The following is a 121,724-nucleotide window of genomic DNA, read 5'->3' as shown; positions in this document are numbered from 1 at the left end:
TGGTGGGATGACTCATTGTGTGGGAGCGGAGAAGAGGCTTGAGACGGTGGGCCGTGTGGTTTTTTGTTGTAATACTGCTAGGGGGGAATTCATTAATGGGCATTAGAAGATGGGTTATTGCACCTCGATGTGACAGTACCAGGAACGCCTCCTTTCATGCAGAGCCTAAGTGCTGTCGGGCATTGTGACGTGAGCATTAAGAACGGTGCACTTGCTCACGAACTGCCCGTGGCATCTCTCATATTAAAGGCGGTGGAATTAATCGTCCTTAATGCGCGTGAAGATGTGGGTGGTTTCTTGTTTTTGGTTGGGAAATGTACGTTTGTGTTTTGTTTTTTTAGATTTGATATGTGGAGACCATCAGACTATAGGCTCACACAACTTTTTTTCAAAATTGCACCACACTCGTAATTTATGGGAGGGCATACTCAACCCATAGCACCAAGTTGTCATGCAAACAGCCTACAACGGGTGTCTTGAAGCCTGTAAAATCCACTGCTGGATTGAGGGTCGTGGGAGTAATTTTATCATACTTGACGCTGTTCAGTGTAGGTTGGTAAAGGCCGTGGGCATCGGAGCATGAGCATAAAAATACAGCCCAATCAACAATTGATTGTGCTCCCCTGCCCTCTGCTACCCCCCACGACGTAGCGCCGAAGCCACCGATAGCAAACCTGGGGTACACGGTGATCACCCATCCAAGCACGATCCAGACTCAAACCTGCTTTAGCTTCTGAAATCACGTGCTTTCTGGCCGCTTTCAAGCCAACACACGTGCATTCAGAATCAAGATAAGATCATTATATAGTTTCTTTTTTTATACACCATCATATTCAAATGGGGGTGGAGGGGGTGGGGGCGAGGGTGCTAGGCGTGAACAAAGCGTATGGGAGAATCGTGATGGTCGGTAAGGAACGGGTATAAAGACAAGCATCGCTAATGCATGTGACACTGAGTGTCCTCGTCTCAGCGCCGCGCGCCTTTTGTAGCGATTCGAGCGCCGCGAGCCGGCCGGGGTGGGGGTGGCGGGGGGGGTCTTGGCTGCCCCCCGTCCGCGTGGTCCGCGATCGTCCCGTCGGGCGGCTGCGTGGCATTAACGCGGCGCCCCTTGTTGAACAACAGGGCCGCTAATCAAGAGGCGGGCTCATTAGCGGATGGCGCTGATGTCTATCCGCCTGGGATGTGGTCGCGAGAGAGAGAGAGCGGTTAAGGGAGGAGAAGCAGCGTGTTCCCGATGTACTTTGGGGTCGTGCGTGCTGAGAAGGGAATGTCTATTGATGAATTTGTGACCTCCGCAAGAGCCGGTGGGTCGGGTGTCTTCTAATAGCTGCCTCGCTGCTGTTGTCACGCCTGCATTTGCCGTCCGTTTTGCCGAATGGATAGATGTTGAAACGCATGGATTATGAAAGGGATGGATGGTGAGTGGGCGTGCAAATCCTCACTCGCCTTGTGCAAACATGCGCTGTTAGCCCACGTTTATGGGTTCACAGCAGGCTGGGTTTGTGGGTTCGTAAGTCTGAGTTTTAGCCGCCTTTGTTGTTCGCGTGTCTCTGCCAGGAGGGTGTTCGTGGTGCAGCGTGTGCTGGTCGACGTGTTGATGTGGAGTGCATCATGAACACCATCTGATAAGGAAGCTGCTGCGGTTTGTTTTTAATCAGGCTGAAGATGTATTTATAATGTCCGGCATACCGTGTCCGAATTTCAACAAATGTATATACTGTACATTGCATTATTTTGTGTAAATTACATTGTATTGATGTGCTGTGATGTTATGTTTTACTTGTGAAGTACCTTGTGGTAATTTTATTTGTGAGTGCGTGGTATGCAATAAAGTTTCATTGATGGCGCACTCCCTCGTATGTGCTGAATACCTGTGTACGATGTGAAGACAGTAGTGACACGAGAAGTGTTACTGGTAGGATCCTCCTGGTTACACCAGCCCACAGGGGATTATTGTGTCCGTCCGTCTTGCAGGAAGGGGCTAGGTGGGGAGGGAGGGACTGGGTGGGGAGGGGAGGGTGAGGAGGGGCTGGGTGGGGAGGGTGGGGAGGGACTGGGTGGGGAGGGTGGGGAGGGGCTGGGTGGGGAGGGTGGGGCTAGGTGGGGGGTGGGAGGGGTGGGGCTGGGTGGAGAGGGGCTGGTCACCCCGTGGTGCCCTTATAAAACTCAACGTTTAACCTACTCACGCCGGCTTGTGCCCGCCCTCACAGTCGGGCATATTTGCAGAATACACCACGCCGCCGTTGACCCTGGACATTGACCGAGCCACCCAACGTTCCTACCAGCTCCCTCCGCAGGAATGTGTTCTCCATGGAACGTCTTTTCAGCTCTCCAGGCCGGATCAGGCCCTCTCAAATATCCATTGTGCATTTTTGAAAAATGTATATTCTTGTTGCGCTGTCGATTTGTTGGCGTACTAATTATAGTTATGCAGCTGTTCGCAGAATTTAAAACATTGTTCAATTAGTGTGATGATGATGATAACTCTGGCAAGGGAGAGCTGAGATGAAGACCAGTCTAGGGAGACACCATTGAGTGTGGATAGTCAACGTTTCTCACCTAAAGTGGCTTGTCATGTGCAAGTCATATACATTTAAATAGTAGCTTTTTTTTCGTTAAGTTTTTGTTACACAATATCTGCTCTTAGAAAACTGCCGATACTTTTCCAGTTTAGAGTCACTTGAGTCTTCACACGGCAACATTATTTCTCAAATGGCATTATATCTCTTGGCTTTTGTGTTCACCTCGATAATGAAGGAGCAATGCTTGAAACGTCACTATAAGATTTCACTCTTGAGACCGTGGTAGACAGGCATCAAATCCCACATTCACCGTGGAATTTAAAAGGGCTTTATTCAGAAAGTTTGACAGATCGAATGTCTAGGAGGAGCCTCCTTCGATAACGAAGGAAAGACTCAGACTTCGCTATCGGTAAAGGTAACGGGAGGAGGCAAAGGGGGGCACACTGATTAGCAATCGGCACAGCTGTTCTGGCGCCACATTTTTAATGAATCGAGGCCACGTTGTTTCGTGACGTGCCCGTATCCCCGGATCACAGGGCCGGGACAGTTACTGCTCTGCGGGCCACGGACAAATCTGATCGTTGAAGCGATTGGAGGTCTAATGCTTGAATGCTTAATCGGCTGACATAAAGTGCCGCGCGCTGTCCGTGGTGCTGAACGGCGAGCGGGCGAGACGACGAGATTTTGCCGCTCTCCGTGGTGCTGAACGGCTGACGTGGTGGCGAGCTCCACTGTTAAACAGGCGGTGGCGTGCGAACACAGAGCGAGAGACGCGTTGACGGAGCAGCGGCGGCGACAACAGGGAGCGCACAATGCAACAAAACATCCTCATTCATCCAACACCGACAATGAGACTGCGATGGTTTGTTTGAGATTGGCTGGGCTGGCTCGCGTGCGCGAAAGGCGTTATGGGGCTGGTTAAACCGACGAGTTATCTCGGCGTACGTCGGGGTCATCTTTTATTTAATGCAGATGAGACCAGTTGAGGTAACGGAAACCAGGTCCACACCGCATACAGTAAACGTGTGAACGGCCGATACATTCACCTTGATAAACTTGATAGCCATACGGAGATGATTGAGTAAACATTTCATTCAAAATAATTAACCGTAAATTAATAGTTAGCAATAATCGCGTGTACATTTTAGAGCTACGACTCAATTTCCGGTGAGATGCACTCACAGTATAGTTAGGTACACACCACTGTGCACGAGTCAAAAAACATAAATTCACAATCTAAACAAATGTGGCTGTGTGTATTTATCGAATGAATGCCGTTATGTGATGACGATAACACCCTGAAGCGAGTCTCGTGAAGGATGTATGTTTGCGTGTGGCAGGAAACAGCTGTCACCGAAGACGAAAACCCAGGGGATAACACTCCATGTGCTGCGGCTGTTGTATTGTGATAATCCTGATTGGTATCTTGATGCCTTGCAATAGGTGTCCATTTGGTGTTTGAACGCCTGAACGCCTCCTGTATTATTGCCGGAACGTGTAAAGAATATTATTCATTTCGTCAATTTAATGGTGATTAGTTTGTGCATTAAGACCAATTGCCGTGAAGAACACATTATAAATGATTGGTGATGTCACCGATAATGTTGCTGATGATGGTAGCAACGCCGTTGCTGCTGCTGGTTCTGCTGCTTATGATGATGATGATGAATTGGCTCCGATCTGACCCATGTATGGGCCTCCGGACGCGCACAGTAGTGCGAGTGTGGGTTGGTGGTGGGGGAGAAGGTTGGTGGGTGGGGGTGGCGAGGTGGTTGGTGGATGGGTGGGGGTGCTGGCGTGTGGGGGCGGGGGGAGTAGCAAGTTGTGAGTGTGCAATGTTCCGCTCCTGAAAATCGACGCTTCCTCCTCCCTCCTCCCCTCCTCCTCCCGCTCCTCCTCCTCCTCTCCCCTCTCCTCCTCCCCGTCCGCGTTCGCGTTGAGAGGGAGGGAGCGAGCGAGGCAGAGGCGGCTTGCATCGCCGCTGCTCGCACCACAAGGCTCGCCGCGTCTGCTCGGGCTGTCTTGCATCGAGCGCCGTGTTTGATATCCCTTGTGCTGCGCGTGTATGTGTGCACATACGTATTCGCGCGAGACACAAAGACCGGCGCAGGGCGCATAGCAGGTACATGCCCAGTGCTTCTATCGTTTAGCAGCCGACGACCACTCCCCAAGCTCGGTTCAACATCGGTCCGTATTGTCTCGAATATCATCATCGTCGTCGTCGTCGTAATAATAGTCGTCGTTATCGCTACATTATCACAAGCCTCGTTCTAATTTAAAGACAGCGCGTGGTTGGTGTTTGTGTTTTTTTTAGTTTGTTATGCCATTCGCCGGTATTTTAAAAAAATCGAAGTCTTTACGTGACATATTTTAAAATCCGCCGCTCGTGTATATTTACCACCGCTGGCGTCGTCAAGCGCGGAAAGCCGACAGCCTCGGCTCTCCGAGACAGAGAGACAGAGACCGCTCTCTCTCTCTCGCTCCACGAGTGGTTGAGACTCGTGTAGGAGGGGAGATACTCGTGTGCGTGTGTGTGTGTAACAGACAGACAGAAAGAATCGACCGGTACCTGAGAGCGACTCCCCGCATAGAAGGGATAATCGGCACTAAAGAGAGATACGAATTTGAGAGACGTCTAAGATAAGAGGACAGAAAGACACACACACTTGGAGGATAGATTGCTACAGAGCAGAGACTCATATGAGATAGGGTACGTGTGCAGGGGGCTGGCTTTGTAGAAAGACTCAGATCAGACCCATTCTCGGAGAGACTCGTGGAGGTGACAGATAGAAACTCATTACGGGAGGGATCCTTGTGAGAAGAGAGAATCACATGAGATCCTCCGAGAGACGCATACAGCAAACGGTTGAATAGAACAGATATCCAAGGGAGCAGAGATACACGTTTGAGAGAGAGACTTGCCGGGGAGACTTGCATAGGGAAGGATATCTTCATAGCCAAGGGACTCGTCATACAGGAGAGACACTCGCGTTTTGTGGATATATCTCGAGAGAGAGAGAGAAGAGGGCGATAGAGACGCAGGCAGGAGAGAGTCGCGATCGGGAGAGGCCAGGGAGAGTCTTCGTCCACCCCTCGGGAGAGTCATCGTCTTCCCCACGCGGGGAGCGATCCAGCTCTGCGGGGACGCGACCTTCTGGGATCTCCGGTGAGCTGGGTGCCGCCTGGCTCTGCAAGACCGCGACCATGTCTCAAGACGCCGAAGAGGGACCCTCGTGGAAGAAGCAGACCCAGGACATCAAGCAGATATTTGACTTCAAGGAGGTGCTGGGCACGTGAGTCATCCCCTCCTTCCTTACTGCATGCCCTGCCGTCTCAGCCCTTGCGATGATGTGGTGGTGATGTGGTGATGATGATGATGTGGTGGTGATGATGATGTGGTGGCGATGTGGTGGTGATGTGGTGGAGTTGTGGTGGTGACAATGCAGTGGTGATGTGGTTTTGATGTGCTGGTGGTGATGATGTGTTTGTGATGTGGTTGGTAATGCTGTGGTAGTGATATGGTGGACAGATGGTTATGTAGTGGTGATTATGTAGTGATGCCGTGGTGGTGATGATCTGGTGATTTGGTGGTGATGTGGCGGTGGGGTAATCGTGATGATGGCGGCTATAATAGCTATTGCCATAGAGTACAGCATTGTACTTGTATAGACTATATCAGTGCTTGGTTTAGTGCCGACATTGTAATAATCAATATCTGCGATCGTCACCATGATAATCGCTGCAATGAACGATATCGCTGACACCATTACATCATCGACACCAGCATCAACATCAACCTCACTGCTGTAATCATCGTTATCATCGGCACCGTAAATGTTGTACTAATCGTCGTTAAAGTTGGATTTTACACCACACTCATCAACATCGTTAGTGTCGTGATCATCATCAGCATCGTCGACACCGACATCATCATAGACACCAACATCATCATCATCAGCATCATTGACTCCATCATTTTAATCATCGACAACATCACCATCAACAACATCATCATTCATGGTCATCAATAATGCACCGGAGCTCGTGCCCGTCACGGGGCTGTCGCGATATTGATTTCGCGGCGTCACGTGACACGCCGCGATCGTTCCCCGTTGTGCTCATGACAACGCTCTTATCGTTGGTGCTGTTGTTGTTGTAGTTGTTGTTGCCATCGTCGTCGTTCTCGTTGTCGTTGTTGCTGCTGCTCTGTGTCCCTTTACCCACAAGCTTCTGTCCCGTGCGTCCCCACGCCATAGCCCCTGGGAAATGTTGGGCAAACGTCGGAACCAAACGTTGGCCCAACGGTTCCAGCCACATGCCAACGTCAGCACAACGTTGGCATGTTTACTAAGGGGGGTTCTCGTGAGCAGCCCCTGCCCCTCGGAGCTGCCCTTCCCTAGAGCCGTACGTGTGACCTACTGACTCCGTGTTACTTGCACGGGGCCAGGCAACAGGACTTTCTAGCAAAGCGACGAGAACTTCAACCTCTGGCCGAGTTATACAGGCGCGCGCAGAGGCTGCTCTTGGTTTCACTAAATGGTCCGATAAGCACCGTGGAAGTTTGGAATCGCAATCACTGTAAATTCAGAACTTCATTCTCGATGTACATATATTGTTTTGCGGTTGTCTGCAGACTGCAGTAGCACGAAGATCATAGCCACGGCCGTAGCAACAGGTCCACTGGCGATGTGGTGTGCCGCGCGTGCGGTTTTAATCAGAAAGAGGAGCTTGTGACGGGTGGGAGTTGTGCCGGGATGAAGGAGGCTAGGATAAGGCAGTCTGGAAGTTCAGAATGGAATGTGGCAGGAGAGCGTTGTAGATGTCGTCTAGAAGAAGAGGTTATGATGAGCGGGACGTGTGTGCAGCATGGAGATGGACAGGTCACCAGAACAGGCATTCGAGTGACACCCAGAGGCTGACGGCCAAGGGGGAGACCTAAAGCCAGACTGTGGTGGTGAGATGGTAAGGGCAGTCACTGAAGCACGTGTGCAGCGAGGGGAAGGCCTCGTGTCATGGCAGCGATGGGTGAGACTTGTCAGGGCCAGATCTTTGAAGGTCGGATGTGAGATTTTTCAACAAACGAGGATCTGGGAGAAGGACAGGAAGCGATGGCACAGTGGTGGGGTGGGGGCGGGGGGGGCATCGGTGGCCAAAGCCACCGATGCCCCCTTGACCTTGTGCACTCCCTCCGGGAGGAAACGTCGATGAAAAATGTTGATTTTTGCATCGCACAGTTCGGCATCGTGTCACTTCCACTGTGGGCACAATGAAAGGGTTGCTCGATGTTTATTTTCCGACGAAATTGTTGTTGTTGTTGTTGTTGTTGTTGTTTTTGGCGGTGGCGAAAACGCGTCGACGTCTCGCATCATCGCCAACAGATGTGTGTGTGTGTCCGTGTGTGTCCGCCCCGTCTCCGCAAAGATGTACACATCATCTGTGAGCCCGTTCCCTGAAACAACGTGAGTGGGATTCTGAGTCGATCGCTATTTAAGTGGCGATACGCAAAGAGAAGCAAAAACGCGATAAGATCCGGTGGCTCAAGCGGCTCCGTCGCGACTCCCGTAAACGAGTTAGCACATTCACGGCCGCGTATCTCTCAAAGGAATCAGAGATATGACTCGTTTGCACACACGTATCGCTATGGAGCCGGTGTCCAGACCTCCATTCCCGCTCACGGCTATCGCCAGTGGTACGTGGACTGCGCCTGGACCTCTCCATCACAAACCGCACTGAGCAGCGACCTCAAGTCTGCCCAAACATACGCCGTGACCCACACACCATGGGGAGAGTTTCATTCAGCAGTGGATTGACAAAAGCACTGCAAATCATTATTATTTTCACATGCTTCGGAATTATGCTTTAAATATGGATACCTAGGTTGTTACACGATGCCTCTGCACCGGAAAAAAACTGGATTATTGCTTTAACAAGCCGTGTGAGGTGCACCGTCTATGTTCTGAGTCCCAAGCCAGTGGTGGAAATTCCGCATTCCCATGGCAGTGCCTTTTACGTTACGTCGCGGTAAAATGCAGTCGTGTTTTTGTTGTTGTTGTTGCCACCATCGCCATCAACGCAGATGATGTACGATCGTCTGACACTGTGAAGCCGAGACAGTGGACAAATATTAACACGAGTCTACGGGTGACGGACCCCACATTTAACTGTACGGCTTCTGCGCGTGTCTCATCTGCCAACGTAAGACTATTTGTTTAACAGCGCCGGTAATGGCTGCTGAAACCTCGAAGGTCAAAACCGATTCACATTTTATCTGTTTAAACCGACGCTGTTATGGATCAATGAGGTGGAGGATATATTACTCTTGGCCGAGACAATATTTCATTATTTAGAAATGAGGACAGGCGGACATTTCCCTGTTTATTTATATGTGTGTATATATAAGCATGACTTATACGCTGCCGTGATGTAAATGTCAGCACGCACTGGAGTTGCAATCCAGAGGCCACCAGTTCCATCTCCCGCCGTGGCAATTAAAACAATGTTCCAGCTTTTTCGATTTAAAGCTTTCGTGACTTCAGGGATTCATCTTCTTGGTTCTTTCGGTAAAGTCACGTAGAATGGAAATAATAAAATAATAAAAATAGAACATAATTAAATAATTCTCACGACGTTTCGGCCACAACGCAAGCAGCCGTCCTCAGGTGAAGAACAGGTCTATCGAGAAGACAGAGTCTATCGAGAAGACAGAGTCTGACTGTCTTCTCGACAGACCTGTTCTTCACCTGAGGACGGCTGCTTGCGTTGTGGCCGAAACGTCGTGAGAATTAATTTATTATGTTCTTCACCTGAGGACGGCTGCTTGCGTTGTGGCCGAAACGTCGTGAGAATTATTTAATTATGTTTTATTTTTATTATTGTATTATTTCCATTCTACGTGACTTTACCGAAAGAACCAAGAAGAAAATGTTCCAGCTATAACCCCCCTCTGCTGATACCCACCCATCAGTGTCCACTACGGCGTGGTGGGGCAAAGTGTGGGTACTCGCATTTCTTCCAAAAGACGTCTGGAAAAGTTGGACAATCAACCGGATGAGCGGGTTTCTAGAGAGAGCTCCCTCTAGTGGAGGCCCTTCTGGCAGCAGTGCTGTGAGCCAGGGATGAGAGGGCTGCACCTCTAACTAAATACTGTACGTAGAGCATGTGCCAAATGTGATCGTTCACTAGTCAATAATATGCACGCACAGTGGCTAACGAATAGTAAAATGCATGCTCGTATCACAGAAACATCGCAGGACACGTGGATGAAACGCAAACGCAAATGTTTGATTTCATCTATAATTATCAAATACCCCTCTTGTTGCTCAATGCTTATACCTTTTGATGTATAGAGGGTGGGCCAAAAGCCAGGGCACATTGGATAGCAATATTTGTCTTAACAAATCGCATAGGGTTATTTAATTTTAACAAATGTTTAGGCTAACTTTCATGAACATTAATTCACGATGCATTAATTATCTTTTGAAATTAATTTAGGAATTTCCTATGCATACTGTACACAAAAACGAATTGAACTCGTTCGTCTTTGGTCAATTTTCTTTCCATTCTAAATGTCATCTGGAAAGGAAGAAGAAGAATAATAAAAACACGAGATTAATAATGACAATGAATAAAATATTCACTGAAAAAAATCAACAATGAAAATTTGTAATGACAGTGTTAAAATAAATTAAATAACCCGAATTAATCTTGAATTGCGAGCCACCCTGTGTAGCAGCATCCGCATGCAATCGCGTCTCAAGACGCTGCATGCAACAGGGGACATCGCGGGGAAGTGAAGATGTAACGAGGAGACTCGCCGTGTGGAGGGAGAGAGGTCTCAGGCACTGAAAGTTGAACAGTTGCAGGAAGTCGGCAGCACGGAGGTCTGTGGAGAGGAAGTTTGGGGCTCCAGGGGTAGCAGAGGTCAAGCTACTGAACCTCCCACCGAGTGAAGGTCAACTGCGGTTGATGGAGCGGAGAGAGTGCGTGGAGGGGAGTAGAGTGAGATGAGAGGGGAGAGGTAGGAGAGTGCGTGGAGGGGAGTAGAGTGAGATGAGAGGGGAGAGGTAGGAGAGTGTGTGGAGGAGAGTAGAGTGAGATGAGAGGGGAGAGGTAGGAGAGTGCGTGGAGCAGAGTGAGATGAGAGGGGAGAGGTAGGAGAGTGCGTGGAGGGGATTGGAGTGAGATGAGAGGCAGGAGAGTGCGTGGAGGGGAGTAGAGTGAGATGAGAGGGGAGAGGTAGGAGAGTGTGTGGAGGAGAGTAGAGTGAGATGAGAGGGGAGAGGCAGGAGAGTGCGTGGAGTAGAGTGAGATGAGAGGGGAGAGGTAGGAGAGTGCGTGGAGGGGAGTAGAGTGAGATGAGAGGGGAGAAGTAGGAGAGTGCGTGGAGGGGAGTCGAGTGAGATGAGAGGGGAGAGGTAGGAGAGTGCGTGGAGGGGAGTCGAGTGAGATGAGAGGGGAGAGGTAGGAGAGTGCGTGGAGGGGAGTAGAGTGAGATGAGAGGGGAGAAGTAGGAGAGTGCGTGGAGGGGAGTCGAGTGAGATGAGAGGGGAGAGGTAGGAGAGTGCGTGGAGGAGAGTGGAGTGAGATGAGAGGGGAGAGGCAGGAGAGTTCGTGGAGGGGAGTAGAGTGAGATGAGAAGGGAGAGGCAGGAGAGTGCGTGGAGGGGAGTAGAGTGAGATGAGAAGGGAGAGTGCTTGGAGGAGAGTAGAGTGAGATGAGAGGGAGAGGTAAGAGAGTGTGTGGAGGGGAGTGGAGTGAGATGAGAGGGGAGAGGTAGGAGAGTGCGTGGAGGGGAGTAGAGTGAGATGAGAAGGGAGAGGTAGGAGAGTGCGTGGAGGGGAGTGGAGTGAGATGAGAGGGGAGAGGCAGGAGAGTGTGTGGAGTAGAGTGAGATGAGAGGGGAGAGGTAGGAGAGTGCGTGGAGGGGAGTAGAGTGAGATGAGAGGAGAGAGGCAGGAGAGTGCGTGGAGGGGAGTAGAGTGAGATAAGGGGGGAGAGGTACACGCAGCGAGGTTCATGGATGATTAATCATTGTTTGCATGTGTTATTTAATACTGATACCAAAGTGTCTTGTGCGTTGTTTACTCTTTTCACGTTGTTAATCTGGATGACTGGAGTGAGTTTTCTGTTTTCCTGTATTAATTTAAAGCGACGTCTCCCTTGATAAAAAAAAAGACTCATGGTCTCAATGAATTAAATAACTCCATCACTGAGCCGAAACCTCTACAGCATCATCAAGTTTCCCTTCGTCCTGTTGGTGGTGTCTCAGCCTTGCGGGCTTGAGCCAGCCAGCCTCATTTGGTTAGGCGCGGACAACTCCAGACCAGTTTTCTCTTTCCCCGACACGATGGGGTATTCTCAACTCAACAGAATACTCCACAATAATATTGATCTGGTTTTAAATGGCTATCATCTATCTGTGTCAGTGTCTGGGTCATTATGTAAGTCAGTGCCGGGTCGCTAAGTATATGGGTCTTAATGTAAGCCCAAGTAAGTCCACGTGAAGCCGGAGTGGTCTATTGATCTCTACGGAGGTCTGTGTGCGTCTGTTCTTCTCTGCGTAACTCTATGGGGTTCTATGTAAGTCTGTGCAATGCTCTAGGTCTCTATGTAAATATACGAGCCTCTGTGGATGTCTATAGGTCTCTGTGTAGGTCTGTGCCAAAATGATCTCTAGTGTAAGTGACACGACTTTGTATGAGGCATCTGTGTAAGTCTGTTGGTCTATATATATTGAATTCCAAGCAAGTCTCTGCTATTTTTGCTGCATTTATCTAAAACCCAGGAATCTCTTGAAAAATAGATATGTGCTCGTACCGGTTAAGTTATGTATCTATATCGTCATCTTGACCATCCACGTCCTGTCTACTGTAGCGTGATGGCCTCCCCACACCGCCACCACCACTACCACCACCATCGTCACAATGATTATTGTTAATATAAATATACTGAGTGTGTATAAATATTGAGTGTGTATATCTCAGCAGCATCATTTATGCAACGGCATCGCACAATGCTGTTCAGCCCGCAAACAAAACAAAACACGGACACCGCATTTATATTATGATGAAAGTATCCATCATACGTGGTTCTGTGATCGTGAGCGATCCATCTTTCTCCTGCTCATGAGCGGATCTTGTCGCTCCATCTCACTCGGGCGATTATCGTCTGGGGTATGTTTCCAGAGTTTGGCTGCCATTCCATCACCGGTCTCGCCCCAGTGATCATCGTCCCTTTTGGCTGCGTGCATTCCGCCCAATCCCACTTGCCCGTACCGCCGGAATTTGCGAGATGTTATCTTCCTCGCCAGGTATACAGGAGATCGAGGGTGCCATCCAGACACTGACGCCTGCTGTGTATTTGGAGTGAGCATTTTCTCTCTCCCCGTGGCCGCGTGGATTTGTTTCTACAGTTCTCTCGGAGTTTCCCTTCACATTTAGAAACGTGCATTTAGAGTTTTTGGCTGCTATAAAATTCCACATGATAAGCCACTTCTTTGAGCTATCATTTGTGGCGAGGTCGCTTTTGAAAAAGAGCTACATTGCTCAGTGGGCCTTGCATGGTTACTTAAGAAAAAGAGTTTCCGGTTGAATAGTTTAAAAGCACTCCCAACCTGCTTTCGTCCCCCCCCCCCCCTTTTGCAGGAAATAATTTGATATATACTATAGCTATTATCTCTCTAAATACTGTATGTAACCCAAAAAACCTCTTATTGATTGAAGAGAATGTACAACAGACCATAATTGGTTAATCATTGCAGACAGGACAGCCCACAGACTCATCAATGCTTTTGTAAGTGGTTAAAATAGGTGAACAATTAAAGTATCAATGTTGTTGTTGTTATTTTGTTGTTGTTGCGGCTGTTGTCACACGCGCTGAAAGATTTGTGATCGTGGAGGTCAACAGCCTTTCATAATAATAATAACTGGAAACAAATCACATTTTGCCTCGCTCTCTGCAGCCGCGACATTTCCAATCGGTCCTGAGCTGCTGCCGAAGCGCTGGCTGCGTCTCCTTAAAAAAACCGATAATTATATCATTTTTTTTTCACTTTTCAGATAGCTTCTCAAACCCGTCTATGATTTATAACGCACGCAACTTTTTCGCACCACGGTGTCCGGGGATGCCAGAACCGGCGCTACCAAAACATTCCCCCAACTTCTGTGGTTACATTCACATGTTTGGCCAGCTCTAAAATCAGGGGAATGTGGAATTGCTTGCTACTGGAATTGCCACAGCTGGATGAAGGCTGCCAGCTGATGTGAGCGGTGTTCCCATGCCCATTGACGCAGGGGCGGAAGACACACGTTGACTTGGCTACAATCAGGAACGTCTCAAGCTTCTTTCGTCAAGAGGGTCCTGCTTCAGACGTTGGGCCGGTTCCTTTTTTTCTCAAAGGTTTCCAAGAAATAATTATATTGGAATTTGTTGTTGTTGTGTTAATAGTGATTAAAATGTGTTGTTGTGATAGCATCCCTCTCCCATCGTATAGAGCAGTGGTGCTGCTTCTTCTTCACCTGGCGTGCACCACGCACTCCTGGGGTTGCGAGATGCCCTTTCTGGGGTTGCGGGACACGGCCAGATTTGTTTTAGAAGGTAAATAATCGAAACACAAATTCAGCACGTTGTTTCATCAAAGCTGTGTGTTGATTAACATTGTACATTTTTTTGTTTACGATTGAGAATCAAAGGGGCGCAAGGCTCCATTGAAGGTTAAGAACCACTGGGTATCGAGGGAGTGCTCCTGCCAATAGAATCCCGTACGAAACAACAACAAGCACCGCCCAAAAGTGTGGTATTTTATTTTATACCTACGTGATTTTACCGAAAGAACCAAAGAGTATGTGGGAGAAAAGTTCACCGTGTCAACTCAGCCGCGTCCGTCAGAGCAGCGGTTTCTTCGCGAGACACTTCCATTATTTGAATGCGACTCGAGCCCAGGCCCATTCACTCGTTGCCTTATATGAGCCTCTGTGTGCGTCTCTGGTAGCACGCCAAACGAATCAGGCGAAGTTGCGCCTTGCCCGAGAGACGAAATCGCTCACCGCTGCTCGTGTTAGCGACGGCCGGGGATCCAACACAGGATCCAACTCAGGATTCAACTCAGGATCTAATTGGATCCAACTCAGGTTGGATTCCCGCGGGGGGGGGGGGGGGCAGAGGCGGTGTGGGCTCCTTCTCGCTCCCACGTGCGCGGCCAATCCCCGTGAATCACAGCACGAGCGCTGATCGGCAGGCGTTGAGCGCCAGTCGTCTAGCGTGGTGGACTCAGGGAGTTCAATGGCATGGTCTGTGATCGCGGTCCATGTTGCGGTGGTCGTCGTTGCCGTGATCTAGTGCCGTGGCCTATTGCAGCCGGTCTGCTGTCACGGTGTGCTGTTGTAGATGTCTATTGCGGTGGATGATTGTGGCCGTATATTGTCGTGGTCGACTGTGGTGGCCTTTTTGGTGGTGGTAGTGGTGGTGCTCTTCATTCATAATCCCTTGAGAGATTACGACAGCTTGGGAGGGCATTCATCCAGCAGTGGATAGATCATGGCTGCTGATGATGAGGGCAACTTTGAGAGGGAGGCACGAGTGCCAATGCAAGGTTCGTGATGACGATGATGTCACTGACGATGACATGTTGATGAAATCGGGTTTCCGGTGGTGCCGATGACACACTCCATCCAAAGACAACGCTCCCCCATATAGCCTTCAACATGCTGGTGGGGCAAGTGCTATTAGCAATCAGCGATTAAAGCCAGCATACGTGGGGGTGAGAAGCCAGCACCACGCCCGGCCGCCTTTGTCTCCCCAATGCTGATGTTTCGCACCCTGTACGCACCACGTTGAGTTGACCGATGAGAGAGGCCTAGGACCGGTTCAGAGATCTGTCACCGATGTTGGCCGTGAGCGGGAATCAAACTCGGGTAGCCGAGTTCATAGCAAAGTACATTAACCACTACACTGCCCCCCCCCCCACACACACATCCTCCACACACACGTGCTTACAAGGGCATAATGCACACGGTACAATATAGCGTAGATACAAAATATATGGGGGTGGCTGACATTCTAAACAACACGAGTTCACATTCAAGGCTGCCGTGTGACTCAGTCACGAGTCATGTAAACATCAGTGCGGGCTGTCGAGAGGCAGAGACGGGGGTACAGAGACTCGAGGGTTGGGATGGGAGGTCGGGGGGAGGGAATTCCTCCCTTTGGCTGGGACATATTACACAGAGTGATTCCTGGATGCCCCGTGATGTACCAGGTGATTGCTCCCAACCCAGCAGCAGCTAGAACATCAACCGCAACACCAGGTAACAGCAGCGACAGTCGCAACAAAACCAACACACAACCAGCATTCGCCACTCAGCGACGGTGACGTCACCACGGCACTTGTGCCAGGCCAGGTGCACTTTGAGGCCACGCGAAGTGTCGAAGGCTCGCTGACAGGAGGTCTCGGGACAGACCCAGGTGCCACGGGTCGGCTGGCTGAGATGACTGATAGATGCACCACCAGCTGTACCCCCTGCTGTACCAACTTGCTGCATTTTACCCATCCTGCGCTCCGCTCGTTGTTGTGAGCGTCGCTGCTCTGCCCTCCGTTGTTGCTGGAGGGCGACTGCCTCCAGCTGACCTTCACGAGCCTCCTCCACATAACAGCAGTCGCAGCAGGAGTACAAGCAACATCAGCAATAGCAGGAGCAGTAGCGGCGGTAGTGGCAACAGCAGCAGCCGAAGCAGCAGCAGCATCAGTCAATGCAACAGCAATCGTAGTCATAGCAACAGCAGCAAAAGAAAGTCCCAGCAGCAGCAGTAAGAGAAGCAGCGGCAGCAGCGAGAGTAGCAGCATCAATAGCAGAAGCAGCAGTATGAGCAGCAGCAACAGCAATCATAATAATAGCAACAGCATTTACAGGAGCGTGCATGTGAATTCGTTACGTGTAGAATACACAGTATTTCACTGGATATCTCTTATTTAAATTGTGTTGATGTATTTCCTTTGATTTTACCAGAATGGTCGTGTAATTTGTGTCCAAGGACCCGTGTGTAAATCGCGCTCTCTGTACAGTAATGACTATCCGACAAGCCAGCCTATTGGGAGAGCTTACAACCTGTTAGGAGATTTGACTGTGCAGAGAAAAGTGCGACGACGTTGGCACACGAGGGATGAGCTTCCGTGATCACATGGTAAATACTGCGATTAATCTCCAGCGAAACGGCGTGCAAATGTACATTCTCCAAACATTGTGTCGCTTTTTCAACATTCCTCCTCCGGTTTGCTGAGAAAAAAATACCTCAAATCGATCGGTACATTGGCCCACGGGGCAACGTTCATTTGACTAGCAGTTTGACACCGTAGGTTTTCGCGACCGATATTATTCATAACGAAGGTTTCTGGGTTAAATCGCGTAAGTATAAATGTGTCGTAACCCCCCACCACCCGACACTGCCAGTAAAGGTTTGTCACGTGAACAAAACGCGTCAATTAGTTACTACTTCAGCCCACCGGACTGTTGGAGAGTAAATCCACAACATTCGCAATTTGAGTAGTACGACGTTTCGCTGCTACAGTAATTACATCCAGCATCATCGGGCGATTTTCCAGGACAGCAAAGCAATCCACCTGCTTCCGGTCTTAAATTATTAATCATTCGATTCGCCCCTATCAGGTGGCCAAGAGGGTACAGATGGAAATTAGCATCATACCCGCACGGTGATCTCACCCACAAGCAACTATAAACATGAATATTTCATACAAACGCACGCGTGTTATATCAGCGATGCTGCGCGGGGACATCGCCACCATCATCGCGCTCATTACACACAAAGTGTTTGCCACAAATGAGCCACAATGCCAGGCGGATCTCGTGAAGAAGCAGCAGCAGCAGCGGCGGCTTTTGGTTAAAACGACGAACAAAGGCGGTGGTCACCGCATCGCGCGGCGCTTTCAGATGCCCTTCTGCGGCCGTCTGGAACGCTCTTCCTTCCGATATTATGAAGCCACTGGAGCTATGCACTTTCAAATCTGGATTGAAAATTCATTTGCTCTAGAGCTGATTGTTGTGTGTTCGTTTGTCGTCGTTCTCCCGCACCTCCGATTAGTGCGGTTGGCTACGTGCGGTGCGAAAGAAGTTCAACACGCATTCATTAATGATCAACCATGGTCCATCCACTGCTGTGCTATAAAAGAAAGGCAATTTCCCGAAACGTCTTCCTATTACATATGTTAAAGGCCACAGTGTTATTAACGAAAGTGTTGAGGTTTGCTTTAGTTAATAACTGCCAACGCAGCGGAGGCATCAGCAAATTGTTCGATTCAAAATAAAGTGTCACTCTCCGCGTGACGCGGGCCGCGGTGAGCGGTCGTCCGTTGCGCGGAGCGTGTCGACGACGGCTTCTGCCTGAACCGGAGGAGGTCGGCTGGGCGTGCGCGCCGTGCTGGGTGCGCGAGGACTCGAGTGCGAGAGGCCTCAGCGGCGCTGAATCGTCACGAGCATTGGGGGGCAGCCACGAGGTGCCTTTGCCCCCCACCCACCCCACCCCCAGGTGGCCAAAGCAACGAGTTGGAGCCCCCTTGACAACGACCATGAGGATACGTTTTCAACAACGGTGTAAAAAAAAAACACTGATTTAAAACGGAGTGCCCCTACAGCGTTAAATGCTCGAGACCGTGAGCGTAACGATGACGCCATTGGGCAAGGCGAGCCGCCATATGCAACAGCCTCGAGGTGTGACCGTGCCGAGAGAAATCAATTATCGGGGCCGCACCTCGCCGATTGCCCCCCCGCCCCCCCCTGAGCTGATGATGTCGTCACTACGCCACTGGGCGTGACGTCATCGGATGTTGGGGTAGCCAATGTCCTGAGCATACACACGTGCAGAATTTTTTTTATTCAATACGCATAAAAAATCGATATATTTCCGTCCCCAACACACCGCATCGAATGACTCGATTGGAATCACAGCAACCATCGACTGCAAATGCTTGGCAGCAACCTCCTGTATAACAAAACAGAGCCATGAGCCTCACTGACGCTTCCTTGGGTAAACACGTATCGTGGTCGTAGTGGCATAGGATTCATTAAACATGGAAATTACAGATTTCTGCGGCGTAGCGGGATATATACGCGCTGGCAAACACTGTTGCTTTCACACTAGGCATGATACATTTTGCGCGTTTATTTATTTATTTTAAAAAATAGGCATGCGGAGGTCGCGATGAGTTCGTAAAGAAAAAAACCGCAGCGCACGCAAAATGCGTTAATGCGACGAGATGTTTTGTGAATGCGTAAAAGCCGTCTGGTGATTTCTGCGATGTTGTCTGGCCCTGCGTGAGATGCGGGGTTTTCGTGACTAAATCACCGTGCTGGTGGTTCTGAGTGTCATGCTGGTGGTGGTTTTCGTGGTGGTGATGTATTTGATGACGTTGATGGTTTTCATGTTGATAGTGGTGTTGGTGATTTTAATAATGATGATGATGGTTCGAATAATGAGCATCATGATGGCGGTGATTGTCCTGATGTTGATGTCAATCGATGACGAGTGACAATGCAGAGTATTGTCGTGAATCGCTCGATGTTTAGTCTTTCTGCTTGTAGAGGTTGTTGTTGTTGTTGTGCTTCGGATATGTTATTTGGGGGAGAGCTGTATTGTAAAAAAAATATTGGGCTGGTATTGTTGTCATCGCCGTAGCTTCCGGTATCTACCCCAACGTTGGATTAAAGTTGGAATGTGGTTGGAACCCAGTGTTGGCTCAACATTGGCCCAACATTGCCGTTTAAATTGTTGTTGTTTTAGGTAGGGTTTTTGTGCGTGTGTTTTTTCTACGTGGTGGTTGTTGGGGGTTGTTTGAGGTTGCCGTTGTTGTTGTTGTTGTCTGGTTTCGTGGCGGGGACGGGTTGCTCGTCGCGAGTGATTGTAATTGTCAGCGCGTCGACCCGGCTCACGCGTTAATTGACAGCTCACTCGGGTCGCGCCGGGTGTCTGGACCCCGGAGGAGCCCTCCTCATCACCGCCTTGATCACGGCGGTGATGACGAGATTAAGTGCTGCTGCACAACGTGGTGATGACGATGATAATGAAGAAACTGATGATAATGATGATGAAGATGACATTCATTTAAGATGCAGAAAATGATGATTGCTGTTAAAAAAAAGAATGATTACTGTAATGATCTCAATGTGGATGATGATTGTTGTCATCGCCATGATTTACATATATCGCTGCTGATAACACCGTGGACATATCAAACGGCTTCGTGATGTGGTGGTAACGCCATAGCAAAGCAGATTGCTTCCGCAGATTTCTATGCAGCTTCTCATGATGATGATCATAACGCTGCTACTGCTGCTGATGCTTTTCATGATGATCGTGAGATGGTGCTGCTTCTTCTCTTGCAGCTGACGATGAGAATAATTGCGCTTCTGATGCTGCTGCTGCTGCTGCAGCTGATAATACAGCACGGCAACTGCTTATCATATTGCTGCTGACGCCAATGCTGCAGCTGTTGCTGCTAACTCTGCAGCTGCTAATGATGCAGATTATTCTGCAACTGATATTGATGCAGATTATTCTGCACTTTATAATGATGTCATTGATTCTGATATTGCCAGTAATATTCATGCTGCTGTTGCTGCAACATTAGGGCGCAGCTGATACTGCAGCTGGCGTCACAGATATTTCAGCCCGATGATGATGATGATGCTGCTGCTGATGTCGACAGTAAAGAAGTGAGAGAGTGTCTATTTGCTCGTGGGCTCGTGTAAACGAGACACTCCGTGACCGGGCGAGCGAGTGGGAGGCTCCCGGATGGGCGATCAGGCAGCCAGGCTTGAGGGTGACATCACCCGTGGCGCGGCGCTCGCTCCGTCTGAATTCTTTGTTGTTGAAGTTTTACCCCCTGCAGGCGACACGAGCTTTCGGGTCAACTCGGACTTGCCGCGCAGAGTGATGTTTTTGTTTGTTTCGCATCTTGACCACACAGAGAGAGAGAGAGAAGAGAGAGAGAGGAGGCGGTGGTGGGAAGGGCAGGAATTAGGGGCAACTGTATAAGGATGACCCATCCCGGTCCTTGCACCCCCCGGGCGCACCTCGCGTGCAATTACAGCGAAGCAATCACCAGCCCATTTTCACAGGATCTCTCTCTCTTCTGGAACAAGATTAATTATCAATGGAGTTGTTTATTTATTTTAAGAAATCGGGGCTTTTTTTCGGTTGCAGATGTTTGCACAACCAATTAAACGGCCATCCGAACACAGAGGCACGCTGTGAAGTGAAGAAATACCGAAATGGATCAAATGACTCAGTATAGTTGATTAGAATTCGCCCAGTCGAGTTGTTTATTTTCCGCGACATACTCGGTGGGTTCGCAGAGTTCATTTGGTCCGTCCAGGTGGTTGTTTGTACATATCAAGGCCACCGTCCAAACGAAGCAAGTTCCACAAGGGATGACTCTGTTGGTAAATTACTCAATCAGCAGAGTCAACGCTCAACACACGTGTTTCTTTGTATGTTCTCATTGGTCGTGGTTCAGATGGAAGGTTGTTTATTTGTACGCAACCAGCGTGGTGCACGTGATGCAAAAAAACAACGCATTTGCCAATAGCGCTGCGTGCGGCTATTGAAGGAACACCATACAAGGCGCGACGTTTCGGGCAATGGCCCTTCCTCACAGGCACATGTGCTATCCACTGCGAGGAACGCAGCTTGAAGCAAGAGGGGTAGGTCTGGCTCTGAATGGCAATCGAATTGAACTCGAGGGTAGCTGACTCAGGGCACCATGATGCACGTGGTGCGTGTAGCCCAGTCCATCACTACGGCATGCCCTCAATCTCCCGGGCCTGTCTATGCTTCTGCTATGAAGAAGACCCATTGCTTGTAACGTCACAGAGAGCGCTATGACGAATCAGCGTTCTACGGGGTCGCGCTAAGCGAGGTCTGCCCGTATCTAAATGTATTTCCTTTGTATGGCTGCAGTACTGAGCGGTGTTGAGTCTTGTAGTTTGTCCACTTGCGTTTAGTTTGTTGTCCTTACCCCGCACCTCCGACTAGCATACACACACATACGCAACAACCGCCATTCGCCACTAAGTGGCGGTGACGTCACCACGACGCTTGTGCCAGGCCATGTGCACCCTGAGGCCACGTGAAGTGTCGAACGCCCGCTGGCAGGAGGTCACGGGGCAGACCCAGGTGCCACGGGTCGACTGACCGAGATGACCGAGACGACTGGCTGATGCACCACCTGTGCCCCCTACTGTGCCAACTTGCTGTGCTTTAGCCACCCGGCGCTCCGCTCGTTGTTGTGAGCGTCGCTCCTCCGCCCTCCGTTGTTGTTGGAGGGCGACTGCCTCCAACTGCCCAGTAGCGTCCTTCACGAGCCTCCTCCACTGAGGCCGATCTTGACACCGCTGGTACCAGTCATCGGCAAGTCCACTCAGCTCCACGTCCTCCTGTACCACATCACTCCATCTCTTCTCTAGCCCGTGCCGCGCCCGTTTAGCCCCCTCGATCCGGCCGAACAAAAGCTGTTTAGGCATGCGGTGGCTGGGCATATGGGACACACATACGCACACACATACACACACACACACGCACACACACGCACACACACACGCACACATATTCACTGCCGAGGAGCCAGTGGCACGAGCGTGCGTTTTGACTCCGGAACAACGTCGCACGTTGAGACTTAAGTGGGGCAAGACGACAGGAAGGAGATGAACGCGATGTCTTACTTCGGGGGCATTTCTCCATCACGGCGCTGGCGGGCGCATCGTGCCGGTACCGGCTCCGTCAAAGCGCGCAGCCGTCGCATGGCCACGCAAATGGAATTGGGGGAAAAATTAGCGATTGAAGGGAAACTTTCACTTGGAAGCAAATCTGTCGAGCCGCTGTCTCTCGCTCTCTCTCGCTCTCTCATCCATCGGCCAATAGCACGGATCGAGCTGCGCCTTTATTTATAGGCCGGGGATAGAGAAGGTTTGTGAGCCCTCGTGGTGAGAGATTACGTAACCGTCGTTAGCCACGGCAGGGCTGGGCTACATCGACGGCTTGGGCATCCGCTGCGCTCCGAGCTCCCTCCGTGGATGCGGGGGCCACTTAAATCTGATCACCTTGGCCGACGGTGCCCGTCCAAATGCACGTGTGTCCCTCTTATTGGATTTGCTTTACATGCGGACGGCCTTGAAAGACGCTGTGCCGATCTTCATCCGGGATTGCGCGCCGGTGGCTGATTGTGCAAGCGAGACGCGTAGCCGGCATGGCGTGCGTCCGCTCTGCCCTGTTGCTACCCCTACCCCTACTCCCTCCCCCCAGGTTGCCTGGGTTCGTGAGTGCCTCTTACGGACGCGTGCTTAGCCGTGTGTGTTACGTGTGATTACTGTACGGGACGGTCCATTTAGAGATACCCCGCTGAAGTAACAGCCGAGGCATAATAGAAACACGAGCACGGCGATGTTTACGGTTTTTATTTCAAAGCCTCTCAAACACCGATGTCATCACAGTGCACATTCTGATTCGTGCCGCCGCTCTCGCGCGCATTGCGAAAGCCTCGTATAGCACCCAGTGTCACCCAGTGTCAGAGGAAGAGCCTGTGGAAGTTGACTTTACAGAACTACTGTTGTTGCCTCTCTTCCTCGTATAGGTGGCGCTGCATTGTCCCACGTGTCCCGCTGTAGCGGCGCTCATCGCATGGCAGTCAGATGACATTTTGGAACCTTTTTGCCAGTATCAAAGTAAGAAAAAAACTAAGAATAGGGTTTAACCTTTTCTGCCAATAATACGGTGCATTGATAGTGCATTGTCTTTGTGCTGTTCGCCTTTCGGCGTCCTCTGGTCTGACACTGGTGAGACGAGGCCCTGAAGAAGACTGTCTCTGGTGTAGACCAACACGTTTCAAAGACAATCAGAGCCACGTGTCTGTTTGCCTGTTCACCACAAGTCCCGTGTGCGGTTAATGCAGTAACGTGATTCCTTGCAAAAGGTTTCTATTTGTTGCTTGAACATCTCCACACCTCCTGTGGTATTGCCGGAATGGGTGAATCTTATTCTTAGGTTTTTTTTTTCTCAAACGACGTTTCACTCGCCACTCTCGAAGCTGAGGCCATCAACTCGACCCCCCGAATCAAAGAAGCCGGAGTTCAAACCCCGAGTCGTCGGCCGTCACCGGCTCAGCGTGTCTCGCTAGCCCATCGCGTCTCGCACCTCGCACGCTCGTAACGACCGCCCCAGATGGAGCCTCCCAATCGCCGCGCTTAGCCGAGCGCGTACGGAGGGGGCATTTACAGGGGTGGGTGGGTGGAGATGGACGGAGGGGTAGGGGTGGGGGGCCGTGTGGTGTTTTCGTGGCAGCAGTGAGGGCGGCGGGTCCCTGTGCGGTGACCGTGAGAGTCGCGCACTCGGCCGTGATGAGTGGAGCCGCTGATGTCGGTCGCCCTCGATGCGCAAGTTTACGACAACGACCCCCACCCACCCCAAACTCAGCCACCGCCGCCGCTTTCTCTATAACAACAACAAACAGCTACGACAAAATTGTCAGAAAGGGGGCATCAAATTGTCCGCCTACGACAAACAAATGCTTCTAAATTGGCCAATTAAAGTTGACGGTGCTGCGTGGTGACGACATCGCGGGTCACCGTGGGGTCAATGACCATCCCACACGCGCCCCCCCCATACCCATATCCCCCACCCATACCCCCCTATCCCCCCCTACCTCCCCCCTATCCCCGCCCCGATCTCCCCCCTATCTCCCCGGTGACACCGGGCGGTGTCGACCGAGGCAGGGGACGTGTGAGTGTGCGAGTTCGATTCCCGTCCAGGGCCACCAACACCGGTGATGATTGTCTGAACCGATCCTGGGCCTCCCCTAGGTCGACTCAGCCTCAAGTGAATACCTGATGCGGTGTGTAGTAAACATCGCCACTGGGGATACAAAGGTGGTCGGGCGTGGTGCTGGCCACCCACCCCCTCGTGTGCCGTGCCGGTCTTCATAAGTGCTACTCGCCAACAACACTTGCCCCAACGAGCTGAACGGCGAATCTTTATCTTTGTAGACGTTGTGTATCATGTGGAAGCGAGCCCCGTGTCACCACGTGTCAGTGAGTCCCGTGTGTACGTGGGGCCCATGAGTTCGTGGTACCAGTGTGTGGGTGGTACCAGTGTGTGAGTGGTGCCAGTGTGTGAGCGGTGCCAGTGTGTGTGTGGTGCCAGTGTGTGGGTGGTGCCAGTGTGTGTGAGCGGTGCCAGTGTGTGAGTGGTGCCAGTGTGTGTGTGGTGCCAGTGTGTGAGTGGTGCCAGTGTGTGAGCGGTGCCAGTGTGTGTGTGGTGCCAGTGTGTGAGTGGTGCCAGTGTGTGAGCGGTGCCAGTGTGTGTGTGGTGCCAGTGTGTGAGTGGTGCCAGTGTGTGAGTGGTGCCAGTGTGTGAGTGGTGCCTGTGTGTGAGTGGTGCCAGTGTATGAGTGGTGCCTGTGTGTGAGTGGTGCCAGTGTGTGAGTGGTGCCTGTGTGTGAGTGGTGCCAGTGTGTGGGTGGTGCCAGTGTGTGTGAGCGGTGCCAGTGTGTGAGTGGTGCTAGTGTGTGTGTGGTGCCAGTGTGTGTGGTGCCAGTGTGTGAGTGGTGCCTGTGTGTGAGTGGTGCCAGTGTGTGAGTGGTGCCAGTGTGTGAGTGGTGCCTGTGTGTGAGTGGTGCCAGTGTGTGAGTGGTGCCTGTGTGTGAGTGGTGCCAGTGTGTGGGTGGTGCCAGTGTGTGAGTGGTGCCAGTGTGTGAGTGGTGCCTGTGTGTGAGTGGTGCCAGTGTGTGAGTGGTGCCTGTGTGTGAGTGGTGCCAGTGTGTGAGTGGTGCCAGTGTGTGTGAGCGGTGCCAGTGTGTGGGTGGTGCCAGTGTGTGTGAGTGGTGCCAGTGTGTGGGTGGTGCCAGTGTGTGTGAGTGGTGCCAGTGTGTGTGAGTGGTGCCAGTGTGTGAGTGGTGCCAGTGTGTGAGTTGGTGCCAGTGTGTGAGTTGGTGCCAGTGTGTGAGTTGGTGCCAGTGTGTGAGTTGGTGCCAGTGTGTGGGCTGTCCCAGTGAGTGGGAGGTGCCAGTGCGCGCGGTAGTCCCCGCGTCACCCGGGCTGTTGTCACCTGGACCGGTGACGCAGCCGGAGCGCTGCCATGGCAACCGACACATGCGCACGCACGTGGTTGCTGCGCGAGGTTGCGAGTGGGCGGACGTGACGTGTCGTGCGCGCGCGCGTGAGCATCGCCGCTCGGGAGACAAAGGCGGCCGGGCGTGGTGCTGCTGGCCGCCTTCGTAGGGTGCTGCTCGCTAACAGCACCTTGCCCCAACAGTCTGTTAAAGGCTACACTGGGGGGGAGGGACCTTTGTCTTTGTGTATCTCGGCCATCCAAGTTCGATTCCCGCTCGCAGCCAACATCGGTTGACGAATATCTGAACTGGTCCTGGGCCTCCCCTAGGTCTACTCAGCCGTAAATGAGTACCTGGTGCGGCGTTGTGCTGGCCACACGACCCTTTCATGTGCCGTGCACTTGCCCCAACTGTCTGGTAATGCTACATGGGGGATCTTTGTCTTTGTGTGCAAGCAAGCATGCATCCATGTGTACGTGCTTGCACGCGCGCATTCCTATATGCATGTGTGCCTCTAGGCTTTGGGGCCGTCCATAAATGACGTCACTCACCTAGGGGGAGAGGGGGGGGTCAGACATTTATGACGATGTGTGACGATGGGGGGGAGGGTGGGGGTTGAGAAATGTGACGTCACATAAAAATGCGCAACTTTAAATAAACATCGACAACACGTTCTACTTAAATACATAAATAATAAATGCTTTCTCCTACAACATCAGAGTGCAGCGCCACATTAAATACGCACTACAATGACAATAGTTTAAAGCGATTTGAAGCATGTTTTATTTTTGGGGGGGCGGGGGGGGCAGAGCTTTGTGACGTCATATTTTTGAGGGGGGGTCTGACTTTTCGTGACGCCGTGCGACGAAGGGGGGGGGGGTCAAAAATCGTCCAAAATCGCGTGACGTCATTTATGGACGGCCCCTTTGACGTGTGACGTGGTGGGGGAGTCGATGTCTTGCATCTTGAAGGAGGAGGATGAGCAGCAGCAGCAGGATGCAGTCTTGTCGTGGGAAATGAGCAAATCACCCCAGCACCCCGGCTGGCCGCCTCCTCCTCCAAACCCAGCTGACATCAGGGAGAAGGGGAGGAGAAGATGAGTTGTAAGGGGGGCGGGAGGGGTTGCTTGATGCGGAGGGAGCCGGATTGAGAAGGAATCAACGGCAAATGACGAGGCCTTCCGGCTCTCCATTCGTTATGCCTGCCACGCAGAGCCACTGCATACCCCCCCCCCCCCACTTGAAACTATTCACCGCTGCAAACTTTGTCTTGGCTTTTACTTTCCGGAGCCACGAGAGAGAGAGAGACAGACAAAGAATGCGTCACAAGGTCAAGAATATATATAGCCATATGTGGGTGGTAATCGTGAACAATGTAAATGACTCAGGCATTGCCCATTTGAAGGAGCCGCCGATTAATTCATAGAGAATCTTGCGCCGAAATTAACGGAGTGCGCCGGAAACAGCACGAGGACATTTGCTCTGCGTGCATCTCGTTAACGAGGGGGGTCGCCCCGCTCTCTCCCCATCCTGGAGAGAGAGCGAGCGAGCGAGCGAGAGGGGCAAGGTACCGGCAGCTGCCTCGCAATGCAGACCACGCCACGTGACGCGGCTCCAGCCCTGTGACGTAATATTAATCGCATCGAAATAAAAACCTTCGACGTCAGGTCCGCGTGGGCGCAGACGAGAAGCCTGGCGTGGCGTCCCTTCCCCCGCGACGCGCGGATTCTGCTCCCTGCGTGCGCATCGCTCACTCTCTCTCTTTTATTTTGTTACGATCAGTGGAAACAAGAAGATGCTCGGTGTAGTCGCCACTTTGCTTCGTTCATCATTTAGTTGTTTTTAATGCTTTGCTTTATGTAACACCCACCCCACCCCCCTTTTCTTTAAGCGCGGCGCGCGAGAGAGGAGCGCGGAGCCGCTCGACCGACGGCCGTTTCCTTGAATAACGCGCGGGGGATTTGTTATTTTTTTTATCGCTTTTTCTCTCTCTCCATCCTCTCTCTCTCTCCCTCCTCTCTCTCTCCGTCGCGACAGCGCGGCGACCTCGCACGAGCTCTGAACGAGACGCGGCAATAATGACGCGAGCGCCACCACGAGTGACGCGCACAGCTCATTGCGACAATCATAATTACTAGACTCTAACCCTACTCCGTAACCCTGACCATGATAACCAGACATTGACCAAAGCCTTAGACCTCACCTTAACAATTCTCCCTGGCCAGACCCGAACCCTGACCCCTAATCATCCGAGCCAACCAGACCTGAGTGTGGTTAGGGCCAGGGCTAGAGCTTGGTTGACTCGCGTGGTCACGGTGATTGTCTAATTGACCGTGGTCGCTTGGTGTGGACAAGGCTGAGAGTCTGTGCCGTGTGAGGGTTGGTCGTGGTCGCGCCCGGGGTCAAATGCAAAGCGTGCCAGTGAGTGGCGTGCCAGTGAGTGACATGGGCCCCGCATGCTTCAAGACGTGAATCGGGGCCTCTTGTCCGTCATCCGCCCATTCATAGCCCGCAGCTCCCCAGTGCAGCTGCACCGCCTGCACACTCTCGACTCGAGAGCGACGCCGCTCGTCGCGGCTCTGACGAGCGTCAACTTCTCGTGGGAGGCGACGTCTCCCATCTCGAGTCGTCCTCCCCCAACCCCCGGGATTGAACCGCGTCTCTCCGTGTGCCCCCCCCCCCCCCCCACCGTTCCTTGGCAGTGGCGCCTTCTCCGAGGTGGTGCTGGCGGAGGTCCGCTCGTCCGGGAGCCTCTTCGCTGTCAAGTGCATCACCAAGCAGGCGCTGCGCGGGCGCGAGAGCAGCATCGAGAACGAGATCGCCGTGCTGCGCAAGTGCGGCACGCACACACGCAGCGACACCACCACCAGCACCGCCACGGCCACCACCATCGCCGCCACCACCACCGCCACCATCGCCACCACCACCATTTCCACCACCACCACGGCCACCACTACGGCCATTACCACGGCCACCACCACCATCGCCACCACCACCACCATGGCCACCACCACCAGCACCACCACCAGGGCCACCACCACGGCCACCACCACCACCACCATCGCCGCCACCACCGCCATCACAACCATGGCCACGGCCACCACCACCACCATCACCACCGCCACCATCGCCACAACCACCATTGCCACCACCACGGCCACCACCACAGCAACCACCATCGCTACCTCTGCCGCCACCAACACCACTGCCGACGCCGGTTGCACACCAGTCGGAAACGAAGTTGACGGAGTGACGACACATCTCGGGGCAGGGATACAGCATACACAGCGGGTGTGTAGTGTCATTCAGACTGCCCAGAAGACGCGATGTAGTTTATAATGTAGTTTATAATGTAGTTTATAATGTAGTTTATAATGTAGTTTATAATGTATCGCGTCCCACGGAATCGGGTCCCCTGTGTTTGGGGCTGGGCCCGATGCTGCGATCTCATCTCGTCACGCAGCGTGAGCCCCGAAGCGGCACCCCCCCCCCCTCCGTCACGGCCCCCCGCGATGCAGCGAGCGATGGCCCAAAGCCCTCCCCACCACCATCCCTATCGCGCCGGGGTTAATAAACAAACAACATCTTCCTTAGCCTCCCTTCCCTTCCTCCGTCGCCTCCACTACCTCCCCGCCTACCCATCTTCCTTCTTTCTCCTCGACCTGCTCCTTCACCCCACCTCCTACTCCTCCTCCCTACACTTTTCCCTCCTAATTCTCAACACCCACATTCTCCTCCTCCACCTCCACCTCCAAAACCCAATCACCCACATCCTCCCCTCGCCCCCCCCCCCACCTCTCTCCTACCTCTTCATCCTCTTGCGCGCTCCCACTCGCTCGACAGCTGCGAGCGCGCAGCCTCGACCGATGCTCGCCTCCGGCCCCTTGCGCCCCTGGAAACGAACGCGACAATTGTGGCCCCGGCGTTGCAGGGAGGCTACTGTCGTTCCAACAGAGGGCCATCCATTATTCACCGCCGAGACGGGGGTGGGGGTGGTGTGGGTTTTGGGGTGGGTGGGACGCGGGGAGTTTTCAGTTTCACAAAGGGCGCACCCGCCCGCAGGGCGACGCGAGTGTGCTCGTGACGGGGCAGCCGCGGGCTACCTCCAGAGCCCTTGGCCACCGTGCGTCCCACGCTGTTTACAACTTTCTCATTCACCCGCTGGCAGGCCAAGGCCACTTGCCCGTGTTTAGGAGACGGTTGCCACCTGCGCGTTTATCTGCGGCGTGTTTTTGTAGTTGTTGTTTTTGTAGTTGTTGTTTTTGTCGTTGTTGTTTGTCTGTTGCGATGGTTTTTGTCTCCGCGTGGGCTCCTGGCTGTTATGTTAATCCCTTCCCCACACCCATCACCCCCTCCACTCCCCATCGCCCCCCTCGCCTCTAATCCCCATCGCTCCACACACCCACCCCCGGCTCGCCCGTGACCCCGAGCAAAGTTCAATTTCTGACTGAATGTTTCGCTGGGAGAATGCTGTCGGCCGGCATGTAACTCGTAGCCGTGGCGAGATGGTATTCTGGATGTGGTGGTGCAGTTGGGTCGTCGCCCCCGAGCTACAGTAAAACGGGACACATATCATGGGAGGCAGAAGAAGAATATCTCAGAGTGCCGCCCGCGGGTTTGAGCTGCATGTGAATGCATTGCCGAGAGCGGGCGCGTTCCTACACAACCCGGGACTGTTGTTAACGGCCACGGGGTTTTCCGGGAAAGCGGTCACCGCAACGTGAGAACGTCCTAGGAAAAGCCCAGGCAGGTGGCAACGCGAGTGCCGTGCTTTGTGCAGAGATGCTGGGATGTCCTCGGACATGTCTGGCTGAATCAAAGCCCGGCTCCCCAGCCGAGTAGGGTGAGCGGGGCGCATGGCGACTCGGCCAGTGTCAAACCTCGGGCCCATGAGCCCAGCGCTTGGGCTGCGTCTGCCATCCATCGCCAATGGGAGGCACGGTGGCGAGGAGATGTTAACTACCTCGCCTGGTACGCAGGAGGCCATGGGTTCGATCCCGACCCCTGTCGCCTGTTTATTTGGAGTTTGTGTGGTTCTCTCTTTTCCTCCGGGTCCTCCGGTTTCCCCCCCCCCCCCCTCCACATTCAGAATCAACTTTACGCGTTTAGATTATTTAGCTGCAATACATTTCCGCAAATTGATAAGCCACTTCGTTGAGCTATCATTTGTGTCCAGGTCGCTTTTGAAAAACAGCTATACAGCTCAGTGGGCCTTACCTGGTAAAATTATAAAAATAGTTTACGGTTAAGTTTATAGAAAGTTCCGTCTTCCCCCGTGGAATTAAAGTTATATATATATGAAACGTATTCAATATATTTAAGTGGAACGTCATCTAAACGGGAGAGCATCCATCGAGTTGTAGGCATCTTTCACACGAGAGGGGTACCTGCGGTAACCGCGAGTAGAGAACACAGGTCCGCGCGTTGTTCGTGTGTTTGTTGAACCTTCTTTCGCACCAGCCGGACTTAGCCAACCGCGCGAATCGGAGTTGTGCAGGGAGTGAAGTTACGACAGCGGGTAGCGGTGGCGGAGACGGATCGTGCAGCGTGTCACGCACCTGCTCATGTTTCTTTAATTGTGTGTGTGTATATAATGTGTGGGGAAAGGTGGCGCAATGGTTAGCGCACTGCGCCTTCGAACCCGGCTAACCGAGTTCGATTCCCGCTCACGACCAATAACAGTGGCGTATATTTGAATCGGTTCTGGGCCTCCCCTAGGTCGACTCAGCCTCAAATGAGCACCTGGTGCGGTGTGTAAAAATCGTTACTGGGGAGACAAAGGCGGCCGGGCGTGGTGCTGGCCACCCACCCCCCTGTGTACTGTACCGACCTTAATAGGCGCTCGCTAACAGCACTTGCCCGAACCGTATTTTAAAGGCTATAGGGGGGGGGATCTTTATATTCATGTATAATTCGTTGTGTTCTCATAGTTACAACAGTCCAATGTTTTGAGATGCTCCTACCTATATCGATGTATTTTATACATTCAAATTGTTTTGCGTGTTATTCATTTCCGGCTTAAACAGAACTATGTATTATATAAGAGTAAAAAGGGGCAAGGAGACTCGCGTAGACATGGAGGCACCGCGATTTGCCGCATCGATTCTGGCGTGTCAGGGTGGAGGTCACACACCGGTGCTGTGGCGTAGGGATTGAGTGCGACTCCTTCGCGATCCTGAATTCCTTCACACTTCCTTGCCTATTTTCCAAGTGTTATTCGAACTGTGCTGTCGGCATCCCGCCATGAAGCGAAGTGTGCGGTTCCATAACTCTCGCAGCAACAAATGCATCACCCCGCGTGTTCAAGAATGGCCCAACAGAAGGGGATACCACAGGAAGCTCATTCTGAGAGCTCTTAAAATCACCTTGTACTGGTAGGAACCTCCTGGTTACACCAGCCCACAGGGGATTATTGTGTTCGTCCATCCGTCGTGCAGGGAGGGGCTGGGTGGGGAGGTGAGGGTGGGGAGGGGCTGGGTGGGGAGGGTGGGGAGGGTGGGGAGGGGCTGGGTGGGGCTGGGTGGGGGGTGGGAGGGGTGGAGCTGGGTGGGGAGGGGCTGGTCACCCCGTGGTGCCCTTATAAAACTCAACGTTTAACCTACTCACGACGGCTTGTGCCCGCCCTCACAGTCGGGCATATTTGCGGAATACACCACGCCGCCGTTGACCCTGGCCATTGACCGAGCAACCCAACGTTCCTACCAGCTCCTTCCGCAGGAGGAATGTGTTTTCCACACGAGGAGTGCTGGAGTTCCGCACATGCCCTGCTGCTGTACAGATAGAAATTCAATTTAATCTTGATAGTTTTTTTTGGGATAAATTAATCGACAACCCATGTTTAATGTGATGGGATTTTACGTGCGGTCTTTGGAGACTGGGCATAGACCGTCAACTCACGACACTTTGCATTCCCGATTCAAACCCAGGGCCTCAGCGTCTCCCCGACTCGACCTCCGAGTCAGCCGGTCGGCCACCTTCTAATCTCTGCCTTCTTATTTTAATTCAAAGTATATCCCACAATTGCACTCCCGATGTTTATCAATTGAAAAAAAAACCCACATTCTCCCCATTTGTTGTTGTTGTGGTTGCGCGCGTTCATTTGCCCGTAAATTTAATTGAAAAGTCTAAAATTAACCGGAGACGCGTCGACCTCACGGCTTGGGACTCGTACCGCGAGCGCGTGCCCGGCACCAAACATCCGCGTGTATATTTAGACGCCGCGCAATTAGCACCAAAACGCGTTGCGGAAACGCCGCCGCGTTTGACGATTATATTTGTTTTCACCCTTTCTTCGTCCCATTATTTTTAGCTTCGGCGCGGTTAAAGTTCATTGTTGGTTTTACTTTCATTATTATATCATATTTTTTTCTTTCTCCAAAAAGATTCACGAGCGCTCTACTCGTTAAGAGAACGAGTGCACGGAGCGTCGCCCGCCCTCCCTGTGGGTTGAGATCCCCGTGTTCCCGTCCCGTCTCCCGGGAGGGACGTGGGGGGTGTGTACGCGTGCCGGAGGCTCGTGCACAGCTGCACGGATTATCGACTGTTACTAAACCCCGGGCAAGTGTAAGGTCGCTCACAAATCGTTGTCGGATCGAAGCGCCGTTTGCCGGCTCATGGGTGCCAGGGTTCCGGGCGGCGTTCGACAACGAGACTTGGGATTTACAAAAGAGCCGACGTAGTGGGGCGCGTCGACAGGCCAGGCTTCATGGTGCCCGTTCCATTCATTTTTAAGGTGTCTTGACGATGACCCATGGGCTTGTCACCACCTGAACCATCCCCTCTCACTCTACTCCCCTCCACGCACTCTCCTGCCTCTCCCCTCTCATCTCACTCTACTCCCCTCCACACACTCTCCTACCTCTCCCCTCTCATCTCACTCCACTCCCCTCCACCCACTCTCCTGCCTCTCCCCTCTCATCTCACTCTACTCCCTTCCACCAACTCTCCTACCTCTCCCCTCTCATCTCACTCTACTCCCCTCCACTCACTCTCCTACCTCTTCCCCTCTCATCTCACTCTACTCCCTTCCACGCACTCTCCTACCCCTCCCCTCTCATCTCACTCTACTCCCCATTCACCACTGCTGCAATCAAGGTATTCTGTTAGTGCACAGCTAAACTTGGAATGTCCATCCAAACGTGTGTCTCTATGTGTGTGTCTGTGTGTGTGTGTCTGTGTGTCTGTGTGTGTGTGTGTCTGTGTGTGTGGGGCTGTGTGTGTATATATATTTGTCGAGCGGTTCTGCAATGGATAGCGCAACGCTGCGATACGAACCCTGCGACCCGAGTTCGGTTCCCACTCACGACCAACACCGGTGACGATTATCTGAACCGGTCTTGGGCCTCCACTAGGTCGACTCAGCCTCAAATGAGTACCTGGTGTGGCGTGCCAATATCGCCACTGGGAGACAAAGGCGGCCGGGCGTGGTGTTCGCCACACCACCGACGCGTGTCGTTCGCTCCTTCACTGGTGCTCGCTATCATCACTTTGCCCTGTCTTTGTCTTTTGTGCCTTTGACTGTGTCCGTGCATGCGTGTAAATGCCCGTGTGTGCCTGTGTGTGTGTGTGTGCCTGTGCGTGTGTGCGTGTGTGCCCTTGCCTGCACGCGTGCGATTACCAGGCTGAAGCATGAGAACATCGTGTCGCTAGAAGATATTTACGAGAGTCCATCACACCTCTATCTCGTCATGCAGCTGTGAGTACCGACCCAGCCCCTACCCAGCCCCTACCCAGCCCCTACCCAGCGCCTCCCAGCCCCTACCCAGCCCCCTCCCGTCCCGCACGGCTGCCCACTCAGCACCCCCCGGGGTTAACCCGCCGCACTTTTCGAAACCACTTCTCACTTCATCTCCGCCGACTACGACCGCCCGCACGCGTTTCCAAGTTTACCAATCATCAGGTGCGTTCGGCGTGCGATGACCTATTTTGTTTTCCAATTGCCCTTGTTACGTCTGACTGTTCAGGAAAAAATTAGTGCGCTTGGATTACTTGAGAAGCGGGGGGCTGCTGCAGATATCATCAGCCATGATAGGGCCTACGTCTGATTTTAAAAAAACCCCGACGATGCTGCTGCTGCTGATGATGATCAATGCAGATCACTGGCGTTGTGCCACGTGACAGAAAGCATCACCGCAGCAACGGGAGGAAATAAACACTCGCCGTTGTTTACGCCCTCCGCCCTCCCAGCGTAAACATCCCCGACGCTGACGTACAGCAGCTCCCCCCCCCACACCGATGTGCCGGACACGTGACAGCGGCAATAGCCCCTTTGTTGTTTGGGCGATTCCATGAATTGGGTGGTCTGAACTAAACTTGAAACTTCGTTCGTCCGTTCGTTTCTCAGTTCGCTTGTCCTGGTGAGGGTCGCGGCGGCAGCGTGTTGAGTAGTGGCGGTCCACACCTCCCGTTCCCTGGCGACAGACTCCAGCACTAAATTACTATACACTACACTATACACTACACTATACACTACACTATACACTACTACACTATACACTACTACACTACTATACACTACTATACACAAACCCTAGCTCTTCCTGGGTGATTCCCAGGCGTTCCCAGGCCAGCCGAGCGACATCGTCCCGCCAGCAGCAGCAGCAGCGTGTCCCGGGCCTGCCCCCGGGTCTGCTGCTGCTGCTGTTGTTGTTGTCTATGTGACCAGGGCAATGCCACACTCAGCTGCGACGGAACTCTGTTTTTCCAAAGCGACCTGGTCATCACAAATGATAGCTCAACGGAGTGGCTTGTCACGTGGACATGTATAGCGGCCAAATGCTCTTAAACGCGCGACGTTGATTATAAATGTGCAAGGGGAAAACCGGAGGACCCAGAAAAAATTCCACGCTACCACAGGGAGAGAGACACGCAGACTCCAAATATACAGCAGCAGGCATCGTCAGGGTTGGGATCGAACCCACGACCTCCTGTCGACCAGGCGAGGCAGTTAACATCCCCTAGCCACCATGGCTCTTTCTACTTGTATCGCTCCGTGTTTGTTCCGTCCCGTAGCCTAAATGTAACAAAAGCGTTTGTCCTTTCGGTCATGGGGGGGGGGGGGTGGGGGTGGTTCGTTTGATCATACTTCATCACCACGCTGATCAGGGCGCATAGGTGATGTGGCGGGGGCTGTCTAGGATTTGGTTCGGATACCCACTCGCCACTGGTGCTGGCCGCGGACAGATTTCAGGTCGCCCAGTTCATCGCGCGACGCGATGCCCACCGTAGCGCGCCCGCCAATGTAACACGATCGTACGATTGGCGCACATCGTAAACCGTTCGTCGCCGCACGAGTCCACGCGCGTTTTCGCTCGATCAATATAACGCGGTCATCGTGCCGACGACGACTCTCTCTCTCTCTCTGCCCCTCCTCTCTCTCTCTGTCTGTGTCTCTCTGCTGCTGTTGCTGCTGCACTCTTCATTCATTGCGCCGCGTGCAGCCACGGGGGCAGGCGCTGGGTGGGTGGGATGTGCCGAGGGGTGACGGTGGCATTTCGCGGCGGCGCGGATGCAAAGCGTGGAAGACGAAAAGAAAGGGGGTCGTTTCGTTCGCAAACCCGGCGCTGTAGAATTTGTGTTACGTCCTCTCCGTTATGTAAAGAGCATTTGAGTCCGCATACGAAAGCAAGACAAAGCAAAACAAAGATCCCCCGTCTAGCCTTAACAGACTGTTGGGGCAAGTGCTGTTAGCGAGTTGCACCTAAAATGCCGGCACGGTACACGAGGGCGTGGGTGGCCAACACCACGCCCGGCCGCCTTTGTCTCCCCAGTGGCGATGTTTACACACCGCAACATGTACTTATTTGAGGCTGAGTAGACCTAGGGGAGGCCCAGGGACCGGTTCAGATAATCGTCACTGGTGTTGGCCATGAGCGGGAATCGAATTCTGGTAGCTGGGTTCGGAGCGCAGCGTGTTAACCACTACACCGCCGCTCCCCTAGGACACACACGACCCTACCTCTCCCCACATTCAAATCACACACACACTCATCTCCATGGTGCTTTATAGACGGTGGTCATCTTGGGGCGAGTGTCTCTATTCAAACGGTGATCCAAGAACATATCGAACCGGCGACCTCGACTCAAACGCAGATTGAGGAATGGATTGGGCCACCAGACAATCGGTAATTCTCTCAATGAACGAGCCGGTCGTGGAGGTGAATCAGGAAGCAGTCAGCCGAACATTGATCTCAAGCCGAATTCACCGGAAAATGACACAAGTTGGTGGAATCGATGTTCGGATGCACACCAACTTGAGCGGTGAATCAACTTCAGGGCATTGCGGGCGGCTGCCCGGTCCAGGGCTAAACAAAACAAAAAATCCACGCGCGTGGATGTCTCCTGTCGCTCGCGAGCTTCACGTGGCCCGAGCAACCCAGCCGAGGCAAACTCGTGAGCTCCATGCCGCTGCAGCGTTGAGCTCTCTGGCGTGAGAGCGCCCGCGCGCTCAGCGGGGAACTTTCGAGGCGGTGAGTAATGGAGGAGCTCCCTACCTGGTCTCCTCGATCAGCGCTCACGGATTGAGGCTGCCACCCACGCAACCACCCACGCACCCACGCGTCCACGCAACCACCCACCCACCCACGCAACCACCCACCCACCTAACCACGCAACCACGCAACCACCCACGCCTCCTCGCACCCACCTACGCAACCACCCACCCACCCACGCAACCACCCACCCACGCAACCACCCACCCACCTATCCACCCACGCACCCACCCACCCACGCACCCACCCACGCACCCACCCACCCACGCATCCACCCACGCATCCACCCACGCACCCACCCACCCACCTACGCACGCACCCATGCACCCACCCACCCACCCACGCGTCCACGCACGCGTTTGGAGTGCCGCTCGAGCGGGTGGAGCGGGCGGGTGCGTGGGAGCGACGGGCGGATGGGCGTGAGAGAGCCGGCGGGACGCGGCGGATTCTGTCGGGAGGAAGGAGGCCGCGGTGGTTGGTGACTCTTGTCAAACACAGCTGCTGATGATCACTTTAAATGATCGCCTGCACGCAGCACCTGCCCCCCCCCAGGAACCATAAAAACATGTTTGGCTCTCGCTTCCGCAGACAAGGCGCCGGTGCGATCCTTATCGTCCGTGCCAATCCCGGCGATGTTTTTGTTGTTGTTGTTGTCTGTGTTTGTTTACACGCTCTTGACGTTTTCATCGCGGTCATTAATATGTAACCGCGGCATCATTTTCCCAACCCGCCCTCCTCGCTTTGCGGCCGCCTTTTTTTTGCGACCGACCGCCGACTGACGTCACGCAGACCACCGATTTCTTCGTGTGTGCGCGCTGTTAATCATTAAGGACCGTTGTTGTTTAGACATGTGGCGATCGCACGGCCAGAGAGACAGACAGGCAGAGAAAGACAGAGAGACAGAGAGAGAAAGACAGAGAGACAGAAAGAGACTACGAGACAGAGAGAGACAGAGAGTGTCAGAGAGTGCTTAGCTCCTCGGAAAGCAGCGTGCTGCGCCTCTAGAATGTCTTTTGGCCTACTACTCCACGCTGGCCGGACGTCCTGGAAGAGGTGGCAGTACCCACACTTTACCCCACCACATGCGATCTGCCAATCGATTCCATACTTATTGGACATCTGTGAAGAAAAATCTGCATAGCTCATAGGATTAATCCAGGATAAATAAATTAGTGTTCCGAGTAGTGATGCTGCTGTGCAGTACTGTCGCGTTCTCGTGGCGAGCCAGGATATGGCAACGTGCTCGACGCCCACGGGGAGGGAGATTCATCAACATCTTTGTGTGATCCATCAACCTTTGCTATACCTCCACAGTGCTGGATGACACGCCAGGTGCATAGCCACCAATATCCACCACCACCACCCACCACCACCACCCACCACCACCACCACCCATCACCACCACCCACCACCCACCACCACACACCACCACCACACCACCACTCACCACCACCCACCACCACCACCACTCACCACCACCCACCACCACCCATCACCACCACACACCACCTCACACCACCACCACCCACCACCAACACCCACCACACACCACCACAACACCACCACCCGCCATTCCACCGCAAACATCTCTGAACTTATCGTCGCATCTCCCAAAACCCTCGAACAGTCCATCACTACAGCAACGTGATGCTCTGACACGTGCTCTCGCTCAATCAGCATCGTCATCGTGTGTATTCACCGTCACGTGGCACGCCAACGTCATCCGCCTCTCCCACGTGGGCGTTCGAGATCATTGTGACGTCGTTCGCAAGAGTTGGGCCCTCGCCGTAGCGTGTCGGCGTCCAACTTTGACCAAATGTGAACAAACAAACAAAATAAACCGGCAAATAAACTCAATTTGGACGACACGTAGCAAACCATCCCTCCCCCACCTCCTCATCCTCCCGGGACTCCGTTGAAAACATGCAGTGGCATCGTTAATGATAGTAATAATAATAATAATCCATCATGAATCACAACACCATCATCTTGTGTTGATGCGACAACTACTGGCGATGAGCACGTGCCCGCAGGGCAAGGGACAACTTGACATTTTGAAATAGGTCGCCCCAAATGCATTGCTTACGCGCGTGCATTCGATCTCATTTCGCACGTGTAAATATCGCAGGATAAATAATCACAGAGACGCATTATGATTATTTTTTTGCACGCAGTTTATATATATAATCTTGGCAACACACATTGGGGCTGATTTTCACAATATCAACACGAGCCCGCGGTGGCTGGAAATGAACTGACACCTTGGGGACGTCATTTTAATAAAAAATACGTCAGCATTTCTGGCTGCTGCTGCTGCTGTCTGAGGTCGGTGTGAAATCCGTGTTCGAATTATATATATATTGTTCGCTCTCCCTGTTGCTATGTCAAATCAGCGCCTCCTCTCGTAGAAAGGAAATTATTTTGTTGAGAATTCCGCCGCCAAAATTGCCTTCAGCTTGGCGTATTCATGGCGCGAATGAAGGCCAAGGCTAGGTGAGTGCATGCATGACATGCTGAGGGGGGCCCATTGAGGCATTCGGCCTCTCACCCAGTGCAGTCCTGGTAAGTAAAACAACAACCATGCTGAGCAAAGTGTTAAAGGTGCAGGCCTGCAAGTGCAGCTCGCATCCCTGCTGGCTGAAGAGCCTCTTGTTGCGGGAGCGCTGGAGAGCCTGTATAGGTAGGTATTTTGCCTACTCTTCCACTCTGACCAGACGTCGTGTACAAGGGGGGGGGGAGTGTACCCACACTTTGACCCACCACACGATCGACTTGCCGATCTTTTTATACAGAGGCGGCGGGCAAGGCGTGGGGGGAGGAGCGATTTGAGAAACTTGCGCCGTGGTGTTCAAAATCCCGAATGGAGATGGAATCTAACCGCTGACCTCTGGGGTTGCAAGCCCGGTGTGCGGCCCATTGCACTACCACGGTAGCATTGCAAAGATAAAGATCCCCCATATAGCTTTAACAGACTGTTGGGGCACGTGCTGTTAGTGAGCACCTATGAAGGTCAAAAAGATAAAGACAAAGATCCCCAGTATAGCCTGACAGAATGTTGGGGCAAGTGCTGTTAGCGAGCACCTATGAAGGCCAACACGGCACACGAGGGGGTGGGTGGCCAGCACCACGCCCGACCGCCTTTGTCTCCCTAGTGGTGATGTTTACACACCGCACCAGGTACTAATTTGAGGCTGAATCGACCTAGGGGAGGCCCAGGACCGGTTCAGATAATCGTCACTGGTGTTGGCCGTGAGCGGGAATCGAACCCGGGTCGCTAGGTTCATAGCGCAGCGCGCTAACCGCTACACCACCGCTCCCCCCACACACACAGTCAGACACACACAGCCACATTGATAGTGCGCGCGTTAACAAACCCGGATAAACAAACCACCGCAAGTGGACGGCGAATTCCAGACCGGCGTTGACGCAGGAGCGGAGCGAGGTGAAGAGTCGTGGCACGCGTTCTCGAGCCCGCACGACATCCCGCGGACGCGTAAACAGCAGCGCACGCGTCACCCCGGCGTAGTCGCCCTCGTCCTTACCGCCTCCCCTCCCCGCCGCGCCTCCGATTGGCCACGGTTTGCTACGTACGGTGCGAAAGAAGTTCAACGTACAGAATCAGCATATTTGTTTATACAGGAGGAATCCGATAAGCTATGAAGCTTTTTTTCACAGATGCCCAGTAGTTTCACAGATGTCAGTAGTTTAACAGACATCCAGTAGTTTAAGTGATGTCCTGTAGTTTATCAGAAATCCAGTATTTTAAGTGATGTCCTGTAGTTTAACAGACCGGTAGTGGATTCAGGGGCACCAGGGCCCACGGGCCGGAGTGGCTCAGCCACCACCCCAGCTATGGTGTGGAGGGGGGTGAGAATTGGACATGGGGAGTCCCGTTTTATTATAAACTAAACTAATATTAAAATAAAAAAGATTACCAGGTAAGGCCCCACCGAGCTATATCGCTCTTTTTCAGATGAATTAAAACCTGGTTTCATGAATACGAAACTCTGATCCAAGGCTCAGGCTGCTTCCTCGTCGGTGCTGCTATCGTACTCGGGGGGGGGGGGGGGGGGGCGTCGGGCATGGGGTAGTCGTAGAATGCGGCGGGCAGGTTGGTCTTGATGAACACGAGGAGCTTCTCCTCCACAATCGTGGGCGCCAGTGAGTTCCTTGGCTTGGAATGGATGAAGCCCATCGTTGAGAAGTGCGGTTCTGCAATTAGAACCAATTAAACCGGATTTCTCCCAAAACCCGATTGTAAAAACCCGACTGTGCCACTCTACTCCCCTCCCTCCACGCACCCTCCTGCCTCTCCCTCTCATCTCACTCTACTCCCCTCCACGCACTCTCTTCCCTCTCATCTCACTCTACTCCCCTCCACGCACTCTCTTACCTCTCATCTCACTCTACTCCCCTCCACGCACTCTCCTGCCTCTCCCCTCTCATCTCACTCTACTCCCCTTCACGCACTCTCCTGCCTCTCCCTCTCATCTCACTTTACTCCCCTCCACGCACTCTCCTGCCTCTCCCTCTCATCTCACTCCACTCCCCTCCACGCACTCTCCTGCCTCTCCCCTCTCATCTCACTCCACTCCCCTCCACGCACTCTCCTGCCTCTCCCCTCTCATCTCACTCTACCCCCCTCCACGCACTCTCTCACCTCTCCCTCGCATCTCACTGCCTGTAGTCGGGCCTGGACCTCCCCTAGATCGACTCAGTACCTGCTACGGTGCGTAAACATCGCCACGAGGGAGACAAAGGCGGCCTGGCGTGGTGTTGGCCACCCGCCCCCTCGTGTGCCGTTCCGACCTTCCTCTGTGCTCGCTAACAGCACTTGCCCCAGCAGCCTGTGCAGGCTACACAGGGGCTCATTGCCTCTGTCTCGGTGTTCACGAGTGACGCGATGTGACATTGTGACGCTCGGGTACACGGTGATGCTGCCATCCCGTTGACCTGGGTTCCACTGCTGGCCGTGGCGCGCTCTCCCGTGCGGCATCGTGGAATCCGCGTTTGCCTTTGGCTTCCCTTTATGTCCACTCAACCTTAAATGATTACCAGGAGTGCCTCGTGCACGTGTGTGCGTGTGTGTGAACATCGGCAACGGGGAGACAAAGGCGATCGGGCGCGGCTGCTCGCGACCCCTTCCCCGCGTGCGTGCCGCGTCAGACTTAATACCCTAAGTGCACTCCGTCAGCGATTGTTTTCCCCAAATTGCATCGTGAGTCGCATTGTTTCGAGGGCCTCTTGGATGCCAGCGGCGTTCGTCCCCTTCAGTGTAAACAACGCGCAGCCGCCGAGCTTCGTCAGTATCGAGGCGCGTTTCAATCGACCCCCCCCCCTCTAAACGAGACATTCCATCTCGAGGCGTTTTCCAGGTGAGATGTTTGAACGTCAAAGTGTCCGTACACTCACCTCCACCAGGTGTGTCACGTGAACAGAACGTGGCAATGCCATGCTGCTGACGCGTCGCCGGGGGTGTGCGTGCGTGTGTGTTTGCATGTGTGTGTGTAGTGGGGAGCGGTAGTGTAGCGGTTAGCGCGCTGCGCTATGAACCTGGCGACCCGGGTTCAATTCACGCTCACGGCTAACACCAGTGACGATTATCTGAACCGGTCCTGGGCCTCTCCTAGGTCGACTCATCCTTAAATGAGTACCTGGTGCGGTGTGTAAACATCGCCACTGGGGAGACAAAGGCGGTCGGGCGTGGTGCTGGCCACCCACCCCCTCGTGTACCGTCCCGGCCTTCATAGGTGCTCGCTAACAGCACTTGCCCCTACAGTCTGTTAAGGTTATACGGGGGATCTTTGTCTTTACCTTTGTGTGTGTGTGTGCGTGCGTGCGTGTGTGCGTGCGTGCGTGTGGGGGAGCGGTGGTGTAGTGGTTAGCGCTGCGCTGCGAACCTGGCGACCCGGATTCGATTCCCGCTCACGGCCAACACCGGTGACGATTATCTAAACCGGTCTTGGGCCTACCCTAGGTCGACTCAGCCTCAAATGGGTACCTGGTGGGGTTGTGTAAACATCGCACTAGGGAGACACAAAGGCGACCGGGCGTGGTGCTGACCACCCACCCCCTCGTGTGCCATGTCGGCCTTCATAGGTGTTCGCTAACAGCACTTGCCCCAGCAGTCTGCTAAGGTTGTACGGGGGCTATTTGTCTGTGCCTTTGTTGAAGAGCAAACCCACAACTTATTTACAATTTGGTGCGACGTTTGTCGCTGCCGATTGCAACTCGAAACATCGTCATCATCCTCAGGCGTTTTGCCAGAGGCACGTCCCCGTGTCTTCAATAGGGCGAGGTGGTGTCATCACTGTTCACCTTCAAGTGAAAAGGAACCAGGATGGGTTAATGTAATAACATGTTCATATGACATTATCCTTACAGCAGGTGAGGTTTAGAATTGAGGAAAAGCGACATTTAAAAAAAGGGGAATTGGAGGTGTGGACCGCCACTACTCAACACGCTGCCGCCACGACCCTCACCGGGACAAGCGGATTGAGTAACGAACAGATGAGCGTCGACTTTGGAGGCAACTTGTGTGTCTGTGGACGTCGGTGTCCACGGGGCTAATCGGGTATTCTTTTCTCTCCCATCGAGGCAAAATAATCATAATAATATTTAAAAAAAGATTCCGTCTTTAAAAGTGTACATTTCTATTCATCATATACGCTCCGTACGTCTCTGTGCGAGGAGCGGTTAAATATGCATGGTGTTGTCGTTACGGGGGACTGCTGCTGCTGCTGCAGTAAGCGGGCTTACATTTCAGTGCCCGTACAGTGGTCCGCAAACGTGAGCTATTCTAAACCCCTCTCCCCTTTCTCTCCCCTCTCTTCTCTATCCTCTTCACCCCCTCTCTCTCTCTCCTCCCTCCTCTTTACCCTCTTCACCCTCTCTCTCTCTCTCCTCCCTCCTCTCTCTTCCCTCTCTTCCCTCTATTCTCTACCTTCTTCACCCTCTCTCTCTCTTTTTTACGATCAGAGAAAACAGGAAGATGCTCGGTGTAGTCGGCACTTTGTTTCGTTCATCATTTCGGTTTTTTTATGCTTTCCTTTATGTCCCCCCCCCCCCCCTCTCGCTCGCTCACTCTCGCTCACTCTTCCATCTTCACCCTCTTTCTCTCCTCTCTCGTCCCTCTCCTCTCTCGAATTTGCGTGTCATCCTTGCGCAGGGGCCATGCTAATCTTCTCTGTATCGTTCCAATTTTAGTATATGTACTGCTCCCCTCCACTCTCTCTCTCTCTCTCCTGTACTCCGCTTTCTGTCATCTACTGACCTCTCCACTCCTCAACTCTACGTTGTGTCCCCTCCTGGTTCACTCTCCTGCCTCTCCTCTCATCCTCTCTCCACTCATCCCCTTTGCTGCCTCTACTGTCTTCTCTTCTCTTCCACGCTACTGTTTGTGTCCCCCCCTCTCTCCGCGCTTCTTTACTCTCTCCACTACTTTTAGTGGCGTCGCGCGGTTGACTTGGGGGCCCCCTGGTGCAAACAAAGACCACAGCGCACAGCCTGCTCCCCACCCCTCTCCTCCCCTTCACTCGCTCTCGGTCGCCTGCTGCCTCGAGCCCCGAGACCTTCCGTCTTGTAGGGGCTCCCTGCACAGTGGTGAGACTCCCCGTCTTGAAGGGGCTCCCTGCACAGTGGTGAGACTCCCCGTCTTGTAGGGGCTCCCTGCACAGTGGTGAGACTCCCCGTCTTGAAGGGGGCTCCCTGCACAGTGGTGAGACTCCCCGTCTTGTAGGGGGCTCCCTGCACAGTGGTGAGACTCCCCGTCTTGTAGGGAATTCCCTGCACAGTGGTGAGACTCCCCGTCTTGTAGGGGCTCCCTGCGCAGTGGTGAGACTCCCCGTCTTGTAGGGGCTCCCTGCACAGTGGTGAGACTCCCCGTCTTATAGGGAATTCCCTGCACAGTGGTGAGACTCCCCGTCTTGTAGGGGGCTCCCTGCGCAGTGGTGAGACTCCCCGTCTTGTAGGGGCTCCCTGCACAGTGGTGAGACTCCCCGTCTTGTAGGGAGCTCCCTGCACAGTGGTGAGACTCCCCGTCTTGTAGGGGCTCCCTGCACAGTGGTGAGACTCCCCGTCTTGTAGGGGCTCCCTGCACAGTGGTGAGACTCCCCGTCTTGTAGGGGCTCCCTGCACAGTGGTGAGACTCCCCGTCTTGAAGGGGGCTCCCTGCACAGTGGTGAGACTCCCCGTCTTGTAGGGGCTCCCTGCACAGTGGTGAGACTCCCCGTCTTGTAGGGGCTCCCTGCACAGTGGTGAGACTCCCCGTCTTGTAGGGGGCTCCCTGCACAGTGGTGAGACTCCCCGTCTTGTAGGGGCTCCCTGCACAGTGGTGAGACTCCCCGTCTTGAAGGGGGCTCCCTGCACAGTGGTGAGACTCCCCGTCTTGTAGGGGCTCCCTGCACAGTGGTGAGACTTCCCGTCTTGTAGGGGGCTCCCTGCGCGGTTCGACTCCCTCCCTCTCTCTCTCTCCCCGGCTGGCGTGAGGCGGGTGACCATTCGCAGGTAGATTCTCAGGCACATTCTTCGGCCGTGGCAAAGCTGCAACGCGATGGATTTGCTCGTGCGCGAAGGGGCGAAAGGAAGTCTCAACACCGCTAAGGGTCTCTCACGGGCGGAGAGCTTCGGCTTCTTGGCTCAAGCTACACGACAACCCCCCCCCCCCTACAACGCCCCACACGCTAAACGAATGGTCAGCCTATTGGGCCAAACAAATATCGCCAACGCTGAAAAACTGGCGGCAAACGACTCAATTGGGATGACACAGCATTGAGCTTGTGCATCGTGGAGGACCTCAACGGGGCTTTAGACCGAGCCATACAATCATCGTGTGCCGTGCTCTGCCCACTGATGGCCGTGTCGTCATCGTTATCATCGTCATCGTCGTGTGACCGATACTGGATGGACACGTGACTGTGGTGGCAGAACACGAGAAGAAGTCGTGACCGCAGACCAAGGTTGACCCCCGACTGCGAAATTCTGGAAAATCGCCTGATGAAGCTGCCTGTTGCAATCACCAGCGGAACGTCGAATTTAAATTGTCAACATTGTGGGTTTACTCTCCAGCACACCGATGTGCTGTACTAGTAACTAATTGGCTGTGTCGGGTGGTGGTGGGTTAACGACACATTTATATTGACGAGATCTAACCCCAATTAAACAAACCTTGATCATACCAAAGCTTGGCAAGACCCTCCTGAAAATAAAACCCTTGAGACTCCGTGAGACTTAATCTATGAATAATGTTTTATTATTAATATCAATAATCATTATGACCGGCTCACCCTGCAATGGGCCAAATCTCACCGGGGCTCAGGCAGCCGGCTGCGTTGAGAATGGAATGGTGACGAGGGCGTGGAGATAACAGCTGTTGGGCGTTGAGGTGGCCAGGAAATGGGACAGAAAATGGGTTCATGAACCCATCTGTGCGGACCTTTTGAGTTTTCATCCGCTGTGTGTGTCCTGGTTTTCTCCTCGCATTAAAACTCTCATTAAGAGTTAATTAGTCAAAACAACCCCGCGATGAAAAATTAAGTCGGCTTTCAAATATAACGCGAAGGTGCGAATTTACAAGACACACAACGCGCTCAAAATATTCATCATTAAACGCCGCCTTTAATAGCAGATGAATGTTAACGGTAGCGGGCTGACATTTCAGGCGATGACCCTTTTCCAGAACGCAGTACAGTACAATCAAAAGCACTCATCACACGAGCCGACAGCGGCGCCTTTGTACAAGCGCTGCGCCTCGTCAACTCCGTGCCGTGTCGGTCACGGGGGCCTGATCGACCATACTTCGCCACTCTGGTCAGCGGTGGTTCGGTTGGTGAAGGCAGGTGGGGAGGTGTCCGGACCCAGCTCAGAGATATCCCTCGGCAGCTGATGCCACCCACGGGCTGGGGGTCGAACGGCTGTAGCTGGGCTCACAGCGGCGCAGTGTGCAAGATTTCTTCTGACCGACGCTCCAATGTCGTAGTTTAATTCACCCCAACAATGAAGCAGACAATACCACCGCCCCTCCTCTTCTCATATCTGTCTCTCCGCATGTGTATATTGTTCAGACGCTTATCTGTCGGTCACACGGCCTTCTGGGAGAGTCCATAACTCCAGTAGCGCGGGGTTTAACTTACAGGGGTCAGGAGCGTGCGACTCTTTGAGTGACTGGCTTCGTGACGTTGTCGTCACCGTCTCGTACTCCCATACACTGTGCCTCTTCAAATATAGATTATTATTTTTATTTTACCAAATAATAAAAAAAAATGTTCTTGTTATTTTGGTGGGCCGAGCCCTGGTTTAACGCAAGCGAACCTGTGGACGGGTTTCGACCGTCCGGTGACTCATCAGCAGAGTCGAATTTGTTTCTGTTCGTGGTGAGTCGGTGTGTTTGAGTAGGGGGGGAGGGCGCGGGAGGTGTTAGTGCCGCTGGGCCTGCCACGCGGCGCAGTGAGCCGATCGAAATGAAAATGAACAACAGAGGAGAGAGAGAGAAGAGGCATGGGGCAGTGGAAAACTGTGAACGGGGAGGTGAGAGGTTTGGAGGTAAACAAAGCAGCGACGGAGAACATCTGTCCGCACTCCAGCGTGCGTGCATCGAGCGGCGTGCAGCCGCTGGAAAGGGGCCACAGACGGCGCACGAAGGCACGCAGAGGCGCCTCTTACACTCACAAACAACAACAACAACACAAATAACACGCAAACCGTGACACGCGTACGAACTCCCAAAATATAAATTGTCGGGGGAGGGGAGGTGAATTGTCTCTTCGACAGATGTGACGCAGCCCTTGGGAAAATATCGAGATGAATTCGTTACGCGGACGTCGTTTTAACGAAAAAAATTTAATGGGAAGGCTAATGGTGTATATTGTTAATTATAATAATAATAATAATTGCGTTCTAATGACGTTAGTGTCGCTAATGGATTCGCGGAATGGGCCGCGGGGCACGCCGGGTTCACGCCGAGTCCCCAATTCAACCGCCTCGCTGACGAGGCGACGCGTCCACTCACAACCAGCACGGCCACGGGTAACCTCGACAACGGCCACGGGTAACCTCGACAACGGCCACGGGTAACCTCGACAACGGCCACGGGTAACCTCGACAACGGCCACGGGTAACCTCGACAACGGCCACGGGTAACCTCGACAACGGCCACGGGTAACCTCGACAACGGCCACGGGTAACCTCGACAACGGCCACGGGTAACCTCGACAACGGGGCCACGGGTAACCTCGACAACGGCCACGGGTAACCTCGACAACGGCCACGGGTAACCTCGACAACGGCCACGGGTAACCTCGACAACGGGGCCACGGGTAACCTCGACAACGGCCACGGGTAACCTCGCGGCCACCGTGGCCTCCAGTGACATTCTCAATCCACTGCTAGATGGAAGCCCCACTCCCCCCCCCATAGCGTATTGCCGTCTCTGTGGTCTTCTTCTTGTTGTTTTGTTTTACCAAACACCCATCATCATCTTCATCATAATTCACTGGCACTGTCTTCATCAATGTCAATCATTGATTCCCCTCCGCCCCCTTGTTGAGGACTCGGTCTCGCAGACTAAGCGTTGCAATTCGTGAAGCCACGTGCTGTGTGTGCAACCCCCCCCCACCCCCCTTCAAGACGTCAGGCATGGGTTGGACACGGCCCGTGGCTTCACGAGGTGGCCAACCACTTGAAATAAAACAATAAAATATATAACAGAATGCTTTTAATCTTGATTTGAAGCTTTCGTGACTGCAGGAATCCACAGTCAAGGGAGCAGACATCGTGCTGCTCGCAGCAGACATCGCAGCTATCGCGATTGTCACCTGAAGACGAACGCTGCTTGTGTTGCGTTCGAAACGTCGTGATTTATTTTATTTTATTTCTACCTACGTGACTTTATCGAAAGAACCAAAGAGTACAGAATGATTTTGTGAAGGACTTTCAATATAGCGGCGAGGAAGACCACATTGAGTACGTGGAGGGAAAGTCACAAACACCTCCTCCCGTAACTACCAATGTCTGAATTCCGATTTAAAGCTTCTTTCGTGACTGCAGGGATTCATCTTCTTGGTTCTTTCGGTAAAGTCACGTAGAAGGGAAATAATAAAATAATAAAAATAAAACATAATCAAACACAATTCTCACGACGTTTCGGCCACAACGCAAGCAGTCGTCCTCAGGTGAAGAACAGGTCTGTCGGAAAGACAGCGTCTGACTTTACCGAAAGAACCAGGAATATCAATGTCTGAGTTCATTCGCCACAGGAGCATCTGAGTGACAAGCTCAGAGACATTCCTAAGCCTTAGCCCGATCTTAAATAGCTGAGCCCAGAACGGCAATGACTGCCCCCCCCCCGCCTTCGTCAAAAAGACCCCCCCCCTCCTCCCCTCCCCCCACCCGCTCTGAAGAGCCCCGTGGTGTGCCCGCTACCGTTGATGTGCCTGGAACTACGTTGCCGTGGAACGTGAGAATGTTGCAATGTACGATAGGTGGGAGGATGCAGAACAAAAATATATTTTATATATATATACGTTTTTATTTATGTAATATGTATAAAAACATATATTTTTATATATGCAAAAAAAGATGAATAATTTTACATTTCTTATAAATATTTTCTCATTTACTTCTATAATGAGCCAGGAATGTCTGTGTGTCCCGCGCGTGACGTCACTCCACGTCGGCCAGCCCCCCTCGTTAATACTCATGAACAGGTGACGTCCTCCACATGGACTCCCCCCCTCATTAATATTAATTAGCGGGTGACGTCACTCCACATGGGGAGGGGGCGAGGCGCCTCCTCCCCCCTCCTCAGCGTCAACTTACAACCCTCACTACAAAGGCAGAACCCTCACGTCTATTGAGACATAGAAGTAAAAAGAACGTCCTGATGAACAAGGGATTATAACCTTTAAATGAAATAAGTCTGTGTCACCGCGGCCTTACAAATTGCTCACAAATTGATGCATTGAATATCACGTCGTGGACTGCTTATCCCTTGCAAGTTTCAGATTTACTGCAATACACCCGTCCTTGGACGGGTAGAAGGCTAGTAAAAAATTATTTTAGAAATATGTATTAAATATGTGTATAGAACTATTAAAAAAAAATTTATAAAACATATTTTTATATATATATATAAAAATATTTCTACAAATATTTCTACAAATATTTTTTATACAAAATAAAAAAATATATTTTTAAAATCTATAAAAAAACACGCAAGAGCAAGGCACGAGGGAGATGCGAAATGACCCCCTTGGCTCGCCGTGCCACCGGGCGCAGGGTGTCTGGCGGGGAGCTCTTCGATCGCATCGTGGAGAAGGGCTTCTACACGGAGCGCGACGCCAGCCGCCTCATCCGCCAGATCTTGGACGCCGTCGGCTACCTGCACCGCATGGGCATCGTCCATCGCGACCTCAAGGTTCGCCACTCGCCGCGACGCGGAGACGACGCTGTCACACAGAGACCCATAGACTCACACAGAGACCCATAGACTCACCACACAGAGACCCATAGACTCACACAGAGACCCACAGACTCACCACACAGAGACCCATAGACTCACACAGAGACCCACAGACTCACCACACAGAGACCCATAGACTCACACAGAGACCCATAGACTCACCACACAGAGACCCATAGACTCACACAGAGACCCACAGACTCACCACACAGAGACCCATAGACTCACACAGAGACCCACAGACTCACCACGCAGAGACCCATAGACTCACACAGAGACCCATAGACTCACCACACAGAGACCCATAGACTCACACAGAGACCCATAGACTCACCACACAGAGACCCATAGACTCACAGAGACCCATAGACTCATCACACAGAGACCCATAGACTCACCACACAGAGACCCATAGACTCACACAGAGACCCATAGACTCACCACACAGAGACCCATAGACTCACACAGAGACCCATAGACTCATCACACAGAGACCCATAGACTCACCACACAGAGACCCATAGACTCACCACACAGAGACCCACAGACTCACCACACAGAGACCCATAGACTCACCACACAGAGACCCACAGACTCACCACACAGAGACCCATAGACTCACCACACAGAGACCCACAGACTCACCACACAGAGACCCACAGACTCACCACACAGAGACCCATAGACTCACACAGAGACCCATAGACTCATCACACAGAGACCCATAGACTCACCACACAGAGACCCACAGACTCACCACACAGAGACCCACAGACTCACCACACAGAGACCCATAGACTCACCACACAGAGACCCACAGACTCACCACACAGAGACCCACAGACTCACCACACAGAGACCCACAGACTCACCACAAAGAGACCCACAGACTCACCACACAGAGACCCACAGGCTCACCACACAGAGACCCACAGACTCACCACACAGAGACCCACAGACTCACCACACAGAGACCCACAGACTCACCACACAGAGACCCACAGACTCACCACACAGAGACCCACAGACTCACCACACAGAGACCCACAGACTCACCACACAGAGACCCACAGACTCACACAGACCCATCATTTGTTGTCCTTCCCCCGCACCTGCGATGAGCACGATTGTGCTACGTACGGTGCGAAGAAAGTTCAACATACGTACATGCATACGTCCGAGTTCACCGCCAGTTTTACCGCACGCTGGGGGGCTGAGGCGACCGGAACGGTTCAAAGGTCAGAGGGGTGGGCCGTCACCACTGAGATCCTGCGTTTGGATTCTGGCTGTAGCCGCCCATTGATTAAATTGTACATATGGTGAACTTCTTTCGTACCGTACGTAGCCAACTGCGCTAATCGGAGGTGCGGGGAAAGGACAACAACCCAAGTGCAAACAGCAGTTCTTAAGAAATTAGTTTTCAACCTAGATGATGGTTTAAAAGTGCCAAGCTCCAACGGCTTCCTAATATCGGAAGGAAGAACGTTCCAGACGGCCGCGTGGCGAGTGGCCGACGCGACGACTCCGGTCCAACCTGGATTCGCGATTCCCCAGCCACGACCAACGGCGACAATCAGTGGCGACGACTGTACATCTAAACTCGTCCTGGATCTTCTCTAGGTCTGCTCAGCCTCAGACGAGTACCTGGCGCGGCGTGCAAACGTCAGCCCCGGAGAGACGAAGGCGGCCCGCTCGAGCGCCTCGTCTGCCGCGCCGGCCTTAAAGAGCGCTCGCCGAACAGCACTTGCCCCGACAGTCCGTGCGGGCTACACGGGGGGTCTTTGTCTATGCGCGCGCTTATCTTCGGCTAAATCAGTGAAGCGGCAGTGCAGTTGACGTGACGCCCGATAAGGACCGCGTTGGCCACGGTATCGCGGTGCAGGCTCACCGAGTAATTGAGCGCGGCTGTCGTTAGCGTCGTCTCCGAGTCAAACATTACGACGAATGCCTCTCTTGTCGCGACAGAGAGTGGGAGAGAGAGGGAGAGAGATCCAGGGATTGAGATAAGCGCTAGCTACAATCGGGACCTCGCAGCTTGCCGCACGATGATTGTAACGGAATAAGGGATGCTGCCCCGCACGTGACGTCAGCGTTTGCTTCGGTCACCAGGAAGTCATTTATAATGAACGTGATGATGATGATGATAGAATAACGATGGCTGCAATTGAAATATGATTGGAATGATTGTGCGAAGTTTAGTAACGGTGGTATTCGTGATGATGATGATGGCAGTGATAATGATCTTGACAGTAACGATGAGAACGATAGGAATAATAATCGTTTTGGCAGTCATTACTATAATAAGAATATGACACCGATGATGATCTCATCGATGATGATGATGGCAGTGATAATGATAATGGCAGTAATGATGAAAATGATCATAGCAACAATAATCATATTGGCAGTCATGATGACTACGATAAGAATAATGCCGCTGATGATGATGTCATTGATGATGATAGCAATGCTGTACTAATTAAATTAGCAGTCTTGGTTGTAGTGACAAGAGTAATAACAAACGATATTGACCACGCCGACGACGATAATGACAACGACGACGGCGATGATGATGATGACGACCTGTCGTGTCGTGCCTCGTGTCTCAGCCGGAGAACCTGCTCTACTACAGTCCGGACGAGGACTCCAAGATCATGATCAGCGACTTCGGGCTCTCCAAGGTGCAGATGACGGGGGACGTGATGTCTACGGCGTGTGGCACCCCGGGCTACGTGGGTACGCCGCGCAGACAAACCACGCGCGGTGCCAGCACTGCCGCTGTCGAGTGCGCGATCTGTGGATGCTGAACGAGATTGGGGAGAGGGGGGGGGTGCTTTGTCTCTGCACGTGGCATGTATCTGGGGGCGGGGGGGTCGTTGTCTTTCGTAGGTGCTCGCTAACAACACTTGTCCCCGAAGGTCGGTTGAGACTATACGGGGGATTTTCGTCTTTGTGCCGTGCCGGCTTTCATCGGTGCTCGCTAACAGCACTTGTCCCCAAAGTATGTAAGGGCTATACGGGGAATCTTTGTCTTTGTATGTAAATGTTCTTGTGTGGGGAAGTGGCAGCACACCACGAAACCAGCCACGCGAGTTCCATTTCCACTGACGGGCACCAACACCAGTGACGGTTATCTGAACCCGATCCTGGGCCTGCCCTAGGTCGACTCAGCCCCAAATGAGTAGCTAGTGCAACGTGCACACATCGCCACGTGGTCCCCTCGTGTGCTGTGCCGTCCTGCGTAGGTGCTCGCTACACTAACAGCACTTGCCCCGACAGTCGGTTGAAGGCTATATGGGGGATATTTGTCTTTTTTCTCTCTCTCGTGAACGTCAGCCCCGGAGATCCTGGCACAGCTTCCGTACGGCAAAGAAGTCGACTGCTGGTCCATTGGTGTCATCGCCTACGTGCTGTGAGTGTCTCCCCCCCTCCCTCCCGGGCAGCCCCTCTCCCCACCAGCACAATCAGCTCAAGGCAGTCGTCAATAAGACCGTGGCCATCAAGTCAATATTAATATATAGCCGGTGACGATTCGGGCGATGACCCTGTGGTATGAAGTAGGGCCATTGCCCGAAGCGTCGCAACCTAAAATGCATGTCTTTTCCCCCCTTTTAAAGCCACAGTGTGATTGGCGACTGGGCCGAGTTTGGTTTCTCTTCTTCTTTTCTACTGGGTCATGGTCGGTCACGAGAGTTATCGCGAGGTGCCATGGACACAGCTGATGCCTGCCTCTCCCTCGTGGCACGTGATGACCGTGCAGGCGATACTCGCCGTGGCGCCGTGCGGCTCCCGGTGTATTTTCGGGCCGGTGCCACGTGGCGTCCTGCACGGCGTTCGGCGTCGTTCCGATGCCACGTGCCCAAGAGCTTTTTCGGGAACCGAACGGAGGAGTTTTTTGTTGTTGTTGTTGTTTAATGTTCAGTTCCTGAAGAAGCCCCCAGCACGTGGAAGTGAACGTGGGACATTGTGCCGAAGAGCGGGCGAATTGTTATTATATTCCTACATAATGTAAAACTAAGAAAAACTATTTTTTTTTTACCAGGGAAGGCCTACTGAGCTATGTAGCTCTTTTTTAGAAGCGGCTTGGCCACATGTTATAGCTCAACGAAGTGGCTTATCATCTGCAACTTTACACCAGCCGAATATTCTAAACGCGTGTTTCTAAATGTGGAGGGAAAACCCGGAGAACCCAAAGAAAAATCTTCACGACCACGGGGAGAAATACACGCAAACTCCAAATATACAGCAGGTGTCAGGGTTGGGATCGAACCCACGACCTCCTGTATACCAGGCGAGGTAGTTAACATCTCGCCACCGCGGCCAGATGTAAGCAATGTCAACCGGTGCTCGACGGCTGCATGTGAGGATGGAGGATTTGTATTATTTGTAAGTGTTTTTACTTATTTACTTACTTTGAGAATTATTTAGTTGCATTATTGAACCAGGGGAAACTCCCCGAGGGGCCAAACATCTCGTTCGGAATCAGCAGAGGAAGCAGCAGTGGCAGCTGCTGAGAAACCAGACGCAACAGCGACAGCAACCCTAACCAACATCGCGAAAAAAGAAACCGCAAAACGGAATGATGCAAGGAGCGAACACACTAAAATCACTGGAGATGAGACGCCGTTTGTCAGAATTGATCCGGACAGTGAAATGCGCCTTTCCACACTGCGGGATATCAGATACTGCGGAGTTCGCTTTTCTTAATCCGTTTGTTAAGCGATTTCCCCTTTTATCTTGCAATTCCTAAGTATCTTCCACGCATTGCTTGTAGTCTGTGATCACAGGCGAAAGTGTCTTGACGTGCGCTGCGATAGCTGGTGCCGAACCTACACGGCTGGACTTTGGGAGCTGCCGCGTACACATCAAAGCCGCTTATCTCACGCTGGGAACAGCTATTGCCTGGCGACGCTCTCCCGTCTTCGCATTGCAATGCGATTCTTATTTCAGAGTAAATCTCCCCATCTGCTGGGTTTTGCCAATGATACGGCCGATATGAAATCCAAAGTCCGAATGGTGATCCGGCAATTCGTCAGAGCGCTGTCAACATGCTCCGAATAATCCGTCCGCGAGGGTGATGTGTGTTGTCTGTGAGTCTGTGTGTTGTCTGTGAGTCTGTGAGTCTGTGTGTTGTCTGTGAGTCTGTGTGTTGTCTGTGAGTCTGTGTCTTGTCTGTGAGTCTGTGTGTTGTCTGTGAGTCTGTCTGTGAGTCTGTGTGTTGTCTGTGAGTCTGTGTGTTGTCTGTGAGTCTGTGTCTGTGAGTCTGTGTCTGTGAGTCTGTGTCTGTGTGTTGTCTGTGAGTCTGTGAGTCTGTGTGATGTCTGTGAGCCTGTGTGTTGTCTGTGAGTCTGTGAGTCTGTGTCTGTGAGTCTGTGAGTCTGTGTGTTGTCTGTGAGTCTGTGAGTCTGTGTCTGTGAGTCTGTGTCTGTGAGTCTGTGTCCTGTCTGTGAGTCTGTTTCTGTGAGTCTGTGAGTCTGTGTCTGTGAGTCTGTGTCTGTGAGTCTGTGTCCTGTCTGTGAGTCTGTTTCTGTGAGTCTGTGAGTCTGTGTCTGTGAGTCTGTGTCTGTGAGTCTGTGTCTGTGAGTCTGTGTCTTGTCTGTGAGTCTGTGTCTGTGAGTCTGTGTCTGTGAGTCTGTGTGTTGTCTGTGAGTCTGTGTCTGTGAGTCTGTGTCTGTGAGTCTGTGTCTGTGAGTCTGTGTCTGTGAGTCTGTCTTGTCTGTGAGTCTGTGTCTGTGAGTCTGTGTGTTGTCTGTGAGTCTGTGTCTGTGAGTCTGTGTCTTGTCTGTGAGTCTGTGTCTTGTCTGTGAGTCCACATAGTCTTACCTTAGCACCAAACACCATCTCCATAAAGCTGTTATTCCATGGAAAACAAAAGAGTCTATAAAGTGATTTCCTGTTCAAGTGAGAATTAAGGTACTCTTAGGTTTTTTCGGTAAAGTCACGTAGGTAAAAAATAAAAATTAATAATAGAAATAATAATAAAAATAAAATAATAAATCACGACGTTTCGGAGGCAACACAAGCCTCCGTCATCTGATGTTTTTATTATCTGATGACGGAGGCTTGTGTTGCTTCCGAAACGTCGTGATTTAATTTAGTTGTTTTCAGTTATTATTTTTTTACCTACGTGACTTTACCGAAAGAACCTAAGAGTATGAATCCTTGCAGTCACGAAAGCTTCACATCTACTCTAAACTCAACAAAGTGCGAGCCGCCCGCTTAGCCACGTGGCCGAGCGGGACCGCGTTCCGTGTTCAACCCAGGCTCAGGTGGTTAAGGGATCGCCTGACGGTGGTGGGGGTGCTGGCTGTGTGAGCCCGCAGGCTGTGCGGGTACCCCCCCTTCTACGACGAGAACGACGCCAAACTCTTCGAGCAGATCCTGAAAGCCGAGTACGAGTTCGACTCCCCCTACTGGGACGACATCTCCGACTCCGGTGAGCGCGTTCTGATGTTCGATGGCGGAAGAGCAGATGATTTATTCACGTTTAATTTTACCAGGTTAAAAGGGTTGGGGGGGGAAGGGCGCTCCAAACGATCCCTTGAGAATGCGCCTCCATCGCTGGCTGCTCGGGCTGTGCGCTCGCGATTCGCCGCGCGTTCATCATGAGCAGCGCGCGACGTCGATAATTAATTGGTGACGCCGATGTAAGGGCGAAATAAATACGCAGGTGATAATTTGAGAAATGTAGCACACTGGGAGGAAACACGGATGCCACAGAGAGAGAGAGATGTATTATAAACACACACACGCACGCACGAGTGCGAAGGGATTCGTTTATATTTGATCAAGCGGGAGTCCACCAGACGCGTCTCGCTCGTGGGAAGATGTGCGCTTGTGGAGCGCTGCGCTCTGCCAGATGAATAATAAAAATAATAATAACGGCGACGACGGGTTCTATTGCCGTGGCAAGCCCGCTTCGTGTGTGCTGCGTGCGCGCGTATGTTGTGTGTGTGGTGTGTGTGTTGTGTGTGGTTTGTGTGGGGTGTGTGTGTTGTATGTGGTGTGTGTGTGTTGTGTGTGGTGTGTGTGGGGTGTGCTGTGTGTGTGGTGTGTGTGGTGTGTGTGTTGTGTATGGAGCGTGTGTGGTGCGTGTGTTGTGTGTGTTGTGTGTGTTGTGTGTGGTTTGTGTGTGTGTTGTGTGTGGTGTGTGTGTTGTGTGTAAGGAGCGGTGGTGCAGCGGTACAGCGTGCCGCGCTGCGAACCCGGCGAGCCGAGTTCGATTCTGTCTCACGGCCAACACCAATGACGATTATCTGAACCGGTCCTGGGCCTCCCCTAGGTCGACTCAGCCTAAAACGAGTGCCTGGTGCGGTGTGTAAAATCATCTCCACTTGGGAGATAAAGGCGGTCGGGCGTGGTGCTGGCCACTCACCCCTCGTGTGCCGTGCCGGCCTTCATAGGTGCTCGCTAACAGCACTTGCCCCAACAGACTGTGAAGGCTATAAAGGGATCTTTGTCTTTGTGTGTTCCATGTGTGATATGTGTTACATGCGTCGTCATGTATTGCGTGTGCTCTACGTGTCATGTGAGTGTTACACGTGTGACCTCTGTTTGATTGTTACACGGAATCTGCGGTAATTGTGATCTCTTCCTGGGTCTGGGCCTCCCGTAGACCACCTCAGCCTTAAATAATTCCAGTCGGTAGCCTCGCCACCACCAGCTCTCCCCCCCCCCCCCAGCATGGACGCTCGCTGACGACGCTCGCCTCTGCGCTGCTCCGCTCTTTTTCAGCCAAGGACTTCATCCACCACCTCATGGAGAAGGAGCCGTCCAAGCGCTACACGTGCAAGCAGGCGCTGCAGCACCCGTGGTGAGCTCGCGTCTCTCTCTCTCTCCCTCCTCTTATTTTTCCATTGCACAACCGAGCCGTGGCTGGCGCCGTGCCGAGGCAGCTTGGCGGCGGGCTCCACGAGGCGGCCCGGGTTGCTGCTTCCGCGCACGCGACGGACGAGCGGAGACGCGCGTAGATGGTGCTCATGATGACACGTCATTGTCAAGAGCAACTCGAGCACTGCTTGACACACCCCCCACCCACCCACCCACCCCAACTCGAAGTAGATCCAGATAGTCTTTTTTTCATGGCCAGAGTTGCATGGTTTGGTTGTCGCTCGGCTCAGCAAACGGCCGCTGACCGCCGCGCGGCATCTTGCAGGATCGCCGGGGACACCGCCCTCGACAAGAACATCCACGAGTCGGTCAGCGAGCAGATCCGCAAGAACTTCGCCAAGAGCAAGTGGCGAGTGAGTAGCTGTGCTGCAACCCCGCCCCCCTCCCCCCCTACTGTGCAGGCCAGATTCGCTTGAAGGAATTTCATGTAGCTCTGTGATATCCACTTCCGTGGGCCGTTCTCTAACGTGCAGGGTTGCATTCCTCTGCGGGACATCCGAAATGACGTCCTTTGCACAAAAGGAATAAAACGGACAAAAAATATACATTTTACACAATGTCGAAAAGATTATATGGGCCTAGATACCAATGAAGGTTCGCCCGCGAATGCCAGGCCACTGTGGTGGAGGCCGATTGACGTCAGGGAGGTTCAAACGGGCCTCGATCATTGACAAACTGGCATCATCATCGATGTTGGCTCGACAACTTTCCCGCGTGTTTACGGGTTGCACCGAGCTGTTTCTCGGCGCGACGTCTGACGTTTCGCTCCCACGTGCCCGGGAGCCCCTCCAGGGAGCGAAATAAAACGTCGGACATCGTGCCAAACAACACGAGGTAACAACCCGAAAACCGATCGGAGAGCTAAACCGCACGATGGCAAAAAAAAGTGAAATAGGAGCGGAACTCTCTTCTGTCTCCACGTTGCAACAAAAAAACATCGCTAAGTCCATTTGGCGCTTTGGCCCTCCGTTCCAACATTCACAAGCAGCATTCGCTTGAGCAAGCAAGACCCTGGACCCCTTTTGACCTCCTGCGGAGACCTCATCAGCAGAGTCTGGCTTCTTAAACAAATGCTGCTAGATTATATCGGATGTTATCGGGCAGGAGCATTCCGTATGAAATAATAATAATAATAGACATCAGTAAAGTCACGTAGAATGGAAATAATAAAATAATAAAAATAAAACATAATAAAATATTATTGTATCATGTTTTATTGTAATTATTTTATTATTTTATTACTTCCATTCTACGTGACTTTACCGAAAGAACCAAGAAGATGAATCCCTGCAGTCACGAAAGCTTTAAATCAAAATATAGACGTCAGCTTTGCCCAGTCTCGACGTCGGCCTGGGGCGCGGCACAGCTGACGCAGCACGCGACCGTTGTTCCGCAGCAAGCGTTCAACGCCACGGTGATCGTGTGCCACATGCGGAGGCTGCACATCGGCTCCAACCAGGACAGCGCGACGCAGCAGTCAAACGCCAGCCCCAGCAATGGGAAACTTCTCACTCCGGCTGCCGTCAGCAAGGACTGTGAGTTGCTCTGTGTGCACCCCTCCCCCCCTTCACTCTCCCCCCCCCCGTGGTCTCTGTCTCTCTATTTGGGGGGCGGTGACACGACCGCGCGGTGGGCGCGTTTGCCGCTTGTTGTAGGAGGTTCGCGTGGTCCGAGGCCCGGTGGCCGCCCTGGTTAATACTGCGGGTGTTTTTAGCAACAAAAAAACATTTGAACGCCGTGGACGTTAAGGATCCAGTGGCGTCGTTTGATAAAGAGAAGGCCCGCGTGTGGTGGCGTCGTTGTCAAAATGTGCATAAAATACATGTTCTTTAAACCGCAAATTATTTAATTGGCTATAAACACTTAGCAACATCGCCCCCTACTGGCTCATCATCTGTTAAAACAGCCTTCATATCACCAAGGTGCCCCTTCCAGTTGTCAAGCAGCGTCTTTATTTTTCTGTTTCTTGGCCTCCTTCCCAAAATGCTCCATCCAGACCTCCCTTCACCAAGCTTTCAAATCTTGAGAATGTGCCCAATCCACATCTGTTGGAATTTTTTCCATTGTTCTTTATTTTCATGTCTCCTCTTGTACCTGCTCTACAACTTCCTCATTGCTCATCCTCTCCACCAAATTGTGTTTCTCCATTCCAAGCAACAAGCCACAGCTCAAGACTCTCCCGTCTTCTTATCTCTTCCGTCCTCAGAGTCTACGTGTCTGCGGCATACACAACTGTACGCCACACTCCGATCCTCAGTCTGACACGTGGGGCTTTCCGTGCATCCCATCCCGATGTGTATCGACTTTTTCCCCACACCTTGCCATTACAATGATCGCGTCCCATCAGTTTCCTTCTTCGTACTTTCCCTTGGTTCCGTCTTTCTGGAGCCCTGCCATCCCCTGACCCCACGTGTAGAGTTTGCCCGGCGGGGTTAATTAGGGTCACCAAGGTGCGTTTTCTGCAGACGCAGCTCAGCATGTTAACGGGAAGGCATCGCCAATAATTAATTGCCTTCCAGTGGTGCGTGTGCCAAATCCTTGGGCTGCCGAGACACTTGCGGATCGGTGCCAGCTGGTTGAATGCCCAATCTGTAGATGCCAATGTGGTTGCACGCCCAATGTGGAGGTGCTAATCTCGCAGGCGCAGGCTTAAGACGAGAGAGGCTCTATCTCTCAACTTACCCTGTGGACCGCTGTAACCCTCTTGCAACCTCAAAGTGATTTGATGAGGTGGGGAAGGGGGCGGGGATTTCGTCAAAGTAGGTCTGACCAGAGGGGAAATATATGTTTTTGTTATATTTGTTATATAAACATCAGTCCGTTCACGATGACTGCCGATATGAAAAGTTGCGGATGACTTTTACACAGCTCGGTAGTCTCCTCCACGTGGCACACCTGGCGAGCGAATGTCTCTTGATCAGCGGCGTAGCATGGTGAGATCGAAAACTAATTTCAAATAAGGCTCTCCCGTGTCCCATCACCACCCCTCCCACCATCTCTGTAGCTGGAGCCTGGTTCTCTTCAGCCCAGTCGCTTTGCCTGAACAAATCACTGGTCCATGTCACTGCGTCACGTTATCCCTTTCTTCGCAGGCCCCAGCCCATCTTCTTTGTCCGCGTCTGACGAAATGATCTCGGGGACTCCGTCACCAACCTCTCCGTCCCACGTGCAGCTGCCCTCCGCCATCGCGGTGCCCAGCGCCGCCGCCACCGCCACCACCGCTGCGGCCACGGCCACCGCCGGCCCCGAGTGAGGTCGGCGGTCAAGGGTCAAAGGGTCACCCACGTTGCACTGCGATGACATCATCAGGGTCAAGGGTCACGAGAGCGCTGGTGAAGAAGCATCCTTAGGGTTAATCGTCGTTTAAAAAGCCATGCCATGTGAAAATTAAACGGGTGAAACAAAAAGAATAACCCAAGATAGCTGTAAGGAATAGCACAATTCCAGCCTGCTGTAGTTTTTTGCAAAGAGTGCGAGACGATAATTTTATTTGACAGTGCATGCAAGCTGACTGTAAGTGTTACGGGCAATAAACCCGTGCAAGTGTCCGCTTAGGGGCAGGGCGTTCTCTCGCACATGGCCATCCCATGGCCCTTGTGTCCGGCACGGTGCAGCGCTTGTCCGCACAACGCAGAACGAACCCCGAGGCTCACAGCCGCTAGCGCTGTGCGGCAGCATCAATGTTTACACCGATCTATATCCGCCGGCAGGCTCGCGGTTTTGTCTTCTCAGCCGTTGAGCCAGCCACTTGTGTTTCATATCTTATCATCGCCCCCCTCCCCTCACCCCAGCTAACAGGTGCCAGACCCGATTTACATTGAAGCATGATCAGCAACAGCAGTCATGATCAATTCACTGGTGGATGATGACCTCCCCAATCCTGGTCCACGTCGCGCCTGCACACGAGTCGATTTAATTGCTCCGTCTCCTCGGAGCTCGTCCTCTCAGCCACGTCCACGTTAAACAACGCAAATTGTTTTGTTTTTACATTTGGGAGTGGCGCTTTGCTATCACCGATTTATTCTACAAATGATTTTGAAGGTTCGTGACCCAGTCCTTTTGCTTGGCCTTATGTAAGCAACGCATGCAAGCGGCGCAGACCGGAGGAGAGCCATCATCAGCAGCAGCAGCAGCAGCGGTGGTCGTTGCTTGCGGGTTCCTCACCCATCCGTGTTTCTCGTGAAAAGCTTTGCCTCTTTTTTTTCTCGATCTGGGAAATGCGTCCGTCTTGATATTAATGATGAAGTCACGTGTAACTTGTGCTGAAATAAGTATTTCGAATCGATGGGTGAAAATGAAAAAGTGCTAACTATATTTATATGTGTATATGGTATACTGCGACAACCGATTTTGTAATGATGCTGGTTGCTCACACTACGTTTGGGATCTTTTTTTTGTACACGGTACTCAGCTGTTAACAAAAAACATAAAAAGCTTACACTGTGTGAAATTATTGTGTGTTTAGGGCTGTACATTTGCTGTGTGTAGACAAATGCAAGCACGCGCGATGAGTGAATTTAAAACAAGACGGATGGAAGATTGTGCGAACATCCTTCCATTTAAGGTTCAATAATAATAATACACTGCATTGGGAGATAGCTGTAATTTTTGAAATGTCAACGAAAGAAGTTTTGTGATTCGATAGTGACGTGGTGGCAGGGTTTCGCAGTCAGTGTCCTGTTCGTTAGCTCAACTTACTGATTCATATTTGCCCGTAAGTGGGAAGACCACAGAATATTTGTAATTCTCACATCGTCAACTTCCTCCCTGGTTGGCCCGTATGTTATACCAGCATTATCAATATTAAAGTGTGTTCCTTTGTTCAAATGAGCCTTGGGCGTTACTCAGAATTACGAACGATCCTGACCCAGCGGTGAAAACTCCATATTATTATTGTGGAAACCAGTCTCTCCATGAGACATCCAACGATGACTTCCCACCAAGTACGAATCCTGGAGGGGGGAAACATATTTAGCTGTTGCCTGCTGCGATGCTTTTTAAAACAACCCACGCCATTGAGACTCCATCGGTGATATTACCGGGATTGTCTGCAGGCTCATCGATACTCTCGCGTGTGGAGAGATGAAGGCTTCGGCGCATTTTCATTTCCACCGCGCGGCCCACGAGCTCCTTGAGATAGTCGCCCACGTGCCTGGCCCGCCGGCTCGCACGCACGCAGCATCAACCCACCGAATAATCTTGTCGGTTTTCACGCCACCTTACAACGCTCATGTTTCCCTATAGCCTGTTCGGTGTGAGTGTACTAGAAGGAACGCCGTGCTATATTTTTTCGAGATCGTCGTGTAATTTGATGGTGTTTTGGGGGTGGGGGGTGGCTGGACACGCGCGCACCGGCGTGGAGATGATGATGTTGTTGTTGTTTGCGGCCACTTTCCTGCAGTGGTCCGTGTGTGTGCGCGTGTTCGCTGTGGCCCCGGCCACATTCAAGGTGCTTGTGGCATCAATGCCTCCACGAGCCTCCCTCGTATGCTCCACAAACTCATTGCTGTTCCATTAAAAGGAAAAAAAAATGTTAAACTGTATTATTTCATGAGATCCCTATGACAGCTACGAAGAAGATTCGGAGTGGACCGACGTAAAAAAATGTTTTAGATAATTTGCTAGCATTCATGTGTCCTCCAATCCAAGGTTAGCATAATGAGTCGTTGAAATTCAACTATATTTTGTAACCTTATTATATCATCATTTGTATTCAAATAAAGGAAGACTCCATATCGCGAAGAAGGTGCGGGTTACTAATCTTGTTGCAGAGCTTTGCACGACACCCAGGTTTTAACCGGAGCTGAGGGACGTGTGTGAGAGTGGCTCACTATGCCACCCGATTGATTTTTCTATTTGGAGGTTGGAACTCATAAGTTTGAAGATATTTTTTGTTTGTTTGTTTACACTGTAGGCATGTTACGTTTTCATATTCAAATTTGTATTGCTGTAGACAATATAAAGTTTTAGATAGAGACAGGAGCCTGTTGATTTTATTGACGTGATAAGGGAATTTTTTTGTCTGCCAAAACACTGGTTAGCATTACGTTTTAGCACAATAAAAGTGTTCAATTGAATTTGATGTCTGCATTTGATGTTTTCCGGAAATAAATCCATATTCACAGGGACACGTACCGCACCTTTGCCCAGGCAATAAACATCATCGCAAAACAGCTTCACGCCAGCCACACAATGCCCTCTTCACTCCCGCACCCTGACATCTCAAGAAGACCTCGAGCAGCGCCCAAAACGATTCCATTTGGGAAACGGTAAACGACCACGAACCGGTGGCATGGTGAGCGCACCGTGCTATGGACCCGGGCCACCTGAGTTAAGTTCCCGGCCACGGGTGACATCAGTGGCGAGTGATAGCTGAACCGGATCTTGGCCCCACCTGGACAGAACGGCACTGAACGGAGTGGTGAGGTTTGGTCAAACAACCTCGATAACTAAAACCCTTCTGGGATGCCCTTCATGCAGGCAGTGTATTGACATTGGACTATCACTTGTGGTTTTCAAAAGGGTTTTAATAATGTTTTTTAAACGGTGGTAATTTTATTCAAGTTACTTCTCCTTTTATTGGAAACGGCGATTGATGTGAGAATTTTTTTTTTATATATGTATTTTATTATTTCCCTTCTACGTGACTTCACCGAGAGAACCAAGAACATAAGCCACTTCGTTGAGCTATCATTCGTTGCCAGGACGCTTCTGAAAAAGAAGCTACACAGCTCAGTGGGGCCTTTACCTGGTAAAATACAAAAAAATAGTTTATCCTCTTAGTTTCGTCTTAGGAAGGGGACGTGGGCCGATAGGGGGACGAGGACGATGGTGGACGAGGGAACGGCAGCAAGGAGGGAAACGAAGTCCCAACAGCACCACGGACACCACCCTGGCGAAAACGGAGCTATGATGAGATCCTCTGTGGAACAAGAGCTTTGTAAAATGGGATCTTGTTTTTTCCAGGATCAAACGTATGAAGAAATAAGAATAGATTTGACCCTTTGTGGCAACACAACGGGTGTAAGGATGTTCAAACTCTCATGTCTGCATTAACCACAGTTTCAAAGACAATGCATTATATATTTTCATAGAAACCTTTTGCAACCACACACACACTACGTGTGGTGAACATGCAAACACAACATGCTCTAATAGGGTTTTTCCCCTTTTTTCTGGCAACAAAACTGACACCTTTTGCAAGGAATCATGATTACATTAACCACAATACTTGCAGTCAAATGCAAACAAAAACAATACTCTGATAATTTATGCATTTTCTTGGTTCTTTCGGTAAAGTCACGTAGAAGGGAAGTAATAAAATAATAAAAATAAAACATAATAAAATGAAATAATTCTCACGACGTTTCGGCTACAACGCAAGCAGCCGTCTTCAGGTGAAGACGGCTCTTCAGGTGAAGACGGCTGCTTGCGTTGTAGCCGAAACGTCGTGAGAATTATTTCATTTTATTATGTTTTATTTTTATTATTTTATTACTTCCCTTCTACGTGACTTTACCGAAAGAACCAAGAAGATGAATCCCTGCAGTCACGAAAGCTTTAAATCGAAATTTATGCATTGTCTTTGAAACTGATTGGTCCACACCAGAGACAGCTTTCTTTAGAGCCAAGTCTCATATTGTGTTCGACCAGATGACGTCAAAAGGCGCACAGTTCAGAGACAACGCACTATCAGACTAATGAGAGCTCGGGGTGAGCAGCTAGTACCAAATATACTAATAGGGTTTTTCCCCTTTTTTCTGGCAACAAAATTGCTACAACATGCTCTGATAATATATAATGCATTGTCTTTGAAACTGTGGTTAATGCAGGAACTTGATTCCCTGCTAAAGGTTTCTATTTTGTGTTTGAACATCTTAACACAACTTCTAGTCATATTCCCAGAAAGAGTCAAACCTATTCTTATTTTTTCATCCTAAGAGCTTTACAGCTCATCGGATTCCTCTAGCGAAAACAAATATTCTACTTCTCGTGAGTGCACGAGTGAGATAGATGGGCGGTGAAGGCCTCCATCCAGCAGTTGATAGCGCCCAACCGGGGTGGGAGGAAGCTAGCAGTGGATAGAGGCCACCCACTCAGGTATTGGTGAACTCGTACTCTTAGGCTTTTTCGGTAAAGTCGCGTAGGTAAAAAATTCAAATAAAATTAATAGAAATAAAGTAATGAAAAAATATTTTTTATTTATTATAGAAATAAAGTAGTAAATAAAAAATAAAATAATATTTCTGCTTTTTCCCTATTATTAATTTTATTTTTTACCTACGTGACTTTACCGAAAAAGCCTAAGAGCACGAGCTCTTGCAGTCACGAAAGCTTCAAATCTAGAATTGGTGAACTCAACCCAGCGTGGTAAAGCACCGGGCTACTAGATCGATTCATCGGTTCTATGATGCGATTCGCGTCGATATCTTTACGCTGGATTCACGAATAAATCGAATCTTGTTGCGGATTCATCGATTGCGTTCGATTGGAATTCGATCGAACGTTAATCAATCGCTTTGGGATTCACATGGAATCAGCCCCCTCTTTGTGGTTCAGTTAAATGCCATGGGATCACTCGCGCACACTTGAGATGAATCGATTCCTGGTCGATTCTCGTCAGCGCGCTCTCTCTCTCCCTCATCTCTCTCTTGTTTGTTGGCGGGGTTTGTGGCTCGATGCTGGGGGGCCTTTGCAAGTCGCAACTTTTGCTTTCGTCCTCCTCCCTGCAAGCGGCGTTCGTTCCGCGTGCTTCGTCAATGATCGATCCGAGTCCGAAGAGGGAATCGACGCCGTGCAGCGCCACGCGGGCAACGCGTTACCCGAACCGGAAATCGGAAGTTAAAATTTCATTTTTTATTTTTTCAGCACACATCGAAAACGAATACGACCGCACGCAAAAAAAACTACGACATTTTACCGAACCAACATTTTGATAATTACCTCGATTCTAAATAAATTCTAAATACATATTTAAAAAAAATTAACGTTGTTACCGCCCCTTTCTCTGTGACCCGGAAGTTGAAGCGTGACCCGGAAGCGAGGCGGCTCCCTCTTTCCGGCGAGGCGTCCACGAGGGAAGATGAAGGCCTCCGGAGCGGTGCGGTCCCCTCGCTCCCCTCGCTTCCCTTCGCGCCGCCATCCCCCTCCAGCCCCTCTCGTCTCTCGCCCTCTCTCGATCCTCCACGCGGCGAGCTTGGCGGGGAGCCGCGGGCTTGTCGGTGGCCGCGGCCTCGGGGTTTTGGTTTCTCGTCGCCTGTCTGGACCCCACCCGCTCGTGGCGTCTCTGCTCTGACATGGCGGCTGGCGGCCACGTGCGGGCAGGCGGGCGGCGGTTCTCGCCTCACGGCCTAAATCGTTGTTTTGTTTGTTTAATCCACGGCCGCTTTTTTGTTAGTGTGCGTTAAGATGCTGTTGCATGCGTACGCCTCGCCACGCTGGTCGGTTGCGAGATTGAGGGGGGTCCGGGTCTTGGGGTTGGAACTACAGGACGCGTCCTGACGGGCATTGTAACGCGTCGTTGTTATACTCGTGGCCGGGAATCAGAACTTAATGTGGGGTTTGTTGGTAACGTCGCTCTATAACGTATCCACGAGCGTATTTAAACTAATTTGGTCGTGTTGTACTATGCGGTGTGCATTTATGCTTGTCGCGCAAACATTGTGAACATGGGTGGACCATTTTGTTAAAATATTATATTATTGTCGCGCGCTGTTAATAGACTGCTGTTCCATACCATGAATGGAATTTGCCAAACGGGCCGATTTGGGCACTTAACCAGGATAAAACAAATATGCACGCAGTCTTGGGGGGGCAGGCAGTATTTGCCTGAGATTAACGCGGTATTAGCACGCGGCTTTTTTATGCTGACTATTAAAATGGGAGTTGGGGGATGTGAGACGGCCACGGAGACCGTACAGCAGTCTATAGAGAATGGCTGTTCGTGAATCAAATATTTAACAGGGAGTTATTCCATCAAACTGAACTTTACAACAATAGTCGCTTGCGGGCTTTTCCCGCAATGTTAGCGTCGCAGTCGCACTTTTTAAAAGTGCCAGAAAATAATTGCCGCCGGAAAGTCGTCGTCGGTCGACCACGTGAGTAGCATTTCACCAGCCGCTGCCCGGTTCATTCATTTTCTTCCACCATCGATTCTGGGCTGTAAACGGGAGATTTCTGCCCATGCGCATGTGAGCAGAGATATTTAATTACTTTTATGAACAAGGCAGTGGGGGTTGACAGAGTTGGAGGTTAATATTTCGGTTAAGTGGAGAGTGGCGTGTCTGTTGTGTAAATGTGTGTACGAACTAACCCATATTAAGCTACGTTTTGAACAGCACAACGTACTATCTGGGCCTCTACCACGTGTTATCTGTAAAGTAACAAAGCCACACGGTGCTGTTTCGTCTTAAAATATTGCTATTGTTCTCTGAAACCGGCGTTTCTAGGCCGTCGTAACCGAGATAAATTTTAGTTTTTAATAGCTCGTTAAAAATCGCAATCTTCACTTGCCGCTTAAAACCCCGGTGTCTCAGCCCTTGTAAAATAATGATAAGCACCTCGTTCCCTAGCTATGAACGCCCCGGCCTGAGGTTACATGCATTTATTTTGTAAACGCCATTTGCACACAACCCATTAAGAGCATCTAGCTACCCCTGATGCCCTTAAGTCATGTGTGCAGAAAGGAAGGCTCGGCCCTTAGCCTTCACGGGTCTCCTACCGTGGCCCGCGAAGTGAACATGGCTGATACAACATTTGCATCCGTTTATGTATTTAAAAAAAAAAGTGTACGGATATTGACAAATATTTTGTTTTATTTCTATTTTCTGGGTTTGTCAACTCCGTCGATTAAGGTCACGGATCAATAAGAGCATGTGTAGTAGTCAACTTTTATTTTACCTGCAGGTGGGAAACAACCCTTTATTAAACCATAAGAAATGGCCTTATTGACTAAACGTTCTTTCGGAGTGGACAGGTAGGAACTTGGTTGGACAGCGCATTCGTGCATGACAGACAGACAAATCATCCTTGGTGGGCAGTGTGAAACCTGTTGTTCATACCTGTATTATCCGGGGTAATATCACATGTTTAATTTCAGAAACTCCCCTGGTCAAACAGTTGAACACATTCTTGATTTGAAGCTTTCGTGACAGCAGGAATCCATACTCTTTGGTTCTTTCGGTAAAGTCACGTAGGTATAAAATAAAGTCGCGTAGATAGGTTGAAAGAAAATAACAAATAACGACGACGTTTCAATCGAAACGTCAATCCTATCTACGTGACTTTACCGAAAGACCCAAAGAATATGAATTCCTGCAGTAACGAAAGCTTTAAGTCAAGTTTAACACGTGTAGGCTTTCGCGACCAATGTCCATAATATAGTTTTTTTTTTGGGTTCGGTCGCGTAAATATGAATTTGTCGTTAAACCCGCCACCATCCGACACAGCCGATTAGTAAGATTTGTCATGTAAACAGAACATGCTAATTTGTTGCTAATACAGCACACCGGTGTATTGGAGAGCAAATCCACAACATTTACATTTGGTAAAACAGCTTCGATAAAATAAAGCAGATCAAACTGAGACTAGGAACTAAGTTAAGATTTGCATGTTACATTTGTATGATACAAATGTATGATAAAGTATTAACCCAAATATTAGTTAAATCGAGAAAATGTGAAAGCCGTTGCATTTAGAATACACGTTTTTAATCTGTAAGGAACAATGTTCATGCAATGTTATTCCATACCTGTCACCCCCTTATCAGTGCCTACCTTATTACAGACCAATTCAGACCTTACTGGTCACCCCGTGCCCGTTATAATACTGAACGTTTATCTTACAAAGTTCCATCACAAACAAATAGACACAAAAAAAATTGCCCGTATTGAAACGGCTGTATGCCATATGAACCTGAAAACTAAATTTCCCTGTGCAAGAATACGGGTAAACCGTGTGGATTGACAGGTGTATATTTCAAGAGTGAACCCGTGTATGGAAAGTATGATTGTTACCCAAACTGTTATTAACACTTGGAACAGAACATTGTATGTCTTGGCTTGCAATTATTTAGGTCCGGAAGCAACAAACCAGACATGCTGACATGCAGAACATTACTGAACAATGCCTCGAAATTAAATGTTATCCTTGAAAATGAATCTTAACTGGATTCTAAATATACCACGGTAATTAGCGGAAGAGTTACCATTTAGGGATAAGCCAAGGGGCAAAGTGACCTCTAATGTACCCGTATAAAATACATTGTAAACCAATTCTCCCACCGTTCAGTAGATGTGCGAGTGTAAGAATTGATTTGTATCAGTGCGTTTTCACCCCTTGGGACCACAGCATCTCAGATGTCATTAAAATTAAGAACGCAAAATATTTTATGGAGCCGGTGCAAAGCTCTTTAGCCATTTGCGGGACCAAAATCAATCGTGTTCACCGCTGTTGAAAGCGGGGCTTTTATTTTTGTTTCGCGCGCGTTGGCGAATGTTTCCTCGAACGCTCGTTGCCCGTGCATTGATTTGCTGTGTGGTCCCCCCTTCCGCCTCCCGTTGGACCCCACAGCTCAAGGAGTTCAAAATCATCGGGCGTCGCCTGCCCTCCCCCAAGCAGGTGCACCCTCCCCTCTACCGCATGCGCATCTTCGCGCCCAACAATGTGGTGGCCAAGTCGCGCTTCTGGTACTTCGCGTCCCAGCTGAAGAAGCTCAAGAAGTCCGCTGGCGAGATCGTCTACTGCGGCAGGGTGAGCGTGACAGCGATTGTTGTCGCTGTAAATTATTTTTGGCGGCCGACGTTCCTTAGTACTTCGTGCGCCCCCCGTATGGTGCCCCACGTATGGTGCCCCACGTATGGTGCCCCACGTATGGTGCCCCCACGTATGGTGCCCCACGTATGGTGCCCCACGTATGGTGCCCCACGTATGGTGCCCCACGTATGGTGCCCCACGTATGGTGCCCCACATTGAACTCCTTTTGCACCGCACGTCGCGGACCGTGGTAATCGGAGGTGCCAGGGGAAGGGCAAGAGTCTGCAAATCCATGAACAAGGGCCATTGCCTGAAACGTCCCCTATTAAATACTTTTGCTTCAACGCCACACAGTGTTTTGGGAAATGTGATATTTTAGTTTTTTGTCCTGGTTGCTTGAGGTCTCTGCGGTCTCCTCGTGGTGATACAGGAAGGCTCCGTTGGCAACATAGTGGCCACGATTTGCTTCCTGTCGACCGCGCACAAACCCATTAAGAGCATCTAGATTCCCCTGGTGTTCTTAAGTCTCGTGCGCGGAGAGCATTTCGACTTGTCGCCTTCTGGGGTCCCTCCAATGACCCCTGAAGTGAAATCAAGTTGGAACAGATCTTATTAACTTCATCGCATTTGTTGGGGTTATAACGTTGACAGCAAAGCCGCAAATATTGGTAGACTTAAAATTATCGGTGAGGGAAATGTAATTGTAATAGTTCTAGATTTGTTTTTTTTATTCACCTTAATTCCATTCTCTAATATCGAGTGCTCTTGTCAACCTGCTGATGAAGATTTTTTCAGCAAGCCTTCACCTCTGGAAGTATAAATAGTAAACATTTTGACGGCCTTTTATTATAATTTGATGTCTCCACCTTGGACCCATTCCTGCAGTCTGATAGCTCATCCTATCGGTCCAAAAGATGATTTAAATACGTCTTATGTGCCGTTATAATGTAGAATCTACATTCATCCAAAGGTGGGGGGGGGGGATCTTTTCTGATGTTTATTCTTTGGTTCTTTCGGTAAAGTCATGTAGGTGAAAAAAAAATCGATTGCAACAAGCAATCATCATCACACCTGATGATGATGATTGCTTGTGTTGCAATTGAAACGTCGTGATTACATTTTTTATTATTTTTCGCCTATGCGATTTTACCGAAAGAACCAAAGAATATGGATCCTGGCAGTCACGAACACTTCAAATCTAGAATGTTCTGATGTTGCTTGGCGCTGACATTTTCAGGTCTCTGAGAAGAGCCCGGAGAAGATCAAGAACTTTGGCATCTGGCTGCGCTGCGACTCGCGCAGTGGCACGCACAACATGTACCGCGAGTACCGCGACCTCACCACGGCTGGGGCGGTCACCTCCTGCTGTAAGCAGCACCCAGCACCGACGCCGCCGCCCCCGACGCTTCAACGGTTTCTTTTTCAGAAGCGACCGCAATTGATAGTTCAACAAGGGCCGGCTTGTCACGTGGCCATTTACAGCAGCAGCCAAATGCTCGGCAAACGCGTGATCTTGATTCTAAATGTTGGAGGGGTTTAAAACCGGAGGGTCCAGAGAAAAAAACTCACGGGACCGCGGGGAAAACGTGCAAACTCCAAATATACGGGCGTCAGGGGTCGGGGTATCGAAGCCACGCCCTGACGGAGATGATAACATCTCGCCACCACCTGCGGTCGCCTGGATCACGTGGATACGGACGACCCATTGTTAATCCGCTGCTGGATGAGGGTGGCCTCCCCTCCACGCTGTGTGGGTAGTGGTGGCTGTTGTGCTTAACTTCATGGGCCCGTCTGCTCGCTGGGGAAAGGGGAATCCCGGAATCGTTTCAGGTTCACTCGTGTTTGGCCGCAGCCATAAGTCGAACAGCTTCAGTGGTGATACTTGAACCGACAGTAGAATTTGGTAAAACGCACAACTAATATAAGCACAGTGTGGAAATAAGAAACGCACTTTCTTTACAGCAGTGGTGGAATTCAAAAGGGTGACTTCTGGTATAAGCACACTTGAGATGAAAGCACAGTGGACCTTGCTCCCAAATGGTGTGCTTATATCCAACTTGTGTGTGTGTGTATACACAGTTTATAAACTGACACCGCCGTTTTGCGTAATCTACTCTCTATACCCATTAAGCTAATAAACGTCAGTTGGCACTACTCGGATGGAGTTTTAATGTAACGTGCTGTGCAAAGTTTCCGTATACCACGCCTGTCAACCCATATGGTTTACCCGAATTCTTGTACAGGGAAATGTAGTTTTCTGGTTAATGCGGTGTACAGCTGTTTCAATACTGGCACATTGTTTTGCGTCTTGTGATGGGACTTGTAGGATGAGTGTTGAGATTTATAAGGGGTACAGGTTGACCACAGTCTCAAATGGTCTGTAATAAGTTAGGCACTGATGAGGGGTTTACAGATATTGTATACCCGCCCCTACTGGACGTCTTTCAACAAGAGCTTCGTTCCTCATCGGATTCCTCCAGTATAAATAAACGTTCTGGCTCTTAACTCAAAGTGAAGATGGCACCGAGTTGACGTGATGTCCGGGATGATGATGCCGATGGCCGCCCCCCCCTCCCGTCCCCTCGCTCGCAGACCGCGACATGGGAGCTCGCCATCGCGCCCGTGCCCACTCGATCCAGATCATGAAGGTGGAGGAGATCGAGGCCAGCAAGTGCCGCCGCCCTGCCATCAAGCAGTTCCACGTGAGTGCCCTCCTCCCCCCCCCCCCCCCGTGTTGTTCTCTGTGCTCAGGCAGTCACCTCTGTGTGTGTGTCCCCCCCCCCCCGTCGTGCACTCCTCTCGTGTTCTACTGCCTAAGACTCCTTGCGGCTTTACACGCTGCAACAAGTGTGTCCGGTGCGCCTTTAAAATGTTGGCCTTGGCTTGAGTGCCCACAAATGTCGTCGCCGCCACGATCCGTGGTCAGATAGCGCCGTAGGTGTCCCCACTTCACTTTTCGTCATTTCTACTTTCCTCCGTCCTGTGCCAATGTGCTCAAGTCGGGGCCACATCTTGCTGGCACCAATCTCTGACGTCGTCGACAAAGATATACATTTAAAAAATTTCAATTCTTCAGAACTGCTTTTTGTGTTTAGTTTGTCCTCCCCCCGCACCTCCGATTAGTACGGCCGGCTACGTACGCTGCGAAATAAGTTCAACACATATATACACATAGATGACCATGGAGAGGTGGAACGTAGTATTGCGTAAGGATTGGGGTTTGAGGAATCCTCATTTCGGGTTTTGGTAGAAAGTGACCCTCCGTGTCCGCTTCTTCATTGTTCTTGTGCAAGTAGCGTGCAACGCGTCACACCTCGGCTGTTATGTTCCCCGAGGCGCGCTGGTTTACCCTGCACGACAGTCTCAGGGTTTGAACACGGGTCCTTGGGTTGTTAGCGCGGCGGACTTACTACTGCACCCCATCATCATAATTAAATAGACCCATAATCCATTGGATTATGGGTCTTGGTGTCCCGAGGAATCTTATTACCCTATTCTCCTGATAGCGCACTCTTTTTTTCCCCATATTTTAAGTAATTTGAGGGGTTGTCTTATAATCTAGTATGTGGTCCTTTTCCCACATCAGAATTGTGTGGTACAAGGGTTAAATAACTTATTGTTACTGGGTACAGTCGGCAATCTTATTGCCATCTCACAGCCATTTACACCACCATAATACCCGGATTGCCAGATGAATTTTTTCCCAGCATCTGCTCTTTTATTAACACGTGTCCACCCTTTTTTTCCTGCTTTACCTTGACATGTATTTTTTAATGACCCCCAACCTTTGGGGTGCCATCTTACTTTTCCGTAGCATCTCATCATCATCTGGAGAGTTCAGTCAATTTTCAATCGGCTGAAAACGGTTTTCTCGCGAGCGTTCGTGTGACCTTTCCCCCGCTGGACTTTGCACGACCGTGGCGGCGTCGTCATCATCGTCGCGCGCGTGCGGCCTGTGGTCTCGTGTGCCACCCTTGCTCGGTCGCTGACCGCCGCCTTGTCCGTCCCCCGCTCGCGACAGAACTCCAAGATCAAGTTCCCGCTGCCCCACCGCGTGCTCCGTCGCCAGCACAAGCCGCGCTTCACCACCAAGAGGCCCAACACCTTCTTCTGAGCGGCGGGGCTGTCCACGCGGACGCGCGGCGACCACGAGCGCGGCCGCTGACCGCAATAATAAAGAGCTGTTTCAGAAGCCCCCCCCCCTCCCTGGTGTTTTTCCTCTCCGTGTGCTTCGAGAGTTTCAGGGTGGCGACGGGTCGTGCCTCGTTTATTTTCTTTGGGGTTTCACAAAAATTGTGTTGAAAAGGTCAAATATTACTGGTAGGAACCTGGTTCCACCAGCCCACGGGATTATTGTGTCTGTCCAGCGTGCATCCAAAAATGGGGAGGGAGGGGCTGGGTGGGGAGGGGGCTGATCACCCCGTGGTGCCCTTGTAAAACTCAACGTTTAACCTACTCACGCCGGCTTGTGCCCGCCCTCACAGTCGGGCATATTTGCGGAATACACCACGCCGCCGTTGACCCTGGCCATTGACTGAGCAACCCAACGTTCCTACCAGCTCCCTCCGCAGGAATGTGTTTATAGGCGCTTTATTTTTTTCCCCGGCGACGGGATCGCTTCGGCATTAGCAATTTCTTTAAACTATTAACCTTTTATTATTTGGGTCTTTAGGGAAAGTCACGTAGATAGGTTAAAATAAAATAACCTATCTAGGTGACTTTACCGAAAGACCCAAAGAATATGAATCCCTGCAGTCAGGAAAGCTTCAAGTCAAGATATGAACCTTATTTTACCAGCTGGAGCCTATTGAGCTCTAGCTGGTTGTAAGAAGCGACCTGGCCACAAATGGTGGCTAAAACGGAAGTGGCTTTTGTGGAAATGTACACTTTAACCGCACGTTTCTAAATGTGGAGGGAAAAACCAGACTCGAAACATCCACGCAACCATCGGGAGAACGTGCAAACTCCAGATACATAACAGACGTCGGGGTTGGGATTGAACCCCGGGTAGCAGAGGTCGCAACCGAGTACCCGATACCCTACCCGGCTACTAGGCCGGGTACAGGTACCCGTTTGCGACCCTGGTGCGGCCGGGTACGGGTAGGCCGTGAGTCACTGGTAACTCACTCATTTCCCAACGTCTTGTCTCTTCTCACAATTCAAGTTCCTAGAATCAACCCACCCGCGCCTTCAACATGGCTTCATCCCAGAGGTCGCAATCAGATACCCGGCCGGGTAGGGTACCCGTTTGCAGTCCTGGTGCGGCCGGGTACGGGTAAGGAATCTAAACCCGTTTGCGACCTCTGCCGGGTAGTTAACACGGTTTCTGGACACCGTGTTCCCCTTTTGCCACACGGCGCTAATCGCCGTCGCGGTATTCAAACCACAACCGGAAGACGTGGGAGAAGCCATCCAACAGTTGTGTGCATGCAGTACGCGTGGTTCGTGCGTTGTAGTTATGGTTGTAGTTCCACTGGGATGCGGCAGGGGGCATAACATTGCATTGGTCTGGCGCCTTAATCTTTTTTTTGCAAGCCACCGCGTGGCCCATTAATCAGCCCCGTTTGATAAAACTTTTTAAGTGGCTTTGGTAAAAAAAAAAGACTTGTAGGTAGCAAATAAACCGAACTGCATTGCAAGTGCTTCAGAATTGGCTCTTCAGAATATTTAATAATCTTTTAAATTATATTGAAGTGAAATGTGATGAGCAATGGGTCGTGCTCTCTTGTTATTCCCAATTGGGTTGTGTCAATGGCTGCATACAGGAGATGACGAGCATTTATTTGCAATGGAGCAAAATTCAAAGCATAGCCCTGTTTTGCCAGGGAAGGTCCTCTAAGCTATATCGCTCTCAGTAACGACCTTGCCCCAGTTAAGTGGCTTATCGCGTGGAGCTGTATAGCAGCCAAATACTCCGCATGAAAAAGCAGTCGGGGTTGGGATCAAACCCACGACCTGTATGCTGGGCGAGGTAGTTAACGTGGCATCGTTCATCGATGTGTTTTCCCGTTGCGGTGAATGCCGAATTATTCGTGGCTGCAGCGTTTCCATGAACCAATAAAAATCTGACCCCAGTTGACCGGGTCAATCCTGGATTCGATTCCTATCAGATTCGCGATTTGCTTGGGGACGAGGATAGGTTTTCCCATTTTTTCTGGCAACAAAACAGCTCTGTTAAGATGTTAAAACACCAAACTGAAACCTTTTACAAGGATTTATGTCTGCATTAACCACAATACTTGTGGTCAGAATGCAAACAAAAAAACATACTCTTGATAATATATGCATTGTCTGATTGAAACTGATTGGTCCACACCAGAGACAGATTTCTTTAGTCTCAAACGGTGTTAGACCAGAGGACGCCAAAAGGCGCGTTCGCACGTGGGTGTGTTAGTGCAGCTGTGCGCCTTTTGGCGTCCTCTGGTCTAACACCAAAAGCTGTCTGGTGTGGACCAATCAGTTTCAAAGACAATGCATATTTTATCGAAAGTATGTTTTTGTTTGCATTCTGACCACAAGCATTGTGGTTAATGCAGACATGATTCCTTGTAAAATGTTTCAGTTTGGTGTTTGAACATCTTAACACAGCTGTTTTGTTGCCAGAAAAAAGGGGAAAACCTATACCCATTTTTTGGTACCGGCATAGGAAGTCCCATGATGTTTGGGAATGTTGTAGCTTGAGTGCAGGTGATGCACTTGAAGCCGGGCGACAGACGAAAGGAATTGGACCTCGCCAGATTATATTATTTGCTACGCCACTCGATCTACCCCACGTCGTTAACCCCGACCCTTTATCAGGAGAGCGTAGCGAGTGCAACTCTTTATTTGGAAAGGACGATTCCAATTTGGACAACTGCATCGCGTGTAGGATCAAAACCGGATTAACATTTGTTTTGCATAGATTCTGAATTGTGCCAACCTCCCCGTCTTGCCAGAGGCCGTACCGTTGATGTCCGTGTCACCCCCCAGGGCCCTATTTGCTTTCGTACAGTTCCCGCTAGCGCCGTCAGCGCACGGCTGCTAACGCCAGCTATTTTAGGACTCAGTGAGCGGATGAGGGATTAGGTGTTGGCGTTGTGGGGGGGGGTAGGCATGGCTTTTTTAGACCTCTCACAGCCACCCACCTCCCCTCTATCCTCACCTCCCACCGGTGCTGGAGTGAGTACAAGACTGAGTGTCTTGCTGAAAGCGAGTAGGGGTTTGCACGTGCATTGACCGGTAGCCACCGACCATCGGTGTACACTGCGAGTGGTGGTGTGCATGGATGCAGGGATATATCGATGGCCATTAACCCAGTGGTACACGCACTATGGCCGTGAACACGAGAATCTCGCGTCCACGGCTATGGTGCGTGGAGCTCGTGGGACGCTAGCCATTGTTGTACTCCGGCTATTTGACGACGAGTCGAGGCGTGTGAGCTGCAGAGTGGTAAAACGCGCGCGCGTGTGCACAGATTGCTCAAACGACAGCGGTGTCGCGTTCACACGTGGGGGTGTTCGTCACGCGCACTGCTCTTCATCCGTTCCTTCGGGCAACCAGCGTTCGTTCGTCAGTCAGTCCGCTTGCCCTGGTGAGGGTAGCGGCGGTTAGTTTAACACGTGAGCTTTCGCGACCAATATTCGAAACGGGTGGCCTTCACAAATCTGGCTGTCGCCTGATGAAGCTAGTTGTAATTACTGGCGAAACGCCGTACTCAGATTGTAAATGTTGTGGCTTGGATCTCCAACACACCGGTTAGTGCTGTGCTAGTGACGAATTGGCACGTTTTGTTTACGTGACAACCCTTACTATAGTTGGCTGTGTCGGGTGGTGGCGGGTTTAACGACACGTTTAGATATTTACGCGATCGAACCCCATAAAACTATTATAGTGGCAGTCCAGACCAGGGCAACGCTGCACCGTGTAAGTGGACCCCCCCCCCCGTCCAGGCTGCTAACGAGTGACCATGAGTTAACCACGTGGTCCTGTGCACGCTGGTTCCTCGTGAGCACAGCAGCTCCTGGTCACCAGGCCGTCGACTGGAACTTGTGGACGGCCGCGTCGTTGTGGTCGCTTCGCTCTGAACGTCCCCCCCCCCTTCCCAACAACTTTCTTTAAACATTGGCGACCGCCTCCAGCTTCTACCTCGCGAAGGTGGCAAACCCGAAACGTCTAAACAGCCACGGCCGGCGTAATGCGGACGCCGGTCACGAGGTTTAACTCGCAAGGTGCCGGCACGGCGCTCGCTCACGACGAGAGAAACGACTCGGGGCTGCTCGGAAGAGCCACGGACGCACGGTCAGCCAGGGTCGGTAAGACCCGCGCGTCGATAATCGCCTCCAAGCTCTGCCGTCCTCTACTGCATTAAAGATGGTGACGTCACAAAGCCCCCATCTGGGTGGCACGCGTCGGCTCGGAGTGGCGCGGCGCGTTCCAAGCCTCCCGCGTGGCCGTCCGACGAGTTGGTAAAGTCACGTGGGTAGAAACAATAAAATAACTGACGACGTTTCGAACGGAACGCAAGCGCCCGTCTTCAGGTGAAAATTGCGAAAGCTTCAAATCAAGATTGAGTCGAGCGGTCTTGCCGAAAATCGGGACGGGCTCCCGCGTGCACGTGCCAATCATCCGGCTCGTGCAGCGCGTCGCCGCGAACGTTTTGAAGAGCGCGGAGATCGTCGACGGTGGAAACTGCCGAGGATTTGGAGCTTTTTGGCGAACTGTCGGGTTAGGCTGTCTCCTCCTCTCGCGTGTACTCGGTGCGCTGCACCGCGCGGGGGACGTGAACTTGGCGGGTCCGAAACACGGGGCGCCGCCGGAGGGGTGCGAGCGACGTACGCGCCGCGTGTGTGTGTACTTGTGTGTGTGTGTGCGTGTGTGTACGTTGTGTGTGTACGTGTGTGTGTGTACGTGTGTGTGTGTACGTGTGTGTGTGTGCGTGTGTGTACGTGTGTGTACGTGTGTGTACATGTGGGTGTGTACGTGTGTGTGTAGTGGGGAGTGGTGGTGTAGCGGTTAGCGCGCTGCCTATGAACCTGGCGACCCGCTCACGGCCAACACCAGTGACGATTATCTGAACCGGTACCGGGCTTCCCCTAGGTCGACTCAGCCTCAAATGAGTACCTGGTGCGATGTGTAAACATTGTCACTAGGGAGACAAAGGCGGTCGGGCGTGGTGTTGGCCACTCACCCCCTCGTGTGCTGTGCCGGCCTTCATAGGTGCTCGCTAACAGCACTTACCCCTACAGTCTGTTAAGGCTACACGGGGGATCTTTATCTTTGTGTATGCGTTGAACTTCATTGGCACCGTACGTAGCCAACCGCGCTGATCGGATGAGGTGCGGGGGGGTAAGGACGACAAGCTCCGTCGTCACGTCGCCAGCTGTTTGACGTCCGTAGCCTGCTGCGTGGAATCACGCACTCAACCGCGGGGGGTGGGACGAATCTGCGCCCTGGGGAGTGCAGAGTGGGTGGGTGGGTGGGTGATGAGTGAGTGGGTGGGTGGTGAGCGGGTGGGTGGGTGGGGAGCGAGTGGGTGGGTGGAGAGCGAGTGGGTGGGTGGTGAGCGAGAGACCCCCCGTATTGAACGTAAAAGGTGTGTGAGGGGTGTGCGTCTGGAATCCTATTTGGAAACCGTGGGTCCAGTCCCGCGCCTCGCCCACCCCACCCGCCCCCATTCACTCCACTGCCCCCACCTCTCCGCCGAGCGCAGCCGACGGGAGGATGAGGATGATGGAGCCACGAGCGGGTCGTGCCTCGCGCACGCCGGCGCCTCGTTTCTGTCTCAGCCTGGTGCGGGAGTGAACTTATTCTCACCGAACCCCGGTCCATCACGCCGCCTAGGTCGTCACGTCATCGCGACCCAACACCACCACCATCGTGGTCGTCGTCTTCACCATTGAACTTTCCACCAGTGGGGAGAGAAAAGGAGTAGTCGCGTGGTTCGATGCGCGCACCATCACAACATCGCGATCATTCATCATCATCATCGCCGCCGCTGCTGTTTTCAGCCCTGCACCGTCCCGCTGCAGGAAGGCACAAGGCCTCCCGCAATTCCATCTCGAAGTTACCTTTGTCCACGCAGCGTCGTGCGTCTCTGAATTGTCATCACCACCATCACCACCTTAGGTGTCGTTATTTTTTGAGCTGCTCTGATTTCATCATCGTGCCGCCATATCATCGCCCGAGTGATCAAATCGTAATCGTCACCATAGGTCTTATCATCACCACTGAGCTCCTAGCCTCGTATCATCATCATTGTAGATCTCATTATCAGTTAGCTGTCAGTTAGAGTTCGTCGTCATGATGATGACGACGACGATCATCATCATCATGACCATCATAGTTCTCTCGTGATTAGCGCGCTGCTTTGGGAGTCACGGTTTACCCGGGTCACCCCCCCCCCACTCCACTCTTCGTATGGCCGCGTGGGCTTCATGGGGCAGCCGATCTGCCGCCGCGACCTGCCGGCGCAACAGCAAGTTGGAGAGCTTCCTGGAGCGCTCGCTGCGCTGGGCCCACTGGGAGAGGGTGAGGGCCTACGAGCCGTGCGTGGTGGAGCGACGCTACCGCTTCGTGGTGCTCACCGACGGCGCCCTGCTCGTCATGGACAACCCGCCGCGCTCGCTGGGGCAGCTGGTGGAGCTCAGGGACGTGACCCACGTGCGCCTGGTGGGTGGGTCCACGCTGCAGCTGGTGAATGAATGGTCCATGCTGCGGCTTGGTGGGTTAGTCCACGTTGCAGCTGGTGGATGAGTGGTCCCTGTTGCGGCTTGGTGGGTTAGTCCACGCTGCAGCTGGTGAATGAGTGGTCCCTGTTGCGGCTTGGTGGTTTAGTCCACGTTGCAGCTGGTGAATGAGTGGTCCCTGTTGCGGCTTGGTGGGTTAGTCCACGTTGCAGCTGGTGAATGAATGGTCCATGCTGCTGTTTGCTGGGTCCACTGTAAGAGTTTGGCCTTAGAGACGACGGGCTGGTGCAGGTGGTACAGGGGAGGGGGGTGTTTGTAGAGATCAGGCGAACCGTGGCGTAGCCGTCGAGTGGTGTGCAGGCGGTGTGACTACTGTTTAAACATGGTTGGGGCAAGTTGTGTGTGAAGGCCGTGACGGTACAATACCCGGCCGCCTTTGTCTCCCAAGGGTACTCGTTTAAAGCTGAGTATACCTAAGGCAGTGCCTAGGACCGCTTCAGATTGTCGCCACTACTGTTGGTCGTTAGCGGGAATCGAGTTCGAGTTCCCAGGTAGCTGCAGCGGCTGCTGTAGCCACCTCTCCATGAAGCGCCGTGGCTGCGTGATGATGCCTCTTGGCAGCCTTACGTCATTAAATCACGATTAGCCAGCTGATTTAAAGCTTTCGTGACTGCAGGGATTCATCTTCTTGGTTCTTTCGGTAAAGTCACGTAGAAGGGAAATAATAAAATAATAATAATAATAAAATATGCTATTACTTTATTATGTTTTATTTTTATTATTTTATTATTTCCCTTCTACGTGACTTTACCGAAAGAACCAAGAAGATTAGCCAGCTGATTCAGGACCATGGACAGATATTATGATACAGTGCTCAACTCTCATTCGGAACCAAGCTTGATCCTATGCATGACATCAGCCACTGACATCCGTGTCGAAGGAGAAAACAAACCGCCTTTCGTTTATAATCACGTCTGAGAGAGGATCTCATTGAGTGATAGGGGGGAGGGGGTAGTGCCTTTGTTTTCCCGCACGCGGAGTTACTCTTGAGGCTTGAATGCCGAACGCACTCGCGCTGCGGCTGCTGGCATCGCTAAAGATGAACATTGGGACGAGCACACCGGACGGACGATGGGGGCCGTGTACACGAGGACGCTGCGATGTTGTGCGCCGGTCTCTCTCTCTCACTCTCTCTACCTGGCCAGCGACAGCCACTCAGTAAACAGTTCTTGCACGCCGTGCCTTGGCCGTGTGAGACGTGGAGAAGTTAAGACTGCGGGTCTGGGTGCCCAGAGAAAAGACGACAGGAAGTCCATGGCGGCAGCAGCGGCAGCAGCGGCGAGACGAAATCGAAGATTTTAAATCGTTGAGATTATTTTTGCTGCGATGGATTTCCACGTGATAAGGCCACTTTGTTGAGCTGTCATTTGTGGCCAGGTGGCTTCTGGGAAAAAAAAACAAGTTAATTCTTCAGTGTGGTTTACCTGCTAAGATAAAAACAATGATTTCGTTTTATTTATATATATCATTTTTACCTTTCCTATAATTTGCACTGCTATGGTGTTTTTGTTTGTTTGTTGTAACGTTCTCTATGTGTGTATATATGTTGAACTTCTTCCACGCCGTACGTAGCCAACCACGCTAATCGGAGGTTCTGATCCGCCCCTACTGGACATCGGCAAAAAAATAGCTTCATAGCTCATCAGATTCCTCCAGTATAAATACACATCCTGATTCACCTTCTGAAATAATTCAGAGGCCTCAACTGGACAAGAACAACAGACTGACAACAACAACAACATCAGCAACAACATCAACTTGGCATCTCTACGTCTCCCAGCAGTTCGTTTATTTGTTAAATCAGGATTAGTGTCACTCGCAGTCTCACAACTTTCTTGACTGAATCTCAAGAGTCGTTTTTTTTTTTCTGGAGGGCTCAGCCAAAGATGAGCCACCCGGCTGATAGTGCCGCAGCGCCCTTTGCAAAGTGAGCCGTTCGGCTCACCGAAATCGCGCTGACACGACTCGGCCGAGGCTGGCTCGGCCCTGCCGAGAGGTTGCCACGGAAATCTGAGCCGGTCCCCACTCTAACCGCTCCGCTAACTTGGTCGGTGCACTTCCCAACGATCGTGTTGAAAGTCGCATTAACGCATCAATCTCGCACCGCGGGAGACACCAAAGTTGAGCTCAGGGAGACCCCGGTTGCCACCCGTCCTGGTTTTCCCAACGTCGCCCGTCTGTTTGGTGTAACTCTTCTGGAAAGTCTGGAGCGACTTCCTGGAACGTGAAAATTCCAGTTGTTTTGTTTACGTGTCACTTGCATAAAATAACACGCCACGCGAGACAACACGCTTGTGTAGCTGGCCTTCCTTTCCTCGGATTGGGAGATATTCTTATTCCCAAGATGTGTTCGTCCACGAATGTGTGTTTTAGCCGCGGTGGTGAGATGTTAACTACCTCGCCTGGTATACAGGAGGTCGTGGTTTTGATCCCGACCCTCACGCCTGTATATTTGAAGTTTGCATGTCTCTCTCCCCGTGGTTGTGTGTGCATTTTTCTCCGGGTCCTCCTGTTTTCCCCTCCACATTTAGAATCAACACGCATTTAGAGTATTGGGCTGCATGCTATAATTTTACCAATTAAAAGCCACTCCGTTGAGCTATCATTTGTGGCCACGTCGCTTCTCAAAAAAAGCTATACAGCTCAGTGGGCCTTACCTGGTAAATATAAAAAAAAATGTTCAAACTTTAGTTTTCATAGGTGGCATACCCCGAGCTGCGACACCAACTGCCAGGTGCACGCGTGCGTGCGTGCGACCGGACACGTGAGAAATGGAAATCCCTCGTCCCCCCCCCTCCGTGTGCCCGCGTTGCCCCCTCCACGCCAGGTGAACGATTTGCCCGAGTTCCTGAGCGGCGCCGACCGCGAGAACGCGCAGCACATCGTCGTCACGCACCGGCGCACCGGCGAACCCACCGGGCCACGGCGGCACCGAAGCCGGTGGGCACGGAGCTTTTACCGCCTGTCTCTCTCTCTCTGTCTTCTCCGCAACTCTCGTCTGCTGTCCATCGTAAACTGAAAATAAACTCTGTTTTGTTTTGCCAGGTACAGGCCCACTTGAGCTGCGTGGCTCTCTTTCAGAAGCAAACTCGCCGCCGCCACAAACGACAGCTCAAAGAAGTGGCTTATCGTTTTGCGGAAATTTACAGCGGCCAAATACTCGACAAGTGCGTTGTTTCTAAGTGTGGAGGGAAAAACCCGAGGGCTTGGTATAAAAAATCCACGCGACCACGGGGAGAACAAAAAAAATCCATAAATACAAATATAGAGCAGCAGGCGTCAGTGTCGGGACGAACCCACGACCTCCTGCAGACCAGGCGAGGTGGTTTCCACCGTGGCACGAGGCGGCCAACGTTGAGGCTGGACGAACTTTGTCCACGCTTTCCTTCCTCTGGTCACTGCGATGGCTCCCTATAGGCCTACGATTTTTTGTATTTGTTTTATCTTTCAAGTCATGCTTCAGTGCCCGTCATTGTAGTCGGTGATTGCTTTAACGTTCCCGCTTTGTTTTTTTCGCTGTCACCAGGCGCCGGTCAGCGCAGACGACAGCCGGAGCTCGCGGCGATGAAGACCGCCACTCGCCAGACCCCGGCCGAACTCCACCGTCCGTCTCACCGGCCCACGCCAACGCCAACCCCAAGACTCCGAGTCCAGCCGCAACTCCCGGCTTCCGTCCGCTACCAAAGCTGCCGGACTCCTGCGTGCCCTCGGCGGGGGCGGCCGCTTGGGGTGGCGCCACCGCTCGGCCGACGCTCGACCCTCCGACCGCCCGTGCCGGCTCTCCGGCAGCGGCGCGGGAGTCTCCGGACTCCTCTCGGGACTCGCGGCGCCGCGGGGACGGCTCGCCGGTGGCCTCCACTTTGAGGTGCGGCGTCAAAGTTCGAGGGCCGCGGGGCCGGAAGGACGGCGGCGGTGGCGGCGGCGGCGAGGAGGGGGAGGAGGGCGGCGGATCACCGGCCGATACGGTGGAGCTGCACGTCTACATCCTGTCACCGTCGTCCCCTTTCGTGCTGCACCTCAAGAGCACGCTGGACAACTTCCTGATCGTGAGTGGTCGCTCTCCTCGGACATTGCCAGCGCAGTGACGCCGACGTTGTCCCACGTGGTTGTGGTTTTTTTAAATCGCGGTTAAAAGTCTGTCCCTTTTCCACGCCCAAACGATGGATGTCTCAGCCATGGAAATTTCCCCTGTGAACGGAATAATTAAAAAAACACATCAGTTGGTGAATGTGTTTCACTGGGCCCAGAGTGTGAGGTCAAGAATGGTGGATGAAGCTAATTTTACTCTTCATAGTCTCGTGTTAGCATGGGGCTTTCCTCATCTCCTGAGCCAGTTGTGGATATTCCACTATTGACTCCCCCAACATAACGCCACTTATTTTATTGCCCGTGGAGGGATGAAGGACTGAGTCGACCACAGACCGGGGTTTGAACTGATGATCTTCCGATTGCGGAGCTTCGTATGGAGCGGCAGGCCTGGTAGCTTCCACACCACAGCGTTACGCAGCTGATGATGATGATAACGCCGCTCGACCGATACGGAGTGAGACCTCGGCTGCCAAACCAGAGCTGGTTAATAAGCACACTGCTCAAGCACTGGAACTTCTCCACTCCCTCCACAACTGTCCCATCACGGGGCGTCTATCACAAAAGACATGACACACGTGCGTGCATTTGAAAAGACTGAATGCTGATTGTCCCTCTTTTTTTATTAGGCTGGCCTTCTCACAGCCGTTGCTAGGGGATAGATAATAGTCAAATACTGAGCTCTGTGTGTGTGGCCAGGGTGAAGCCACCGCAGACAGGATAGGACTGGCTCCAGGATCTGGGCCACAGTGACGAAAGTGGCAAGTGCCAAGGTCTGCAATTTATCATCATCATGATTATCATGATCATGATCATCATCATCATGATTATCATCATCATGATTATCATCATCTTGATCATCATCATGATTATCATCATCATGATTATCATCATCATGATCATCATCATCATGATTATCATCATCATGATTATCATCATCATGATCATCATCATCATGATTATCATCATCATGATTATCATCATCATAATAACGTACTGTACTTCTTTGTTATCCAGGAAAGTATTACCGAGTCTCAGGGACCCGTCTCCAAGTGGGTATCTTTTGGCACTTGAGGATTTTTTTTACCAATTCCATTAAATTGAGTGTTTGGCTTCGTGTGAGGGGAAACTGGAGAACCGGGAGAGGGGAGCCAGGGTGGCGAGATGTTATCTCTCTCTCCTGGTATGCAGGATGTCGTGGGTTTGATCGCGACACTGACGCCTGTATGTGTGGAGTTTGCTTGTTCTCCCCGCAGTCGCGTAGATTTTTCTCCGGGTCCTCCGTCATTTTTTACCTCCACATGAAGAAACACGCGTTTATTTGCCTGCTATACATTTCCACGTGATAAGCCACTTCTTTGTTGAGCTATCATCTGTGGCCAGGTCGTTTCTGAAAACGAGCTATATTTCGCTCAGTGGGCCTCACCTGGTGAATTAAAAGCTAAGTTGAGTTTAAAGCCCATCACGAGTACGACGGGCAACACTGAGCTCCACACGGATATATTCAATTCATGGCTGCACTGCCATTTTATAGCCACCTCACAGCCCGAGCCTACAACACTCAATGGTGTCCTCAATGAATATCAGATGCACGTGTAAAGACGACTTCGACGCACTTGGCTTGAGATGGTTTATTTTATTAAGGAGCCATGTGCTCACACTCGGACAGGCGGAGATCCCCACTGCAACAGCCCGAGTCTCCCGCGCATCTCCCTTTTATACGGTCCGAGACTACGTCCCCATTCCCGAACCTTCTCGCTGGTTCTAGACCGCTCGCTCCACCAGCAGACTCCACCGTCCTCTTACGTCACCTGACAACGCTCCGATTTTCGATCATTCCCGTAGCCACCAGTCCACTCGTACTGCAAGCTGACTCCCCTGTCATTACCTCCCGTGGCCACTAGTCCATTCGCACTGCAGGCTGACACCCCTGTCATTGCCTCCCGTGGCCACTAGTCCATTCGCACTGCAGGCTGACACCCCTGTCATTACCTCCCGTGGCCACTAGTCCATTCGCACTACAGGCTGACTCCCCTGTCATTGCCTCCCGTGGCCACTAGTCCATTCGCACTGCAGGCTGACACCCCTGTCATTACCTTCCGTGGCCACTAGTCCCTTCGCACTGCAGGCTGACTCCCCTGTCATTACCTCCCGTGGCCACTAGTCCACTCACGCCGTAGGTTGACTCCCCTGTCATTACCTCCCGTGGCCACTAGTCCCTTCGCACTGCAAGCTGACTCCCCCGTCATTACCTCCAGTGGCCACCAGTCCACTCGCACTACAGGCTGACTCCCCTGTCATTACCTCCCGTGGCCACTAGTCCCTTCGCACTACAGGCTGACTCCCCTGTCATTACCTCCCGTGGCCACTAGTCCCTTCGCACTACAGGCTGACTCCCCTGTCATTACCTCCCGTGGCCACTAGTCCCTTCGCACTGCAGGCTGACTCCCCTGTCATTACCTCCCGTGGCCACTAGTCCCTTCGCACTACAGGCTGACTCCCCTGTCATTACCTCCCGTGGCCACTAGTCCCTTCGCACTGCAGGCTGACTCCCCTGTCATTACTTCCCATGGCCACTAGTTCACTCACACCGTAGGTTGATTCCCTTATCATTACACCTGTATGAACCAGGCTCAAATCCTGCTGCGGAGCTTGCAGGGTCGGAGAGGGCTTTCAGACGACCGGGATGATCTTTCATTTGAAAGAGTGACCTGGAAATTACGAAACTTACAAAATAAAATACTTGGCAGTCACGAATTAAAGATAAATCAGAGTAAAAAACACTAACAACTGCATTAAAGGAGAGATTGAATATATTGCACAACCATAAATCAATATAATAACATTGCAAATAATTTTCTGGTATCGAACGTTGGCTCAGACAAATTACCTTTAAATCTCTTCACCGTGCAATATAGTTACGTGTGCGTGTTATATGTGTGTGTTGTTATATGTGTGTGTTGTTATATATGTGTGTGTGTGTGTTGAACTTCTTTCGCACCGTGCATATCCAACCGTGCTAATCGGGGTGTGGGGTAAGAACAACAAAGTAAACTCAACATGTACAATCTGTTGCTTGGCTCTCCAACACACCGGTGGTGCTGTACTAGTGACGACTTGGCACGTTCTGTTTATGTGACAAACCTTACTAGTTGGCTGTGTCGGGTGGTGGCGGGATTAACAACACATTTATATATTTACGCGATCTAAACCAAAACACCTCTGTTATGGATGGTATTGGTCGCGACAGCCTACATGTTAAACTGTAGTGTAGTGTATAGTAGTGTAGTGTATAGTGTAGTTTATAGCGTAATGTGTGTAGTGTATTGTCGTGAGTGTATAGTGTATAGTATAGTGTATAGCGTACTATGTGTAGCGTATTGTAGTGAGTGTATAGTGTAGTGTATAGCGTAGTGTGTGTAGTATATTGTAGTGAGTGTATAGTGTAGTGTATAGCGTAGTGTGTGTAGTGTATTGTAGTGAGTGTATAGTGTAGTGTATAGCGTAGTGTGTGTAGTGTATTGTAGTGAGTGTATAGTGTATAGTGAAGTGTATAGCGTAGTATATATATGTTGAACTTCATTCGCGCCGTACGTAACCAACCGTGCCATTCGCAGTTATAGAAACCCGACACGGATTTGAGGGTGGATATTGCCACTCATACGTAAACAGACGAAGATTGCATGTCCCAATGCCATGGGTGAGTTAAGCAATCAAGAAAAAAAATCAACAACTTCTCCCAACGCCGTCTCCGTGTCGACGTCGTCTCTTGCTCCATCTCCCCGTGCCCCTCTCTCTCTCCGTGAGCAATGTTTACGTCTCACCATAAAGTCTTCGGCGTGGCGCAACGATATTTATCAAACCCCAAACACAAACACACTCCCGTCGCCTGTTGCATCCGACATAGAACTGCCGTTGCCAAGCAGGGCACCCTAAAACCTGTAAATCCGTCGCTGGAGCCAGGGACGGCATTGAGCCACGGGGCGATTCGTGGTTGCGTCACTCTCCGATGTGTCCGCGGATTGTGCCGAGCGCGTTCCTTGTCCGGCACGAAGCTCCGACGTTTCCCCCCCCCCCACCCCTCTCGCAAGAGGCAGCCGAGCGCGTGAACGTGCTACCGACACCACCGCCACGGGTGCGTTCCCGGTAACAGTTTTACCAAATTTACCGCCCCCCTCCCCCCCTCTCTTTGCCGGTCCGCTGCCGAATGGAGGTCTCCCCTGCGCTAACGGCGGTCACGGCGGGGGAGGGGGGGGTGAGCAACCGTCGGACATTAACTCGCAAACTGACCATTGGCAGTGGCCAGTGGTCAAACTCAGGTCTCTGGGTTCACGGCACTGTGCGCAAACGAATGCGCCACCGCTGCCCCGTGTACGCGCTGTGCAACGTAAGGGGCCGTCCATAAATGACGTCACGCACCTAGGGAGGGGGGGGGGTCAGACATTTGTGACGATGTGTGACGAGGGGGGGGGGTTGAGATATGTGACGTCAAATCAAAATGCGCCACTTTTAGTAAATATAGACAACACGTTCTACTTAATTAAATAGACTTTTTAATAAATGTTTTCTCCTACAACATCAGAGTGCAGCGGCACATTAAATACGCACTACAATGACAATGGTTTAAAGCGATTTGAAGCGTGTTTATATTTTTTTTGGGGGGGGGGCAGAGCTTTGTGACGTCATATTTGAGGGGGGGTCTGACTTTTTGTGACGCCGTGTGACGACGGGGGGGGGTTCAAAAATCGTCCAAAATCGCGTGACGTCATTTATGGACGGCCCCTAAGACAACTGCAACACAAATGGACTTGGTATTGAAGGCTATTTCGCTCCACACGGACATTTTTGTTCCTCAAGGACAGTCGGCCCTTAATGTTAGCCATGTCCTATCCACTGCTGGATGAAGGTCTCCCCAAAGCCATCGCCTTCTCTCATGCTCTTGATCCATCTGGGTTACCCGCACGGCCGCAGATTCCGTCGCTCCATCTCCGCGGTGTAACGTTCTCTCGGGCGCGTTCCCTTGGCTTAGTCCTGCGCTCTTGCCTGGAGGGTGAATGTCACCACCGCCGCATTTCCACGTAGTTTGGGGGGGGGGGGGGGGGTGTGTTTTTCTGTGGTTCACATTGTGTCATGTTTTGTCGGGTTTCTTTTTCCTCCCCTCGTTTTCACTTCGCAGAGAGCTACTCTGCAGTTCAGACCCGAGTTCGATGTCAAATGCTCAGCTCGGCTGCTTGAGCAAAGCACGTGCAGGAGGTAGGTTTCTCTCTCTCGCGCTCGGTCAACCCAACGCACGATCCCTGACCCTGACGACGCCTGTTGTATATTTGGAGTCTGCGTGTTCTCTCTCCCCCGTGGTTTTGCCCCTCCGCATGAAGATATAAAACACACCTTTAGATGATACGGCTGTGAGTATGAACTCTCACCTATGACGACGCTGCTGCTATAAGCCACTTCGATGAGCTATCATCACTTGTGGGGTCAGGTTGCCTCTGAAAAAGAGCTCACAGCTCAGCGGTCTTTACCTTGTGAATACAATTAGTGATGCACAGTGAACTCAAACTAAACAATTGTGTATCTTACCAGGTAAGGCGCACTGAGCTACGTAGCTCTGTTCCAGAAACGACCTAACCACAAATAAATAGCTCAACAAAGTGGCAGCCAAATGCTCTAAACGTGTGTTGATTAAAAAAATTGCGGAGGGAAAAATCCACGCGACCCCGGCGAGAGAGACAACGCAAACTCCAAAGATGCAGCAGAAGTCAAGGGGTCAGAATCGAACCCACGACCTCCTGGCATACCAGGCGAGGGAGATAACATCCCGCCACTACTGCGGTCGCCTGAATCACGTGGACACGAACACCCTAGAGGTGCGAGGGCGAGCGAGCTTCCTCTGACTTTAAACCCCCTTCTCACCTCCTACGCACTTCACAAGTAGTAGTAATCCCATATCTGCATTTCCCATAAATATGCTAAATTCCTATTGATATGCAATTTATTTTGTTAAGGCGCACCTTCCCGCTCCAACCCAGCTTGAATAGACGCTCCAAGCCTGGGGCGTGTCATTCAGACGCTGTCTTCTCGACAGACCTGTTTCTTCACCTGAGGACGGCTGCTTGCGTTGTGGCCGAAACGTCGTGAGAATTATTTTATTTTCTTAGGTTTTTTCGGTAAAGTCACGTGACTTTACCGAAGAAAAACCTAAGAAGATGATTCCTTGCAGTCACGAAAGCTTCAAATCTAGAATTATTTTATTATGTTTTATTTTTATTATTTTTTTACTTCCCTTCTACGTGACTTTACCGAAAGAACCAAGAAGATGAATCCCTGCAGTCACGAAAGCTTTAAATCGAGCTTCCTCTGCGTTGTCTGTGGGGCAGCGCCGAGGAGGCAGGGGCGCTGTTCGGGCGGCTCTCCGCGGCGCTGCGGCACGAGGAGGCGTCCCCAGAGGAGACGGCCGCCGGCCTGCGGGCCTTGTGTCTCGGCGCTCACCGCTGCTTCACCGTCAAGGCGCTCTTCTGGCGGGTGCGGCACCGCCCGGGTGGGAGGGGGGGGGGGGGGCCCACGGGCAGGCCTGGACTGGCCGTTGGGCAGCCGCAGTCCATGGGGCAAATGGCCCCGGTGGGTCGGTCGGTGTGGGGAAATTGCCAATGTCATTAGAGGAATTTTTGGTTATTTTAATGTTTTATTACCTCTAATGTGCACGCTTCATTGCTTGTTTGCGCTCTCGGTTGGCATTAAGTCCCCATGTTCGGAACCCCCAAACATTCTTCCTCACCGGCCCATTTGTTTTTTTGGACCCAGCCCAAATGGGCCAATGAGATCGCGCGGCAAAAATCACGCGAGCATGCTGTCACATCGCAAATCTAGCCATTTAGTCCAAAGCCCGATTTTGGCCCGGTGTATTTACAAAAGCCTGGGCCGCTATTTAGTCCTAGTCTGTCTCTAGTCCAGTAATCAAACCGACAATCGGTAGAGTAACCGATTACTTACATAATTGGATAACCCAGCTCCTGCTGATTCTGTCATTGCCATGCGCCGGTTATGTATAGCGGCTGCATTGCTCATGCTGTCCGTTGTGTGTTCGCTATGTGTTGCTCACGTGTTTTCCCGCACGTGGTGTTGCGCGTGCCACGCAGTCTGAGAGCCTCTTCCCCTTCCTGGCGTCCACCGCGCAGCGTCTCGTGATCGCCGCTCGCTCCTCGCCCTGCGCTTACCGCGCCGACCACATCAGGTACCTCGCGTTGACCACAATCGCCGCGTGACCCCGCGAGCATGATCCCACGTGACCTCACGTGACCCCACGTGACCCCACGCGTGTGACCCGCGCGTGGGACCACACGTGCATCGTACACGCTTCCCGACTCACGGCTGAGAAAATATTGTATCGGTATGTTTTTTTGGCTAGCCATCGACAACTGCATCACGCACTTTCAGATGCGCTTCTGCGGCCGTCTGGAACGCTCTTCCATCCGATATTAGCAAGCCACTGGAGCTACGCACTTTTAAATCATCTCGATTGGCAAACTCACTGCTTTTTGCGTTCAGTTTGTTGTCCTTCCCCCACACCTCCGATTAGCACGGTTGGCTACGTACGGTGCGAAAAAAGTTCAGCACACATACATACACAGGCTTGGGCTGCACGGCAAGTCCTGCCGTTGGAGTTTGTCTCTGCTGTCGCCTCTGGCAGCGTCGAGCGTGCGGTGCTCATCACCTGGTCTCCTCCCGCACAGTCTGAGCGTCGTGGTGCTCAAGACGCTCGCCGCCATGTTCAGGGAGACGGAGACGGTGCCCTGGCGCACATCCACCCTGCTCGCCGATAGGTGACCCCCCACTACCCCACACTACCCCCCCTACCCTCCACTACCCCGTCACTACCCCACACTACCCCCCTACTACCCCTACTACCCTCCACTACCCCCCACTACCCTCCCGACGAGCACGGTTGGCCACGTGCGGTGCGAAAGAAGTTCGACGCACACGTGGCGTTGCCGCTCCCCCCTGACGATAGCTGCGGGCGGGCGTTGAACACGGCTCGCAGGGTTTGCGGCAGAGTCGAGGCTAACCCCCGCACAACCGCTCCCCCCGCGTAAACACTCACACTCAGACACGCACACACGTACCCAAACCACATCCATCCTATTGTTGTTACACCGCACGTCGCTACTCACCCCCCCCTACCCGGAGCGCGAGGCCGGCTCCGATTTTCCGGGGCGGCCGTGTTGTTCACGAGAGCTCCGTGCCGCACCGTGCAGCGGCCAGGCGCTGTCGGATCTGCTGGCGGTGTTGACCTCTGACCTCACGACCCGTTGACCCCGACGGATGGGGAAGGACCGCGGCTACCGTCGACGCACCGTCACCGCAGCGCTGCCTTCAAGTGAGAGCCGCGACCGCGCCGCTCCGGCTCTCTCCGCTCCGTCATCTGGGGGCTCCATTTAACACGTGACCTCAGCCCACCACCGGCCGTGGTCTATCCACTGCTGGGTGGAGCGACTCGCAGTCGGGAGGCTGTGAGCTCTAATCCTGGGGGGGGGGGGTTGTCTCGGGGCGTCGATAAAAATCGGTAGCCACTGCGGAGAAAGTCGGCGGTGGCTGCCCTACGGGTGAGCTCGCTTCCGCCGTGGAGCTCACAGAGGTGTAAACACGAGGTGAGCAACCAACGCGTCGCAAATGCTCGTTTGAGCAGAAAAGTCACGTTGGCTTTTTGTTCACTGCTGAAGCTTGTGTGATGGCCATTGCACGCGCACTGCACGCGCACTGCACACTGCACAGTGCATGCAGAAACAAAGACAAAGATTCCCCCCCATATAGCTTCAACAGACTGTTGGGGCAAGTGCTGTTAGCGTGCACCTATGAGGGCTGGAATAGTAGACGAGGGGGTGGGTGGCCAGCACCACACCCGGCCGCGTTTGTCTCCCCAGTAGAGATGTTTACACACCGCACCAGGTACTCATTTGAGGCCGAGTCGATCTAGAGGAGGCCCAGGACCGGTTCAGATAATCGTCACTGGTGTTGGTGGCTGTGAGCGGGATTGTGGCGCGGCGCGCTCACCGCTCCACCACGGCATGCGACAACAAGAACCGCCATTCGCCACTAAGTGGCGGGGACGTCACCACGGCGCTTGTGCCAGGCTAGGTGCACGTTAAGGCCACATGAAGTGTCGAACGCCCGCCGGCAGGAGGTCACGGGGCAGACCCAGCAGGTGCCACGGGTCGATTGACTGAGATGACTGCTGGCCGATGCACCACCACCTGTGCCTTTTACCGTGCCAAGAACATGCACACACGCACACGCGCGCACACACAACAACAACCGCCATTCGCCACTAAGTGGCGGTGATGTCACCACGACGCTTGTGCCAGGCCATGTGCACCTTGAGGCCACGTGAAGTGTCCAACGCCCTTTGGCAGGAGGTCACGGGGCAGACCCAGGTGCCACGGGTCGACTGACCGCACACACGCGCACACGCACACACACACGCGCACACACACACACACCGGGCCGCATGCGACACATGACGAAGTGTGTTCATCGTGGCGCGCAGGAGCGGAGACTCGTGGCGGCTTACACGGAGGCTGCCACGGCGCTGCTCTACGAGGTGGTGGTGGCGGCCCGGCAGGTGAGGACCCAGGCACGATCGGCGAATCGATTAAGCGTGAGGTCATCCATCGAGCAGTGGACCGACCATGGCTGACGATGATGATGATGATGATGATGTGGCAGAGAAGACGAGAAGCATCTCACGTTCAGCCTTAGTCTTTCGCTGGGCCTTTTCTCCGGTAAATACAATTGTTGAGTTTGGTGAGGACAGTTTTGGGGCAATTGTGTCCGGCGATCGTGACCAGCATGAGGGCCTGCTGAGTGAAGTGGAGTGGGGAGATGCGCCGCTAGGCATTGTGTCCAGTCTCACGTGAATGTGCAGTCTGCATAATCTCATTAATTTTTATTATGATTATCATTCTAATATTCTTGGTTATTTCGGTAAAGTCAAGTAGAAGGGAAATAATAAAATAATAAAACAATAAAATTCTCACGACGTTTCGATTGCAACACAATCAATCATCATCAGATTGCAATCGAAACGTTGTGAGAATTTTATTGTTTTATTTTTATTATTTTATTATTTCCCTTCTATGTGACTTTACCGAAAGCACCAAGAATGTGAATCCCTGCAGTCACGAAAGCTTTAAATCGAAATATAATTAGAGTACTGAATTTTTCATAAATAACCATCGCATGATGCATTGGTGTGTGGGACTCTTCACGTTGCCGACCTCACATGATCACGGGTTATCAGTCGCGATTTCTCACTTTTATTTTTTGGTTGTGTGAATATTTTCCGAGCCGCACTGCGACCCCCCCTCCCCCCGACGTCCCGCAACGGCGTGGGGAGGCCCTCATCCAGCAGTGGATCAACCAAACGGGGGGGGGGGGTGGCGCTCGCTTGCGGTTGACGAGCGAGAGGGAAGCACGTCGCTATATTGATCGCGGAACAGGATGTCTCTGAGTAAGTGGGGGTGGTGGTGGGGGTGGTGGGGGTGGTGGTGGTGGTGGGGGTATTGGTGGGGTTAGTGGTGGTGGTTGTGGTGGTGGTGGGGGCAGTGGTGGTGGTGGGGTTGGTGGTGGTGCGGTCCGACGCTCGGCAAACAGAAATCGCGGTCGCCACGCGGCCACCTGCGCGCGGCTCTCGTTCTCTGAGTGGCAGTTTGTTATTTATTTATTTCACTTGCCCCCCCGCCGCAGCAACGGCGGTTGGCAGTGGCAACGGCAAACAAACCGCGCAGCTCCTGCGCAGCCCCCGCCGTGATGAACGACCCCCCACCCACACACCCACCCACCCCACCCACACACCCCCTACCCACACACCCACCCACACCCCCACCCACTCCCCCTACCCACACACCCACCCACTCCCCCCACCCACACACCCACCCACACCCCCACCCACTCCCCCTACCCACACACCCACCCACTCCCCCCACCCACACACCCACCCACACCCCCACCCACTCCCCCTACCCACACACCCACCCACTCCCCCCACCCACACACCCACCCACACCCCCACCCACTCCCCCTACCCACACACCCACCCACTCCCCCCACCCACACACCCACCCACACCCCCACCCACTCCCCCTACCCACACACCCACCCACTCCCCCCACCCACACACCCACCCACACCCCCACCCACTCCCCCTACCCACACACCCACCCACTCCCCCCACCCACACACCCACCCACACCCCCACCCACTCCCCCTACCCACACACCCACCCACTCCCCCCACCCACACACCCACCCACACCCCCACCCACTCCCCCTACCCACACACCCACCCACTCCCCCCACCCACACACCCACCCACACCCCCACCCACTCCCCCTACCCACACACCCACCCACTCCCCCCACCCACACACCCACCCACACCCCCACCCACTCCCCCTACCCACACACCCACCCACTCCCCCCACCCACACACCCACCCACACCCCCACCCACTCCCCCTACCCACACACCCACCCACTCCCCCCACCCACACACCCACCCACACATTCACCCACCCACACACCCCCCCCACCCACCCCCACACACCCCCCACCCACTCCCCCCACCCACACACCCCACCCACACCCCCCCCCACCCAGCCACCCCCCCACCCACACACACCCCTACCCACACACCCCTACCCACACATCCCCCCCCCCCATCCACCCCCCCACCCAAGCTGTGAGTGCGACACGCCAAGGGGCCGACGGTAACGCGAGCGGCTGGGCCCCCCGCCCCCTCGATCGACGTCCGCTGCCGTGCGGGGAGGCGACCTCCTCCTCCTGTGCGCGACGTCGTCGCTCTCTCACTGAGATGCGCTGCGTTTGAGCCCGACCTTTGCAGCAGTTTTTCATTCATTACCAATCTTGTTTTATTATCACAACAACAACAACATCAACACGACAATGGGCACCACGTTGACGAGATGTTCACTCCCTCGCCTGGTACACAGGGGGGCGTGAATTCGATGCCGGCCATGGAGTTTGCGTGTCTCTCTCTCTCCCCGTGGTCCACATATAGAAACGTGCATTTTGGAGTATGTGGCTGCTCGAAATGTCCACGTGATAAAGTCACTTCGTTGAGATATATCATTTGTAGCCAGGTCGCTTTTTTTAAAGAACTGTGCAGCTCGGTGGGCCTTGCCTGGTCGAAATAAATATCGTTTATTGTTTAGTTTATTTTCACTGCGTGCTGCGAATACTGTGTCATCGGTAAATGTGAAATGGCAAATGCTTGAGCTCTTTATCATGCTGCCAGCAACATATTTCTCCGATCCAGTATTGGAGACATATGTTCTAACGTTGCTGTGGGTATCCCTGGTTAGAGCGTATGTCCTTTCCAGGTCCATGGTCTGTAACCGTAACTTTACGCAGTCTCAATGCAGCTGTGGCGACGATGACGACGATGATTTCCGCGTGATTTATTTCCACGGGTTCTACGGACAAAAAAAACGTCTCCGGCGTGGGATTCGGCACTTTCCCAAATGGTTCGACGACTATTGGCAGGGAACGCGGCTGTAAGTGCTCACACGGACGCGCTCGCCGTGCGTGCCATCTGTGGAGGGCGCGATGGCTCAACGGCCCTCCGAACCCCCGGTCAGCTGTCGTTAAATTTAATCCCCGCTCCTGTGAATCCACGCCAACCTCACGCCCCCCTCCACTAGCCGGATCACACTCCGCTCGCGTGATAATGAATCGGGAGGGCGCCTTCACGGCGGCGCACGGCAGCGCGGCCTCATCCCGGCGCGAACGCTGTATTCGCGAGATTAGCGACGAAATATATTCATCAGGTCTCGACTTAAAAAGCTTTCGTGACTGCAGGAATTCATATTCTTTGGGGCTTTCGGTACAGTCACGTAGATAGGTAAAATAAAAGTACGACGTTTCGATCGCAGCACAAGCGGTCGTGATCAGGAAAAGCCCCCCCCCCCCCTTTGTTTGTGTTGCTATTTCCTTTGAACCTATCTACGTGACTTTACCGAAAGACCCAAAGAATATATTCATCAAGAGTTTCTTAACGGGGTTCCGAAAAGAAGAACAATCCGCCGGCGGCGTCACGATGGCCGCGACTGCTGCCCGCCAGACGCCGTAGCAGCGCCCGACTACGGCGAGATGACTTCGGCGCGTGTGAGATAATTGGGTCATATTTACGGGAGACTGTGAGTACACCGTGGAAGACCACGCACGGCAATTGCCAGCTTACGTACGTGAGAAGATTTACTGAGGTTCACGATTGATTGAACTGGGGGGGGGGGGGAATTGTGCACATCCTCACACCAGCAGTTAATAACGAGGACTGGGCTACATCGCCAACTTCCCTAATCATCGATAGCGATAAAAGAGAACAACTTCATTAAATCACTACTCGACTGAGACTCCTGTTCGCAGTAAGTTCTTGCACGGGTTTCACGTCAATGTTTGTTCAGGGCTCTCTTTTTTTTAGTTGGGACATTCCCACCCGGCAAACAACAATAACAACAAAGATGCTGTGACTAAGGACGACCTTGGACTGTTGTCGATCTCGTAATGCCGCCTTTCCATTGGAAGTGACGGAGTCTGAAGTCTGAAGATCAAAACAGATATACACACAGAGAAACATTCCGACCGAGATCACACTGACCCCATCCGCCTTTGGCCCTGCTGGTACAATGGCAACGATTAAGCCACCTCGCACGGAGCGAATGGCAGTGGTTCGTTATTCGGGGCACCACGTGAAATGTAAAGATACCGGCTCCCGATGTAAGTGAGATGATAAAACAACAAAATTGTTCTCAGCAATCGCGTTTTGTTTCCGCCAGAAGCCAGCTGGCAGCGCCGAGCCAATCCGCCGTAGGATTAGTTCGTTAATCTGAGAGATGATCAGTGTCGGATTATCCCAGTAGCAAAAGTAGCTACATACGCTACGGGCCCCGCACTTTCAAGGGCCCCGCGCTAAATGCTTTCAAGCTATCAATTCCGGTTCGGTGATTCTGCACTTGCTCTATTACTGTAGTACTATACCGCCTTCAACTTTTTTGAACGACTGGGTGTTTAAGGTTAGCGATTTGTCGTATATTATCTGGCTTTATAGCAAATGAAAAAAAAACAAATACTTTACTATGCAAGTAAAAAAATTACGTGTTTTAATATTTACGTGTTTTTTTTTTATTTAGAGCCCCTTTAGAACATATGCTACAGGCCCTGCACTAGCTTAATCCGGCACTGGAGATGACCCCTTTTTAATCAAGGCGACTGGCGTGTCTGTGTTTGGCACACGCAGTGGTACCCTCGGCTGAGCGGAGTGAGTGGCGTCACGGTAAGATCGGCCGAAGCGAAGCGAGCGATCGCAACTTCTGCCTTTAGAACTCCCTCCCACCACCGACTCGTCCCAAGTTGCCGCGAGCTTGCTCGATCCAAGCGATGCATTCGATTCCTAAATGCATTGCGATCGTGGGGTGCTCTTAGTTACTCGCGGTGGCGAGATGTTAATTACCTCGCCTGGTATACAGGGAGTCGTGGGTTCAATCCCGATCTGAACCCTGACTCCGGCTGTATATTTGGTGTTTGCGCGTGTCTCTCCCCGTGGCCGAGTAGATTGCCTCCGCGTCCTCCGGGTTTTCCCTCCACATTTAGAAACATGCGTCTAGCGTGTTTGGCTGCTGCACATTTCCACGTGATAAGCCACTTTGTTGAGCTGGCTTTTGTGGCGGCCAGGACGCTTCTGTAAATGAGCTGTGTAGGCTCAGTGGGCCTTACCTGGTCAAATAAAAGTAGTTTAGTTTTAGTTTGCTCACTGATTTGTTCTGTATATTTTTTTGCGATTGATGGTAATAATAACTTTTCAGTATTCATGCTTGTTAAGTATAAATATTGCATCATCTCGCGGTTTCTCACTCCCCTGGACTTGCAATCCAACGGTCGCTGAGTCCATTTCCAGGCACAGCAATTGAAACGACGGTGCAAGTTCATTTCATTCCCTTGCACCTGCCCACCCACACGTTTCGACTGGCGGCTGGGAAAAGTGCGGCTACTCTCACCTCTTGCGAGACGTACGCGCGTATGTTGAACTTTCACACCGTACGTAGCCAAACGTGCTAATTGGAGGTGTGGGGGGGTAAGGGCAGCAAACTGAACACACAAAAAAGCGTGGAAGAGTAGGCCAAAACGACATTGTAGATGGGCTTTGCAGAGCTCCCTCTTAGGAGTAGTGGAGCGCCCTTTCCGCCAGCAGTCGCGTGAGTGCGCAATTGCGGGGCAGCGCCTTTAACAAAGAGGGGGCATCGTCAGCCACTCGCAGAGCGAGTTTGAGCCGCCTGTCTCTTAAGCCCCAGGGGGGGCCCTGGAAAGTTGCTCGGTGCATCAAGTTGTTAAATATTCATCAGCGGATAGAAGGTCAAGGAGCGCTGGCGCCATAGCTAGCGCACTGCGCCGTGAACCCGCAGGCTTGAGTGTGATTCCTGTCCCTGGGCAAGGGCAGTTGCGGGTAACGTCTGCACCCGTCCCGGGCTCTCCTCCCCCTTGACGAACCCGCGCTGACCAGCGTGGTGAAATATGGTCAAGTGGCCCCCCGTGACCGAGAGGCAGGGGGAGAACCTCATCCAGCAGTGGATTTTTAAACGGCTCCACACATCAAGAGACGTGTACGTGTATTGAACTTCTTTCGCACCATACGTAGCCAACCGTGATAATGGGGGGGTGTGGCGATGGCTGTGGCAATGACAAACATCTGCTTGTATAGCCGCGCGTTCGTATAAGCTCCTGTTGTACCCTGTGTGGTGTGTCAACTGGGGAGACAAAGGCGGTCGGGCGTGGTGCTGGCCACCCACCCCCCCCCCCTCCTCGTGTACCGTGCCGGCCTTAATAGGTGCCCGCTAACAGCACTTGCCCCGGAGAGTCTGTTGAGGCTACGCGGTGAGAGCTTTTTTATTTTAATCTTTGCGATGTTCATCCTCAGGCCGAATGGAATTCGGGCGCCGCGAGGCCTCTCACGGTCGCTTGGGTCGTCTCCACGCTCGAGGAGCTGCCGGCCACGGTGAGCGTCACGATAGAGTCCCCTGAGCGCGCTGGGATCTGTCGACCTGACGTTGTCCTCCAGGCCAGACACAGGAGCCTGGGGGGGCATTCTCTTAAACCAGGGGTGTCCAAACTTTTTGCAAAGAGGGCCACATTTGATAAAGTGAAGATGCCCGGGGGCCAATAGTTCCTTTTGACATTGTTTTAACCACAAAAGTTACGTGGAAATACACACACTGTTATAAAACAATTTTCGTTGTCACAATTACCTTTATTTTTCAAATGACAATGTAACCAAATATAAGCCACTCAGGCAGACGGGAACAACTCTAAAAACGCAATTCTGCCTTTCATTCAGTCAGATAACATTGAACAAACTGTATAGAATATCTTAAATTTCCATGAGTTTTATGATGTATTTATTCTGACAGAGCTGGCGAGCCATAACTAACACATTATAAGACCGAAGCTGCGGGCCGTATGAAATCTGACCGCGGGCCGGACTTTGGACATGCCTGTCTTAAACCGACAGAGCGAGCACTGACGCATCGCCCCCCCCCCCCGTACGACGTTTCCAAATAGGGTCGAAAAGGCATGGCCCAAATAGTGGTGAGTTTCGATGTTGTTGTTTTAACTTGTAATGAAGAGTTAAGGGTTAGGCAGCTCTGAGCTCGTGGGGATAGACCAGGCTGAGGGCAGGATACCGATGTTTCGAGTATACATAGCATGAGGGATGTATCTGTGATTCGAGATGATGAACAAAATAATTGGACAAAGTATATCATCATCAAAGGACGGTTGTTTCCATGTTTCCGCCACAAGCACGTGTGTGTTCAATGCAGACTTGATGGCGAGCGATAGCTGCGTCTATCTGGTGTTTGAACAGCTTCACCCCTTATGAGTGTCATTGGCGGAAATGGGTAAAGAATCAGTCGGAATGTAGCCAAATGCGGTGCCGCTCGTTGTGTCTGTGACTCGATATTCCGTGCGCCTGGGACCCAGGAGCAATGTCCGTTATCTGCCGATGGTTTATTCCTAATATCCGCTCTCATACAGGGATAACCGGATTTCCGGTTTACTAATCAGATGATATCATATACGTATGCTCTAATAACGATTGCTGTAATAGTCATCCAACGATCTACAGGGTGCTTAATTTTTGTTTTACACTTATAGGGCACTATCGTTTTTAATTGAAAAAGAACGGATAATACACTTTAACATGATAACAAATATAATAATAGGGTTTTTCCCCTTTTTTTGCAAACAAAACTGAAACATTTTAACAAGGACTCATGTCTGCATTCACCACAATACGTGCAGTCAAAATTTTGGCAAAGGAAGTCTCATGATGTAGATGCTCACCCCGAGCCCTCATTACTTTGATAGTGCATTGTCTTTGAGCTGTACGCCTTTTGGCGTCCTCTGGTCGAGCACCAATTGGGACGAGGCTCAAAAGAAAGCCGTCTCTGGTGTGGACCAATCAGTTTCAAGGACAATGCATGTATTATAATATTGTGTTTTTTTTTGCATTTTGACTGCAAGTATTGTGGTTAATGCAGACATGAATCCTTGTTAAAAGGTTTCAGTTTTGTTGCCAGAAAAAAGGGGAAAACCCCTATTATTATATTTTGGTACTGGCAAAGGAGGTCTAATGATAATAACAAATGTATGTTAATAGCTTCAAAAAGTAAAAGAGTCTCTAACTTGTTCACCATCGTTGTCAACACACGCCTGGAATCTTCTCCAGGTGGTCTCCAGAGCCTGGAGGCACATTTCTTGTGGTGTTGTTGGAAATTTTCAGAAGTGTTAAAAACATTTTGAAGCACCTTGTATATACATGGTATCGCACGAATGAATTGAACAATCGATTCAACTCTGGCATTATTTTCTGCCGAAATAGTTGTTTCATTCAAATGATTCGCCCAGAGGTGGCTGCCAATTTGTCGTCTCGCTCCGCAGTAATCTTGGTTGCTATAAATTCCCACGCGATGGGCCACTTTGCTCAGCTGTCAATTGTGGCCAGGTCGCTTCTGAAAAAGAGCTATACGGCTCCTTACCTGCGGGACCTTACCTGGTACAATAAAACAAATAGTTTAGCTCAATCTGCACGTGACCGTAGTCTAAAACATCCCGGTGTTATTTTCTCGCGCGTTGGGTCAGCCACCGGTGACAAACCGATACCGCGCCCCACATCCACGCAGGTAGCCGTAGCGGCGAGGAACTTCTTTCGCACCGTACGTAGCCAACCGTGCTAATCGACTGTTGCCCGTGCACGCGTACGTCGCCAGGAGACGTTCGTGGCGGCCGCGATGAGCCGAGCGACGCGGGCCTTGGCGCGGCCCGCAAACGCGGCCGCGACGCCGCCGGAATTGGCGAACCCGGCCGGGCCGGGGCCGTCACCCACGAGCGACGCTCGCGTCGACCCGGAGCCCCCGGACCCCCCGTGGCCGTCGCTCCCATCGTCCTCGTCGACCACCGCCGTCATCGGCCTCTCCCGTCGACGGGACACTCCGAGCCCCGCGTGGCCGCCGCCTAAGACGTCGCTGCTCCGCCGGTCGATGTGGGCCCTGTTGCGCAAGCGGGCACCGCCTAAGGGAGACGAGATCGGTGTCGCCGGAGGAGGGACGGGAGGAGGTCGGGGGGGGGCGACACGGCCGCCCGTGCCGGCGCCGGGGAAGGGCCTCTCGCCGCGCCAGGCGCTGCTGCTGCTGCGGCTGTTCCGCGTGCTGGAGGCGCTGGTGCGGCGCAGCGCGCGCTGGAGGGAGCGCGTCGCGAGGGACCACGCGCAGGAGTTCAGGTGCCGCGAGAGGATTTTTTTTGGTCATTCTCACGTTTTTTATTCGCGCCGCGCCGCCCGCGTTTCGGTCATCGGACGGGAAATGAAATCTCGTCGGATCCCTCGCAGAGTGGTGCCACCCTTCAGTCGCACCGATTAGCACAGTTGGCGACGTACGGTGCGAAAGAAGTTCACCATACGTACAAGTTGGAGAACGGCGAACGGAAGTGAACGTCGCAGAGCTCCTTCTGAGATTCCTTCGCTTGACCTCTGGTGCATGCGGTAGGGGGCATCACTTTCCCACCGGTCCTGCTACAGACAGCAATGTTTGTCACGTGACAACTCATTTGCAGAGATGGAATATCATAGCAACTCAATGCAGAACCAAATTTATTGTGATGAGGTTGTTATATTTTTTTGTCCGTGCGGTCGTGCTGCTTGAATGGGAAGTCACCACTGTCGTTATCGCCCCCCCCTCTCTCCTCCTCTCTCTCTCCCCCTCGCTCGCTCGTCACCGTGCGCGATGACCACCACCACCACGTGACTTTTCTTTCGTGTTGTGCGCGCCGCATTTAGCGCCACAGCGCGTGGATTTATAGCGTGTATTCGTTTGTTTGCTGGTGACTGTGTATTTCATATCGGAATCGCCTCTAGTGCTGTTGCTGCTGGCGGCAATAAAAGTTGTTTAAAAGTCAAAAGTCTCTCTCCCCCCCTCTCTCTCTCTCTGTCTGCCTCTCCCCCTGCCTCTCCCTGCCCTCGTTCCTCCAGGTTCTACCTCCACCCTCTGGCCGTGGAGCAGCGTCTGCCCGCGGAGCTGCCGATCAGGAGCCTCGTAGCCAGCGCCGTCAGGGACGTGCACTCCTTTCTGTTCCCTGAACTGGCGTGACGAGCGGCGCACGCGGGCCCCAGGACTCGGAGTGGCTGGGACTCGGAGTGGCTGGGACTCGGAGAGACTGGGACTCGGAGTGGCTGGGACTCGGAGTGGCTGGGACTCGGAGAGACTGGGACTCGGAGTGGCTGGGACTCGGAGTGGCTGGGACTCGGAGAGACTGGGACTCAGAGTGGCTGGGACTCGGAGTGACTGGGACTCGGAGTGGCTGGGACTCGGAGAGACTGGGACTCGGAGTGGCTGGGACTCGGAGTGACTGGGACTCACAGCACCTGGGACTCGGAGTGGCTGGGACTCGGAGTGGCTGGGACTCGGAGTGACTGGGACTCACAGCACCTGGGACTCGGAGTGGCTGGGACTCGGAGAGACTGGGACTCGGAGTGGCTGGGACTCGGAGTGACTGGGACTCGGAGTGGCTGGGACTCGGAGAGACTGGGACTCGGAGTGGCTGGGACTCGGAGTGACTGGGACTCACAGCACCTGGGACTCGGAGCGGCTGGGACTCGGAGTGGCTGGGACTCGGAGTGGCTGGGACTCGGAGAGACTGGGACTCGGAGTGGCTGGGACTCGGAGTGACTGGGACTCACAGCACCTGGGACTCGGAGTGGCTGGGACTCGGAGTGGCTGGGACTCGGAGTGGCTGGGACTCGGAGTGACTGGTACTCGGAGTGGCTGGGACTCGGAGTGGCTGGGACTCGGAGTGGCTGGGACTCGGAGCGACTAGGACTCGGAGCGGCTGGGACTCGCAGTGGCTGGGACTCGGAGTGGCTGGGACTCGGAGAGACTGGGACTCGGAGTGGCTGGGAGTCGGAGCGACTAGGACTCGGAGCGGCTGGGACTCGCAGTGGCTGGGACTCGGAGTGGCTGGGACTCGGAGTGGCTGGGACTCGGAGTGGCTGGGACTCGCAGTGGCTGGGACTCGGAGTGGCTGGGACTCGGAGTGGCTGGGACTCGGAGTGGCTGGGACTCGGAGCGGCTGGGACTCGGAGTGGCTGGGACTTGGAGAGACTGGGACTCGGAGTGGCTGGGACTCGGAGTGACTGGGACTCACAGCACCTGGGACTCGGAGTGGCTGGGACTCGGAGTGGCTGGGACTCGGAGTGACTGGGACTCACAGCACCTGGGACTCGGAGTGGCTGGGACTCGGAGAGACTGGGACTCGGAGTGGCTGGGACTCGGAGTGACTGGGACTCGGCGTGGCTGGGACTCGGAGAGACTGGGACTCGGAGTGGCTGGGACTCGGAGTGACTGGGACTCACAGCACCTGGGACTCGGAGCGGCTGGGACTCGGAGTGGCTGGGACTCGGAGTGGCTGGGACTCGGAGAGACTGGGACTCGGAGTGGCTGGGACTCGGAGTGACTGGGACTCACAGCACCTGGGACTCGGAGTGGCTGGGACTCGGAGTGGCTGGGACTCGGAGTGGCTGGGACTCGGAGTGACTGGGACTCGGAGTGGCTGGGACTCGGAGTGGCTGGGACTCGGAGCGACTAGGACTCGGAGCGGCTGGGACTCGCAGTGGCTGGGACTCGGAGTGGCTGGGACTCGGAGAGACTGGGACTCGGAGTGGCTGGGACTCGGAGCGACTAGGACTCGGAGCGGCTGGGACTCGCAGTGGCTGGGACTCGGAGTGGCTGGGACTCGGAGTGGCTGGGACTCGGAGTGGCTGGGACTCGGAGCGACTAGGACTCGGAGTGACTGGGACTCACAGCACCTGGGACTCGGAGTGGCTGGGACTCGGAGTGGCTGGGACTCGGAGTGGCTGGGACTCGGAGTGACTGGGACTCACAGCACCTGGGACTCGGAGTGGCTGGGACTCGCAGTGGCTGGGACTCGGAGTGGCTGGGACTCGGAGTGGCTGGGACTCGGAGTGGCTGGGACTCGGAGTGGCTGGGACTCGGAGTGGCTGGGACTCGCAGTGGCTGGGACTCGGAGTGGCTGGGACTCGGAGTGGCTGGGACTCGGAGTGGCTGGGACTCGCAGTGGCTGGGACTCGGAGCGGCTGGGACTCACCGCACCTGGGACTCACAGCAATTGGGAGTCAGAACATCTGGGACTTCGCTGTATCATTTAGCTGTATCAATGCAAGTTTTGTAATGTACACACATAATGTATGTTTTCTAAGAGCGACTATTGATTTAAGTGGATGATAGGGGCTGTGTTGTATATAATCTTGTTGAACTTTGTTCAGATGTAATTTTGGTACACGATGGAAAGAGGTAGGGGAGTGCGTGGGGGGGGGGTGAGATGAGAGGGGAGAGGTAGGAGAGTGTGTGGAAGAGAGAGAGATGAAAGGGGAGAGGTAGGAGAGTGCGTGGGGGGGAGTGAAGTGAGATGAGAAGGGAGAGGTAGGAGAGTGTGTGGAGGAGAGGGGAGAGGAGAGGTAGGAGAGTGCGTGGGGGGGGGAGTGAAGTGAGATGAAAAAAACTAAATGATGAACGAAGCAAAGTGCCGACTACACCGATCATCTTCTTGTTTCCTCTGATCGTAAAAAAACAGGAAAAGAAAAAAAGAGAGGGGAGAGGTAGGAGAGTGCGTGGAGGAGAGAGTGAGATGAGAGTGGAGAGCGGGGAGTTGAGCGACAGGACAGGGACGACCCAGGCAGTGGCAAGTCCACGGAGTGTTGATCGTCACAGTCGATCCGGAACTGGATTTGGGAGTCGTGAAGAGATCTGAGCGTTGCGTCGAAAACTAAAATTGCGACGCAATTCCAGCACCGAACGCCAGAGGGCAGTAGCTGCCCGGGCAGGATTCGGGCTCAACGCTGAGACGACTTCGGCAATGACGTCAACAATCACAAGGGACATTGTGTCGACAGTGGCACGAATAAAATTAGAATAAAATAAACTCATTGCGTTCGTCATTGACACCGACTCAGTGGCCTGCAGCCGTTTGTCAACACACGGCTGGAGGAAGGCCTGCTCGTGCCTCGTGAGTTGTTGTGGAGGGGTTTGATTTGTTTGTTGTTAAACCATCCTTGACCGTGCTGGTCACCGCAGTTTGGTGGTGAAGGGCAAGCGAGTGCCCAGGACGAGTGATGACATCCCTCGTCACTGATGTTAGCCATGGCCAGTCGTCAAACTCAGGTGGCTGGGTTGACAGGGCAGTGCGCTAACCATTAACCCACCCCTCCCACCAAAGTGTAATTGTGTGGTTTGCATTATATTTATATTTGAATTATATAAAATTATATTTTTCATGCTGCTAGACAAGAACAAAAACGTGTAAATAAATACAATTATTATTGGAGGGACGTAAATGTAAAACAGAAGGACATATATCTGAGGGAAACTTTTAAAAGTGGATATTTTTATTAACAAAAACATCGTGAAATTTAGCGGCGAACAGGAGCAGGATGGATCGCTATTGGAAAATTTATTTTGCCATGAAAAGCAACAACCAATGTTCTTAAATAATAACAATTATAATGATCAATATAACTATTATTGCGATGACGTCAACTTGTAACGTGCCGCGCAGTATCCGCTCGCCCTCGCTGAGACAGAACGACTCAAGAGGCGCGGGGAGCAACCACAGACGGGCAGGAAGGAAGCCACGAGGCGATGAGCCAGCGTCAATAATTTCCCAAGCTCTGCGGTCTTCTCTATATCAAGGTGTGGTATTGGCCAATTAATGAGCGTTTCACACGTGGGAGGAGACCGGAGTTACCATGAGAAAAGCCACGCGTGCGAGGGAGCAATGCTCGATCCCGTACATACGGAACAGGTCGGGCGAGCCAGACGTATATGGAACCTCGTCGAGGCCCATGGGAAGGGATTTTCGCAACATCATCTGTGCGTGATCCACCAACCCTCGCTGCCTCCACAGTTCTGGATTACAGGACGCGTGCTCAGCCACCTCCACCCGGCGAAAAATAAGAACGTTTTCAAACAGTGCACAATACCTTCCTGTTGCGTAGTGAACCAGAGACATGGACGCTGCCAACAGAGCTTTTGGAACAATAGCTTGAAAAGTGCTCAAAGATTCCCGGTTGAGGTGCATGCCTGGAATTGCGCTGAGAGGCGGAGGGATGAACACGTGCATCAGCGAACACAAATCGGAGACTTTTTGTTTTGGCACGTTTAGTTTACATGACAAAACGTACTAATTAGCTGTGTCGGGTGGTGGCAGTTTTAACAACATGCGATCTAACCCCAAAAAAACTCCTTCGTTATGTATATGTATTTATTTTGTAAGTGGACTCAGGCTGGATGCATCCGCCAGGAGGGATGACGGTCAATGGCCAAAGACTCGTGACGGAATGGCAGCCGGGAGTGAATTTGTATTTGTGGCATCGCAATCTATGAGAGATTGTCATGGCGTGGGGAGGCAATCATCGAGCAGTGGATGGATCATGGCTCGTGAGATGTGCGCAGTGACGTGACCACGGTCCACTTGCCTGCCCGCGCGCCAGCCAGCCAGCAAAACTTTAATTTTTTTAATACCGTACAGCTGTGTGAAATTTATGCGGCTAACATTAAAATGTTCACGAATTGTAGGAGTCGGTGACTTTGGCAGGCCTTCATCCAGCAGTGGATTAATCATGGCTGATGATGATGACGATGAGTAAGCGATGTTTACAAAGGTAGAAAGTGTATCTCAGAGCGTTTGATGTAAACAGTATGTTGGTTGGCACGCTTTGGTCATTCCTCAGGGAACAATTACCCCGTGACTTTAAGATGAGACGTGAGCGGTCAAGTTTACGACGCATGACCCAGTAGCGATTGTACCAAAAGCAGCAGTCCCTTCAGCTGCCAAGTCACACAGCACAACGATTTTATAATCACGTTTTTGTTACGCAGCACTAACGAGTACATAAACGCTATTGCATTACGTAACTTATCATTTTACGAGCGTTTTTCTGTGCATTTGTGCTCTGCATCGGTGTTCGCGGCCGTGCTGTGTGACCCTCCGGCACGCTTTCGGGTCGTGCCTCGCGTGGTTTCGGCACGATTGTCCGACGTTTCGCTCCAACGACCTGCCGCTCGGAGGAAGCGCCACTTTGTTGAGGTCACGGAGCTAAAATGCGGTGTCACGCCGCTCGAGCTTGTAAAAGTCCGCCTTTAATTTCGTCAGCGTCATTACGAGAGCACGCTCGCTTTTAACTTGTTTTTTTAACAAGCCTCAGATATTTCTAACTCCTCTTGTAAATTCCGTCGGCGGTTACTGGCACACAAACAAAAGTGGCTGCATTAAATACCCTTGTGTTTTTTACGTGTATAAAGAAAAAGCATTAAACTGCACCACCACGTTACTCATTAGGGAGGTTCGCCCATTGGCGTTTGCCGGCTCCTTCACAAACTCCACCGCCGGCCCCTGTGCAGTGAAAGCCCTCTCCTTAGCGAGGGAGGGGGGGGACGTTGGTGGTGGCGACTGCGGGGAGATCAGTGGTGCAGAGCGGCCAGCGCGCTGCCCCACAAACCCCGGCGTTGCCGAGTTCGATACCCGCACGCGGCCAACACCGCTGACGATTATCCCCCTCGGCCGACTCGGCCTCAAAGTGAGTACCTGGAGCGGTGTGTAAACATCGCCACTGCGGAGACAGAAAGGCCGCCGGGCGTGGTGCTGGCCACCCACCCCCTCGTGGGCCGTTGCGGCCTTCATAGGTGCTCGCTTACAGCACTTGCCCCCAGAGTCTGTTGGTGATATCTTCGTCTTTGGTAGCAACAGCGACAGGGGTGGTGCTGGCATATTGGGGGCTCGAAGCAGCAATGCCACGTTTCGCCCCGTGTCTCAAAGGAAACACTCCTCTTGAAATGACAGCAGAGATACGGATGAGAGATGGAGATGTGGTGAGATGAGATAAACGCGCAGACAAAGTAGAGGAAATATACCGAGGCGGGAGAAGCGAGCGAGATGCAGGCAACATGGAGAGGAGACGGATTAATTGAAAAGTCTGCGGCAATGGGCTCGCGATGTGTATCAGGATTTGAATTTCAGGCGATATTTGATATATTTATATTTTTCGAGAATTCAGGTCCCCCTTGAGTTACTTGGACCCCCCCCCCCTTAAACTGTATCCAAAGCCCAGCGCCGGGGCCAGTGGGGGGCGGGGGGGTGAGCTGAGGGAGGGTGGGGGGGGTTTGAGCTGAGGGGGGCTCCTGTCATTAAACCCCCACCAGCCTCCCAGGGGCATGTCCTAATTGGCCGCCTGTTGTAGCGTTAAGAGATCATCAGCGCTCCTCGTGGCCCCTGCTCTTGCCCAAGGGCTCGTGCCGGGGCTGTATTTGTTGTCCATCCAGCGGCTGTTTTCAATTTGATGTAATTTGAGCTGTGGGGGGGGGGGGCTGCCTGCTCGTTGTGTGCGTTTTTTTTCATCTTGGGCGCCCCCCCTCCCTCCCCCCCACGGCTCCCTTTGATGTTGCACAAAGAATCCTTTTATGGAGTTTCCAGGGCTCGGCCCCTGGGGATGTGAGAGGCAAAGGGGGGGCGGTGAGGCCGGACTAACGGGACCCGGCGCCTTCGCGAGGCGAGGACGGCGACGCGACTCGAGCGAAGGCGGCCCTACATACCGGGACGCTCCCTCCCCCCCTCCCACCCTCCCCCCCTCCCATCCTCCCTCCCTCCCCCCCTCCCCCCCTCCCATCCTCCCTCCCTCCCCCTCCCTCCCTCCCCATCTGATCCCCGTCCCCACCGTTGCCCGAGTGGCTTCCTTTCAACCCCGGTGCTGACGCAAATTAAAAGTGAAAAGGTTACGTGGGTTAGCGTCAACGGTGGGGGTGGAGGGGTGGGGTTGGGGGGGGAGAATTAATAATAAAAAAATGTCTTTGAAAAACAAACTTAAAAGCGTTCGCTTTTGTGGCACAGAGTGAGCAATATTTAAAGATTTTTTTTATTCTCACCGGGAAAGACGCGTGCGGTGAAATTTCAGAAGCCAATGAGACGCTTATAACTGCGGGCCAATTGCCCCTAGCCGTGTTTACTCTTTATTAGAAAACTTTTAAGAGTCACTTAAATGCTTGTGGTTTTGGTCCAAAAGCACGGAGAATTATAATTGTGGCATTAAAATCGAAAAACGAACACTCCCATGTTTTAAGGAGATGAGACAGCGCCCGTGCAAATTCATCATCTATCGCTTTCGATATATCTGCCTTGTTCTAAACGTAAACTCATGGTGCGATTGTTGGCTATCCTCTGCTATTCGTGTTGGCCCGAGTTCAGTCAGCGACGTCTCGACAACCATTGCCTTAGCACAGTTGGCATGGGCCCTAGAGTACAAGCAATGCAATAGGGCCCTCTTGTCAACCTTCAGCTCCTCTCCGTAACTCCGTCGCTCAATGCCTGGCGGCTTCCTCGGGACCGTGGGCAGCGGTGCATTAGCGCAGCCTTCACATCCGGGAGCTACGCCACGACGTCGTCCGCTCCTGTCGTACGGGCTGTTGATGTAGATTCTGAGCAGCAAATTGCAATTTCAACATTCAGGTGCTGACGCCAGGAACAGCGGTGTCGTGTCGCCGTGACGTCTCATTCTTCGGATTTGTGGAACGGGCATTTGCGTCGTTAGATGTTGTACAGTCTGCTCTGGCTACACCGCTGACCGATACCGTCGAATTTTAGGACTCGCTTATTGCACGGGCAGATGATGAGACGGCCACTGTCACTGGCCAACTGACCAAGGCGACACGAGCAGCGGGGTAATCTCTTTTCTTGTGCGGTCTCTTCGCCACTTTGATTCTCATTGTGATTTGGCGTCATGCCACGAGACGAAGCGTCTCGTTCCGTTCTGAACCCGCGGCCGAGTGCTGCATCACCCTGGCCTGTGGAAAACAATATTCGTGTAATCCACGTCTGTTTGTCACACGTGGATATGTTGTTAGCAAGCAGCACCAAAACTGTCTTTTTAATCCTCAAACGAAGTGAACATTTACGTTGAGTGATACGGCGTTTCGATTTAAAGCTTTCGTGACTGCAGGGATTCATCTTCTTGGTTCTTTCGGTAAAGTCACGTAGAAGGGAAGTAATAAAATAATAAAAATAAAAATAAAACATAATAAAATAATTCTCACGACGTTTCGGCCACAACGCAAGCAGCCGTCCTCAGGTGAAGAACAGGTCTGTCGAGAAGGCAGAGTCTGAATTCAGACTCTGCCTGAGGACGGCTGCTTGCGTTGTGGCCGAAACGTCGTGAGAATTATTTTATTATGTCTTATTTTTATTATTTTATTACTTTCCTTCTACGTGACTTTACTGAAAGAACCAAGAAGATGATACGGCATTGTTGCGCGACAGTCATTTCGTAACCAGGCAAAAAAAAACCATCAACTCGCCACGCGTGCTGAGAACTCAATAATTATTATTGGCAGCCGAAATCTCAGATTCAGAACCCCTGGATCTCGGCGGTGCTAGCCCGGTCCTCTGACCCCTTGGTAACCCAGCCGCCACCTCAAGGCAGCTGCAGCTTCTTAGCCGCGGAGAGATTTTTTTTCAACCCCCCCCCTCCACCAGAGCGTGTGCGGCGTTTGTTAAATCCGTGCGCCGGGCAGTTTGGGGGGGCTCGTGTTTCCAAGCTCATTTTACAGGGCGCGAGAGAAATCCCTTCACAAAATAAAATGATGGAGACGGAGGAGGTGGGGGGGGACTCCATGCTTGCTGTGCCGTGGCCGCGCGTCCTTCGGCGCAACATTGGGGCCCCAGTTGGATTTATTTTGAGATGACAGTCGGTGGTCTTGGTGAATTGAAAACAAATCAAATGCCAGCAGAGAGGCTCGCGCGAGTGGGTGAGGTGGGTTTCTGGGAAATGATCAGCCACGTTCATGAGTCACCATGTCGCGAATGCAGCGATGTTCTTAGGTCAACGATGAAAAGAGTCATTCGCTGAGCTTCCAATAAGAAGTAAGGAAATAACTCGGGATTATTGAAATCAATGTGTGTTTGAATAGGTTTTTGTTGTGTGTTTTTTCCAGCCGCAACTGGCTTTGTGTTCGATGGCCAACGGAATTCTTTATTACGGTCACAATTCCGAGTAATTTCGTAACTCGATGGGACAGTGAGGCGGTGTTCGTCTTCTGTTTGCAGCACTGAGCCTGGCGGTGGAAATTCCACATTCACGTGGCGGGGACCAGTACAGCCTATAATTGTGATTGGACATATTCCAACAGGTGTAAGTAGCTTGTTTTGAATGCAAACATTCACGGTGGTCGAATGTCAATTATTGACAAAATATTTGTCAAAAATGTGAAGGAAGTTTGCTTCATCCACCCTATTGATTTTCAGAAGAACTTTTATGGCCCGAATTAACTCAACTTATCCGAATTAAAGGTTCAATGTACAGCAAATACACATTATCGGTGTTTCGTGTCTGCCAACGATGGACACATTATGATTTCGTTTTCGAAAACAAATCCAAGCCTGTGAAGAGTTCAGAAGTTTATATCTTCGAGTGACAGCCCATGAAGCTCTTAGCCGAGGGGCGATTGGAAGACGTCGACCACGACGAAGACGACCTTGGGAGGGTTGTGTTCAAAAGAGGAGACCAAGAGGCACTTCCCACGTCGTCATTCGCCGCTGCCTTACACCGGGACAGATCCGTCGCATCGCATTCCGTTTCAACTCAAAGCAGCCGCAGCAGCAGCGGCGGCCGTCGGCGGATTGATCATTGCTGCTGCCGCTAATGATGATGACGACGACACACACAGAGTGCTCGCCACAAACGAACCCCAACACCTCGCTCACCTCTTCAAGGAGCGTGAACCATTTCGTGAACTCCGCTCGTCATCCTCGTCGCAGCAGCAGCAGCAGCAGCGGATTCTTGGCTGAGATCGGCGCTTTCAAACGCGTTGCAGCGGCCGTCTGGAACGCGCTCTTCCCTTCCGAAATTAGGAAGCCACTGGAGCTATGCACATCTAAATCATCTAGATTGAAAACTCATTTGTGTAGAAATGCTTTTGTTTTTAGTTTGTCGAGCTTCCCCGCACCTCGGATTCATGAGCATGGTTGGCTACGCACGGTGCGAAAGAAGTTCAATGTACATACAATTCTGTCGCGCATTCAAAGACAAAGATCCCCCGTATAGCCTTCACGGACTGTTGGGGCAAGTGCTGTTAGCGAGCACCTATGAAGGCTGAGAAGGCACACGAGGGGTTGTAGATGGCCAGCACAACGCCCGCCTGCCCGCCTTTGTCTCCCAAATGTGGCGATGCCACTTCCTTGAGCCACTTCGTTGAACACCTCCGATGAGCACGGTTGGGTACGTACGGTGCGAAAGAAGTTCAACATACATACACCACTGCCCAGACTCAACACTGCCCATAGCATTAACACTGCCCATAGACTCAACACTGCCCACAGGCTCAACACTGCCCACAGACCCAACACTGCCCACAGACTAACACTGCCCACAGACTCAACACTGCCCACAGACTAACACTGCCCACAGACTAACACTGCCCACAGACTCAACACTGCCCACAGACCCAACACTGCCCATAGCATTAACACTACCTACAGACTCAACACTGCCCACAGACTAAACACTGCCCATAGACTAACACTGCCCACAGACTCAACACTCCGCACCTCTGATTAGCACGGTTAGCTACGTAGGGTATGACAAAAGTTCAACACACAAACACAGACGTACGTACGAAGCAAGCCAGAGAGGGGGGGGGGCTTTACAAGGCTCGCAGTGACCGAGTGGAGGAGGTTGACCCCCCCCCCCTCTTGCGATGTTGGTACGCCGAGAGGTGGGGGGGGGCAGTACGGGAGGAACGTGGAACAGAAACGACAACAACAACAACACGATCCGCTTGGAAATCGGCTCAGCAGAACCGAGGGACTGCATCCATCTTCAGGGCCCAAGATGAAAGGAAGGATTTTTTTTTAAACTTTTCTCCGTACAATCAAAAGGCCTCTGTCAGCTGTAAGTGTTTAAATAAACAGGCCTCTTTAGGCTGCTTACCATCCCCGACCCTTTGAACGTGCGCTCCTCCGCTTTAATATCCCGACAATGACGACGACGACGATGATGATGATGATGATGATGGTCCACGAAGAATCGGTTTCCATAAACGTGACCGGGATACGGTGTCCAGCCGGCGCCAACGAACTGTGTTTTTGTATTTTATTTAACAAGCCCTCTTGTGCGGATTCATATCAGCTCAGCGGTTTATTTTGAGCCCGGGGGGGGGGGTAGGCGCGTAAGCGATGTGAAACATTTGTCTTTAAAGGGAATATGAAGGCCACTCGCATCATTCCAATTTTTTCCTTTCCCGTGGTGTTCCGCGGCCTACAGTTTGGTGTCGCCGTGGGTGTGGGGGGTCAGCTGACGACGTGCGGCCCAGGTGTCCACTCGACGGTCTAAATGGGTGCAGCGCAAATCACAGGCAGTCGATGATCGGCATGTCGTATGTGGTGGGGTGAAACGTGGGCACGTACCCCCACCGCTTCCGCTACGCCAGTGCGGAAGAGTAGGCTAACACACTCCAGAGGGGCGCTCCAAGAGCTCCCTCTAGTGGAGGCCCCTGCCGCCAGCAGTGGGTCGTGAGCGAGCACTTGCAGGGCCTGCGCCTTCAACCCTTTGCTTATCCAAGTCTTCGTTCGCGTCCACGTTTGTGGTGCGTGCCGTAGGACATTTGTCGCCGATTTTAAATCAGCGGATCGTCCGTCGGCTGGCGACTCCGATTATTTTGCCGAGTCACGGCGCGTGGGAATGCATCATCTCTCTTGCAAGGCAGTCACGGGTATCCGTACCGGCACGGACAGTCACGGTATGCATGGAGGGTGACGGTTTTGTCTTACATTTCTGAAACGTTTTTGAAATGTGTCATAATCATATCGTCAGAAGCAGGCAGCCCCGATGTATCCACCGCTGGATGAAGGACTCCAGAAGGGGTGGGGGGTGGTCGCCATCTATCGCCGCCTGTGCGATTACGCAGACCATCTCGATCCGTCTTCACTTGTGCGCGTCTCCTCCTGTGGACTGTCACTCCGGCGTCAGCCTCAACACCCACGGCCATCGTCGCTTCTAGCGGAGTACCCTGCCCTAGCCACCCTCACTTTTCCTTTCCCTCTATGACCCGCATTTGTTTGGAACGGGGCTTGCTGTTGTGTGTTTAGTGAACCTTGGATTAGCACCCTGCCACCTTAAGTTCAAGTTCATTTCAAGTTCATTTATTAGGTATAGCCCTGTGAGCCATTCGGCTCTTGAATCGGGTGCAACCGCAAAAAAACAAAAACACGAACAAAAAACATCTTAAAGTGAATATGTGAAAGTCCTTGAACGAAAGAGCTGCCATGGAAGTCCTTGAGTGAAAAGTTTGCCAGGGAAATCTCCCCACGCAACTCGTTAGGATGGCACAAGCTGATGCCTGTGGCGCATTGAACACAACGAGATATCATGAGGGGGGGATATCTCTCGATACCGGAAGAGGGGAGGACCACATGTAAATAAATATATTTTCTCGGGTGATGTATCATTATTATAGTAGTTTGCACAGTAAGGGGCACAGGTGGTGCATCGGCCAGTCATCTCAGTCAGTCGACCCATGGCACCTGGTGCTGTCCCGTGACCTCCTGCCGGCGGGCGTTCAGACACTTCACGTGGCCTCAAGGTGCACATAACCTGGCACAAGCGCCGTGGTGACATCACCGCCACTTAGTGGCAAACGGCGCTTGTTGTTGTTATCATTATTATGATTATCTGTTGTCCTTCCCCCACACCTCCAATTGGCACGGTTGGCTACTTACGGGTGCGAAATAAGTTCAACATACGTACAGAAATGTCCTCTGATTCATGAGTTCCACTTTCTCTCTCTCTTGCTGCGATTCCAAGCACACATTTCCCCACGTTTCTATGCACACTATTCCACATTCATTCCATGCTATGTATCAGCGTCCGTATTTCCGATCTTGCATGTCATAAAATTAAATTCGCACTGGTTTAAAAGTCTCATCTGGGGACAATACTCCGTTGATTTTCACCATCAAGTTTAGTTTTCCACGAAATCCACTCTCACTTTTTATTCCATCACCTTAACAAGGACGGCCACCGCATCGCGCACTTTCAGGTGCGCTTCTGCGGCCGTCTGGAACGCTCTTCCTTTCGATATTATGAAGCCACTGGGAGCAATGCACTTTTAAATCATCTCGATTGAAAACTCATTACTTTCGAACTGCTTTTTTGTGTTAAGTTTGTTACCCTTCCCCCGCACCTCCGATTAGCATGGTTGGCTACATACGGTGCGAAATAAGATCAACATCCATACATATATACTTTGACTCCGATGCACGTTCAAATACGGGCCGAGGTAAGCATCGTCATTTAAACAACATACATGTTTCAAGAGGAGTCCGGCAAGGAGTCACGGTTTTTTCCAAAATTATTCACAGACATTCTGACGGACAGCGGGTACCTTTCATGGATGTACCGGATGGCGGAATGATCACCACACTTGACTTGCAATCCAGTGCATTTATGTACCTGTTTTGAACTTCTTTCGCTCCGTACGTAGCCAACCGTGCTAATAGTATAGGTGGTCGCCGGTTCGTTTGAAGATTTCGCGGCACGGCAATTGAAACAAAAGATGCAAGTTTATTAACCCGGCCCCACCCACCCACACACCCACCCTGTTTCTCCCGAGATGCCTGTCAAAGCCCTGTTCAGCGTGGTAGAGTGGCGCTCCAGAGGGACCCTCCAGAGCTCCCCTCTTCGAGGAAGGCTCCTTTTGCGTGAGCGAGAGATCGCAGAGCGCGCACACGTGGTGTGTGTCTCTCTCGCTCTCTCCTCTCGGTTGTCTGCGAGACGGATCGTCGGCTGCGTCGCGACAGAGACCGAGCAAAAGGCACGCGGGGGCACGAAAGTGTTTATTGAGGGCGCGCGGGGTGCCCGCCGTTTAATTCGATACACTTCACCTCGATACAATCCCAAGGTTCCCTGTGACACGTGAGTTTAGCGTACATGCGATGCGTTCGGAAACTCCGTGTCCAAGGACCGTCACCAACGAACACTACAAATCCCATTGTTACGCTTATTAAATAACATACAAAACACCATGCTACACGCGTCAACACAACGCCACCACAGCAGTGATATATTAAGGGATAACTTTTGCAACAAACAAAAAAAACCACGACGGTGACAACGACAACCGCAATAATATAATTAATATTAATAACACAGTATCATAACAATTATAATAATTATAATAATAAAAAAACAAGTTTTGTATTTTAAACAAACAGCAGCCTTTGATGACGTTACTCAGCTTGAGAGTGGCAATGATGGCACACCTCTGTGCTGGACACAGCCTGCATTGTGCAGTACGAAATCTGCGATGTGTAGTCCCATGGGCTTCAGGATAAATATCGGATTTATGGAGAATCCTCCCTGCTCATCACTCGCCATGAGAACCAAAGCCACGCGCACTGCAGCCCTTGCCATCCCCATCCTAACGGTGTCGCCGCCTTACATAGGATGCCCCTGTCCGCTTCGTTTAGTGGCTCACTGTATTATTGAGAGGTGGCGCGGTACACCGGGGGTCAGAGGGCTGAGGTGGTGGCGCTGAGATCGTTGGGTTTGAATCTGGGTCTCGGCCGGCCGTGATGAAACCTGGCTCATTGTTTCATCTTGGTTGCCAAAGATGATCGCGAATTTTTATTTAATTTTTGATCTTGTAAAATTGTATTTTTGAGAAGGTAAAGTATCATGGTCTGACTGTCATGCGGCCAAGATCTCTACAGCAAGGTGCTTGAGCAGCTGTAGCAACCTTATGGGTGGATAGGTGGTCGCTTTAAAGGACCTTATAACTCGCACCGTGAAATCTCTTTTCACGGCAACGCTCGCGTGAGGATTGTGAGTCGATACTTCTTCATCTCATGCCAATGGCAGCCAAAACTGGAATAAAATGTCGGAGTTAAAGTTGAGAAAGATGTATTAAAAAAGGGTTTACTTTTTATTTTTATTTGGAAGAGCGGGGGTGGGATGGGGGGGGTGACAGTGTAGCATCTGCTAGCCATCTCCCCGGCGGACCTCACCCAACCGTACCATCTGTGCTACATTTTTTTTAAATCCTTTATATTAAGTTCACTTGCTTGCTTGCTTGCGCGCTTACGACTGTGCAAATCTTTCGGTCGTTTTTTTTACCCACTTCCCGTGATCCAATCGAGCTGACATTTTGCACACAGACTCGTTGTGCGTGACAATTTATTTTCGTGAATTTTTTTTTCCTAAATTGTACACTTTTTAGGGAAAAAAATTTATATGTAATTACCAATTGCTTAATGGTGGCAGGCAATCATCTGACCCATAGGTGGCAGCCATCTCAAGCCAGAGCACGAGAGGACTCTAGCCGCCACGCATATAAAGGATTTATAGTGAAAAACTTTGTTTTTACGGGTTAATGTTTTTCGGGTCCAAACGCCGACACGAGCGACCTGAGCGCACGTACACTGCGCACGCTGCGTCCACGATATCTGAGCAACATTAAATACAGTTTCCGTATAAGTGACACGCGACTACGTCTACAGTAACATGAGCAGCGTTCAGTGTACACAAAAAATTGAACAGCAATAAAATAACAACCACCCCCCCCCCGCCCACCCCCAAACAAGACCGTGTCAAAGAATAAAAACATTTTAATCCAAACACCGTCTTCATCAAGCAGCACGAGGTAACACGGGAGACGGCGTCTGCCCCGTCACGCACAGCACGGGGGGGGGGGGGGGGTGGGGCCCATCTAGGCTGTGCCACCTGTCCCGTGCATGAGACTGGAAGCTGTATGAGGAACGTGGAATTTCCACCACTGGCTCAGGGCCGCGTCAGAGATGAGTGCCCACCCCCCCCACCCCCCAGCCTCCGGTCTCGCGATAAAAGCCCAGGAGGCAAATTGACCGTTGCCTTTTTGTCCGGTGCCCTCTCGCAGAGAGATGTGTCTGGGTGCGACTGCGTCGCTTTGAGGGCTGTCCCCTTTACAATGTCACGACACGGCATTGCCTTGAGCGCGCCCAGAGTGGATCTCGACAGATTCAACTCGCTCACGATATCATGGGGACGGGG

At 52.1% G+C, this 121,724-nt stretch overlaps 2 protein-coding genes, 1 long non-coding RNA gene and 3 other non-coding genes across 9 annotated transcripts in view; 4 read left to right on the top strand and 2 right to left on the bottom strand.

Moving 5' to 3' along the window:
* Positions 1-4,437: 4,437 nt before the first annotated feature.
* On the top strand, positions 4,438-64,524 carry LOC144934840 (calcium/calmodulin-dependent protein kinase type 1D-like). The gene is made up of 11 exons (XM_078861047.1): positions 4,438-5,815; positions 28,331-28,462; positions 34,249-34,323; positions 50,390-50,528; positions 53,183-53,309; positions 53,910-53,985; positions 56,897-57,009; positions 58,308-58,386; positions 58,729-58,816; positions 59,860-59,998; positions 61,556-64,524. The coding sequence occupies exons 1-11, from the start codon at positions 5,727-5,729 to the stop codon at positions 61,714-61,716; spliced, it is 1,218 nt and encodes a 405-aa protein (XP_078717173.1). The 5' UTR covers positions 4,438-5,726; the 3' UTR covers positions 61,717-64,524.
* Positions 44,241-44,345, bottom strand: LOC144934910 (U6 spliceosomal RNA). The gene has a single exon (XR_013637223.1). It is a non-coding gene; the product is annotated as a U6 spliceosomal RNA (small nuclear RNA).
* Positions 64,525-67,478: 2,954 nt separating the features above from the next.
* Positions 67,479-75,412, top strand: RPL18A (ribosomal protein L18a). Its single transcript, XM_078861046.1, has 5 exons — positions 67,479-67,563; positions 71,034-71,213; positions 72,454-72,583; positions 73,809-73,918; positions 75,238-75,412. The coding sequence occupies exons 1-5, from the start codon at positions 67,546-67,548 to the stop codon at positions 75,328-75,330; spliced, it is 531 nt and encodes a 176-aa protein (XP_078717172.1). The 5' UTR covers positions 67,479-67,545; the 3' UTR covers positions 75,331-75,412.
* Positions 69,084-69,217, top strand: LOC144934913 (small nucleolar RNA SNORA68). Its single transcript, XR_013637225.1, has one exon. It is a non-coding gene; the product is annotated as a small nucleolar RNA SNORA68 (small nucleolar RNA).
* LOC144934912 (small nucleolar RNA SNORA68) lies at positions 71,692-71,824 on the top strand. Its single transcript, XR_013637224.1, has one exon. It is a non-coding gene; the product is annotated as a small nucleolar RNA SNORA68 (small nucleolar RNA).
* A 45,857-nt stretch (positions 75,413-121,269) lies between the features above and the next one.
* LOC144934838 (uncharacterized) overlaps positions 121,270-121,724 on the bottom strand; it is a 12,231-nt gene continuing 11,776 nt past the window's right edge. For all 4 annotated transcript variants that reach the window (XR_013637199.1, XR_013637198.1, XR_013637200.1 and 1 more), the window contains one exon: positions 121,270-121,724. This exon is cut by the window's right edge. This is a non-coding gene — a long non-coding RNA (uncharacterized LOC144934838).

Source organism: Lampetra fluviatilis, chromosome 11 (assembly GCF_964198595.1).
Source record: "Lampetra fluviatilis chromosome 11, kcLamFluv1.1, whole genome shotgun sequence".
NCBI lineage: Eukaryota > Metazoa > Chordata > Hyperoartia > Petromyzontiformes > Petromyzontidae > Lampetra > Lampetra fluviatilis.
This window is presented reverse-complemented; position numbering and strand designations above follow the sequence as displayed.

What these genes read in the sequence shown, in the direction of transcription:
- RPL18A (XM_078861046.1), top strand. An exon ending in AGATCGTCTACTGCGGCAGG is followed by an intron (nt 71,214 to 72,453) that starts GTGAGCGTGACA and finishes TGACATTTTCAG; the next exon opens with GTCTCTGAGAAGAGCCCGGA. An exon ending in TGGGGCGGTCACCTCCTGCT is followed by an intron (nt 72,584 to 73,808) that starts GTAAGCAGCACC and finishes CCTCGCTCGCAG; the next exon opens with ACCGCGACATGGGAGCTCGC.
- LOC144934840 (XM_078861047.1), top strand. Translation starts at nt 5,727, where the DNA reads ATGTCTCAAGACGCCGAAGAGGGACCCTCGTGGAAGAAGCAGACCCAG. An exon ending in TTCAAGGAGGTGCTGGGCAC is followed by an intron (nt 5,816 to 28,330) that starts GTGAGTCATCCC and finishes GTTCCTTGGCAG; the next exon opens with TGGCGCCTTCTCCGAGGTGG. An exon ending in TCGTCCATCGCGACCTCAAG is followed by an intron (nt 50,529 to 53,182) that starts GTTCGCCACTCG and finishes CTCGTGTCTCAG; the next exon opens with CCGGAGAACCTGCTCTACTA.